This window comes from Mus caroli, unplaced genomic scaffold (genome assembly GCF_978045245.1).
Source record: "Mus caroli unplaced genomic scaffold, Mus_caroli_1 scaffold_1, whole genome shotgun sequence".
NCBI lineage: Eukaryota > Metazoa > Chordata > Mammalia > Rodentia > Muridae > Mus > Mus caroli.
Genome location: NW_028227256.1, coordinates 88887486 through 89031664, shown reverse-complemented (window position 1 = coordinate 89031664; position 144179 = coordinate 88887486). Strand labels below are relative to the sequence as shown.

At 45.3% G+C, this 144179-nt stretch overlaps 5 protein-coding genes and 1 pseudogene across 5 annotated transcripts; all 6 read left to right on the top strand.

The window, feature by feature from the left end:
- Positions 1-27341: 27341 nt before the first annotated feature.
- On the top strand, positions 27342-28280 carry LOC110301650 (olfactory receptor 6B2). Its single transcript, XM_021172217.2, has one exon. It carries the CDS (start codon positions 27342-27344, stop codon positions 28278-28280), a length of 939 nt encoding a protein of 312 aa, XP_021027876.1.
- A 19861-nt stretch (positions 28281-48141) lies between these two features.
- Positions 48142-49077, top strand: LOC110295604 (olfactory receptor 6B2-like). Its single transcript, XM_021164077.2, has one exon. The coding sequence runs from the start codon at positions 48142-48144 to the stop codon at positions 49075-49077; it is 936 nt and encodes a 311-aa protein (XP_021019736.2).
- A 16947-nt stretch (positions 49078-66024) lies between these two features.
- Positions 66025-66963, top strand: LOC110295594 (olfactory receptor 6B2-like). Its single transcript, XM_021164073.1, has one exon. It carries the CDS (start codon positions 66025-66027, stop codon positions 66961-66963), a length of 939 nt encoding a protein of 312 aa, XP_021019732.1.
- Positions 66964-80590: 13627 nt separating this feature from the next.
- On the top strand, positions 80591-81529 carry LOC110301540 (olfactory receptor 6B2-like). The gene has a single exon (XM_021172041.1). The coding sequence runs from the start codon at positions 80591-80593 to the stop codon at positions 81527-81529; it is 939 nt and encodes a 312-aa protein (XP_021027700.1).
- A 6019-nt stretch (positions 81530-87548) lies between these two features.
- Positions 87549-122273, top strand: Ndufa10 (NADH:ubiquinone oxidoreductase subunit A10). The gene is made up of 10 exons (XM_021171889.3): positions 87549-87704; positions 90346-90514; positions 91272-91487; positions 93868-93954; positions 96830-96951; positions 98177-98256; positions 98990-99044; positions 100876-100961; positions 109398-109506; positions 121852-122273. Exons 1-10 carry the CDS (start codon positions 87630-87632, stop codon positions 121918-121920), a joined length of 1068 nt encoding a protein of 355 aa, XP_021027548.1. The 5' UTR covers positions 87549-87629; the 3' UTR covers positions 121921-122273.
- An 8291-nt stretch (positions 122274-130564) lies between these two features.
- Positions 130565-131052, top strand: LOC110305386 (DNA polymerase epsilon subunit 3 pseudogene; annotated as a pseudogene).
- The last annotated feature ends 13127 nt before the right edge of the window (positions 131053-144179 follow it).

Sequence of the window (144179 nt, the reverse complement as noted above, 5' to 3'; positions counted from 1 at the left end):
GACTCCTCCATGCAAGCCTGGCACAGATGCTTTTCCTGTTGCCCCTCTTTCCCACACTATCATACGTCTCTCATCATTATCTACATAAAAATGCCAGTTTAAAACTAGAAATAATGACATGTTTTAGAATATACACTGACATCTTCCCCAGGGTTTCCCGAGGACTGCCAGGAATCCAGCGCCACAGAGGTCTATGTAGAGCCATAACAGTAGACAGTGTTAGATGGGAGCTGATGTCATTGTCCTCCAAACATGAAGTTGAGTTAGCAGCTCATAGTGCGAAGGTGACCCATTCCTCCATAACTCAGGGTTACAGTGCTATTGCTTTTAGATTTAAAATCGAGGTAAAAACACACATAAATACAATTTATCATTTTGGCTATTTTAGAATATGTTTTATGAAATTGAGTGCATTCTATTGTTATGAAGCCACCATTGCTGCCAATCTCCAGACTTCTTTCAACTTTCCCACTGAAACCTGTATCCATCTAAAAGAACATGTCTTTAATGTGTAGCAACCAAAACATTATTGTTCTGGCTTGAAAAAAAACCACATAGACCAATGGAACAAAATGGAGTGCTCAGTAACCAACACACACACACACACCACACACACCACACACACACCACACACACACCACACACACACCACACACACACCACACACACACCACACACACACACACACCACACACACACACACACACACATACACACCACACACACACACACACACACACACACACACCACACACACACACCACGGGGGGGGGGGAGAGAGAGAGAGAGAGAGAATTGATTTCCAATAGAGGCATCAAGAGTTTGTGGGGTATGGGATGCTCTCATCAATGAACAGGGTGGCAAACTAGATGACCATAATGCAGATGGAAGCAAAGGCCCTGTCACTCACACACACAAGTCATCTCAGAACGAGGAAAGACATGTGAGATTGAAAGTGATGAAGCTCTTATTCTAGAATAAAGTTTACAACGAATCTTCAGGGCATGTGTTTGAGTGAAGATGTTCTGTATTGAAACAGCTAAACAACAAAAGCAAAAAACAAACAAATAAAAAACCCCAGATGAATTAAATTACACCAAACTAAGAAGCTTCTACACACTGGAAACGGCACTGGAAACAATCAAAAAGAGAAGAGATGGTATCTTAGTTAGGGTTTTACTGCTGTGAGCAGACACCATGACCAGGGCAACTCTTACAAGGACAACATTTAATTGGGGCTGGCTTCAGTTCACTATCATCAAGGCAGAAGCATGCCAGTGCACAGGCAGACATGCCGTGGGGCAGGAAGAGCTTAGAGTTCAACATCTTGCCCCAAAGGCAAACAGGAGAAGACTGACCTCCAGGCAGCTAGAATGAGGGTCTTAAAGCCCACGCCACAGTGACACACCAACTCCAACAAGGTCACACCTACTCTAAATAGTGCCATTCCCTGGACCAAGCATATTCAAGCCACCACAGACAGCATTTGTTGGAAAGGGTAGCCTCTTTAACAAGTGCTGCTGAGGAGAAAGGATCCAGATGTAGAATACTGATACTCAATTCCAATCCCTCACCCTTTACAAAAATCAACCCAGATACAAAGAGGATTCTAATGAGAGTCTGGAAACTGAAAGTGGTACAGGAAATCGTGACTGAGGGGAGAGCTGAGATTTTGTCAATGAGATGCAATAGTCCAGAAAAAATACCAAGAATAGGCAAGTAGAAATGAATCAAAGCAAAAAGTATCCCCTAAAACCAAACACCAAAGAAAGAAAGAAAGACAAAGAAACAAAGGAAGGAAAAAAGAAAGAGAGAGAAACAATGAAGGAAGGAAGGAAGGAAAGAGAAAGAGAGAAAGCAAGAGAGAGAGGGAGAAAGAAAGAAAGAAAGAAAGAAAGAAAGAAAGAAAGAAAGAAAGAAAGAAAGAAAGAAAGAAAGAAAGAAAGAAAGAAAGAAAGAATGAACTGTGCAGGGATACCCTACAGAAATAGTGGGGGGTGGGGCGTCGATTGCAGCTGTTCATCTGGCATGAGATTAATTTCCAAAATGTGTAAAGAACTAAAAACATTAAATACCAGGAAAGCAAATAATCCAGTCAGTGTGTGAGGGAGGGAGCAAGACAGACAAGTCTCAAACACAGAGATATAAATGGGCAATAAACACAGGAAAATGAGCAACATCTTTGGCCATCAGGGAAATATCAACCAAATCAAGAGACATTCTATTTCAGCCACTACACAATCACTGTCATCAAGAGCGCAAATCCCAAGAGCTGGTAGAGGCAGGGCTGAGGGAGGGAGACTTAGACACTGTTGGTGGGGATGCAAATTAGCCCTGACTAATGCAAATCAGTGTGAAGTTTCCTCAAAAAACTAAAACTGTAATTTGCATATAATCCAAATATATCACGGCTGGATACAGAACCAAAATAATCAAAGCCAGCTGACTAGAGTCACCTGCATGCCCATGTTTACCCAACACTAATGACAACAGCCAAGCCAGGCAAAAAGCCTAAGTACAGACTGGTGGATGGATGGATCAAGAACAGGTGGGATAAATGGACCAAGGAGTTTCACTTATCCATAGAGAAGAATGAAACTGTACTGTTTTCAGGGGGATGAATTGAATTAGAAGCCACAAGGCTAAGTGAAACACCTACTAAGTCAGTCCTGTACAGTATTATGGCTTTTTTTTCTCACATGTGGATTTGGGGAAGGCATGAAAGTAAGAGTGGCCGTGGGAAGTGGGTCAGTGAAGGTCATAGAGAGGGTATGATCAACACATTATCATATGGTGTATGAAAATGCAATAAAGCCTGCTACTTTGTATGACTGATGTGAACTAAAATTGCTTACTCTCTTACACTCTCATCCCCACAGAATTCCCAAGAGGAGTTGCATTTATGCTATAGCCACTGGGTCTGCCCCGGGACTCCTCGCTGCCTCTGGAAGTGGTAAAAGACTCCCGGCAGACCTGTACCAAATACCTGAGAAGAACAACTTAGACAGAGAGAGGGCTAGTCTGAGTATCCTTTCTCTCCCTTGGATTTCTATTAATATAAAAGCTTAATTTTTTATTTTACCTCTTTCTTCTTTGTAATATTTAAAGCTACAAAACTACCCATGAGCACTGCTTTAGCTGAACCTCCTAACCCCTGGCATGCTGTGGTTTCGATTTCCTTGAGTTCTTTTTAAAATAAGTATCTTCTACTCTTAGAAAGTTCCGTGCATGTATACTGTGTATCCTGATCACATTCACCCACCATTCCTCCCTCCAGCTCCTCCTCCAGCCTCACAGGTCTCCGTCTCAGGGTCAAGGTCTCTTTTTAGTTTTATTTATTTTTCAAGAAACCCCTGAGTCCAATTTAGTGCTGTCCCTATGCAATTAGGTGAATCACCTTCCCTCCGGGAGTTCAAAATACTTTCTAAATTCCCTTCTAACTTTTTTGACAAATATCTTTTTAAAACTTATTAATAATAATGTAATTTATGTCACACCTATCATTGAGAAATCTCTGTGAGTTTCATAAAATTTCATGTTTTTGATTTCTGTAGTAAACCAGAGTATACCCATGTGTATGATTTTAAACTTTTAAATGTATCCTATGGCTTAGCATATGATGAATCCTGAATAATTTTTCATATAGGCTTGCAAAGGATATTTGCTCTTTTTTATGTTGGGCTAGGGTTTTATGAAAAGCTCTTAGATGGGTGGGGTGATAGTCTTTTTCAAGGGTTCTATGTCAGTATTACTCTCATGTCTGTTGCTACAACAGAATATCTGAATGTGGGTACTTTATAAAGACAAATTTATTTAGTGAGCTGTTTTGGAGGGGTGAAAATCCACCCAAGAGCCCTCTATGTCTAGACTTTGTTGAGGGTTCCTTTGGCTAGGTCACAACACGACAGAGAGGGGAATGGGGGAACTCGCCACATACAGAAGTTGTCAAGGGCAGGAAGTAGATTCACTTTATAGGAAACCGCCCGAACCTGGATGGGACAGCATATGCCTACAATTCCAGAGTTTGGGAGGCAGAGGCAAGAGGATTGCTGCAAGTTTGAAGACAGTTTACCTGTTGAGTTCCTGGCCAATCGTGATAAAATGAGACTCTAAAAAGTAATAGTAAAGTAAAACAAAAACAAAAACCTGCTCTCCTGAGAACTATCCTGCATGTCCAACATGAATCCCTCACAAGGGCTACACTCCGCTTGCCTGGTCACCTCACACTGAAACAGCAAACAGGGCCAGAGGGAGTGAAGTCAAGATGTAAAGAGAGCTGTGGACTCCAGAAGAGCAACTGGCCCTGCTCCGCCCCGCCCAGCCCTGCTCTGCCCCGCCCAGCTCTGCTCCGCCCCGCCCCGCCCCGCCCTGTCCTGCCCTTACTAGAGGCGCCCAAGCTTAGACTGTCAGTCCTTCCTGTCCCTCCTCACACTTCTCCCTCTGCTTCCCCTTTCATGATTAGTATATATCTACAGCACAGAGAAGGGGATTTCAATATGACATTTCTACAGATGTTTATCATGCAGGTATCTTAGCTCCTATTCCCCTCCCTGCTTTCTCTTTCTGTCTCTCCCCCCACTTCTTGGTGGCTCCTATCTCCTCCCCACACAGTCCCTGTCTACTCTCATGCCTTTGTTGTTAAATCTAAGTTTTGCATATGAAAGAAACACATTTATCATTTTTAGTCTGGCTTATTTTTGTTCAGCATCTCCAGTTCCATCCAGGTTTCTGAAAAATGGTGTAATTTCCTTCTTCTTTATGGTTCAATAAAACTCCATTATTATGTATTTGGATCATATTTTTAATTTTATTTATCTGTTGATAGTCGTCTAAGCCAATTGTAAGCTTAAGCATCTCTGTGGTAGGACTACGATTACCTCAGATGGCATCAAGAAGTAGTTTGTCTGAATTGTATGGCAGTTTTAGGTTTTTTTAGCTCTTAGTATCAGGGTTGGGTTTTTGTTTTTGTTTTTTGTTTTTGTTTTCTCATGTCTTTGTCAATATTTGTTGTTGCTTGTTTTCTGGATAATATTTTTCTGACTGGGGTAAGATGGAATAATAATTCAGTTTTGATTTCCCTGCTGGTTAAGGATGTTAAGCAAATTTTCATATATTTATTGGCCATTTGTAATTCACCTTTTGAGGGCTATCCGTTTGCCTGTTTATTGATGGGATTGTTTGGGTATTTTATTTTTAAGACCTTTGCATATTCTATTAACCATGGTCACATGGACAGCAGGTGGACTTCTTCATGACCTGCAGCCAGCTTTTCCCGTTTTTGTTGTTCTGCATGTGGTCCATGAGCCTCAGAGCTTCACGCAGTCTGAAAGATCCCTGCTCTTCCTTTCTGGACTATTGAAACTCTCTTCAGAAAACCCTTTGTCTCTGCTTAGACATCCAAATGTCAGTGTTTCCCCCAAGGATTTTCAGAAATGTTGGTCTCACATTAAGGTCTTTGATCTACTGACCTGGTTTTTATAAAAGGTGAGTCACAGGATCTAGTTCCCATACATGTGGATATCCAGCTTCCAGAGCCACCGTGGAACATTCTCTTCTCCGATTATGAGATGTTGTATCAGTGTGGCATTCTTATTGAGTTCTCCACTCCATAACCTTGGTGTCTATGTGTGTTTTGTGCCTGTACTATGCTAGTTTTTGTAACTATGACTGACTAGTGTGACTTGAATTCAGACATTACTTTAAATCCAGCCTGTGTCAAGTTGACACACAAAACCAGCCAGTACAATTGACCCCTTGTCAACTTGATGCACAAACACATCACTATTAAGCCTCCACCTTTACTTTCTTATTCATCCCCAAGATCTAAATAACTTTAAAAGTCCCACAGTCTTGCATATTAAAAGTTCAGTCCCTTTAAAATATCCAATATCTTTTAAAATTCAAAGTCTTAAAAATTCAAAGTCTCTTAACTGTGGGCTCCACTAAAATGTCTTCTTTCTTCAAGAGGAAAAAATATCAGGCACACAGACTAAGCTCCCTGCTACCCGAATTTCTCACGTTTCCACAACCAACCTTCCAGAGAGAGAGAGAGAGAGAGAGAGAGAGAGAGAGAGAGAGAGAGAGATTGCATTTAATTGTAATCTTAGTCTCACTGAAGGACAAATTATATTTGTTGTTCTTTATATGTGTGCACAAAATAGGCCATGTTGTTATACATTAGGCAGATGGTATAGCTTATAAAGTGACTTTTATACATTATAATTAACTACTTAAGTAAAAAGTACAGTCTAAGTAAGTACATATTTTAAAAAAAATAGAAGTTCTGACCTATTAAAATCTGAGACTCCCCTAATCTGTTTTATATCCAATTTCAACAGAAGTATATGGGTAATTATTTGTCTAGATCCACTTTCATTCTTGGTTCTATACTCATGTATGACTACAGACTCCCCATGCAGCTTGCAATTTACCTCAACAGAATATCAAGAAAAATACTTCCACGTTTACTTATTTTATGTCAAGCTGTAATGCCTTATGGTCATTCTGAAGTTGTTAACCTACTTGTTTAATATTTTAACTCACTTATGCATTGTTGTTGTTCACACAGCATTATGCAACTGTAATATAAAATTCAAATTCAAGTTATTGCTTATTTTTAAGGCAGAACAAGAAGATAGTAACTTAAAACTTTACCCTTTAAGGTAAGTTTTGAGATGTTCTCTGAGTTTCTATCACTATGAGATACAGTCCTCTATGGTCCCCCATAACACTCAACATCCCATGCAATACATTCTTAATTAAGGTCAGGTTATTATAGATATACTATACTTTTATTCTACAAGATAAGAAAATATTGAGTAATACAAAAATTCTACATGCATATTCTTACAAAGGATAAACTAGCAGGTGGCTCATCCCTCGAGAAGGCTGCTCTCCGTGTCTCAACAGTCAATTAATTGTTAATTACCTAAAGCTTTTTATCTAAATGTGGAACCCATGAAACTTCTCTCATCCATGTCAGCTTTCTCTTTTTTCCCTAATTTTATTATTAATTAATTTACCTATTTATTTACATCCCAAATGTTACTCCCCTTCCTGTTCCCCCTTACAGAGTTCTTCCCCCATACCTCCTCCTCTTTGCCTCTGAGAGGATATTCCCCCCTCCTTGGGCATCAAGTCTCTATAGGATTAGGTGCATCCTCTCCCACCAAGGCCAGAAAAGGCAGTGCTTTCCTATATATGTGCCGGGCCTTGGACCAGCCTGTGTATGCACTTTGGTTGGTGGCTTAGTATCTGGGAGTTCACATGGGTCCAGGTTAGTTGATACTGTTGGTCTTCCTGTAGGATTGCATTTCCCTTCAGCTCCTCTGATCCTTCCCTTAACTCTTCTGTAGTGGTCGCCTACTTCAGTCCAATGCTTGGCTATGGTAGTATCTGCATGTGTTTTAGTCAGCTGCTGGTGGAGCCTCTCAGAAGACAGCCATGCTAGGCTTCTGTCATGCATGTCCTTTTGGGTCTGGGTTACCTCACTCAGGATGATATTTTCTAGTTCCATCCATTTGCCTGCAAAATTCATGATGTCCTTGTTTTGAATAGCTGAATAGAATTCCATTGTGTAAATGAACCACATTTTCTGTATCTGTACTTCAGCTGAGGGACAGCAGGGTTGCTTCCAGTTTCTGGCTATTACGAATAGGGCTTCTATGAGCGCATGTCCTTATGATATTGTGGAACATCTTTTTGTGTATATGCCCAGGAGTGATATATTTCCAATTTTCTGAGGAACCACCAGATTGATTTCCAGAGTGGTTGTACTGGTTTGCAACCTCACCAGCCATGGAGGAGTGTTCCTCTTTCTCCACATCCTCCCTAGCCTGTGCTGCCACTTGAGTATTGATCTTAGCCGTTCTGATTGGTATAAGGCAGAATCTCAGGGTTGGAGATGCTTTCTTTTTTCCACTGTATGATTTTGGCTTCCTTGGAACATGTGTCCATAGGTGTGTAGGTTTATTTCTGGGTCTTTGATTCTATTCCACTGATTGACCTGTCTGTCTCTGTACCAACACCAGGCAGTTTTATAACTGTTGCTCTGTAGTATAGCTTGGGGTCAGGGATGGTGATTCCCCAGAAGTTCTTTTAAAGTTCAGAATTGTTTTGGCTATCTTGGGTTTTTTGTTTTGTTTTGTTTTTTTCATATGAAGTTGAGAATTGTTCTTTCCATGTCTGTGAAGAATTTTGATGGGGATTGTATTGAATCTGTAGATTGCTTTTGGTAAAGTGACCATTTTCACTATATTAATCCCATTGATCCATGAGCATGGGAGATTTTTTTCTATCTTCTGAGGTCTTCTTTGATTTCTTTCTTCAGGGACTTGAAGTTCTTATTATATAGATTTTTCACTTGCTTGGTTAGAGTTACACCAAGATATTTTATAGTATTTGTGGCTATTGGGAAGGGTGTTGATTCTCTAGTTTCTTTTTCAACCTGTTTGTCATTTGTGTAAAGGAAGGCTCCTGATTTGTTGGAGTTAATTTTATATCCAGCCACTTTGCTGAAGTTGTTTATCTGGTGTAGGAGTTCTTTGGTAGAATTTGGGGGGGGGTCATTTATATATACTATATCATCGATACCTTGACTTCTTCCTTTCCAATTTGTATCCCCTTGATCTCCTTTTGTTATCTTATTGCTCTAGCTAGAACTTCAAGTACTATATTGAATAGATAGGGAAAGAGTGGGAAGCCTTGTCTTGTCCCTTATTTTAGTGGGATTACTTCTAGTTTCTCTCCATTTAATTTGATGTTGGCTATTGGTTTGCTGTATATTGCTTTTATTATGTTTGTGTATGTGATTGAATTCCTGATCTCTCCAAAACTTTTAATATGAAGGAGTGTTGGCTTTTGTCAAATGCTTTTTCAGCATCTAATGAGATGATCATATGATTTATTTTTCTTTGAGTTTGGTTATACAGTGGATTATGTTGATGGATTTTCATATACTGAACCATCCCTACATCCCTGGGATGGTTGATCATGGTGAATGATGTTTTTGATATGTTCTTGGATTCGGTTTACAATATTGAGTATTTTTGTGTTTATGTTCATAAGCAAAATTTGTCTGAAGTTCTCTTCACTGTCTCTCATGACCACCTGCTGGGAACCTGCCTGGAGCACCACAGAACACTGGTGGTTCGCTCTAGAAGGTAGCTGATGGGGCAGACGTTGGCCTGAGCATAACTTAGTTTTGTGAATGTAAAAGCTGCTTAATATTAATGTTATTTAATCTCTTTGATCCTTGGTTACACTGGGGACAGAAGCCTACAGCTTCAGAGGAATTATCACCTTTTGCTTAACGGCAGGGATAAAGTAAAGGATTTACTCCTAGTGCTCCCTTTTCTGGCTCATCAGCCAGAAGCCCTTCACCAGCCAGGCTGCTTAACTGTTTATGAACCAGAGAGGAAGGGAAGGAAAAAGAACTCAGATCCTTTACACAGGCGAATATACACAGACACATATACATTCATACACATACACTCCGGCCAGGCCAGACCATCTCAATCAACTCCACAAGTATTACCTACATATATGTACATATACACAAAATACACAAACAAACATATATACATTTGGATGGATGGATGAGGCAGAGCCCCCCCCAAGCCATCACATCACACCATACCACCTTTATTTCTACTCTCTAGCCTTTTTATAGACTAAGTTCTTAGAGATTTACCTCATAGATAAACTACTATACAAAATGGGACTTACAGAAGGATGTTGGTATTAAGTTCAAAGCAGTGTTCCATTCCCTATGCTCATTATAAGTTCAAAGCATCAGTTCTATATGGCTGTGCCTTATCATAGGTACACCAGTGGCTTCATCCTGGAACCTGAATGCTTTTCGTTGAATATAAATTTGTCCGAAGCCTATATCTCTTTTTAGTGTAATTATGAAAACACATTGTATTTCTTATTGTGTAACCTTTCCTTAATGAGGAATGGGCACGTTCTATTCTTGATTCTAACTTTATTACAACTCAGCAAAAGAACTAAAACCATCTCTTGAGCCTTTCTTCCTAAAAAGAAATTTGACAGATATCAAATTAGGAATTCTATAAAATCTGTTGTAGTATTTTATAAAATCTATAAATTCATCTGAAAGTTCATCTTTCTGTTGATCTGCAAGAAATCTGCTCAACAGGATAGGCTAATGCTCAGGGATTATTATAATAATTTAATAATAACAGAAAATGTATGTCAGCTTCAAAAAGCAGTCCGAGATGAAGTCTCTTTGGGACCTTGCTCACCCATTGCAGATCATGTAGAAACAATGGGCCACCACCAGGAAGGTCACTTACTAACTTTTGCCTATCCTAGATGGTTCCTGACAGCTACCTCACACCCAGTCACCATGCCAAGATATTCCCAGACCCCATAGGTTGTGATATTAATATTACTATACTATTTTGGGGATGAATGAGAAAGAAAAGGTTATAGTTTTAAAGTGATGTGTTTGTGTGTCAATTTGATAGTTGGTCGATTGTGCTGGCTAGTTTTGTGTACAGACATTTGGAAGAGGAAACCTCATTTGAGAAAAATGATCCTACCAGATTAGCCTGTGGACAAGCCTGTGGCACATTTTCTTAATTAGCAATTAATGTGGGATAGCCCAGATCATTGTCCCACCTCTAGGCAAATAGTTCAGAGTGCTATAAGCAAGCAAGCTGAATAAGTCACAAGGAACAAAGCAGTAAGCAGCACTCCAATGGCCTGCACCAGCTTCCTGCTTCCAGGTTCTTTCTCTGACTTCTCTAAATAATCAATTAACAGTTGTAAGATGAAATAAACTCTACATCCCCAAGTTGCTTTTGGTCATGGTGCTTTACCACAGCAATGAAAATGTAAAAACACACTCCCTTGTCATGTTGTTGTTAGTGCTGTCATTGCTGCTACTGCTGCTGTTGTGGTTGTTGTGGTTGTTGTTACCTTGATGTGAATTATTCTGAGGAAATTTCTAGTCCATTAGTTTATCTTCAAGGCTGGAAAGCATCCCTTCTCTGTTTTTAAGAATTCCCTGAAGCCAGTGGACGTGTTAAGGTAACCTGGGACAGCCTCCCCACCAAGTCCTCATCCCAGTCACTCTGCAGCGTCCCTTTGCCCTGCAGAACGACATGCACACATCACAGAGGTCAGGATGTGGACATGGCTGAGAGGATTAATCTGTCCACACCACTCCACCCAAAGTACAGCTAAAATATCTATGGAAAAATCAAATGGATTATTAAAAGAACACATTTCACCCAAAGCAGAAAGGATGAAGGAAACATAGCAGGGAAAGAGATTAGAAATAGAAAGAAATGCAGAAGGCTCCATACTTCTCTTATGTTACATTGTGTGTAAGTTTCTGTTACACTGTGTATACGTGGAATATATGCTCTAAGTAGAATACAAGGTTGACTGATTTTTTTTTAATGTGTTCTCTGGTCTTTAAGTTTGCCTTTTCAAGACAGGTTGCTTTGCAGATATTGGCTTCCTGTCTGTGTGGCTGCTTGTCCAAGGATCCTTGGAGGCGGTCTCATTTCCTTTGTGGTTTCCTGAGTTGTCAGTAGGAACAAGCCCCTTTCTCCTCAGATGAGTATCCATCTCAAAGACTTGGAAGCATTAAGTCAGCATTTTCCCTCCCCAGGAAGAGATCCAGTGGAAGCCAAGGGAAGTAGAAGTATTTTCCAAACATCCTTGACTGCACAATGACCCAATACAACTTGAATGGTCAAAACAAATTTCCCCCTGTGTTTAGTTCCCAAACTCCAGACTCCACACCTAACCTGAGGTAACCTTTGCAGTTAGGATCAGTGCTGCATTACTCAGAAAAAAGGTTATCCAACAGGGCTGCCTCAGCTGAAAACCAGCATCTTCACAAGCATCCAAGGACCATTTAGGGTTAGCAGAATGTTATTGTAAAGAGTTAGCAGGAAGGAAAACCAGTGGCACTCAAAGTACCCCGGGCATTTGTGGTGTTTCTCCATATTTCTGACAGCATGACTCGACTGGTCCACAGGACAATCTCCCCAACACACGCTTTCATGGTGTTTTGCTGCTCTACACATCCAGAGCTTCTGTTCCGTCAGGGAAAGGCACCTGGCACAAATTAGGACAGAGCCCCACTCACCCCAGGGGCTTTTAAAAACTGTAACCAGGGGCTGGTGAGATGGCTCAGAGCACCCGACTGCAACTCCAAAGGTCCAGAGTTCAAATCCCAGCAACCACATGGTGGCTCACAACCATCCGCAACGAGACCTGGCGCCCTCTTCTGGAGTGTCTGAAGACAGCTACAGTGTACTTACATATAATAAATAAATAAATCTTTAAAAAAAAAAAAACTGTAACCAGAAGAGGGACTCCAACCTCTTACAGAGGTGAAGCAGGAGACTGGGGGCATGGACCTGACTGGCCATGGGTGTTTGTTGTGTAGAGAAAAAACATCTGAGCCAAAAAGCCAATGGACAGATTAAGATGAGGCAGCAAGCACAGATGTCCACAACCTGATCACAGGCTACCTACATCTGCTCTGCATGCTCTTCCACTTGTCCTTTAACAAGGCTCCCGTGGCTCCATATCCAGCTCCAGTTACTCTGTGTGGTGTGGGATAACTTCAGGCTGTGCCTTGACTTGAGTTACTCCACTTCATAAAGTGACAGTTTTGACTTGAGTCATTCCATTTGGAGTACAAGTTACAGAACAGAATGACCTGTTACTTAGACAAGTAAAAGCCACCTTTGGGGCAGTCCGGGAGGCATGGGTAGATCAATTATGTATCTGTGTCAATAAAAGTGACTCCTGTGAACAGATCAGATTTCATCAGCAGTGTTGGACATGGTTCTTCAATCATACCACAGGCAACCTCAAGTGGGGCTTTAAAAACAAGAGGTTTTTAAAGCGCTATCATGTGGCTACCTGTTCTTTGACCAGGAAAATGGTTACAGTAAGTAAGAACTCTAGCCATCTGTCTTGAGCTCCAGCTCAAGCTTGCCTCCTCCAGCCTATAGCATGAAGCCCTCCTCAAACTCTCGACAGTGCCTGTTCCTGGACCTTCCCTGACATCTCTCCACTGAACAGCTGTGTCTGAGCTCTGATCAAGAGCACTTAATACCTTGTAACCAACCCTAAACCTACCCACCCCAGCTTCATGAAGTGGGATGTCTTTTTTCGGAGGGGGATGAGGAAATTGGGAGAATGGTTAGTCTTAAGAAAGCTAGCTGTAGCATTTGTTGTCGGTCTTTGTATGCTGAGGAAGTCCAGGCTCAAGGGAAGTCCCGACTGGATCAGTCTGTCAGGCTGGACGAATTGGAGCCGGCGGCTTTCTTTGAGTGGTTTTAGAAGTCTTTTGAGGGGACAGCAGCACTGAGGTAGTCTGAGGTGCCATCAGGTGGCTCAGCACCCCCAAGGGTGAACCTTCTCAAGGGTGTCCTTTTGGTTGTTATTTTCCGTGAACACATACATTCTCACAAGTGATATAAAGTTTTTCGTTAACATGGTATGGAAAGTACAAGGCACATAGATCAGTCAATGAAAATTCTTTGCTCTTTGTTTGAGTGGGTCAAAGGCATCTGTCTTTCTAAAGCTAGTTTGGATTATAAACAAACAGTGATATAAAATTTTATCTATGCCCTAAAAGAATAGCGGGATAAGTCCTGAGGACTTATTGACTACACATGGATATTTAAATTTCAGCCAGACTTAGAACTGTCACCATATAGAGGGATCAGCATATACACTACCTGTCTTGGTCTTTTTGCCTTCACAGCCACTATTACAGCTTCTGTCTTAAAGGAATAGTGCACCTTTCACTGGTATATCTGCAATTTCAACTTAGGTTATAAGTGAGTTCTAGCCCATGTTAGTTCACCAAATATAGTGTGTTTTAATAATTTTGAGGCTAATAACTAATGCTGGGAATTAATACAGGGACAGTTACTTTTTAACCAGCTATAACCCAAACAAAATCATCTTATTTGTCTCCACTTTGTATAACACAGAGATCTTTAGAATTATAATAAGTTTTAAAGCACTGGAGTTGGGCAGTCTATCAACCATTTGAGCTATTTTGTCTGTGTTCATGCCTTGAATCCCAATACACTACTTAACATATGTCTCCTTCATGCTGCTCCTGTTTCTTCAGGCTAGCCCTCATGGCCACATGTTCATGATCCATATTACCCATGGTGGTGGTCTTCTTCTTCTTCTTCTTCTTCTTCTTCTTCTTCTTCTTCTTCTTCTTCTTCTTCTTCTTCTTCTTCTTCTTCCTCCTCCTCCTCCTCCTCCCCCTCCTCCTCTTCCTCTCCCTTCCCCTCTTCCTCCTCCCCTTCTTCTCCTCCCCCTCTTCCTCCTTCCTCTTCCTCCTCCCTCCTCCTCCTCCTCCTCCTTCATTCTCACTCATGGTCCCTGAGATCTCAAGCCTAGGAACCTTTGCCCCGCCTACCTCTTTTCTGCTCAGCCATAGGCTGTCAGCAAGTTTTATTAACCAATCCAGGATCATTGGGAGGGGGCAAGGTGTACAGGAGAATCTGCTTATCCTGGGACAACCAGCTCTTAGGATACAGAATTTGACATTTGAATGCATAGCAACAGACCAAACCCCAACACACTAGGCTTGTCCTTCTGGTATGTCACCTCCTGACTCTAGGCGCACAGTCAGCAGCAGCAGCATGCACATTTCTTGCTGGCTTTGTGGATCTGGCAATGATAGTTCCATGGGTGTCTCTGACTGCCACTGCTAGACAAAGTGGGAACAAATAAAAATGATGTTGTTGCCTGTGTCAGAGAAACTGTTCTAGCAGACAGCTGTTGCCGTAAGAGTGTGCCAATATATGCAAGAACTTGCATGTAAGTGTCGATCCTCAAAACCTCAGCTCCTCAAAGCTGCTGCAGGATGTGCTGGAAAGCCACGTCATCTGCTGAATACATGGGAACTCAAGTGAAAATTCCTCAAGGAAAAGTGCCAGGCCAGCAAGTTTCCTGGAAATTGCTATAAAATATAGTAAGAAATAATGTCCATTTTAAGGAAACTTTTTTTCTTCTGAAAATAGATGCGGGTCCTTTGTGCCAGTCTGAGATTAAAGCTGGTAAGACACAGGAGCTTACAAGAACTTAGCTGACAAGGCCCTCATTAACTATAACCACAAAGTCCCCAAAACATTAATAAGCCTGCCATGTAAAGCTATCACACCCTGACCTTGCGGGTTTTCTCTGTGGATTCAAATTCCTCATATTAATGGAAAAATAACCTAGCAGAGCCATTGGATCATCTGCCGAACGCAGAAAAACATCCAACAAAAAGTCAGCGTCCCTTCAAAGTAGAGATCTGAGAAATCGAGAAGAGATGAAGTGGGGGATTTTTCCTCAAACCAGAAAAGGTGATCTTCCAAACCATGTGATTATAAAACGGGGAGGTTTGCCTCAGGTTGAGAAGAAGGCCATGCATAAGAGGACCAGGATCAGTTCAAGACACCCCAAGACCAAGTTCTTAGCACAAAGAACTCTATTTGTCAAAAGGACAAAAGGCAGGAAACAAGAGATAAAGACAGGAGATAGAGGATGAGGGAGAAGGGGAAGGGAACAAGGGAGAGGGTGAAGGGGAGCAAGGAAAAAGGGGATATTTTCCCCATAGAGACCAAGGACTTCCTCTGGGTAGAGAGGAGACGGTTAATGAAGAAAATGGAGGAAACCCCTGTGTTAGGACGAGGTGTTTAATTTTAATTGGGCATGTTAATTAGGTGAGCTAAAAGGAGGCTTTTGATTTCTGGACTTCAATACTTAGATAGTTCTACCCAGAGAATAGCCTCAAGAGGAGCAAGTGGCCAAATAAGGAGCTAGACCTTGGTGACCAGCTTCAGGAATATAGCTTCGGTAATGTAAAAACTAATAGTTTTTAGCAAGGCAGAGGGGATGGGGGAGAAGGGCAAGGCCTGCCAGAGCCGTGTTCGCCATGCTCGGGCTGAGAGTCTCTTAATGGTATATGCTAACCCCACCCCATTGTACTTGACAGCGTGCCAAAGGTCATCGTGCTTAATAAGCCAAGGGAAATGAAGACACCGAGAGAGAACCAAAAGGATCAGAGCATCAGTGTTTACTCTCAAGTGACGTGACATTCCATGTGTGGGCCACCCAGGAGTCAGCAATCCAACGGGTGAATCGAATGACGTCAGTGAGCACGGACACGCTGTGAAATAAAACTGAGCTATGGCCCGAGACAGGGAAGATAAAAATTAAACCTCTTGTGATGGTGTCAATAAGGCAGCAGCCATTAATAGCAACTGCAGCTTGTTACTGAGAACACCAAAGCCCTGGAAATAGAAATTAAGGAAGAGCTGTCAGGATAAACATGTGGTTTAGATGAAACTGAAGTGCTGTAGTTTTGTGTGACACTGACACACTCTTAGTGCATTGTGGGGGAGGCGGTCGGGTCTGACCAGGGGCAGCTTGCCTGGCCTGGCTTGTGGGTCAGTTCACTGTAATGGATATTAACTAGATGCATTTGTGGGAGCTTATAGAACTGCCCCAGCCTGCATAGATCATTCATTTGAGACAGCAAAGGATAGCTGATTGGGAAAATGGGAACAATGACTTTTAATTAACACATTAGAAGCTGGGGTGCTTATGGACCGATTATTACTCTGTAGCACAAATGGCCTGGTTAAAGGACGGATGACCTGGACACCCAGAGTAGTCAAAGAGCAGCAACGTGTAGAGGCAGGGTCAGGGCCGAGTGCCGAAATCTATTTTCTCTATTGCAATCTTCCTCCATGACGAGAGGATGCCAACCTACTGCCGTGGGTTGCCTGATTTCACCAGATTCTGTTATTTGGTTGGGGAGGATATAGACCTTGCACAAGCTTTGCCGGCGATAAAACACTAAATTACTATTGTGGTACTAGCAGAGAGTGGAGATCAAGCTGGGGCTGGGAGAAAAGATGCTAACATACACACTCACATAGTGAACATCTCCCTTGACGCTCTTGCTGCTGCTGTGGCTGGCTGTCCACCTGGAAGAGCCCCGTGGAGGAGCATCACCCATCCCTGGTCATATGGACCTCCCGTGCCCAAGAGAACCCCCGAGGGAAGGCCACGCGTGGGGTATGAACAGAAGCGGGCTACTGCTGACTTGCCAAAGGAAATGCAGTGGTCCCTCAGCATCTTGGGAATCCTGTGGTGATGAGCACAAGGATTCTGGGTATATCTCCAGCCCCTGCTTCGAAAACAGCTCCCAGCTGAAGTCCGCGGCCGCCACCCAGTGGCAGATGCTGGAATTTGGGATTTAAAAAAAAAAATGTGTGCTGTAATAACAGGGGCCATCAATGGAAAGAGAGGCCCATTGGACTTGCAAACTTTATATGCCCCAATATAGGGGAATGCCAGGGCCAAAAGAATGGGAATGGGTGGGTAGGGAAGTGGGGGGCGCTATGGGGGACTTTTGGGATAGCATTGGAAATGTAATTGAGGAAAATATGTAATAAAAAATATTAAAAATTAAAAAAAATAAAATAAAAAAATAAAAATGGCTAAAAATTATAAAACCAGGTTAAAGAAGGGGAAAGGGGTACAATAAAATAAATAAAATAGGGTAGAGACCTGTGAAAGGGTAAAAGGAAGTCTCATAATAGATGGCCATTTTCAAATATTTTCTTTTTAAAATTTACTTTTATTTGAAAATATTGGTTTTATTATTTGATAGACATTCCACATATACTAATCCTGATACTTTATTTTCTCTTGTTTTGAAGCTTTTAAATGTGCATTCTCATGAAATTTTTCAAAGTTGCTTTTAGGTAGTTGTTAAGTAAATCTTTTTGGTATTTTATCTATGATACATGTATAGTTATTTCTGTAGACGTAAGTTTTGTATTTACTCGTATCTAACAATTTAGTTTTTCTTTTGCTTTCTAATATGTAAAATTATTATGTATCTATTTTCATATGTGACTAAATAAAATAGTAATTTAAAAAAAAAAAAAAAAAAAACAGGGCCTCTTGTCACAATATCCAGAATGCTACCGACCTAGACACTGCTTCTAGTTCTGGTCGACATAAAATAATCTGAAAATTTGAAATTCCCATAAAGGCTGGGTAACCTCTAAGATGAATTCCCAGAAAGTTCTGGAATGAACAGGAATGGCTACCAGGATAGTGGACCTGTGTTTTTCTTCCGTGGCTGAGTACCAGAGGGACTGACAATCCTGTCCCCACGTGGGCAGTGTCCAGGAAGCAGCTCTCAGGAGGTTCTTCCAGCAACCAGCTGATGAGACTGCAGATGGAAGAAGGAAGTCTCTAGAGACTGATGAGCAGTGGTTGGGGGCAGGGGTAGTCGAGGGGGTGATAAGCAAGAGCCCCGTGTGGTCTTCCCACTGACTCCAGCAGTGGCCAAGAACCAAGCTGTGTGGCCAGTGGGAATCTGGTCTGGTGAAGGAGGATGCCCATGTGGGAGTAAGGTCCTGCTGAGGGTGAATATGGTTGCCCCCACCATAACTCATGTTGAGGCCTCATGCCTCAGGTGGAGTGGGAGATGGGGGCTGTGTGGGCAGTACTGAGAGCATGGGGTGGAGTCCTCCCAACAGGCTGTTGCAGGTGGGCCTAAGTTCTTCCTCTAGAACTGTCTTGGTTGGTTAGTTGGTTGGTTTGAGAGTAGGCACCAGGTGTCAGAAAGCTGAGCCTGGCTCCCCATACACTTGCACACTCTTCCCACGAGCCTGCTCTTAACCTCACGTGCACTTTTGCTGAGGGATACACTTTCCCTCTCCTGATGCGGATGGGGCCCTTGATCTTTATAACTTCTCCAACTGCTGTGATATTCCCCTAAGCAATCTCTTTTCCTTATACATTACGTAGCTCCAGGTGGCTTGTCGCAGCAATGGGCTAAGACACGGTTTGTCGGCATCGCTGGAAGTCTGACAGATGCTACTTTCCATCGAACAGTGGTAAATGCAGACTCATCGCTGCTCAAGGCCCTGAGGATAAATGACGGATGAGCAGCCAACCCTGAAGAAGACATTGAAAGCGCCCCCTCCACAACTCAGGGAGCATTGTTGAAGAAAGAACAGAAAGAATGCAAAAGCTGGAAGATAAGGACAAGGACAGTGAGTGATGAGCCATCGTTCTGGGCAAGACTGAGCCCTCTGAATCATGAACTCAAGGCAGCTGTGGATACCTGTGCTGGATCTGCATGATAATGGGTCTATCAACAGACAGGCGCGGGCAGAGGAGGGGCCCAGGGGGCTCTGCCCATCACTGGTGAACTATTCGCTCCTTATGGATTCAGAGAGAGAGAGAGTCAATGGCTTCAGTTCTTAACACACTGGTGACCCCACCCAGTTCCACTGAATAGATGTAATCCAGCGCTTACACAGATGGTCTGTGTTAAACCAGATGGGTCAGAAAAATAAAACTTAAAATCATGCATGTGGGGAAGGGTCTGAGGAGGAGGAGGTGAGCTGACGGGCTGGGGGAAAGAGAAGAAAGAATGGGGGCAGGGAGTAATCAGAATGCAATATATATATATATATATATATATATATGCAATATATATATATATGCAATATATATATACTGTGAGACTGTCAATAAACCAAATTAATAAAAATAATTTCTCTCATAACGTAATAGACCATCTAAAGGAGGCAAACAGTGCAGGCGACCATGAACACAGCAAAAGTCTCTCCACTACGGGCAAAAAGCACCTTCCTGCCAGGTGGCCACACAAACCTCTCACTCCTCCCAGGCAATGCCAAGAGCTTGGCCTCCTTGATTCTATACCTATGACTGTATGAAGGATGAAGGAGTTGTTATAGCCATGATTATTTTACAGGTTTGGTTTGGTCTATGTTGCCCAGGAACTGGGAAAGGACCATCCAAGCCTGAGTTCACAGGCTCTGGCAGGGACTGATGAAAAGTACTTTGGCTTTTCCTGGGAACCTAAGAAGATGCCCAAATGGGCAATGAGCATGTGGGGACATAAGACCCACCTACGCCATCCTGTGTCCAGACAGCTCACTTGTGGGTACAGCTGGCTCAGCAAATAACACACTGTAGGACATGGGACTATTTCCAGCACTGAGAGATTGTGAAAGGAACAGCCATATAGATGGAGTTATCTGGAGTTGTACATGAATATATGTCTAGTTTTACAACTCAGTAAGAAACTGCTAGACATCCTTTGCATAGCAGCTGGACTGTCTTGCTCACATTGGCCGTGTAGGAGAGTCTGCACCCACCACCATCCGGAGCTGTCTGGTGTTCTATTTTAGCCTCTCTGAGAAGCTGGAAGGCCTGCTTGGTTGTTTGATTTGTGACACTTGCTGGCTGATGGGCGTTTATGACTTTGTGGAAAGGTTGGTTGGGTTATCAGCTCGCTTCTAAACTGGGCCAAGCCTTGTTCTCTCTGGTGGCCTTGCTGAAGATCTAGGTAGCTTGAGCCTACCTCTACTCTGGGGCTCACTCTCCTGCCTGGGCTCAGTGGCTTCTATCACTCTGCCCACCTGGCAGGTCTGTTTGCCTTAGACCTAAGCTGTGATATTTGTTCTGGTCCATCACAAGAAAGATGTCTCTGTCTATGTCAAAAGGTCATCTTTGCCGTTTCACTCATGAGTGATGACAATCATAAACTGCAGGACTGAGTAGGGTCCTACCTCAGCCTCATCTTCTGGACTAGGCCTCGTCATCACTCTCCACAGAGACATGTCCCTCCCTGCCTTGAAGAGCGAAGGTGGCTCCAGTCAGGACAGGACCGTGTGGCCAGAGTGAGGGAATGGAGAGGAAGCTCTGCCCAGGGCCTGAAGGCTTGGACAGGGTGCTGGGGACAAGGAGCAGTGACACCAAAAGGCCCGAGTTCCTTGCTAGCCCATGCCATCCAGCACAGGAGACCAGGGCTAATTGGCGGTGTGGGGCAGACACACTTACTGTGGGGTAATTGGGCCCTGGAGTCCCACGTCCTCGCACATGGGGAAGGAATCTTCCCTTTTCTATCAGTGCCTCCTTTAAACCAGCTGTGGTTCAAGCGGGCCAGCTGCTCTGAGGGATTAGGCAGGCTGCAGCAGAAGCCAGGTGTCTGAGGGTGACAGTGGACAGAGAGAAGTGGTTTCAGAAGACTGAGGACAGACACACAAACACCGGCAGATCTCCAAGGTAGGGATCACTCTTCTTGGCACTGATTGTACCGTAGAAATCTCCATGCTCTCAGCATCCTGTCTCCTGTTGCTATTTGCATGCATTTTCCAGCCTCCTCATACCCACTGCTTCTAACATTCTCTCCAATACTTACTATTCCCACTCTTCATTGTGTGCCCAACTCCATGCACATGCCCTCCGGAGATGCCCCCTTGACCCTGACTTCAAAAAAACAGATGAATGAACCTCAAGAGGGCTGACATCTGCCTTGCTCCACTTGTTCCTCATAGGAAGCTGGCCTGTTCCCCTGAAAACACACACACAACACCATACACAACCTGTGGTCATCTGGAGGGGTTCAGGCAGGGGCACCAGAAAACCCATCCTTGCAGTATCCAGTGCTAATAAACCAACCCTGTGTAGTGCCAGGGCAGGCAGGACTGTGAGCCAACTAGCATTTCCAGAGCCCACCTTCACCGTAGCCATAGGGTGTTGATGAATCAGAACCAAGCCTCTGGGAGGACTGCCCCTGTCTGTGGTCCACATGATCACTCTCCCCTTGTTGCCCTGCTTTTTCTTGCTCCCTCTCTCACCCATTTAAACTTCTATTGCCCCATTTTGGTGAATCCAGAAAGAACCACAATTCTTCCTTGCGATTTGGAAATCTGAAGGCCACAAGCACAGGACTCAAAGGAATGCAGAGAACAGCTTCCCTCTAACATTTCCCATCAGAAGTAGAAGTAGGACTTCCCTCTTTCCTAATGTCCTCCTGGGCTCCTGCCTGGACTCCTTGGGTAGCTAGGCATCCCCTGACTGTAAGGAAGACCCAGGACAGTTCTACCTCCAATCCACCCCAGGCTCTGATCCTAGCAAAATCCAATCATGCTTCCCAGTCAAGCTCTAGAGAGAACCTCTAGCTCCTCCAGAGTTGGCCTGGATCTAGGCAGGGCTGGAGACTCGGGACAGGTGTGACAGATGATAACCATTTTTCCAGGGCCCCTCACTTCTCAGGCCCTACCACGGCCGTGGTCTCACCTGCCTGCTCCTGCCCACTGCCACTCAGACTGCAGAGTGGCTTGTCTTGGGAACCTCCACACTTGCCAAAAGTCTTGACAGGCAATGGAGGAACAGGACTCATGCCCTGTGACCCTTTGCAGTGCTATTGTAAGCCTCATTGAGGCCTCCATGCCCAAGGTGACAGAGAAGCCAAGGGCAAGCTGAGCTGAGAAGTGGCAGGTAGTTTCCAGATTTCCAGTTGTCCTTTCCTGAGAGGACTCTGCTAGGCACCCAAATGTGTTCCCATTCCCACACTTCCCCATTCCTTTTGCTCCTGGTCACTAGCCAGACAGCCCCAACTGAGTCCTGTGCCCCTGAACTCTCAACAGGGAGACCCTGCTTGGCTTGGCTGGAACCTCACATCTCTGTCCCCCTCCTTCATCATTCCCCAGGGGCATGGCTCTGCAGTATTTCCAGTCTTCCCCTTGGCCCATGATTCATTATCCAGGGTCATCCTCAACTCTCGGGGTCTGGGTCAAGAAAATGTGTCAGGCACTGTCCTTAGCCTGAGTCCCATCTCATCCTCCTAGAGGGATCAGAAGCTCCATATTTGCACCCTTCCTCTGCTGGGTCTCAGAGCACTGATCATTTCCAGTGTGGATCAGCCCAGCCAGCAGCCATCAGAGTGACACTGATCCATAGGCCTCATGTGTCCTTCAAATTCTTTTCTCCTCTAGTCCACACAATCCCTTCAACTGGACTAGCCCTGACCAACTCCACATCCTTCAGCTATGCGGTAGGTAGTCTCTGCCTTCTTCTTCCCAGGGAGCCATGTGGCAGGTCCTTGCCTCTTGGAAACTTCCCAAGTGTCACTTCTTGTTGCTGTCCCCACTCAGCTGTGCCCAGTCTCACCGACCAACTCCCTCCAGCTCAGCATCAGCTCCCAGGCTAGGAGCTGTGCATCTTGACCTACTTTCTACTTTACTGAAACTCATAGTCCATGAAAGATGGTGAGTTGGGGACAGTGTATGCTCCTGGTTGATCCAGTTGCTTGGAATGACTGCTCTATAATGGGCACTCCGTGAAACTGGATGGACCATTAAGTGGAGACAGGCACCATCCCAGTTTTGCCATCTGACCTCTGCCTTCTGGGGAGTCCTGCATATCACTGTTCACTCCTGGCATTTTTCATGGTGTCCATGGGCACCAAAACCCAGCATGGCCCTGATTTATAGGTCTTCGGCCACGAGTGCACTTCCCAGTACCCAAAGCCCAAGAAGCTAAAAAGCCATCTTTATGGTCACCAGAACAGTCTTCGTTTCCATCTGAGAAGGTCCTAGTCAGCAGGGACATTCAGAAAGAACACTTTTTTTTTTGATACAGGCTACCTCAGGCTCATCATAATCCTCCTTCCTCAGCCTCAAGAAGACAATTTTTAGCATCTATTTAGAAATCCCTCAGTTATAAGAGTTGTGGATTTTCTAATGCCCTCTGAAAATTGGGACAATTTGTCTATGTCTTTATCCCCTTTGGAAGCAGGTAGCACAGGAAGCATTGGCTTACTGTGGCCATCATGAAGAGCCCACTCAGTGTACCTAACCATGGCGGGGTGGAGGTCACTCTGAAGGCTGTGGGTTGCTTTGATCATATGAGGACTAACTTCCTTGAGATGATGGGTGTGTTTCGGTGATAGGTTCCGACAGCTCACTTTCTGGCCCTGACCTCGGAAGTGAACTGTGCTCCTGTGTGTGTGTGGCTGCTGTTCTGACCAACCTCAAGGCTACTTCCTGGGCTCTCCTCGAGTTCTGAGAGTGTAGTAGGATGTGAGACCTCTGCGAGTGCTTTTCCTCCACAGCCTCTGTCAAGCGGTGGAGTTAGGAACTGGCTCCCTCCCACTAAGTCAGAGAGAATCCTCCATGCTTGGAAGTGGCTCACATGGAGCAGGGGGATCTGTGGTCAGCACTGGTGAGACTTCAGGGACAGTCCCTCTTCTCTGACACTTCTTCAACAGCCCTGGTGGCCTCCTGGTGACACCAGCTCTATTGTCACCCCTCGGCATTCTAATAAACGCCCCCCCCCACACACACACACACTTGAGCCTCTAGCACTCACCCTTACAGGACTGCTTTTAATACTGTGCTAGAGGGTGCCTCCTCTCACTTGTGAAGGAACCGCACTGGCTCACCTGCTAGGTGCTTTGTATAAGACGTGTTAATGTTATAAAGCTGTGACTGCTCCCCTTTGCTTCTGTCTCCTAATACTGTTTTGTTTTTCCTTTTTTGGTTTTGTATGAATGTATGAATGTATGTATGTATGTATGTATGTATTTTTATTTATTTATTTTGGGGTGTCTGTAGGGGTCTGATACTAAGTTAAATTAAGTATTTTTGATAAAAGGTTATATAAGCAATACTCTGATTCAGGAATGTATTTTAATTGATGAGACAGTAACTCTAGACACAGACTTGCTTTTCATCTTCACCCCCAAGAGTATATGTGGAGTTTCCAGCTGAGTCGTCAGGTGTGTGTGTGTGTGTGTGTGTGTGTGTGTGTGTGTGTGTGTGTGTAGATATGTGTAGCCAACTCTGCAGTGGGGTCAGTAGTCCCATTGGCTGGGTGACCCTGTCCTATTTGCATTTTTCTTCACAGCTGGTATTTTTCTTAATCTGGTCCTTGTTCTATGTCACCTGGTGCATTTTCTTGTTTCCTTTTCTTCTGTACTTCTTTGTTGCTCTTGTGGCATTTAAAGGATCCACATTGTGTTAAACAGTTACCTTGAAAAGATTTGAGAATGTGCCAGTTACAAACTCTAAGGATAAACGTCTTCTGACTTTCTCCATTGAAATGAAGTCAAACATATAGTTTGCTTATTACAATCTCAGCCCCACCCAAGGTTCTCTCAAGTATTAAAACACTGTTTGTCATTTTCCTGAAGAAGTAATATCTTGCATTGTGTATCTTCTCCATTGGCAAGGACCGATGTGAGCTGATTTATCAATGTGCCAATAGCTCCTGTAGGACTGAAGGGTGTTTAAAAGGCTTATTCCTGTCACACAGTTCTCTCCTGTGGGTCGTCCTCCTCTACAGTGATGTGCTTGCCTCAGGATTGCTGTTTTGTCTCTGGTTAATGTCTGTGACACCCGAGTTTCACACTGAGGGAGGGTGTGTGAGTTCTTGTTCAGCACAGGTGGCCAGAAGTCAGGCCACAGTCACACAGAGATGGCTCCAGGTCTGGGTACAACTGGTTACTCCGTGGAAACTGCCCTGTTGTATTCTGAACTCTCAATGTTTGGGACTGGAGACTAAATCTAACCCAGTTGATCTTCCATTTCACTCTATCTGGATGCTTCAGGGGTCTTCTGCCTTGATGTTGTGTGTGTGTGTGTGTTTGTGTGTGTGTGTGTGTGTGTGTGTGTGTGTGCTGTTTGTCATTTGAAACCTTTACTGTGCATCTTGGGCAGCCATAGGCAGACTTGGTTGATATTTTCCTTAAGTGTCCACTGCATTTGTTACTTTTCTTGCCACTGCGACAGAAGCAACTAAAGAGAGGAAAGGTTTGTTGTGGCTTACAGTTACTTGTGCTTCTCTCCCCACAACATAGAGAATTAAGAAGCAGAGAGCTTGAGCCTTCTCCAGAATCATATATGGCCTTCAAGACCCACTTCACCTAACTAAGCCATATGTCCTGGCTAGGGACCAAGTATTTAAACAAGAACCTGCCTGCGGGAGGCATTTTACATTTATATTCAAACCATGAAGTCCTTTGAAGGTCCATCTGTCAAAGGACTCATCACAGTCTGGGGAGCTACAGGGGAACGGTGAAACCTTGGGGGTGCTACTAGGAAGGAGTTAGGTCACCGGACATGTGCTCCTGAAAAGGCTGTTGGGTCCCCTAGCTATTTTCCTGTGATCACTACTGTCATGAGGTGGACAGCCTTTACCACACACTCTTACCAGGATGTACTTAGATCACCAGAGACTGAGAGCAATAAGGCTAATGTCAAAAATCCCTCTGAAACCATGAGCCCAAACAAAGCTCTCCATTCTTCAGTGGAATCCCTCTGCTCTAGTTACAGTAATCAGACATGATTGACAGGCCTGCCCTTTCTGGATGGCTGGGAAATGTTCTATAGTATTCAGCAGCAAACATAGCCAGACCCATCCTGAAGGAACACTAGATGGCTTGTTAATTTCAAACACTTGCCTTAGGTTAGTAGAACAGCCTGCTCCCTGTAGCCTGGAATTTCCTTCTCAGTTAGGATTCCCTGCTTCTCCTTTCACTGCTTGGCTCATCCTGTGACCTTTGCTTCTGTAGTCCATGAGAATAGTTCTCAGTACCAGGCACCACGGCTTCCCACAGTAACAGTCTAGCCACTTTTTCTGTTCTTGGTATCTCATGCAGAGAGCAGCAGCCCAGGTGTTAGAAAATCGTGTTTTGTGTCCTGGTGCAGCCATGGCCTCAAGTAAATCCACAGACTGAAAGTGAAGACAAGGCTCTGCAGTGAGGCATGAGGAGATGACCTGTGTTACTTAGACATGGAAAGAGTAAAGATGCTCTTCATCTTGTCGAGTTTAGCATCTCAATGCTATTCTAGACTTCCTCTAGTCTGCTGCCTTTAGACACTAGAGTTCAGGCTTTTCCTGGCCCAGAATGGTGCTGAAATTCTTTCATTCTTGATGTCTCATGTGGTCTATAAACACAGGGAAGAGGCCACCATCATGTGTCTGAAAACCAGTCCCAAGGGAATGCCTGATTTTAGGGTCTCCATAGCCCAAACCAACCATCCCAGAAGCCCTAATTACTTCATATCTATTTTTAAAAGTCTTCTCTGAAACCAAACAAAGGTCTAACCTCTGCTAATGTGGAAGGAATCATTAGAACCAAAACAGTAACCCCAGGTGACCATAGCAATGGTGAGCCACTTGCCTAGAGAGCAGGCACAAGGAGCCCACCACTCTCTCATGTTCACAGATTTGCTGCATGGTTCCAGGGTGCAAATCACAGTCTCACCAGCCCTGTGGATCGAGAGAGATTGGGACAGTCTATTTCCAAGCCCAGCATCAGAACCACAGAATCTGGTATCAAGTACTAACTACACTTAGAGTTTTGTTTTTGTTTTTTTTTTTTCTTTCCCTGACATTTCCGTTTCTGCAGGTTTGACTGTCTGTTCTTCCTGCTGGCTACCCTTCTCCTGGCCCAATGCCTTGTTGATTCTTTCAGGTACAGAAGGATGAGGGGGGAGAACATCACCAAGGTCAGCACCTTCATCCTGCTGGGCTTCCCCACAGCCCCCAGGCTGCAGTACCTGCTCTTCCTCCTCTTCCTGCTCATCTACCTCTTTGTGCTGGTGGAGAACCTGGCCATCATCCTCACTGTCTGGAGCAGCGCCTCCCTCCACAGACCCATGTACTACTTCCTGGGCATCATGTCCACCTTGGAGATCTGGTATGTTTGTGACATCATCCCCAAGATGCTGGACGGCTTCCTCCTGCAGAGGAAACGCATCTCTTTCATTGGATGCATGACTCAGCTCTACTTCTTCAGCTCCCTGGTGTGTACAGAGTGTGTACTCCTGGCTTCCATGGCCTATGACCGCTATGTGGCCATCTGCCACCCCCTGCGCTACCAAGTCATCATGACCACAGGGCTGTGTGTCCAGCTTGTGGCTTTCTCTTTTGCTAGTGGCTTCAGCATCTCTGTGATTAAGGTCTACTTTATCTCCAGTGCCACCTTCTGTGGCTCCAATGTCTTGAACCACTTCTTCTGTGACATCTCCCCCATCCTCAAGCTGGCCTGCACTGACTTCTCTACTGCGGAGCTGGTGGACTTCATCCTGGCCTTCATCATTCTGGTGTTCCCACTCCTGGCCACCATTCTCTCCTATGGCCACATCACCCTGGCTGTGCTGCGTATCCCTTCAGCCACAGGCCGGTGGAGAGCCTTCTCCACTTGTGCCTCCCACCTCACTGTGGTTACCATTTTCTACACAGCTTTGCTCTTCATGTATGTAAGGCCCCAGGCTATCGATACCCGGAGTTCCAACAAACTCATCTCTGTTCTGTATACAGTTCTTACACCCATCTTGAACCCCTTGATCTACTGCCTGAGGAACAAAGAATTTAAAGATGCCTTAAGAAAGGCCTTGGGCTTGGGTCAAGCTCCCTTGTAAGAGGGAGGGCACCTTCTGATTCCAGAGCATTTCCTGAGCATGTGTCTTTGGTGCAGAGGCTGGTGGGAACCCTTGCCATTGCTGTAGTGCTGAAGGCATTTAGAGCATCACCTTTTCCTTTGTGAAGTGGGAATGATGGGCACTGTTGTGATGCCATCCGATTCCCTTTTATATGTGAGCAGAGTGTGAAAATAACGGAAACACTGCAAAATAAGCTCCAGGGGTCCCCAAAGTACAGTGTATCTGGGAACTGCAAGAGTCCATAGACTCATTTTAACTAGTAGGGCATGCTTGGTAACAATTCAGGAAAATAGCTTTCGCTTTTTCTCTTCCAATATCTATCCCCATAGCCCTCCCACTGCTGAGAAAATGAAGTCCTACTACTGCTTGAGTTGATCTCAGTTGACATCAAGTGTGGATTATGTATGTCTTCTTGGGTCTGTTGCTTCCTTAAATTTCACCACAGTGACCGGAGTCCCTTAACAAACAAGGAGGCAGGCTGGGAGGGATGGCTTGTGACCTGTGAAACAGAAGCATGTGCTTGGGAGGTTCCTGGGACAAGAAGGTAGAAAACCCGCAGGAGGCGGTTCAGGAGAGCCTGGGGGTGTGGCTCTTACATTTTGGAACATGAGTGGTTTGTGTGGAAGAGTGGAGAAGAGGAAAGGAAGCGGCAGCAAAGCTCGGAGGCAGGAAGCAGCTGAAGTGGTGCAGATCACTGAATTGAGGAGAGGCTTCAGAAGCTGGTGTTTGCAAATGAGGGAGACCCTGGGCCAGACCTCCCCCCACCCACACCTCTCCCTACTTCATGCACAAGTCTGGCCACTAAAGCTTAAAATTCCTGCCTAGAAAGACTTGCAGCTGTTTAAGAGCCGAACAGAGGCCCTCTGGGAGGAAGAGACTGTTCAGGAGTTGTTGGGCTTTTCTAGAAGGATAAGTAGCCCTGGGATGAGGTGGTGAACACATGGGATAGCTAGGGTTCAAGGGAGGATTTGGGGTTAGGGTGGAGAAAGCACATTGGTGCCCTGGATTGAATGAAAAGGAGGAGACTAAGTAAACTTGACCCATCCTTTCTCTCCCTCCCTCTTGACCGAGGGTAAAATGAGACCAGCTGTCTCCTGTGCTCACTGCCATAGCTACAGCCACTATCAACACACCTCCGCCATGGTGGACCTCGCCTGCTAACTGCGAGCCAAAAGCCCACTCGTTTCCTTACATCGCTTTTGTCCAAGCAAAGAGGAGAGTGGTGAACATAGGCAGAAAATGGAAGTGAGATTTGAACAATTGGCTACCTGGGATTGGCTGAGCTAGGCTAAGCTTCTGTTAAAATGGTATCTATTACATATCAATCCAGCACGCTAGCCTGGAGATTCATTAGAAAAAAACACAAAGATTAAAAATCATTGGGAATCCCAGCTTACCACTTACTACTTAGGATGGCTACAAACCAGCCATTGCTCTGTAAACGCTTCATGTTATATTCTCTTGAGAGACTTACTTGCTGAATTTGGTATTAGTGTCTACAGAAGCAATGAGAGCAGTTACTTTTTTGTTTTTGTTTTTTTGTTTGTTTGGTTGGTTGGTTGGTTGGTTGGTTTTGTCTGACTCTGTCTGTCTGCCTGTTTATAGCCCAGGTACATTTCAAACTTGATATAGCACCAAGAATGGTTTTGAACCCATGATCCCCCTGTCAAGATCCTCAATCTTCAATTGCTGGGAGTGTAGGCATCAATCACCATACCTGGCTTCCTCTCTAATGTTTAAGTCAAGCTTTCTGTACTGGCAAAGTCAGAGTATAAATAAGAGCAGTAAGTTTGTTTGATGACAGACACAAGAGTGAACTCAAAAGCAAAAAGGGACGTGCAAATCTGCCACTGTCTAGTTCTGTGGCAGACACATGTTATCCCTGCTACTCAGGAGTAGCTTCCATCTGTCTGATACCTGGAAGGACAAGCTCACACAGAGTCAAGTAGTTTTCCCAGTGTCCAGGTTGATGTCAAAACTCCAAACTCCCAGGCCCCTACTACTTCCAATACTGAGTTCCCTAAATCTCAGTATATCTTTGCTCATTGCAATGGCCTTTTCTAATTAACAGTTGGTACTAATTTCAGTTATCAATCATATGAGCCACTGAGCATGTAGACGTCTTAGAGAAAGAGAATGGGTGGACGTGAGATGGTGTAAAAAACAAAACAACAACAACAAAAACTAGGCACAAGTCAGCAAGAAGGCAGAGGTAGGGAGTGCATTCTACAGAAACCGGCACAACCCCTCAGGACTTGGAATGGCTGGCCTCATGGAGTGTTTCAGCAGAGATCACTTACACTGGTTTACCCAGAAGTCTGGGAAACTTCCATGTTATTCCTACGTAGCAGCATGACATCATTAAAAGGCCATGCTTAGTGAAAAGGACACCATGGATTTAATTTGAGAATTTCACATAGGTAATAACTTGGACTTACAGACCCCAAGTCTTCAGTGTGTGAACTCTGGGTGTGCAATGCACCTTTCCCAAGCATCATTAGACAGGCTCCCAGCTGGAAATGCTCCTGATGACTCCAGTGAACTTAGAAAGGCAAGTATCAGCATCATCTACACTGTCTGAGACATCTTCCCAATCTTCTCCTGGGGTTGCAGGATGAGAACCCCCAGGAGGCACTTACCTTCCAGGAAAGTTGTCTGACTGCTAGCCCACAGCCAAAGTAACTGTTCTGATTTCTTTTCTGCTAGAGCAGAAACCCTCACTAAAGTCATCCATGACTGGAAGGAAGGAAGAGGAGAAAAGACTAAGACAGCAACAAGTAAGAAGGGATAGTAAGTCTGCCATCAAGCCAGGAAAGCTGTCCACCTACTTCTAGGAGAAACTTGCCCATCTTCTCAGCATTGTCTTGGGTCTCCAGCAGATGTTCCAACCAGGAGGCTAGGGCTGAGGTAGCAGCTTTGGGGTTATCCATATGAACTACAGTTTCAGGGTCTCTAAGTTTTAGAAATATGGTTGCAGGGTTTGATACAGCTGTGGCCAGCTTGCCCCTGAAACTGTCTTTCTCTGGTGCTGTAATAAGAATTGGGTCTCTCAATTCTGGATAATGAAAGGTCTTTGTCCTCAATTGGAAGATCACAGACTTCCTTCTCCAGCTGAAAACCCACCTGAACATGAAAGCTTCCCAACACTTAGCAGGGTGAGGGAGGTGTGTGGGCTTCCAATCTTAGGGTTGCAGGGTTGCAGGAACTGTTTTCATGGGATCAGCATGTGCTTTCCAGTGGGAGTGGATCTTATTGTCTTTAGTGACTCTTACCATCACAGTTCAGTTGACTCAGTTAACTTGCCAAATTCAGAGTAAAATGACATTTCAGAAAATTGGTGGCATAGGTGGGTAAAAGGTGAGAATAACATGTTTGTCTATGAAACCCAATTGCTGTGGAACTCTTCCAATGGAATGAGTGCTTCTACCAGTCGCTGGAGGTTCCTCCATGGATGTTTCAAATAGGAGATATATCTTCTGATGAATTCTTGGATACTGTCGCATTGGCTTTCTTACCGCAAATGCCTTTCCAACTAGAAACTACACAGTCTCCTGCTCCATCAAGAGTGTCAGTTCACAGCTTACATCTGTTAGCGGGCAGACATATGAAACGCTGATGTCTCCCCGGAATGAAGGGTCTCACAAACCTAACGTTGCTTAGGAGCTATGCTAGTGCATTGGGAGCTGTCACCTCACAGTTGACCTGTAACCTGGATGGCTTCTCCATCCCCAAGCTTCACAGGGTTGGACCTTTAACAAGAAAGCTTCAAGGGCTCAGGAATGACCAGCCATTGAGCCCTCTGTGAGGCCATGCTTACACGTCTCTTCAGATGCCAACTTTGTTTTTAAGCAAATCAGCAGCCCGGGTGCTGCTTGTTAAGTAGATGGTTCTTTCTGAGGAGGCTTGGACCAGAGTGTGGGAAGCACCGGGGTTACCTCTTATCAATGTCAACACTGGCAGATGCAGCTCACAACCTGCCTTGATGTTGACTGACACATGTGAGCTTCACCTTCATGGTGGCAACATGACATGGAGACAAAGGAACGGAGGTTGCCACTTGGGGTTGTATTGAAGGCAGTCCCACTGTATCTGAGAAGTTCTTCGTTTCCCCCATGGGTCCATGGTGTGTCTACTCCACAACTGTAAGTGTGTAAGGGCATTGGCTGATTTTTTTTCCTGAACCCCATGATGTCTGTAGCACAGGAAGCTCCAGGGCTGGGCTGGCTCTAATCCTGAAACACTTTCTCTTGCTGGGGCTTGAGCATCTAGTCTGCCTGACAGCCTCCTTCAGAGTCTTTAACATTGAATGCACTGGGGACATGAGGCTGAGGACTGTCCACTATACTATCTCAGAAAGCAACACCATGAGCCTCCACTTCTGATCCTACATTGCTGAGCTGATGGCTTCTCCATCATCAGGCAGCAGTAAGAGGCAGGGTCATGTGATCTTAGACCAAGGCTTCTTAGTCTCTTTTCTTTAAAACTCTTTCCACCTGGGAAATTTTTACACAAAGCTGCATACACAGGTACACAAGTCAACCATTTGTTGATATTCAGTATAAAGAAAATGATTTTTAGAACACTTCTTTTGTACGTATAAAATTTTGCCATTATTAAAGATGGAGGCAACTTTACCAACTAAAAAAAATAAATGTAATTTGTTTATGTTTACACAAAGAATAAAATCTTTAGGGAGGGTAAGTGGGAATTCCCATCACAGAGAAACTGTCAGGGACTTGTAATTCAATTCTAATGGAAGACGAGGAGAGAACAGGATCGCTCATAGTAGAGAAATCCCAGGGTTAAGACAGGCTTCCAGTACTGAGGAATAAGCAAGCCATTTTCTTTTTTTTTTTAATTTTTATTATATATTTTCTTCATTTACATTTCAAATGTTATCCCAAAAATCCCCTATACACTCCCCACACCCTACTCCCTAACACACCCACTCCCACTTCCTGGCCCTGGCAGTCCCCTGTACTGGGGCATACAATCTTTGTAAGACCAGGGCCTCTCCTCCCAATTTTGGCCAACTAGGCTTCTTCTGCCACATATGCAACTAGAGACACGAGCTCTGGGGGTACTGATTAGTTCATATTGCTGTTCCTCCTATAGGGTTGCAGATCCCTTCAGCTCCTTGGGTACTTTCTCTAGCTCCTCCATAGGGACCCAGTGTTCAATCCAGTAGATTACTGTGAGCATCCACTTCTGTATTTGCCAGGCATTGGCATAGCCTCACAAGAGACAGTATTTTCATATTGTGTATTTCTCACCCAGCAATCTCTTCCCTCCCTGCTTATTCCTTTATCTCCTACCCAGTCTTAATTCAGAATATTCAGTGCTACTCTTATCCAGTCCTATACACTATGTTCTTCTTGTTTTATCCTTACACTTTCCCTTTTCATCTTTCTCCCAAACCAGACTGGATCAGTTTAAGGTGTCTGTGGCTCAGCCTCCTGAGAGATGAGACTGTTCTGTTATCTGGCAGCATATTGTTACTATCTCTATGGAGTCTTCTTTCTTCCACCCTTCTCCATCCTTTCAGTCATCCTTTTAAACCCCTAACACTAGCTAAGAGAAAAAATGATAGAAAAGGAGAGAGATCCCTGAATGAAGTCAGGGGTGAGAACGGGGGACATTGTCTTTAGATTGTTCATGCTGATTAGGGGTATTGAGTTCCTTGGGGAAATTTTTATCTTCAATGTCAGGATATCTATTTTTTTTTCTTGTTTTTGCATGACTACTTACAAACCATGACCAACAGCAACCAACCAACAAGCCACACCCGTCCTGCCTCATAGGGCCTTAGCAGTTACACACCCTCTATAAAAGTCCCCAGAATGCCAAATGTCATACAAAAGCAGAACTTACCTGCAGCTGGAAAAAAATCATGCCCCTGCTAGATAAAGCACATAGCAAATCAGAGTTGGCTGCTGTGGAGAATCTGAAGTAGCCTCATATCCCCACACCTGGGATTAAGGTAAATATTCTTATAAAATTTATGCATTTTTAAAATAACTCAAAATTCCAGAACCCAAAATTCCCACTACATTTTCTCCTGTTCTAAGCCACAAATTGTGCTGTGTTTGTCAGGAAATTTTAAAACAGAAATGTTTTCCATAAAACAAGCACTTTTCAGGTCAGTAGGCAAGGTGTTTAGGAGATCTCTCCTGCTCAATTCTAATTAAAGCATAGGACATTATGAGACCTGAGACCTTGACCTATAGCTTGACCTATGATATCAGCATGGTACATGTTAGAAAGAATAGCCCTCAAATTCCTTATCCATAGGCTCTTCTTACACATTGAATGGTCTAATAACTTTTTTACATTCAATATTTATATTTTCAAAAGCCAATACAATTCAAAAGACAATACCTGTCTTGTCTCAGGGTCTGATATGGCTTAGTTCACAGCTGAGACTAACCTCTGTAATAAATGAATAAATAATCAGTGAAGAGTTCTTCAGAGCCTTGTATAACCTTTGTAAATGAGGTAGATTCATTTCCCCAGGCTCCTCGACTTTGTCCCAAGCTCTTAAAGCCAACTAAGCACCATTGCTCTATAGTCTTTTCGTCAAATTGAATGTGTTCTTGTGTATCAGACTACCACCCTTCACCCAGCAACTGATCTTTGACTATATTCATTCCCCTCGATCTATTTCACTGTTCAGTATCCGAGGCTTCTTCCATCCACCATGTTAACCATTGCAACTGCCGACCAGCCTCTAGTACACCTGTTACCAATCCTTTCCAGTCTTGGGGAATAATTCTATTTTGAGTAGCCCAGTTATTTAGAATTTGTTTCAATAAGGTGAATGCATCCCATGTGAAATCATGGCCTTTTTACTTTTTTAAATGTTGGCTGGCTTTATTTATTTTTAATATTACAGTATTAGAACAACAGTAGGTTGGCCTTTTTTTTTATGTATATGAGTACACTGTTGCTGTCATCAGACACACCAGAAGAGGGCAATGAATTCCATTACAGATAATTCTGAGCCACCGTGTGGGTGCTGGGAATTGAACTCAGGACCTCTGAAAGAGCAGTCAGTGCTCTTAACTACTGAGCCATCTCTCCAGCCCTAAAAATGAACCTGTTGCTCTGTTTTTAAAAAGAATTATTTATTTATTTATGTATTCATGACCTCTTTTAAATGCTTTAGCTCTACTATTTCAATAGCACACCATCTTATCTCATCATAATATTGTTTCACCTGGTTAGCAGACATATTCTGTGTGAATCCTGGGAAAACTGCTGGTGGTGATTTCCTAATCCTTGGCCACCCCTCCTACTCTGGTGGCTTGATTGGTTCAGGATTTATCTTTTCTCTTAAAATGAGCTGTTTGATGAAATTGTTCTCCCACTCTTTCAGCTTTTCTCTGACAGGACGATCCTCCAGCATAGCTTTTTCCCCTCTTTCTTCCTGTGGGAAACTCCTGCTCTCTTACTCAGTCACCAGGACTGAGTCCTTGTCCTCTCTTTTCCAATGCTCCTTGCCTCCCAAGCACTTCCACTTCCTCCCACAGTTTTTCCAGTGGCACAGCTAACTCTGCAACCATTTCAGAAAAGAGAGGAGAGTGAACCCTTTTGTTTTCCCATTTCAGCCATTTTTTGTTTCTCGGGTGTAACCTCCCCCCACAAGCCTGAAGCAGGCTGAGTCAGACCTTGACTTTGCTTACCACTAAGAAGATCACCTAGGGTGGAGCCTGCCTCCCTGCATCACTCTATTGTTCAGCCACTGCCACTGCTGCTACCTGCTGGGAGTCAGCCTAGCTGTTCTGGAGCCTACACAGGGTCACCTGCAGTTGGGCTCCAAGGATGATTTGGTGGGAATGGGCTTCCCCTCTCCTTTATAAAGCATGTCCGCCATTAAAAATTTGAGTTTTGATCAGAATACTGTCTTGGCTCCATTTTTCTCTCTACCCGCCTAGATTCCCTCTTCTCTTCCAGTTACAAGATGCCTCCAAGGCTTGAACCTGGACATGAGAGCTGCAAGCCAGCCCCAACAATTTGGTGAACCAACTCGGGACCTGGGATTGGCAGAGGACATTTGGAAGAAACACTGTTGGTTTGGAGCTCCATGAAAGAAGAAAAGAATTAAAAAAAATTCGTACCGGAGAAGGTGTGGTATAGAGAAGGTGTGGTACAGGCTAAGCTGGAACAGTGCTAAACCCACTCGCTGGGTTCACTTAGGTTCAGCAGTGAAATATCAAGATCTAGGAACATAACAGGCAGTTGTCCGCAGCTTCCAGAAGCTGCTTTTTTAGGTGAGAGAGATAAAGGGGTTTAGATTTAATAATCAGGCAGATTGGCCGCAGTTGGAAACTGCAGCAGGCGGGAAGAAAATGTCCCAGAAGCAGAGAGAAATTTTAGGCCCTGCTCTGTTCTCTCTGGGCCCCACAGCAGAAGTTCTCTGCCCTCTTTGTGTTTGTCTAAGGTCTTGTCTAATGTCTGGTGCACCGGTCTGTCCACGTGTTCAATTCATGTATGTTCGCGTCTAGTCGTCTGAATGACTGAATGTTCTGTGTTTTGTGTGGAAAAACAAAAGATTGCTGATATAAGCAAAGCCGAGAGTGGCCACATGCTTTAGCCAGAATCAGGCACAGCAGGAGGGCCCCTGCTGGAAAAACTGTTTTGTTTTTTTTTTAAAGGGATACAGCCTCATGGTTTTGGGGCAAAGTAGCTGATAGATGGTTTTTTCCTAAGAAAATTCTCTGCATTCGTGATTATTGTGTTTAGCTAATGACAAAGTGCGTTTTATTTTATAATTATAGCTAGAAAAAATTAATATTCTCTGGTTGGTCTAAGTGTAGCTGCTTCATTTGTTTTTTTACTGGTAATGTGCTCTTCCTGTCTTCACAATCAGCTCATAAGTTATTGGTTAGGATTAAATAATTGTTACATTGGTAACAGAAGGTTAGCCTTAAATTGGCAACTCAGGAGTCTTTTCAAACACGTGGCATAAGCAGGCCAAAAAACTGGGCCTCCTAAGATACTTCTAGCTGAGATAATATTTAATGTGATTCTTATCCTAGAAAGTAATATTAAGATAATATTTAAAGCAAGGTCTCTTTAATGAAGCATTAAAGTCTGCACTGTCATGCAATCATAGGTATAAATTGGCAGCCAAATCTCACAATGTGGCAGTGAAGTTTTGATGTTGATTCTTAAGGTGATAATTTGTTTTGAAATTGGGTTTTGATTTCCCAAGGCTGTAGTTATAGTCTAATATTACAAAGAAACTTAAAAGTTCTAAACTCTGTCCTCATTACAGGAGGGCCAAAATGCTTGAGTTAGAAAATTTTTTCTCATGTTCGAGTTAATGCAAGTTCAGAGCAGCCTCGGGGAAGTTGGCTTGAAATCTCCTTTGTTTCGAAAACTGTGACTAGGGAAGTTCTGAGACACCCCCCCCCCCCCCCCCCGCCTTCAGGGTAAATTCCCTTTAACTAATAAAACATTGTTGCAGATCTATCGAGATGTTTGAAATAATGCTTAAATTCAGAGTTTGTAAAAAGTCAATTGGGCTGTAGAATTTATAAAGGCATTACAATCTGGCTTGCCTACTTCATATAAAGTTATTATAGATTTGAAGGTTTGTTTTTTCCTTTGCCTTCTGGTAAATGCAACGATGTTTTGCTTCATGTGAGCTGTAATCAAGAAGCTAAGAGTTTGAAACTTTAAGTGTATATTGTTTCCTAAGTGGAAAGTATTTTATTAGCTAATGCCTCTCAAGGGTGAGGCTGAGGTGGCATTCACCTCAAAGCACAGTTTCAGCATCCTATTAAGCCGCTGTGGTGCTAAGAATTATAAGATAAATTCATATAGTTTGAGATAACTATAACAAAAATTGTGTCTTAAAAACCTGACTAAGTGCCTGTTCCTTGTCCCAAACAGCAATTAATTTGGTTATTACAGAATATTAATATTTGATCTATTGCATACCATCATTTTAAATAAAATTGACAATCAATATCCCAAAGATACGTTAAAAATTGTTTTTATGCATGCTTTTGTATCTTCTATAAATTCATGCATGCATGCATGCATTCCAGTTACTGTATTTAAAAACAACCCCTCTATAGGAAATAAGTAGATGTGAATTGGATTACACACTTATTCTTTGAGTTTCCCTGTTTCAGCACAGATAATTAAGTTGTGTGCTGTGGATGGTGTTTTAAAATGCTGAACAATCAAACCTTAATTTGTATATTAATAGTCAATATTATATCTCAGAGCTCACAATTGCTTAAGATTGTTCATCCCTCAGATGTTATTAATTCTCAAATTTGCAATTATGCATATACAACTCATAAGAAAAAAGTGCTGTCCTTTTAAGAAGGCTGTTTTTGGACATTTAATAAATTGATCTAGATTGCCTAGATATCTTAAAGCAATGCCATACTGGATTTATAACTCAGGCAGTCTATATGTCCTACATATAAGACAGATTAAATATATAATCTCATTCTTTATATATTCAAAACAGTTATGGTTTAAGATAATATTTTAGTATTCTTGGAAATTGTGCGTGTTAAATTCTTTGCTCTTAGTGTCCTCAGTTACTACTTGTTTTCTTGACACATAATACTGTTAATTCTTGAAGACTTATACAGATATCCACCCCTTTTCTTCCATCCTTTTAATCCCTTAACACTAGATAAGGAGAGAGAGAGAGAGAGAGAGAGAGAGAGAGAGAGAGAAGACAGAAGAGATACCTGAATAAAGTCAGGGGTGGGAGATAAGATGATTTATCGTTCAATTACTTTCTGCTGATTAGGATCTAGGATGTCAAGTTCCTAGAAGCAAGGTTGATCTTTCTTCACCATTAGAATATCTAATTTCTTTTTGTTGTTATTCCTTTTTGTGCTTGACTACTTCTTTGTGCATAACACTGATGCACAGCAATCTGCAGCTGGCAAAATCTTGACACTGCTAGAGCTTGAGGCAAATCATAGTTAGCTGCTGTGAACAATCTGAAGCAGCCCAATATCCCACACCTGGGATTAAAGCAGAAACATATTCTTATTTCTGTGACTTTAAAAAAACAAAAAATATATAATTCTCACTACATCTACCACTAGCTAAACTATCCTCATCTCCAACCCCATCTTTGACCCTACAGCTCCCCTTTCAATTAAGTCTCCTGCTCTACGTTTGATTTGAAAAATAAAACTGAAATGAAAATTTAATAAACCTAATAAGAAGCTAAATGGAAAGTCTCACAAATGGAATGGATTTCAGGGAAGACACACTAATAGGGCTTAAAGACACAATTGAGAAGTTGAAACATTCAAACAAATACAAAGACAAATAATAAAAATGCATGAGTGAAAATGTCAATTAGTGGATTTTATTAAAATATCAGATCTATGGATTCTAGCCATAGAAAAGGAAGAATTTTACACTGAAGGCATATAAAACATTTTCAAAAAATCAGACCAGATATTTTCTTCAATATGGGAAATGAGATGCTAAAGCAGACACAAGAAGCATACTGGACACCAAAGGGAAAACACAAAAAGAAAGAGTCTATGCCATATGTCTTAGTTAGGGTTTTACAACGGTGAACAGACACCATGACCAAGGCAAGTCTTACAAGAAACAACATTCAATTGGGGCTGGCTTACAGGTTCAGAGGGTCAGACCATTATCATCAAGGTGGGAGCATGACAGCATCTAGGCAGGCACGGCACAGGCAGAGCTGAGAGTTCTACATCTTCATCCAAAGGCAGCTAGTGGAAGACTGACTTCCAGGCAACTAGGGTGAGGATCTTAAGCCCACACCCACAGTGACACACCTACTCCAACCAGGTCACACCTATTCCAACAAGGACACACCTCTAAATGGTGCCACTTCCTGGCCCAAGAATAATATACAAACCATCACACCATATTATAGTTAGAACACTAAATACATAAATCTGAGAATGCTGCAAGTCAGAACCATCATGTCACATTTAAGAATAGACCCATAAAAATAACAGATGCTTTACCAACAGAAACTTTAAAAGCCAGAAGGGTTGGAAGGATCTATTTCATATTCTCAGTGATCATAGCTTTCACAGGGGCTACTATTCCCGGCAAGACTATCTGTCATATATGAAAGCTAAAGAAAAGCTATCCATGATCACTAAGCCAGATATACAGAGGAATTTGGGGGTCCAAAGAAACAGAAAACATTCAAGAAGCTAAGGGTAAAGAATATACCATACTAGAACAGTAATAAGAAAACAATTATTTAAAAAGCACTAAACACTACATGAAAAATTAACACATATCAGTAATAATTGTATGAATGGTCTCATTCTCCAATATATGAGACTAGATTAACAAATAAGGATACAGGGATAGAGAAATGGCTCTATACACACATATATATGTGAAGATCCAAATATTGTCTCAAGAGTCACATCTCGCTATCAAAGACAAACATTATCTTAATGTGAAAGGATGGACAAAAGTATTCCAAGTAAAAAGAATAAGAAACAAGCAGGTATTGCTGTTGTATTCTCTGACAAAATAGACTTCAAACTTATCCAAAACTAATCAAACATGATAAAGAAGGTCACTTTATACTGGTTAAGAGCACAATTCATCAAGAGGACATTACAACTATAAATATACATAACCAAAATTCGTATACCCGATTTCATAAAATGAATAGTAGTAGATATAAAGTTACATATTAATCTCAACACAATAATAGTGGATGAATTTACTTTCCACTTTCCAACGCTAATTTTCTGGTTATGTTTTCTCTCTCTCTGTTTTGATTACTTCCACCAAGATTTGGTCCAACAAAGATATATATATACTATTCATAAAATATAATGAAAATATTACTCCTATCTCTTAATAGCTTTTTCTATTTCTTTGATAAAATATCATGACAAAAGCAATTTATCAGGAAGGTTTTGTTTGTCTCCCAGTAGAAGGATCCAGTTAATCTTCAAAGAGGAGTCCCAGTGGCAGGAGCATGAGGCAGCTGGTCACATTGCACTAGCAGTCAAGAATTAGAAAACAACAAACACCTGTGCTCAGATAGCTCTTTCCCCTTCATACAGTCCAGGACCAAAGACTAAGGAATAGATCTGCCCATTTTTAGTGTGGCTAGCCTCATTGAACAATGAACAATGAATAATCAACATAGTCCCTCCAACAGCATGTATAGAGGTTAAATATTCCCTCACAGGTGGGCCTGGAGGTCTGTCCCCAGACATTCTAGGTTGCATCAAGTTGATGATCAACAATAAACATCATATTATCAAAATCAATCAACAGATTCAATACAATGCCAATTAAAATTCCAATAACATTCTTCACAGAAATAGACAGAAATCTTTAAATTCATATGGTAAAACTAAAGGCTTTGGATAGCCAAAGCAATTCTGAGCAGTAAGAATGATGCTGGATGATTGGCACCATCAATTTCAAGTTATAGAACAGAGCCTTAGTAACAAAATCAGGATGACACTGCCACAAAAACAGACACACAAAGCCATGGAGCAGAACAGAGGACCCAGATGTCACCATGCACAGCCACAACCATCTGGGTTTGTTGTTGTTTGTTTGTTTTTGTTTTTGACAAGGATGCCAAAAATACACCCTGGAAAAAAGACATCTTCAGCAAATGGTGCTGGAGAAACTGGATATTTACATGTAGAAGAATGAGTTTTGGCCTGGCAGTGGTGGTGCATGCCTTTAATCCCAGACTTGTGAGGCAGAGGCAGGCAGAATTCGGAGTTTGAGGCCAACCTGATCTACAGAGTGAGCTCCAGGACAGCCAGGGCTACACAGAGAGAGGTTGTCTCAAAAACCACCACCCCTGAAAAAAGAAGAATGAGGTTTGATCTCTGTAGCACACCCTTCACAAGAAATAACTCCAAATGAATGAAAGACCTTAACCTAAGACCCCAAAATCTGAAACTGTTAGAGGGGAAAAAATGGGAAAAACATGTAAAGTGTAAGTATAGCCCAGGATTTCTCAACAGGACTCCATTTTATCAAGGACTAAAGGCAACTGACCACTAGGGCCTGGTGAAATTAAAGTTTCTATAGAGCAAAGGAAACAACTGAGAGGACAGACAGCCTGCAGGATGCAAGGAAATCTGCCAGCTACACATCTCACAGAGAACTGATGTCTAGATGTCTAGGTATACAAGGAACTAAAAATAACCTAAGCAAGAAATCAAACAACCAAATCAATAAATGAGTTAATGACATAAACAAATAGTCCTCAAAAATTACACATGGTAATAAGCATATAAAATTGTTCAAAGTCACCAACTATAAGGAAATGCAAGAAGTGAGACTCAAGATGCTTTTCCCTCAGACCTCCTTGTATCTAGGCATTTTTTTGGAAGTTGTCTCCACTATTTTTGAAGAGACTCCCTGTTTAGGATCTTATCTCCTGGTGCCTTCAGAAAGCAGCCCAGAGATGTGTCTCTTGGTTAAATACAGATCCCACCAGGTTCACAATCATGGTTTACTGTAAAAATGGGATTTGGGATATATGCAATATAAACAGTGCACTGTCACTGTAGTTAGCTGGACATTACCCAACACATGTCCTTGCCATATCTCTTAAATCTATAAATAGTAACTCATTCGGGGAAAAAGGCTGTTTCAATTGTAACCTGTTAACTAACTCATATCACAAGTTCATTGAGGATTTTCAGGGCACCTTCCAATGCAACGACAAGATACAAGCAGTTTGACACACAAAGAGGAAGAGTTGACAAGGCTACCACAGGCCCAGGGGGCAGGAGCCATGGGAGAAGAGAGACTAAGAAAGAGATTAATAATCCAGAAGTATACAGACACTGAAGGAAGTGAGGTAAAGAGGGCTGGAAATGTGGAAAAATTATCCACAGGAAATAGCTTGATCATAACATTCCATAGAGGCCTCAAGTTACTTGATGTGGGGGAAAGAGTGGAGACAAATGAGAGATCAAGAGAACTGAGGTACGAGAAATGAGTCCTGAGAGTAGAAGGCCTTGTGGGTGCATCAGATGCGCCCCTGCCAGTGAGGACCTGAGCATCTGGACATGAGTCAAGATCTGCTGGATTATCCAGTACCTCTGATGCTTCATGGTTTCTGAGGGATCAGGAGAGTCACCTCCATGTTCACCCCTCTTCTTCTCCCACCTGGATACTGCACTCGGGCCTGGGTTCCTGCTGTGGACCAGCCTGACTCTCAACACAAACTCCTGTAAAACTGTCAAGCTCAGGGAACCTCACTACAGTGCTCCTCAAGTGAGATGTGCAGCAGCCTTCCAACCAGGCAAGTGGAAAGGAAGCCAAGACACTCCACAAGTTGACAGGCATTGGCAGGAGCAGGGGTAGCCTGCCCCAGAGGCCTTGATCCAGCTCATTATCAGTATGGGCAGCTTCATCTGCTACAAGGGGGTAATTGGGCCCTAGAGACATAGGACTCAGGCAAAAAAAAAAAAAAAAAAAACCATATTGTTCCTTCCTACATTTGAGGAGTCCACATCCCAAGACTCTGTCTGAGGCTCATCTGTTCACTGTGGCCAGCCTGGGAGTCACCATCCAGGAAGAGGTGCCTCCTTGTTCCCAAAGTGAAAAGTGAGAAGTGAGGCTGCCAGAGACCCAGGTAAGATAAGTGCTTCTCATATCAGACTCACAACTATGATTTTAGAGTATATTGCATAAAATGCATTATAGAAAAGCTACCTGTCCAGTGTGGCTGAAACCCCATCATACATGTCCACGTTGAGACTGGGGCAGGATCATCTCCAGAGCTGCAGGACCCAGCAAGAAGGTTCACAGTGCTACAGCAAAGGGGCTTGCATCTTGTAAGTGCTATGCAGAGTGGTCATCTTCGGGCACTGCAATGAGTGTATATTGATGCCTATGTGGTGTTAGCATGGATTGGTGCTGTGTTGAGTATGGATCTGTGAGAACTGTGCTGAGTGCATATTTGGAGGTGCATGCTGAATGCATAGTTTAGGGTACTGTACTATGTCCTACCATCGAGACCGACACAGGCTTAGTTAGCATCCTTATTTCACTGACAGGACCAGAATACATTGGCCCCCCACCATGTCTAGATCCTGGTTCTTCTGGTTCTACCAGATATGGGAGTAGCCTCTGAGCACATGACTACAGACCGACAGTGATAAGGACTCAGAAAACTCCTATTCTTCACACATCTTCCATTCCTCTCTTTATTTCTTTTACTGACCTGGGCTTGAACTTTGGCCAGGTCAAGGGCATTCTGTCTGAGGCACATGGCAGACCTGGCATGTGATGAGAGAATTCCTCTTCAGAACTCATGTGGCCTCTCAGACTCCATAGGAACCATGAAATCCAGCCTGAAAATGCAATCACCTGTGTCATGACCCACCTCTCTCCTCAAGATCACAACCTGGGACCATAACCTGGGGCTTCCAACATAGGCAGCTACTCTCTCAAAACTAGGGGGACCTGGAGTTCAAAGTCCAGTGTGGACCTGGGGCAGGAAAGGACATGGAAATTAAGAAGAGAGAGCTACACAAAGTGGATGCAGCTGTGAGCAGGGTGCCTGGGCCCAGCCCTCACACTGAAGGCCATTAGCATTGTGGAAGGTAAACAAAAGAGCCACACACTTCCAATAGTCCATAATGATTCTAAAAGAGAGAGTTTTTTTTTTTTGAAAGTGCACACAAAGATGACCGACCAAGATCCTAGTGAAATGAAAATTCAGCTCAGAAGAGGCTCAACTTCCAGATCAGGATTTTATCAATGCCATCAATACATTACTAATTATCACACCCACAGTGATGGGCAGCTGCATCCTAATAGCAAGCCCTCTGTGGATATGTAGTCTTGGATGGGACATGAGACGCAGCACACCTAGGCAAACCTAGTCTATAGGACAGTCCTGATGGCACTCCTCTGAGAACCATAAGTGTGTTTCAAAGACCTCTGTGGCCACTTAGCTGGGAAGAAACACAGTCAAACCCTAGACTGTGTCCAGGACCAGATGTTTAGATTCCAATGGCAGTGGCGTTTACTAAACTGACTTAGTGAAGATAGCTCGATGTCCTAGAGAAGTCAAAAACACGCAGTAGCATTTTACAGCAGGAACGGCTGCCTTACTAGCATCCTAAACCTCCCCAAATTTAAAACTGTATCTGAGAAACTCATTTCTAGAAGTTTCCTTTTCTGTTCAGAACACTCACGTAAACTCCAGGCTAGTAAAAGAGGCCATCCACATGGTGATAATGTAGCCCCAAAACACACCATCCCTCCCCAAGCAGACAGAGCTCCTGGACATGGGGCAGACATAGAAGCATCCACTGTTCTTTCCCTCAATGACAAGCATCCTAGGTAGGCCAAATGCCCAGGATTACCTGTGTCCTTGTCCACGTCTCAAGATCAATGAGGACTTAAGCTGTCTCTTCCAGCAAGAGCGATTAATTCCCTTACAATTAGAAGGACCAGAAGTCCAAAATCAAAGTACAAAAAGACTCAAAATCAACAGCCATCTCCTCTCCTGACCGTCTTCTCTTTTTGAGAAGGCTCTCACAACCTCTTCTAACCGCTGAGGATTTCTCAGTCCTAAGGCTTTGGGACTTGGGTCTTCACACAAACATCTCTTCATGTTCTTTACTGCCTTTCACGAGGACATGTCATCTTACTTGGGGCCCACCAGGAAGAAAGCTGGAAGTTTGTGAGATCTGACTCACCTTGTAAATGGGTGAATACTAGAACTGGCCACCAGTAAGGAGACTATAGACATCAATGAGGAGACTCCATCCATCTGGATGGCCCTGAAAATCTGTGACTCTGGGGAGTTCCCACAGCACAGGATTCCTAGGAGTTGCTACCACTTTTCTGTATGCCTTGATGCCTTTATCTGCAGGGTCCCAAGATGTTCACAAAACTCTGATCTATGCAAACCACAGTACTACAGTTGGAGCACCCTGAAAACAGCTGCTCTCAGTGCTCCTTTGCCCCCCCACCTTTGCCAGGAAAGCACAGTCCTAGTCCAGTGCACACCCTCTACTCTACTTTAAGAACTTGGTGGCCACCTCACTCTTGGCATGGTGATGGTGAACTCAGCTGCATGGCTTGGCAGACATGGGTTGAGTTTCCAGGAGTAATTCATCAAGGAGAGATGTGGGACCTGAGCTGAGCAGGCAGCTGCCAGCTGATCCCTAGTTGGACAGGCTACAGCTTCCCAACCGGCCCACCTTGCTGAATGGGTCTCTGGGAGAGTGGGAAATCTCTATAGAGCCTTCACTAATGCCTATTTAGTTTGGGAACAGTCAGACCTTATGTTGAAAGTCACTGCTCAACCTGCAAGAAACTTACAGGCCTGCACCTGTCGGTGTTCATTTGGCTGCCTGTAACATTGGGTCCACTGGAAAGCATGTCCAATCCAGCCAGTCTTCTACTGTCTCCTTCCCCTGGTCTCAGAGCACTAAGCTATCTCTGTCTATGCCTAAAGCCCCTGTAGAATTCCACCAGCACTTCTCTCCCCTACTCTCTGGTGCCCTCCTCAGGAATCCCAGAGGTGAGTCACTTCACAAATGGCAACACTCATCCCTGATTTTCATTCATGCTCCCTTTGCTTATTTCTTTCATTCACACCTTCCAGCTCTTCCCCATAGATGCTGTTTAAAATTGGGGCACATTGATCATCACAGAGTTTGCATCCACTCTAGTTTTCATCATCACAACCAGGACCAATCCTGTGAGTTACCCTGACTCTCATCCACACACCCACCAATGGGAAGAGCCAAGACCAGGAGATGGCACCAGCACTGGTCACATAGGACCTCAGGGATACCCCATTTCATGTTTCACACAACTGCATCCTTACTTGGACTCATTTCATCCAATGCTCTTGGATGCACCCAGCTGTTGAACCTCCCTGCATAGCGTAATACAACCCCTCACACTCTCCAGCTTTCTACTCAGAATTCAATCATGATCCTGGGGGGGATCATTCATCTATTATGTGGCCAACCTTCCCCACTGTGACTTCAGGTATTGCCCTACACCTGCTCTGGCCTCAGTTTCTACAAGTTCAAAGTAAGCTTGCTTTCCAGCTACCACTTTAGTCTGAGGCCAAGGGAGGTAGTGATGCTATTATCAACAGGTGAAATGTGTGGGTTCCTTCTGGTGTGTGTGTGTGAGTGTGTGTGTGTGTGTACGCATGCATGCCTGTGTGTGTTCATGCTAATATGGGTGTGGGATGGGGAAGCAACTAATGACTCTAGCTAGGCAACTTTGGAGACTTCACTCAATCCCAACAACCCCTAGACCATTGCACTCATGCATTCTAGGAGGTGGACTATGATCCCAGCTGTAATCGCCTTAAAGGAAGTAGATAAGCTACTAACAAACTAAATAGGCTAGAGCCATGGCCTCAGCAACACTCACTCACAGTTCCAGAGTAGGTTCATGGACTATTATTTTTTAACTTATTAAGAACTGAGGTAAAACTCCTTCTGTACCCTCTTTTGGATCCAGGGTATGAGGTATGGAGCCATCAAAAGGGTAAGTTAGGAAACATGGGACCCTCTGCATCTAGCACTCCAGGATGAGACCACATGGGCAATAGAGACACTGTACACCCTGAACATCTATCCTCAGCACTTCCTCTCCTCTACTTCCCCTCTTCATTGTGCACCTAAACAAACTCTTCAAGTGCACACATCTTTCCAGTTTAAGACTTGGCAGAAGAAAGAGTTCCTTTCCCTGCTACTCACAGGAACCAGGAATTCGGTCTTCCAGCTGACATTACAAGCTGGCTCCCCGTTCTCCCTTCAGCTGATACTTGACTCTTCCTATTGGCCTCTTGATCTTTTGCAGGTACACAGGGATGAGGGGGGAGAACATCACCAAGGTCAGCACCTTCATCCTGCTGGGCTTCCCCACAGCTCCTGAGCTGCAGTACCTGCTCTTCCTCCTCTTCCTGCTCGCCTACCTCTTTGTGCTGGTGGAGAACCTGACCATCATCCTCACTGTCTGGAGCAGTGCCTCCCTCCACAGACCCATGTACTACTTCCTGGGATCCTTATCTTTCCTAGAGATCTGGTATGTGTCAGACATCATCCCCAAGATGTTGGACGGCTTCCTCCTGCAGAGGAAAAGCATCTCTTTCACTGGCTGCATGACTCAGCTCTATTTTTTCATCTCCCTGGTGTGTACAGAGTGTGTACTCTTGGCTTCCATGGCCTATGACCGCTATGTGGCCATCTGCCACCCCCTGCGCTACCAAGTCATCATGACCACAGGGCTGTGTGTCCAGCTTGTGGCCTTCTCTTTTGCAAGTGCCTTCACAGTCTCTGTGATTAAGGTCTACTTTATCTCCAGCGCCACCTTCTGTGGCTCCAATGTCTTGAACCACTTCTTCTGTGACATCTCCCCCATTCTCAAGCTGGCCTGCACTGACTTCTCTACTGCGGAGCTGGTGGACTTCATCCTGGCCTTTATCATTCTGGTGTTCCCACTCCTGGCCACCATTCTTTCCTATGGCTACATCACCCTGGCTGTGCTGCGCATCCCTTCAGCCACAGGCCGGTGGAGAGCCTTCTCCACCTGTGCCTCCCACCTCACTGTGGTCACCTTCTTCTACGTGGCCATGCTTTTTATATATGTGCGACCCCAGGCCATTGATACCCGGAGCTCCAACAAGCTCATCTCTGCTGTGTACACCGTCCTCACGCCCATCCTAAACCCCTTGATTTATTGCCTAAGGAACAAAGAATTTAAGGATGCTGTGAAAAGAACCCTGGGATTGGGTCACACTCTATAGTAGGATAGTATATGTACTAGAATCTAACTTGTGGTGGAAAAGGTCTCTTGTATAGTACCTAATGTTCTTTAAAATTCTTTTGCTAAAATCTAGTGCTATTACAGAGCCAGCTAACATAATGGGTCTTCATCCAAATATGTTTCTGACATTGTTATATAGAATATGTGTAGTCTTGGGTACCCAGCTCCTACATAGATTCTAGTCACACTCGCTGCTCCCTGAGACCCACTGTGTTGGTTTCTAGTGCCAGGGGGTAACTTGGGTGTTTGGAAGGCTTTGTGAATGTGGTCATGAAGTACTTACATTTCCATGTTCTGATTATGCCCAGCTCCATATGCTTGGACCTCCCTGCCTTTGCATGTAGCAATGATTCATGTGTGCTTGCTCAGTAGCATTCATGTATGTATCAGCATGCAGTTCTGTGCTTCGCCATGGGCTGACAGTATTATGGATACTGTCTGGGATGTGTAAATGCTGCTATATAAAATCCAGGTAGTATTTTCTTTTTTATTTTACTGACACCCATGCAGTTCGTAAGCTACACAGAACTGTATCTGGGCTAGAAACAGGAACCTGATGAAACACGTAGAATGTGCATGTGACCAGGTTTAGCAGAAACATCAAAACTGTTTTCCAAACTGTATATATCAGTTTTTCTCCCATTAGCAGTGTAACAGAAGGCCAATGGTTCTGTATCCTGTCCAAACCTAACGTTGCTCATGTGTTTCAATTTGGCCTTGCTTCTGGGCTCCAAATCTATGTTTTCCAAATGTCCCATTGTTCTCATTTCTTTCCTTGTTGCTGTGATAAAATACTTTGAGGGGAAAAAGGATTTATTTGGCTCATAATTCCAGGTCACAATCCATCATTGCCAGGAAGACAGTGTGGTGGGAACATGAAGCAGCTGGCCACACCCACTGTCAAGATCAGAGGGAGAGAAATGCATGTATGTTTGTATTCATCTTTGCTTTTTTCATTTTTTTAAACTTTAGGATCTAAACCTAAGGAATGGTGTCACTTACTTTTAGGCTGGGTCTTCCCACATCAATTAACATAATCACCACAATCCCCACAGACAGGACCACAACCCAGCCTGATCTAGACAACTCCCTTTCGGGTCATTCACCATTGTGTCAGGTTGAACTAACCTAGATGAACTACATTCATCAAGGGTGTCAGTTCACAGCTTACATCTGTTAGCGGGCAGACATAGGAAACACTGATGTCTTCCTGGAATGACGGGTCTCACAACCTAACATTGCTCAGGAGCTATGCTAGTGCATTGGGAGCTGTCACCTCACAGTTGACCTGTAACCTGGATGGCTTCTCCATCCCCAAACTTCACAGGGTTGGACCTTTAACAAGAAAGCTTCAAGGGCTCAGGAATGACCAGCCATTGAGCCCTCTGTGAGGTCATGCTTACACGTCCCTTCAGATGCCAACTTTGTTTTTAAGCAAATCAGCAGCCCAGGTGCTGCTTGTTAAGTAGATGGTTCTTTCAGAGGAGGCTTGGACCAGAGTGTGGGAAGCACCGGGGTTCCCTCTTACCAATGTCGGCACTGGCAGATGCAGCACACAACCTGCCTTGATGTTGACTGACACATGTGAGCTTCACCTTAATGGTGGCAACATGACATGGAGACAAAGGAATGGAGTTTGCCACTTGGGGTTGTATTGAAGGCAGTCCCACTGTATCTGAGAAGTTCTTCATTTCCCGCATGGGTCCACAGTGTGTCTACTCCACAACTGTGAGTGTGTATGGACATTGGCTGATTTTTCCTGAACCCTATGATGTCTGTAGCACAGGAAGCTCCAGGGCTGGACTGGCTCTAATCCTGAAACACTTTCTCTTGCTGGGGCTTGAGCATCTAGTCTGCCTGACAGCTTCCTTCTGAGTCTTTAACATTGAATGCACTGGGGACATGAGGCTGAGGACTGTACACTATACTATCTCAGAAAGCAACACCATGAGCCTCCAATTCTGATCCTACCTTGCTGAGCTGATGGCTTCTCCATCATCAGGCAGCAGTAAGAGGCAGGGTCATGTGATCTTAGACCAAGGCTTCTTAGTCTCTTTTCTTTAAAACTCTTTCCACCTGGGAAATTTTTACACAAAGCTGCATACACAGGTACACAAGTCAACCATTTGTTGATATTCAGTATAAAGAAAATGATTTTTAGAACACTTCTTTTGTATGTATAAAATTTTGCCATTATTAAAGATGGAGGCAACTTTACCAACTAAAAAGATAAATGTATTTGTTTATGTTTATACAAAGAATAAAATCTTTAGGGAGGGTAAGTGGGAATTCCCATCACAGAGAAACTGTCAGGGACTTGTAATTCAATTCTAATGGAAGACCAGGAGAGAACAGGATCGCTCATAGTAGAGAAATCCCAGGGTTGAGACAGGCTTCTAGTAGCCGAGGAATGAGCAAGCCATTTTCTTTTTCTTTTTTTTTTTTTAATTTTTTTTATTATAGGTTTTCTTCATTTACATTTCAAATGTTATCCCAAAAATCCCCTATACACTCCCCACACCCTACTCCCTAACACACCCACTCCCACTTCCTGGCCCTGCGAGTCCCCTGTACTGGGGCATACAATCTTTGTAAGACCAGGGCCTCTCCTCCCAATTTTGGCCAACTAGGCTTCTTCTGCCACATATGCAACTAGAGACACGAGCTCTGGGGGTACTGATTAGTTCATATTGCTGTTCCTCCTATAGGGTTGCAGATCCCTTCAGCTCCTTGGGTACTTTCTCTAGCTCCTCCATAGGGACCCAGTGTTCAATCCAGTAGATTACTGTGAGCATCCACTTCTGTATTTGCCAGGCATTGGCATAGCCTCACAAGAGACAGTATTTTCATATTGTGTATTTCTCACCCAGCAATCTCTTCCCTCCCTGCTTATTCCTTTATCTCCTACCCAGTCTTAATTCAGAATATTCAGTGCTACTCTTATCCAGTCCTATACACTATGTTCTTCTTGTTTTATCTTTACACTTTCCCTTTTCATCTTTCTCCCAAACCACCCCCAAACCAGACTGGACCAGTTTAAGGTGTCTGTGGCTCAGCCTCCTGAGAGATGAGACTGTTCTGTTATCTGGCAGCATATTGTTACTATCTCTATGGAGTCTTCTTTCTTCCACCCTTCTCCATCCTTTCAGTCATCCTTTTAAACCCCTAACACTAGCTAAGAGAAAAAATGATAGAAAAGGAGAGAGATCCCTGAATGAAGTCAGGGGTGAGAACTGGGGACATTGTCTTCAGACTGTTCATGCTGATTAGGGGTATTGAGTTCCTTGGGGAAATTTTTATCTTCAATGTCAGGATATCTATTTTTTTCTTGTTGTTGTTTCTTGGTTTTGCATGACTACTTACAAACCATGACCAACAGCAACCAACCAACAAGCCACACCCGTCCTGCCTCATAGGGCCTTAGCAGTTACACACCCTCTATAAAAGTCCCCAGAATGCCAAATGTCATTCAATTGCAGAAATTATCTGCAGCTGGAAAAAAATCATGCCCCTGCTAGATAAAGCACATAGCAAATCAGAGTTGGCTGCTGTGGAGAATCTGAAGTAGCCTCATATCCCCACACCTGGGATTAAGGTAAATATTCTTATAAAATTTATGCATTTTTAAAATAAACTCAAAATTCCAGAACCCAAAATTCTCACTACATTTTCTCCTGTTCTAAGCCACAAATTGTGCTGTGTTTGTCAGGAAATTTTAAAACAGAAATGTTTTCAATAAAACAAGCACTTTTCAGGTCAGTAGGCAAGGTGTTTAGGAGATCTCTCCTGCTCAATTCTAATTAAAGCATAGGACATTATGAGACCTGAGACCTTGACCTATAGCTTGACCTATGATATCAGCATGGTACATGTTAGAAAGAATAGCCCTCAAATTCCTTATCCATAGGCTCTTCTTACACATTGAATGGTCTAATAATGTTTTACATTCAATATTTATAGTTTCAAAAGCCAATACAATTCAAAAGACAATACCTGTCTTGTCTCAGGGTCTGATATGGCTTAGTTCACAGCTGAGACTAACCTCTGTAATAAATAAATAAATAATCAGTGAAGAGTTCTTCAGAATCTTGTATAACCTTTGTAAATGAGGTAGATTCATTTCCCTAGGCTCCTCAACTTTGTCCCAAGCTCTTTAAGCCAACTAAGTAGCATTACTCTATAGTCTTGTCATCAAATTGAATGTGTTCTTGTGTATCAGACTACCCCCCTTCACCCAGCAACTGATCTTTGACTATATTCATTCCCCTCTATCTATTTCACTGTTCAGTATCCGAGGCTTCTTCCATCCACCATGTTAACCATTGCAACTGCCGACCAGCCTCTAGTACAGCTGTTACCAATCCTTTCCAGTCTTGGGGAATAATTCTAATTGAGTTGCCCAGTTATTTAGAATTTGTTTCAATAAGGTGAATGCATCCCATATAAAATCATGGCCTCTTTATTTTTTTAATGTTGTCTGGCTTTATTTATTTTTAATATTACAGCATTAGAAGAACAGTAGGTTGGCCGTTTTTTTTTTTTTTTTTTTTTTTATGTATATGAGTACACTGTTGCTGTCATGAGACACACCAGAAGAGGGCAATGAATCTCATTACAGATGGTTCTGAGCCACCGTGTGGGTGCCTGGAATTGAACTTAGAACCTCTGAAAGAGCAGTCAGTACTCTTAACTACTGAGCCATCTCTCCAGCCCTAAAAATGAACCTGTTGCTCTTTTTTAAAAAAGAATTATGTATTTATTTATTTATTCATAACCTCTATTAAATCCTTTAGATCTATTATTTCAATAGCACACCATCTTATCTCATCATAATATTGTTTCACCTGGTTAGCAGGCATATTCTGTGTGAATCCTGGGAAAACTGCTGGTGGTGATTTCCTAATCCTTGGCACCCCTCCTTCTACTCTGGTGGCTTGATTGGTTTGGGATTAATCTTTTCTCTTAAAAGAGCTGTTTGATGAGAGAGATTGTTCTCCCACTCTTTCAGCTTTTCTCTGACAGGACAACCCTCCAGCATAGCTTTTTTCCCTCTTTCTTCCTGTGGGAAACTCCTGCTCTCCTATTCAGTCACCAGGACTGAGTCCTTGTCCTCTCTTTTCCAGTCCTCCTCGCCTCCCAAGCACTTCCACTTCCTCCCACAGTTTTTCCAGTGGCACAGCTAACTCTGCAACCACTTCAGAAAAGAGAGGAGAGTGAATCCTTTTGTTTTACCATTTCAGCCATTTTTTCCCTCAGGTCCATCCAAATTCACTGGCAATGTTTTCTAATGTGCAACCATTCTTCCAACCTTTTTTGAAGCAGAATATACAATGAAGAAAAAGGAAAAACATAAAATCACGTCTGTGCACAAATCTGGAACTGTCCTAATTGTAGGAGCCATAATAATTTTTTTTCGCTGAACTCATTCCCTGCAATTTCCTGTATGTCAGTTGAAATTAAATTTCTAATTCTGCCCAGGCCCATGTCTGGGCACCACTTATAACTGGCCATTGGCTACATTATAGATTCTTCTTTTTTCCAGTTATCCACCCCTTTTCTTCCATCCTTTTAATCCCTTAATACTAGATAAGAGAAGAGAGAAGAGATATCTGAATAAAGTCAGGGGTGGGAGATAAGATGATTTATCGTTCAACTACTTTCTGCTGATTAGGGATGTCAAGTTCCTAGGAGCAAGGTTGATCTTTCTTCACCATTAGAATATCTAATTTCTTTTTGTTGTTATTCCTTTTTGTGCTTGACTACTTCTTTGTGCATAACAGTGATATACAGCTGGCAAAATCTTGACACTGCTAGAGCGTGAGGCAAATCATAGTTAGCTGCTGTGGACAATCTGAAGCAGCCCAATAGCCCACACCTGGGATTAAAGCAGAAACATTATTATTTCTGTGACTTTAAAAATATATATATATATAATTCTCACTACATCTACCACTAGCCAAACTATCCTCATCTCCAACCCCATCTTTGTCCCTACAGCTCCCCTTTCAATTAAGTCTCCTTCTCTACGTTTGATTTGAAAAATAAAACTGAAATGAAAATTCCATGAACCTAATAAGAAGCTAAATGGAAAGTCTCACAAATAGAATGGATTTCAGGGAAGACACACTACCAGGACTTAAAGACACGATTGAGAAATTGAAACATTCAGACAAATACAAAGACAAATAATAAAAATGCATGAGTGAAAATGGCAATTAGTGGATTTTATTAAAATATCAGATCCAAGGATTCTAGCCATAGAAAAGGGAGAATTTTACACTAAAGGCATAGAAAACATTTTCAAAAAATCATACCAGATATTTTCTTCAATATGGGGAAAGAGATGCTAAAGCAGGCACAGGAAGCATACTGGACACCAAATGGAAAAGACAAAAAGAAAGAGTCTATACCATATGTCTTAGTTAGGGTTTTACTACTGTGAACCAAAGCAAGTCCTATAAGAAACAACATTTAATTGAGGCTGGCTTACAGGTTCAGAGGTTCAGTCCATAATCATCAAGGTGAGAGCATGGCAGCATCTAGGCAGGCACAGCACAGGCAGAGCTGAGAGTTCTACATCTTCATCCAAAGGCTGCTAGTGGAAGACTGACTTCCAGGCAATTAGGGTGAGGATCTTAAGCCCACACTCATAGTGACACACCTACTCCAACCAGGTCACACCTATTCCAACAAGGCCACACCTCTAAATGGTGCCATTCCCTGGCCCAAGAATATACAAACCATCACATTCCACTCCCTGGCCCCCATAGACTTGTTCAAACACATGAGTCTATGGCGGGGGGGGGGGCACTTAAAACATAGAATAATGCAAAATGCATTTAGTCGAACTTTTAAAGTCCTCATAGTCTATAGCAGTCTCAACAATGTTACAAGTCCAAAGTTCAAGGTCTCTTCTGAGATTCATCCAAACACTTAACTGTAATCCTCAAAGAAAGACAGGAAACCCGCTGGGCAAATTCCAAACTCTGGAATTACTCTCTATGACTGATGTCAAAGCGGTCTTCAGATCTCCACTCCTTTTTCATCTTTGTTGACTGCAACAAACTGCTTTCTCCTGGGCTGGTTCCACTCCCTGTTAGCAGCTTTCCTCACCATGTATCCCATGGCTCTGGCATCTTTAACATCTTTGGGTCTCCAAAGCAATTTCAATGTTACAGCTTCTTGTTTCAGTGTCTGGGATTCCACTTGATCTTTTAGGCTCCTCTTAAGGGCTGGCATCACTTCTCCAGCTCTGCCCTCTGTAGCACTCTAAGCTCAGGTTGATCCACTCCACTACGGCTGCAGTTCTTGGTTATCACTCCATGGCACTGACATCTCCATTACACTGGGGTATTCCACTCCAACTAGGCTTCATCAATAGCCTCTCATAAGCTCTCTTCCTGGTGCCAAGCCTCAAATCCTTTGCATGACCCCTTCAGTCCTGGGCCATCAACTACAGCTGAGGCTACACCTTCTCCAGTGGCCTCCATGACCTCTCACAGTGCCAAGCCTCAGCTGTTCTTCATGACACCTTCATGTCTTCAAAACCAATACCACCTGGGTGACTCTTACACATTACCAAGTCCAGCTGCAGCATGAGGTCCAACCTTGGCTATCTCTGGAACACAGATTATTTGTGCTCCCAGAAAACAATTCTTATAAGATTTCACCTCAGTGATGCTGGATTCTTATTAATTACTGCTAATTTCTTATCTCCAGCTAACCAGATTCAATTGTCCCAGTAGTTCCTTCCATTCTTAACTCTAGAGCCAGAGCCACATGGCTGAAGCTGCCGAGTTCTGCTGCTTGCAGGAACTAGAACATGACCCACTGGTACTATTACATTGTCACTGGCTTTCTGTTTTCCAAATCCTTCACTGCCTAAGCTTGGCTATCCTGGATCTTACTCTGTAGATTGACCTTAAAAGCAGAGATCAGCATGCCTGTCTCCTGAGATTAAAGGTGTGTACCACCTTGGCTGAATCTAAATTTAGCTGGGTAGGATTTTGCCCCAAAGTCCCACTCCCTTAATCTGTTATCTCCTAGAACACAGTATTTTGCTCCATTTCACTTCCTGGTACCCCTTTAATACTCGAACCATATATTTTATATTTTTCCTTTCTAAGCTTGCTATGCTTCCTCAAACTCTTCATAAGTCTTAACCAGAGAATAAAGTCTGCTGGGCTTTTTAGAAACTTCCTTTGTCAATGCAATTAATCTGAGTCTCTTCACCTTAGCCTCAGGCAGACTTTTCAGACAAGTGCAAAAAGTAGCCACATTCTTCACCAAAATACCATGAAAACTGTTTTTATACTACATTCTGACATTCTTCTCCTTTGAAATCTCTTGGGCCAGGTCAACACAGTTCAAATCACTCCCAGCAACAAAGTCTTCCATATTCTTACTAGGATGACCCATTCATTAAGTCCCATTTAAAGCATTCTACTGTGTTCCAAATTTAAAGTCCCAAAATCTACATTCTTTCAAATAAAAGTATGGTCAGGCCTATCACAGCAATACCCCAGTCCCTGGTACCAACTTCTGTCTTAGTTAGGGTTTTACTACTGTGAACAAACACCAAGACCAAGGCAAGTCTTATAAGAAACAACATTTAATTGAGGCTGGCTTACAGGTTCAGAGGTTCAGTCCATTATCATCAAGGTGGGAGCATGGCAGCATCTAGGCAGGCATGGCACAGGAAGAGCTGAGAGTTCTACATCTTCATCCAAAGGCTGCTTGTGGAAGACTGACTTCCAGGCAACTAGGGTGAGGATCTTAAGCCCACACCCACAGTGACACACCTACTCCAACCAGGTCACACCTATTCCAACACGGCCACACCTCTAAATGGTGCCAATTCCTGGCCCAAGAATATACAAACCATCACACCATATTATAGTTAAAACACTAAATACATAAAACCGAGAATACTGCAAGTCAGAACCATCAAGTCACACTTAAGAATAAACCCATAGAAATAGCAGATGCTTTACCAACAGAAACTTTAAAAGCCAGAAGGGTTGGAAGAATCTATTTCATATTCTCAGTGATCATAGCTTTTCACATGGGCTACTATACCCAGCAAAACTATCTGTCATAAATGAAAGCTAAAGAAAAGCTATCCATGATCACTAAGCCAGATATACAGAGGAATTTGGGGGTCAAAAAGGACAGAAAAACATTCAAGAAGCTAAGGGTAAATAATATATCATACTAGAACAGCAATTAAGAAAACAATGATTTAGAAAGCACTAAACACTACATAAAAAATTAACACATATCAGTAATAATTGTATGAATGGTCTCATTCTCCAATACATGAGGCTAGATTAACAAATAAGGATATAGAGAAATGGCTCTGTACACACACACACACACACACACACACACATATATATATATATATATATATATATATATATATATATGAAGATCCATATATTGTCTCAAGAGTCACATCTCACTATCAAAGACAAACATTATCTTAATGTGAAAGGATGGACAAAACTATTCCAAGTAAAAAGAATAAGAAACAAGCAGGTATTGCTGTTGTATTCTCTGACATAATAGACTTCAAACTTATCCAAAACTTATCAAACGTGATAAAGGTCACTTTATACTGGTTAAGAGCACAATTCATCAAGAGGACAATACGATTATAAATATGCATAACCAAACTTGGTATACCCGATTTCTACTAAAATAGTAGTAGATATAAAGTCACATATTAACCTCAACACAATAATAGTGGATAAATTTATTTTCCACTTTCCATCTCTAATTTTCTGGTTATGTTTTCTCTCTGTTTTGATTACTTCCATCAAGATTTTCTCATATATATATATATATATATATATATATATATATATATATGGGGGTGTTCATAAAATATATAGAATGAAAGTATTACTCCTATTTCTCTTAGTAACTTTCTCTATTTCTTTGATGAAATATCCCAACAAAAGCAATTTATCAGGAAGGTTTTGTTTCTCTCCCAGTAGAAGGATCCAGTTAATCTTCATAAAGGAGTTCCAGTGGCAGGAGTGTGAGGCAGCTGGTAACATTGCACTAGCAGTCAAGAATTAGAAAACAACAAACACCTGTGCTCAGATAGCTCTTTCCCATTCATACAGTCCAGGACTAAAGACTAGGGAATAGATCTGCCCATTTTTAGTGTGGCTAACCTCATTGAACAATGAACAATGAATAATCAACATAGTCCCTCCAACAGCATGTACAGAGGTTAAATATTCCCTCACAGGTGTAGCTGGAGGTCTGTCCCCAGACATTCTAGTTCCCATCAAGTTGATGATCAATAATAAACATCATATTATCAAAATCAATCTACAGATTCAATACAATGCCAATTAAAATTCCAATAACATTCTTCACAGAGATAGACAGAAATCTTTAAATTCATATGGAAAAACTAAAGGCTTTGGATAGCCAAAGCAATTCTGAGCAATAAGAATGGTGCTGGATGATTGGCACCATCAATTTCAAGTTATACAACAAGCCTTAGTAACAAAAGCAGGATGACACTGCCACATGAACAGACACACAAAGCCATGGAGCAGAACAGAGGACCCAGATGTCACCATGCACAGCCACAACCATCTGGGTTTTGTTGTTGTTGTCTGTTTGTTTGTTTGTTTGTTTGTTTTTGTTTTTGTTTTTGACAAAGATGCCAAAAGTACACCCTGGGAAAAAGACATCTTCAACAAATGGTGCTGGAGAAACTCGACATTTACATGTAGAAGAATGAGTTTTGGCCTGGCAGTGGTGGTGCATGCCTTTAATCCTAGCACTTGGGAGGCAGGGGCAGGTGGATTTCTGAGTTTGAGGCCAACCTGATCTACAGAGTGAGCTCCAGGACAACCAGGGTTACACAGAGAGATGTTGTCTCAAAACCCACCACCCCAAAAAAAGAAGAATGAGGTTTGATCTCTGTAGCACACCCTTCACAAGAATTAACTCCAAATGAATGAAAGATCTTAACCTAAGACCCCCAAATCTGAAACTGTTAGACGGGGAAAACAAGTGAAGTGTAAGTATAGCCCAGGATTTCTCAACAGGACTCCATTTTATCAAGGAATAAAGGCAACTGACCAATAGGGCCTGGTGAAATTAAAGTATCTATAGAGCAAAGGAAACAACTGAGAGGACAGACAGCCTGCAGGATGCAAGGAAATCTGCCAGCTACACATCTCACAGAGAACTGATGTCTAGATGTCTAGGTATACAAGGAACTAAAAATAACCTAAACAAGAAATCAAAAAACCCAATCAGTAAATGAGTTAATGACATAAACAAATAGTCCTCAAAAAATTACACATGGCAATAAGCATATGAAAATTGTTCAAAGTCAGCAACTATGAAGAAATGCAAGAAGTGAGACTCAAGATGCTTTTCCCTCAGACCTCCTTTTACTAGGCCTTTTTTGGGGGTTGTCCCCACTATGAGGAAGAGACTCCCTGCTTAGGAAATCTTATCTCCTGATGCCTTCAGAAAGCAGCTCAGAGATGTGTCTCTTGATTAAATACAGATCCCACCAGGTTCACAATCATGGTTTACTGTAAGAATGGGATTTGGGATATATGCAATATAAACAGTACACTGTCACTGTAGTTAGCTGGACATTACCCAACACATGTCCTTGCCATATCTCTTAAATCTATAAATGGTAACTCATTTAGGGGAAAAGGCTGTTTCAATTGTAACCTGTTAACTAACTCATATCACAAGTTCATTGTGGTTTACCAGGGCACCTTCCAATGCAACGACAAGATACAAGCAGTTTTGACACACAAAGAGGAAGAGTTGACAAGGCTACCACAGGCCCAGGGGGCAGGAGCCCCCAAAGCTGAGAGACTAAGAAAGAGATTAATAATCCAGAAGTATACAGACACTGAAGGAAGTGAGGTAAAGAGGGCTGGAAATGTGGAAAAATTATCCACAGCTTGATCATAACCCTCCATAGAGGCCTCAAGTTACTTGATGTGGGGGAAAGAGTGGAGACAAATGAGAGACCAAGAGAACTGAGGTACAAGAAATGAGTCCTGAGAGTAGAAGGCCTTGTGGGTGCATCAGATACGCCCCTGCCAGTGAGGTCCTGAGGGGTCTGGACATGAGTCAAGATCTGCTGGATTATCCAGTACCTCTGATGCTTCACAGTTTCTGAGGCATCAGGAGAGTCACCTCCATGTTCACCCCTTCTTCTCCCACCTGGCTACTGCACTCGTGCCTGGGTTCCTGCTGTGGACCAGCCTGACTCTCAACACAAACTCCTGTATAACTGTCAAGCCCAGGGAACCTCAAGACAGTGCTTCTCCAGTGAGATGTGCAGCAGCCTTCCAACCAGGCAAGTGGAAAGGAAGCCAAGACACTCCACAAGTTGACAGGCATTGGCAGGAGCAGGGGTAGCCTGCCCCAGAGGCCTTGATCCAGCTCATTATCAGTATGGGCAGCTTCATCTGCTACAAGGGGGTAATTGGGCCCTAGAGACATAGGACTCAGGCAAAAAAAAAAAAAAAAAAAAAAAAAAAAAACCATATTGTTCCTTCCTACATTTGAGGAGTCCACATCCCAAGACTCTGTCTGAGGCTCATCTGTTCACTGTGGCCAGCCTGGGAGTCACCATCCAGGAAGAGGTGCCTCCTTGTTCCCAAAGTGAAAAGTGAGAAGTGAGGCTGCCAGAGACCCAGGTAAGATAAGTGCTTCTCATATCAGACTCACAACTGTGATTTTAGAGTATATTGTATAATATGCATTATAGAAAAGCTACCTGTCCAGTGTGGCTGAAACCCCATCATACATGTCCACGTTGAGACTGGGGCAGGATCACTTCCAGAGCTGCAGCACCCAGCAAGCAGGTTCACAGTGCTACAGCAAAGGGGCTTGCATCTTGTAAGTGCTATGCAGAGTGGTCATCTTCGGGCACTGCAATGAGTGTATATTGATGCCTATGTGGTGTTAGCATGGATTGGTGCTGTGTTGAGTATGGATCTGTGAGAACTGTGCTGAGTGCATATTTGGAGGTGCATGCTGAATGCATAGTTTAGGGTACTGTACTATGTCCTACCATCGAGACTGACACAGGCTTAGTTAGCATCCTTATTTCACTGACAGGACCAGAATACATTGGCCCCCCACCATGTCTAGATCCTTGTCCTTCTGGTTCTATCAGATATGGGAGTAGCCTCTGAGCACATGACTACAGACCTACAGTGATAAGGACTCAGAAAACTCCTATTCTTCACACATCTTCCTTTCTCCTCTTTGTTTCTTTTACTGACCTGGGCTGCAACTTTGGCCAGGTCAAGGGCATTCTGTCTGAGGCACATGGCAGACCTGGCATGTGATGAGAGAATTCCTCTTCAGAACTCATGTGGCCTCTCAGACTCCATAGGAACCATGAAATCCAGCCTGAAAATGCAATCACCTGTGTCATGACCCACCTCTCTCCTCAGGATCACAACCTGGGACTATAACCTGGGGCTTCCAACATAGGCAGCTACTCTCTCAAAACTAGGGGGACCTGGAGTTCAAAGTCCAGTGTGGACCTGGGGCAGGAAAGGACATGGAAATTAAGAAGAGAGAGCTACACAAAGTGGATGCAGCTGTGAGCAGGGTGCCTGGGCCCAGCCCACACTCTGACAGCCATTAGCATTGTGGAAGGTAAACAAAAGAGCCACACACTTCCAATAGTCCATAATGATTCTAAAAGAGAGAGTTTTTTTTTTGAAAGTACACACAAAGATGACCAAGATCCTAGTGAAATGAAAATTCAGCTCAGAAGGGGCTCAACTTCCAGATCAGGATTTTATCAATGCCATCAATACATTACTAATTATCACACACACAGTGATGGACAGCTGCATCCTAATAGCAAGCCCTCTGTGGATATGTAGTCTTGGATGGGACATGAGACACAGCACACCTAGGCAAACCTAGTCTATAGGACAGTCCTGATGGCACTCCTGTGAGATTCATATGTGTGTTTCAAAGCCCTCTGTGGCCACTTGTTTAGGAAGAAACAAAGTCACACACTAGACTGTGTCAAGGACCAGATGTTTAGATCGCAATGGCAGTGGCTGTTACTGAACTGACTTAGTGAAGACAGCTCGATAACCTAGAGAAGTCAAAACACGCAGTAGCATTTTACAGCAGGAACGGCTGCCTTACTAGCATCCTAAACCTCCCCAAATTTAAAACTGTATCTGAGAAACTCATTTCTAGAAGTTTCCTTTTCTGCTCAGAACATTCATGTGAACTCCAGGCTAGTAAAAGAGGCCATCCACATGGTGATAATGTAGCCCCAAAACACACCATCCCTCCCCAAGCAGACAGAGCTCCTGGACATGGGGCAGACATAGAAGCATCCACTGTTCTTTCCCTCAATGACAAGCATCCTAGGTAGGCCAAATGCCCAGGATTACCTGTGTCCTTGTCCACGTCTCAAGATCAATGAGGACTTAAGCTGTCTCTTCCAGCAAGAGCGATTAATTCCCTTACAATTAGAAGGACCAGAAGTCCAAAATCAAAGTACAAAAAGACTCAAAATCAACGGCCATCTCCTCTCCTGACCGTCTTCTCTTTTTGAGAAGGCTCTCACAACCTCTTCCAACCGCTGAGGATTTCTCAATCCTATGGCTTTGGGACTTGGGTCTTCACACAAACATCTCTTCATGTTCTTTACTGTCTTTCACGAGGACATGTCATTTTACTTGGGGCCCACCATGAAAGAAGCTGGAAGTTTGTGATATCTGACTCACCTTGTAAATGGATAAATGCTAGAACTAGCCACCAGTGAGGAGACTCTAGCCATCAATGACGAGACTCCATCCATCTGGATGGCCCTGAAAATCTATGACTCTGGGGGGTTCCCACAGCACAGGATTCCTAGGAGTTGCTACCACTTTTCTGTACGCCTTGATGCCTTCATCTACAGGGTGCCAAGGTGTTCACAAAACTCTGATCTATGCGAACCACAGTACTACAGTTGGAGCACCCTGAAAACAGCTGCTCTCAGTGCGTCTTTGCCCCCGCCCTTTGCCAGGAAAGCACAGTCCTGGTCCAGTGGACACCCTCTACTCTACTTTAAGAACTTGGTGGCCATCTCACTGTCGGCGTGGTGATGGTGAACTGGGCTGCATGGCTTGGCAGATACGGAGTGAGGTTCCAGGAGTAATTTATCAAGAAGATGTGGGACATGAGCTGAGCAGGCAGTTGCCAGCTGATCCCTAGTTGGAGGGGCTACAGCTTCCCAACCGGCCCACCTTGCTGGATGGGTCTCTGGGAGAGTGGGCAATCTCTATAGAGCCTTCCCTAACGCCTATTTAGTTTGGGAACAGTCAGACCTTATGTTGAAACTCACTGCCCAACCTGCAAGAAACTTGCAGGCCTGCACCTGTCGGTGTTCATTTGGCTGCCTCTAACACTGGGCCCACTGGAAAGCATGTCCACTCCAGCCAGTCTTGGACTGTGTCCTCTCTTGGTCTCAGAGCACTGAGCTCTCTCTGTCTATGCCTAAAGCCCCTGTAGAATTCCACCAGCACTTCTCTCCCCTACTCTCTGGTACCCTCCTTAGGAATCCAAGAGGTGAGTCACTTCACAAATGGCAACATTCATCCCTGACTTTCATTCATGTTCCCTTTGCTAATTTTTTCATTCACACCTGCCAGCTCTTCCCCATAGATGCTGTTTAAAATCAGGGCACATTGATCATCACAGACTCTGCATCCACTCTAGTTTTCATCATCACAACCAGGATTAATCCTGTGAGTTACCTTGATTCTCATCCACACAACCAGCAATGGGAAGAGCCAAGACCAGGAGATGGCACCAGCACTTGTCACATAGGACCTCAGGGGTACCCCATTCCATGGTTCCCACAACTGCATCCTTACTTGGACTCATTTCATCCAATGCTCTTGGATGCACCCAGCTGTTGAACCTCCATACATAGGGTAATACAGCCCCTCTCTCTCTCCAGCTTTCTACTCAGAATTCAATCATGATCTTGGAGAGAATCATTCATCTATTATGTGGCCAACCTTCCCCACTGTGACTTCAGGTATTGCCCTACACCTGCTCTGGCCTCAGTTTCTACAAGTTCAAAGTAAGCTTGCTTTCCAGCTACCACTTTAGTCTGAGGCCAAGGGAGGTAGTGATGCTATTATCAATAGGTGGAATGTGTGGGTTCCCTCCTCTGTGTGTGTGTGTGTGTGTGTGTGTGTGTGTGTGTGTGTATGCATGCATGCCTGTGTGTGTTCATGCTAATATGGGTGTGGGATGGGGAAGCAACTAATGACTCTAGCTAGGCAACTTTGGAGACTTCACTCAATCCCAACAACCCCTAGACCATTGCACTCATGCATTCTAGGAGGTGGAACATGATCCCAGCTGTAATCACCTTAAAGGAAGTAGATAAGCTACTAACAAACTAAATAGGCTAGAAGGCCATGGCCTCAGCAACACTCACTCACAGTTCCAGAGTAGGTTCATGGACTATTATTTTTTAACTTCTTAAGAATTGAGTTGAAACTCCTCTGTACCCTCTTTTGGATCCAAGGTATGAGGAATGGTACCATCAAGAGGGTAGGTTAAGAGACATGCACCCTCTACATCTAGCACTCCAGGATGAGACCACATGGGCAATAGAGACACTGTACACCCTGAACATCTATCCTCAGCACTTCCTCTCCTCTACTTCCCCTCTTCATTGTGCACCTAAACAAACTCTTCAAGTGCACACATCTTTCCAGTTTAAGACTTGGCAGAAGAAAGAGTTCCTTTCCCTGCTACTCACAGGAACCAGGAATTCTGTCTGTCTTCCAGCTGACATTACAAGCTGGCTCCCTGTTCTCCCATCAGCTGATACTTGGCCCTTCCTATTGGCCTCTTGATCTTTTGCAGGTACACAGGGATGAGGGGGGAGAACATCACCAAGGTCAGCACCTTCATCCTGCTGGGCTTCCCCACAGCCCCTGAGCTGCAATACCTGCTCTTCCTCCTCTTCCTGCTCGCCTACTTTTTTGTGCTGGTGGAGAACCTAACCATCATCCTCACTGTCTGGAGCAGTGCCTCCCTCCACAGACCCATGTACTACTTCCTGGGCTCCTTATCTTTCCTAGAGATCTGGTATGTGTCAGACATCATCCCCAAGATGCTGGACGGCTTCCTCCTGCAGAGGAAAAGCATCTCTTTTGCTGGCTGCATGACTCAGCTCTATTTTTTCATCTCCCTGGTGGGTACAGAGTGTGTACTCTTGTCTTCCATGGCCTATGACCGCTATGTGGCCATCTGCCACCCCCTGCGCTACCAAGTCATCATGACCACAGGGCTGTGTGTCCAGCTTGTTGCCTTCTCTTTTGCAAGTGCCTTCACAGTCTCTTTGATTAAGGTCTACTTTATCTCCAGCGCCACCTTCTGTGGCTCCAATGTCTTGAACCACTTCTTCTGTGACATCTCCCCCATCCTCAAGCTGGCCTGCACTGACTTCTCTACTGCAGAGCTGGTGGACTTCATCCTGGCCTTCATCATTCTGGTGTTCCCACTCCTGGCCACCATTCTCTCCTATGGCTACATCACCCTGGCTGTGCTGCGTATCCCTTCAGCCACAGGCCGGTGGAGAGCCTTCTCCACCTGTGCCTCCCACCTCACTGTGGTCACCTTCTTCTACATGGCCATGCTTTTTATATATGTGCGACCCCAGGCCATTGATACCCGGAGCTCCAACAAGCTCATCTCTGCTGTGTACACCGTCCTCACGCCCATCCTAAACCCCTTGATTTATTGCCTAAGGAACAAAGAATTTAAGGATGCTCTGAAAAGAACCCTGGGATTGGGTCACACTCTATCGTAGGATAGTATATGTTCTAGAATCTAACTTGTGGTGGAAAAGGTCTCTTGTATAGTACCTAATGTTCTTTAAAATTCTTTTGCTAAAATCTAGTGCTATTACAGAGCCAGCTAACATAATGAGTCTTCATCCAAATATGTTTCTGACATTGTTATATAAAATATGTGTAATCTTTGGTACCTAGCTCCTAGGTAGATTCTAGTCACACGCCCTGCTCCCTGAGACCCACTTTGTTTGTTTCTAGTGCCAGGGGGTAACTTGGGTGTTTGGAAGTCTTTGTGAATGTGGTCGTGAAGTACTTACATTTCCATGTTCTGATTATGCCCAGCTTCATGTGCTTGGACCTCCCTGCCTTTGCATGTAGCAATGATTCATGTGTGCTTGCTCAGTAGCATTCATGTATGCATCAGCATGCAGTTCTGTGCTTCGCCATGGGCTGACAGTATTATGGATACTGTCTGGGATGTGTAAATGCTACTATATAAAATCCAGGTAGTATTTTCTTTTTATTTTACTGACACCCATGCAGTTCATAAGCTACACAGAACTGTATCTGGGCTAGAAACAGGAACCTGATGAAACACGTGGGATGTGCATGTGACCAGGTTTAGCAGAAACATCAAAACTGTTTTCCAAACTTTATATATCAGTTTTTCTCCCATTAGCAGTGCAACAGAAGGTCAATGGTTCTGTATCCTGTCCAAACCTAACGTTGCTCATGTGTTTCAATTTGGCCTTTCTTCTGGGCTCCAAATCTATGTTTTCCAAATGTACCATTGTTCTCATTTCTTTCCTTGTTGCTGTGATAAAATACTTTGAGGGGAAAAAGGATTTATTTGGCTCATAATTCCAGGTCACTATCCATCATTGCCAGGAAGACAGTGTGGTGGGAACATGAAGCAGCTGGCCACACCCACTGTCAAGATCAGAGGGAGAAAAATGCACGTATGTTTGTATTCATCTTTTTTTTTCATTTTTTTATACTTTAGGATCTAAACCTAAGGAATGGTGTCACTTACTTTTAGGCTGGGTCTTCCCACATCAATTAACACAATCACCACAATCCCCACAGACAGGACTACAACCCAGCCTGATCTAGACAACTCCCTTTCGGGTCATTCACCATTGTGTCAGGTTGAACTAACCTAGATGAACTACATTCATCAAGGGTGTCAGTTCACAGCTTACATCTGTTAGCGGGTAGACATATGAAACACTGATGTCTCCCCGGAATGAAGGGTGTCACAAACCTAACATTGCTTAGGAGCTATGCTAGTACATTGGGAGCAGTCACCTCGCAGTTGTCCTGTAACCAGGATGACCTTTTCATAGGGTTGAACCTGTGGGGAACAGCTGTGGCGGTAGTCCCTAGATGGTACCCAGGACTGCAGCCAAGTCTTATGACTTGCACCTGACGTCCTCATACACCTGAAAATAAGCCATGTCCATTGTGAGAGCTGTGCAGGCGCACCATGACGTAAGATCAGGCCATTTGAAGAAGGCCAATGAACTGAGATCATGAAGACTGGGCTGATAGGGCGTGGTTGTGGGGTTATATAAGGGATTGCATTTGGGGGCTAGAGATAGATTCCTGCTTTGAGATTCCTGCTTGCATGTTGAAAGGTTCCTGAATAAACTGCTTTGAGAAGAACGCTGTGTCATTGCTCTTTTCTGCTGGTCAGAGACAGAAGTGGACAAATGGTGGCCCGTAAGGGGACCCTTCTCTTCGTTTAGAACTCATTGCAGTCAGGGATGCTAGCTGGTAAGGTTCCTGGTTTTGGGACGAATTAAGTTCTCAGAGAGAGACTATAAGGTTCCCAGTTTTGGGACAAGTTAAGTTCTTGGATTGAGACTATAAGGTTCCCTTTTGGGGACAAGTTGCACCAAGCATGGGGACTTGAGATTTGCAGAGGAACAGGGGATTTTACCAAAAGGGGTTTTGTCAGTCTGGATGTTAGTGAGAAATTGTATAGAAGATAGAGAAAGATTTGGCGTAGAACTCCAGAGAGGTAATGAGGTGTTGAATCAGATAAGAGAGGAGCGCTCTCAATTGTTTTGGGTGAGAGGGTCTGTTTGTGTGTTTCCTGAGGATCATTGATAGCTGCCCTGGGTCCCGGAGCAGTTTACCAGAGTAGTCCAAAATGAGCAGAGTGGGGACGGCGTGGATGTTCCTGGTGTTGAGGATACTTCCCGTGGTGATGACTGAAGATCCACGTTGGGGAATCTTATCTGTGTTTCCCAAACCCATGACGCATTCGGCACAAGTGTTCCCTTGATTTTTCACCATCTAATGCTTCCCTGCAGTTACCCTTTTTACCATGGGATGGGGAAATAGCGCCTGTGCAGGATCTGATGCAGCTTCAGTTGAGGGGATTGTTGAGCTTTCAAATGATTAATGGTAGTTGCACAGATCTTTCTCCTCTGAGTATGCTAGTGGGAGGGGCATGGGGTAATGAAAGTTTTTTTTGGAATGGGTCTAGTGTGTTTGAAACCTCTGTATCTCAACTTGCTGGAGGGCGCAATGCTTTCTTTAAGGCTACGCCTGTTTGTGGCCTCCTTTTGTGTTTATTGTTTATAATGGTAGTTATGAGAATAATGTTGTTAATTTTAATAGTGATATTTGTCATTATAGTACATGCTGGAATGCATCTAAATATCATTTAGCTGTTGTGACTAGAATGCCTCGCTTTGTACCTTGGCCTGTCCAAGCTCCTTCTGCTATGACTTTTAGACCTAAAAGGGATTTTTGGCATTACTGTGGCCATTGTCACTGCTCCACTACAGCCATGGCTATGGCCATATCCCTTACCTCTGTGGATCAAACTGCTGTGGCTGTGAATAATTTATCCGCGGGTGTTGCAGATCTACAGCTGTCTCCCGCTTGAAAGAGTGGGCTGAAATTGGTGGACTTGCCCTGTGTCTGATATTAATCAGCATCCTGGCCTTTTGGTGCATTTGCCGTATAACCCAACCCTTGATGATACAGGCTTTTGCAGCGGTGGAGACAGGACAGTCTCCTCAAGTGTGGCTTGGCATGCTAGAGTAGTCAATGATGGGTAAGGCTCCCTGGGAGTGTCACAAACCTAAGACAGGGATCAAACCAAAGCTGTTTGTCTCCCAATGATGGGTAAGGGGCATTGTCTCAGGGGAAAACCGAATACAGGCATTCTCTCTGCCAAAAAAGAAAAAAGGGGGAGATGTGGGGAGCGGGTGTGGTGGTAGTCCCAAGATGGCACCTGGGACTGCAGCCAAGTCTTATGACTTGCACCTGACTTCCTCATATACCCAAAAATAAGCCACATCCATCGTGAGAGTGCAGGTACACCATGATGCAGGCACACCACATCCATGGTGCAGGCATGTCGCGTCTGCTCTCGACCAGCAAGAACAACACGACCACCAGTCCTTCTAACAGCAGTTTATTCAGCAAGCTTCAGTCTTCATCTTTCTTCTCTCTCTTCATCTATATCCCCCCTGAACCCTGGGCCTCTCACTCTTATATACTCTCAGTTCCCATCCACTCACAGCAGGCCACTCACCTCACCAGGTACGCAGCTTCAGCTAATCAGGGCAGCAGGGGCATATCTCCACCAAAATGGATTCGCCAGTATCCTGGTAAACCTGCACAGATCTCACGATGGTTGTGACTTATATTCAGGTGAGGAAGTCAGGTCCAAGTCATAAGACTTAGCTGCAGTCCCTGGCGCCTTCTTGGTACTGCTGCCACACCCGCAGTTTCTCCCTTTTTTCTTTTTTTTTTCTTTTTTGGCAGAGAGAATGTCTGTAGATTGCCCCCTGCAGCAATACCCCTTACCCATCCTTGGGAGACAAACAGCATTGGTTTGATCCCTGTCTTAGGTTGGTGACATGCCCAGGGAGTCTTATCACTGACTACTTCTCTATCATGCCAAGCCACACCTGGGGAGATTGTCCTGTTTGCATGTGGCAGGTGCATCAAAAGGCCAGAATGCTGATTAATCTATGGCCAGATCTTGATTGCTGCAAACAAGCCTCATGGGTGAAGGTAGAGGTCTGATTCCCAGTGTGCAAGCATAGGGGCCCTACACAAAACCATCCCTTGGGCTCATCACCCAGAGAGGTTTTGGCCAGCTCCTGTGTCATTTTTCCTGGGGGAAGGAAACTAGGACACTGAACCTTCATGCAATCAGACGTGCCTTCCACAGGATGCCAACAGCAAGCTATCCTCTGTGCAGTGCTTAGCCTCGCAACCCATGACATAACGCAGCATTATTTCTTTAGAATGGCAAACCAAATCTGAGGAGATTGTCCCACCTCCACTTCGGCAAAAGCCTACGCTACCATGGCGAAAGTGCGGGCCTGCACACGCTGCACCTGACACATGCGCCAAACACACAACACACACACACTATTACAAGCATACATCCCAGGGCTCCCATAAGCCCTGAGGCAAGGGATAGACAGTTTGTAAACAAAGTAACTTGAACAGGCAAAGGTGCAAAGCAAGGCATCCTAGTCACAACAGCCAAATGATATAACGAATATCACTACTATAATTAACATTATTCTTATAAACAATAAACACAAAAGGAGATCACATACAAACAGGCATAGTCAGAAAAGAAACATTCCTTCATCCAGCAAATTGAAATACAGAAGTTTCAAACACATTAGAACCATTCCAATAAAATTTGCATTACCCCAGGCCCCTCCCGCCACCTGGCTTAAGGGGGAAAGATCAGTGCAACTACCATTCACCCCACATAACAATCATACATATAAGGGGCACTGCCCAAGGTGGAAGGGAATCAGGAACACTCCTATAAAAAGGAAGGGGGGCCCATCCAGGTTGGGAGGGTATAGTGCCATTGCCCTTGGATATACTGGCAGGCCACACCCCTCAAATCCAGGTAGCATTAGCTTTAGTAGATACAGCTGAACACAATCACTCATCTGTGAAATATTTTGAATCATCTGAAAACACAACAATCCCTTTAGCTGAAGCAGCATAGAAAAAAGGCAATTGTAGTGAAGCATTAGATGTAAAGAATTGAGGAAACACTTGAATGCGTCAATGGCATGGGTTTCAGGAACACAGAGCTCTTCAGTTCTCACTAGCGGGAGCATTCCCAGCCACAGGAACATCCATGTCCTCATAGCTCCGCTTGCCTTGAATTGCTCTGGTCAGCCGTTCTGGGACCCACAGCTGTTGGTGATCCTGGGGAAACACACAAACAGACCCTCTCTCCCAAACCAATTGAGAGCGCTCCTCTCTTACCTGATTCAGTGCCTCATTGTCTCTCTGGAGTTCTGTAACACCGTCAACACCGGTGGACAATGATTTCCACACCCTTATGGCAATCTGATTCACCTGCTCAAACACCTGCACTGGATATCCTGTCTGTTGTTGTGCAAAGCGACCTTGGCCAAGCAGCATATCCCTATCCCATGCTGGATTTCCTGCAGCAACGTTAGCCACTGCCTGTTCATTTGTAAATTCAATAAGGAAGGCTTTCCAATCTAAATACTGCCCAGGTGAAAGGCATGCCTTTACCAAGCCTGCCCAATGCGTCATGCAGTGTCTATTCAAGGCCTCTACTTGAGCCACAATATAGGAGGCAGTTAAGCCGTGCATCCGCACGGACTCAGCCAAATTCCTGATTACTTTGAAATCTAGAGGCTCATGATATCTCTGCCCTGCTTGGTCGGTGAAAATAGGACATCCCAGCAAGGAGAATCTACCCTCTCTCCAAACCTCCGGACAGAAGGTCCGTCTATACGCGGCTGCCAAGGAGGCATAGGGAGGGGGCGCAGAAGCCAATTCGCCTTCCTCCTCCACCTCGGCTCTTTTGTCCTTTCTGTCCACCTGATAACACTGTGTCTCCTTTCTTCTTTTTTCTTTTTAAGCCCTTCTCTTCTTCCGACATTCTCTCTTGTTGCTCCGTAAGGATTTTCTGACCTGTCTTGACTGCCTGACAATTCAAACAGTAACAGAGTCCATAAATCAGAACAAACAAGACCAAAATTATCAGACCTACCCACAAAGGGTCAATGGGAGAAAAAAGCATAACTACACAGCGAGGATCTATTGATCACTACACTGAGGTTATCATAGTTCCTTAACTCGTCCCAAAACCGTGAACCTTAATTTGTCCCAAAACCGTGAACCTTAACTTGTCCCCATGGTTTCACTTTTACTTTGTGCCTGCTTCCTGGAAACTTTATATTTGCCTCTATTTTATCTGAGGTCCTTCCCAAAACTCCTGGGTTACTTTGTGCCTGCTTCCTGGCAACTTTATATTTGCCTCTGTTTTATCCGAGGTCCTTCCCAAACTCCTGGGGTCGCAAATTTCACTTACTGTGAACTTACCCTGCTGCAAACACTGACTGCTGAAAGTTCTGAACTCTTTGGTGGGGGAGTCGGTTCTCCGTATGGGCCACCATTTGTCGCGTCCGCTCTCGACCAGCAAGAACGACACGACCACCAGTCCTTCTAACAGCAGTTTATTCAGCAAGCTTCAGTCTTCATCTTTCTTCTCTCTCTTCATCTATATCCCCCCTGAACCCTGGGCCTCTCACTCTTATATACTCTCAGTTCCCATCCACTCACAGCAGGCCACTCACCTCACCAGGTACGCAGCTTCAGCTAATCAGGGCAGCAGGGGCATATCTCCACCAAAATGGATTCGCCAGTATCCTGGTACACCTGCGCAGCTCTCACGATGGTTGTGGCTTATATTCAGGTGAGGAAGTCAGGTGCAAGTCATAAGACTTAGCTGCAGTCCCTGGCGCCTTCTTGGGACTGCTGCCACACCCGCTCCTCACACAGTCACACCATGATGCAAGATCAGGCCATTTGACAAAGGCCAATGAACTGAGATTATGCGGACTGGGCTGATGGGGTGTGGTTTAGGGGTTATATAAGGGATTGCGATTGGGGGCTAGAGATAGATTCCTGCAGAGAGATTCCTGCTTGCATGTTGAAAGGTTCCTGAATAAACTGCTTTGAGAAGAATGCTGTGTTGTTGCTCTTTTCTGCTGGTTGGTGACAGAAGCGACATGGACCTTTAACAAGAAATCTTCCAGAGCTCAGGAATGACCAGCCATTGAGCCCTCTGTGAGGCCATGCTTACACATCCCTTCAGATGCCAACTTTGTTTTTAAGCAAATCAGCAGCCCGGGTGCTGCTTGTTAAGTAGATGGTTCTTTCTGAGGAGGCTTGGACCAGAGTGTGGGAAGCACCGGGGTTACCTCTTACCAATGTCGGCACTGGCAGATGCAGCACACAACCTGCCTTGATGTTGACTGACACATGTGAGCTTCACCTTCATGGTGGCAACATGACATGGAGACAAAGGAACGGAGGTTGCCACTTGGGGTTGTATTGAAGGCAGTCCCACTGTATCTGAGAAGTTCTCCATTTCCCTCATGGGTCCACAGTGTGTCTACTCCACAACTGTGAGTGTGTAAGGGCTTTGGCTGAGTTTTTCCTGAACCCTATGATGTCTGTAGCACAGGAAGCTCCAGGGCTGGGCTGGCTCTAATCCTGAAACACTTTCTCTTGCTGGGGCTAGAGCATCTAGTCTGCCTGACAGCCTCCTTCTGAGTCTTTAACATTGAATGCACTGGGGACATGAGGCTGAGGACTGTCCACTATACTATCTCAGAAAGCAAAACCATGAGCCTCCACTTCTGATCCCACACTTGCTGATCTGATGGCTTCTCTATCATCAGGCAGCGGTAAGAGGCAGGGTCCCCTTGGCTGCTGTGGCTCGGATGAAGACTTCTCAGACACTTTCCACTTGTGGGTTTCTTTCTGTGTGAGAAATTTTGCACAGCCTTTGAAACATAAGTACATAAATTGGGTATATAAATCAAGTATTTGTTGATATAAAATATACATAGATGTATTTTAAAACAATTCTTAATATAGAAGAATCTCCCCTTATATTAAAGACACAGACAGATTCACATATTTAACTACATGGATGTGCTTGCTTATTTTTACACAAGGAATGTAATCTTTTTTGTTTTGCTTTGTTTTTGTTTTTGTTTTTGTTTTTGAGACAGGTTTTCTCTGAATAGTCCTGGCTGTCCTGGAACTCACTATACCAGGTTGGCCTCAAACTTAGAAATCCACCTGCCTCTGCCTCCCAAATGCTGGGATCAAAGGCGTGTGCCACCACCACCTGGCAAGGAATATAATCTTGACACTGAATACTTGTCACTGACGGACACAAAGAATCTTCAACTTCTTCACCTGATAAATATCTTGATTTTGTAATTGTCAATGCTGTGAATGCAGCTTCATATAAATATGTAGCATGCAATGACAGAAGTATATTTAGGACCCTGCTAGAAATTGTTGGAGATTCCTGGTCTCAAGACAAAATCAATTCAACACTTTTTTCATGAAACTCAAGTCAGTGACTCAAACAGCAGTTTTATAAATCAAGCATTCTAGTGCACTCATCTGATTGCTAGATGCTGAAAAATGGCAGTAGGAATACCTGGAAAGGCTTTATTAAAACATTAAACTTCTAAAGGAGAAGACAGATGTGCTCTTACAGTGCAAACACTGCAGCTCATGACACGCAGTGGTATGGACTCTGAGTCAGGACGTTTCAGGCTAAGTTCTTGGGTATTGTGTGACACCAGGGCTTACATAATACATAGTATTCATGGTGTATTCAGGAAGACTGTAGTGAGGTTGCATGACACAACAAAGGAGAGCAGAGTCAGCCACCTTGCCTTCATTAGCTCTTTGTCAAATGTGTTCAGAAACCATTTAGTATTGCTAAATCTTTCATGACCCCATGCTTAGCTGCAGAAGTTTGTCCCAGCTAGAATTTAGGAGAGGATGGGAGAATTCTGCAGGATAGTAGGCTAGCTACTGAGAAATACTGGGTATAGTATAGCGTTCAGCAGCCAGATGTCCAAGAGGGTAGGGAGACAAAGAAAGGCTCCATGGGCTCCTCTGGCTTGAGGGCTAAAGGGCAGGGGCAGCATCAGAGGCAGCCTGCCTCAGAGGCCTGGATCCAACTCATTACCAGTATGGGAAGCTTCATCAGCTGCAAGGGAGTAATTGGGCCCTGGAGACACTGGGCTCAAGCTAAAAAGCCATACATGTTCTTTCCTCACTTGGGGATCCCATGTCCTGATAGCCTGTCTAAGACTCATCTGGTCACTGTGGCCAGTCTCAGAGTCACCAGCCAGGAAGAGGCCCCTCTTCATTCCCAAAGTCTGTCCAAGTGAAGCTTCCAGAGACCCAGGTAGGATGAGTATTTCTCAAGCCAGGATGAACTCACAGGGTAATTTTAGAGTATGTGGTATAGTGTGCATCATAGAAGAGCTACATGTGTAGCATGAGTGAAACCCCATCATACATGTCCATATTGAGGCTGGGCCCTGAGGATTCACCTCCACAGTTACAGCACCTATCGTGAAGGCTCACAGTGCTACGGCAAAGGACCATTTGTAGCATCTGTGAGTGTGATGCAGAGTGCTCATCTGCAGGTACTGCAATGTGGATGGGTACTATGTGACTATGCACCCCTGAGTACTGTACTGAATGTGTATGGGTGGGTCAGTGCTTAGTCTGGTGAGTGTATGTTCAGGACTTCTGTGCTAGGTGTATAATGATGAGTCCTCTGTTGAGTAAGCATGGGTGGGAGCCGAGTTGAATATGGATCTGTGAGAACTGTACTGAGTGCATAGTGTCCAGGACCAAATGTTGAGATTGCAATGACAAAGGCCATTATTGAGTTAGCTTAAAGAGACATGGGCTGGATGACATCATGGAGGTCATTGTAAGTGCTGCCGAGGTCAGTTTTCAGCCTTGAGCCACACTAGTAGTGTTTTATAGTAGGAAATTACTACCTTGAGACAGCCTACAGCTATCACAAGTTTGGGTTCTTACAGGAAACTCACCCTTGATGGCAAGAATCCCTATCCCAACTGCAGATCTGTCCTGTGCCATGTCTTTTCTAGATGTTTCTTTCCCATCCCTTCCTATGAATTCCAAGCTTGTTGAACCAACCTTACAGACAGCCATGAAGCTACCCAATAAACACTCACAGCGCGTACACACACACACACACACACACACACACACACCAGGCAGAGCTCCTAGACACAGGTAGCCACAGGACCCTCTCTTATACTTCTATTATTGCTATGACCTGGGTAGGCTAAGTAACTGAGTTCACCTGTCTCTTCTTTTCCTCTCTTCTTGCTGACAGTACCCAAGGCTATTGCCACTGGGGACCAGAATCCATAGCTTAAAACAGCAGACATTTGCTCTTTGAAAATTTGGGGGATCAGAGGTTCAAAATCAAAATGTGGCCAGATTGCTCTCCTGCCTGACCTCTGGGGAGAACCCTCTCTGCCTCTTCTTAGGTCGGGTCCTCAGGCCCGTGGCTGCATGGTTTCAACATCTGCCTGAGTGTCCATGTGGCCATCCTGTCTCAGATGTCTAGTCTTTGCTGTCTTATAAAGTCATTGTCATTGAAGTGAAGGTCCATTATCAAGGAGGTCAGAAATTTGTGAAATCTGAGTCTTCCTTGTGACCATCATGTGTATGCTATGACATTCAACAGGAAGGAAAGGACTCCTTCTGTACTCAGGGCCTGAGATCCCCTCATTGCGGGGGTCTAATGACACCACCTTCCTAGGAGTCACTGCCCTTTCCCAGCAAGCATAGAACCACTGTTGTCAGCCAGACATCCAAGTGTTCACATGATGCTTTCTGTTTTTTGCAAACCAGAATCATGGTGCCTTAGGAAGCACCCTAAAAACTGCTTCTCCAGACTTACTTTATCCATAGACTATAAATCTGCAGCCAGGAAACGAAAGGATGGACCATCCAGAGATTGCCCCACCTGGGGGTCCATCCTATAATCAGCCACCAAACACAGACACTATTGCATACACCAGCCATATTTTGCTGAAAGGACCCTGATATAGCTGTCTCTTGTGAGGCTATGCCAGTGCCTGGCAAACACAGAAGTGGATGCTATTGGATGGAACACAGGGCCCCCAATGGAGGAGCTAGAGAAAGTACCCAAGGTGTCTGCAACCCTATAGGTGGAACAACAATATGAACTAACCAGTACCCCCAGAGCTCATGTCTCTAGCTGCATATATAGCAGAAGATGGCCTAGTCAGCCATCAATGGGAAGAAAGGCCCCTAGGTCTTGCAAACTTTATATGCCCCAGTACAGGGGAAAGCCAGGGCCAAAAAGTGGGAGTGGGTGGGTAGAGGAGCAGGGAGGGGGGAAGGTATAGGGGACTTTTGGGATAGCATTTGAAATGTAAATGAAGAAAATACCTAATAAAAAATTGGAAAAAAAATCTGCAGCCGGCTGGCCATCAGCACTGACATAGCTTCAGCAGCCTGAGCAAATGCCCATCATTCTAGTCTGCCTTCAGATTTGGTCAAGCAGTGCACCTAGATGCAGTGGATCTGTATGACTGGACAGATGTGCAAGCCTTACTGCGAGGTGCCAGGGGTCATTCATGGACAAGTACAAAGGAGAGACATGAAGCCTGAGCTGAGCAAGTGTAGCTATCAATGGGTGGTAGTGGAAGAAGCTGGAGGGCAGACCCAGTCACTGGCCCAGAGGTCAGCAGACACAGCAGCATAGGAAAGCTACCAGCCAGCAGTTAGGGGGATGTGACTACATCAGTGTGTGAGAGTAGCTCTATGATCGATCAGTCTACACAGTCAGTCTTCCAACATAGAGGTGGTGTGTGTTTTGGGTGTTAGTAGGAAACAGGTCTGTGCCTGTGTTCACTGCCATTCTGGTACCTACAAGAACTATCTGTGGCTATGGAAGCCAGTCCTGGGCCCAGATCCATCCACCTGAAAGAGCAGTGGCCTTGGCACTGGTTCCTCCATTATTGAGAGCCAGTAGGTGTTTGTTGCTCCATAACCCCATGTCTAGATTCCATTGTTGGAGGGGCCATTGCTCCTGACTTCCCTCCTACCTGCCAGTTCTTCAGGATCCTGAGTAGCCTCTAGAGCCTCCTTCTGCATCCTGTTTGGTTTTGGGTCAGCTTGGTTGCCTGGTATCTAGACCTTATACCAGAGCTTACTGCCTGAGCTATAGGAATCTCAGAGGCTTGTGCCATGTGTGTTCATTGTCACCCTGAGTTCAGTCTGCTTTGGAACCCTTGTCCAACTCTATCAGTGCTTCTGAGACCTGGGCCTGATCTCTGTTCCCATGAGTGGAATAGCTTCTGCAGGTGGCAATGCTAAGCCCTAGCTTTCTCGTGTTTCCCTTGTTTGGAGCTGCAATGGGCCAGCGTTTACTGCATGGGTCCCCAGCTGCACCTTGGATCACTATCCCCACAGCTTGGTCCTGACCTGTCCTGACTCCATCCAATGTTTCTGGTAACATCGTGAGCCCTCCCTGCCGGAGTCTCAATGGGGTGCTGTTCTACCCAGTCTCCCTCTCCAGCTTTCTGATCTGTGTGCTTCAGAACTGCAGCTGTTGCCCAGAAGAATATTGGGGGGTGTTTGTTTGTTTGTTTGTTTGTTTTTATCTGCTGAGAGACTAACTCTTCCCCCAAAGTGCTTCCAGGAACGTTCCTAGACCTCCTTTGGCCTCAGTTTCCCTATGTTCAAATTTAGCCGACTCCCTGCCCCATGTTCAAATTAAGCCAGCTCCTGAGCTGCTGCTCCACTCCAGTCTGTCTCCAGGAAAGGCAGTGGTGTCGTTATAAACCTGTGGAGCAGTGCTTCCCAACCTTCCTAACACTGCCACCCTTTAACGCAGCTCCTCACATTGTGGTGACCCCCAACCATACAATCATCCGGTTGCTACTTCGTAATTGTAATTCTGCCACTGTTATGAATTGTAATGTAGGCATCTGATATGTGACCCACAGGTTGAGTACCACTGTGGTAAAATGTCAGGATGTGGGAGCAGATGTGCATTCCTGCTGAGGTGGGGTAGGGAGGAGGTGGTCACACAGTCAAGGGGCCTTGGAGTCCTCACTGAGTCACCGCAACCTCCTAGGCTGCCATACTCACATCTCCAGAGAACCAGAAGCACAGTCCTCTCTATACTCTTTCTTGTAGACTAAGGAGCAAAGCCCTGTCTATATTCACCTCTACAGGAGGGCACACCCAGCCCTGTCTATACCAGCTTTCTTTCTCCATGGTAAACGTTTATGATACAAAAGCACAGCAGAACAAACACTACTTTGGCACCTCTGATTCAAAGGAAAATATAAAATAAGTATTATCATGTTTGCCATGATTGAACAGGGGGTCGGTGCTGGTAGTGGCTGGAAAAAAACAAGCATGCCCTTCCTAGAATATAAACCCTACCCAGCAAAACAACAAAGAAACCCATTTCCGAGCCCAGCTACTCGCCTAGTGAGCCACTGTAGGTTTCCTATGTCTTAAATATCTATCTTCAACAGTTCCCCTTGTCTGTCCCCTCTTCAGTAGACACCCAAACACAAGTGCACAGGTCTTTCCAGTTTAAGACCTAACAGAATAAATTCCTGTCCTTGCTGCTCACAAGAATCAGGAATGCTGTCTGTCTTCCAGCTGACATTACAAGCTGGCTCCCTGTTCTCCCATCAGCTGATGCTTGGCCCTTCTGATATTGGCCTCTTGATCTTTTGCAGTTGCACAGGGATGAGGGGGGAGAACATCACCAAGGTCAGCACCTTCATCCTGCTGGGCTTCCCCACAGCCCCTGAGCTGCAGTACCTGCTCTTCCTCCTCTTCCTGCTCGCCTACCTCTTTGTGCTGGTGGAGAACCTGGCCATCATCCTCACTGTCTGGAGCAGTGCCTCCCTCCACAGACCCATGTACTACTTCCTGGGCTCCTTATCTTTCTTAGAGATCTGGTATGTGTCAGACATCATCCCCAAGATGCTGGACGGCTTTCTCTTGCAGAGGAAACGCATCTCTTTTGCTGGCTGCATGACTCAGCTCTACTTCTTCAGCTCCCTGGTGTGTACAGAGTGTGTACTCCTGGCTTCCATGGCCTATGACCGCTATGTGGCCATCTGCCACCCCCTGCGCTACCAAGTCATCATGACCACAGGGCTGTGTGTCCAGCTTGTGGCCTTCTCTTTTGCTAGTGGCTTCACTATCTCTGTGATTAAGGTCTACTTTATCTCCAGCGCCACCTTCTGTGGCTCCAATGTCTTGAACCACTTCTTCTGTGACATCTCCCCCATCCTCAAGCTGGCCTGCACTGACTTCTCTACTGCAGAGCTGGTGGACTTCATCCTGGCCTTCATCATTCTGGTGTTCCCACTCCTGGCCACCATTCTCTCCTATGGCCACATCACCCTGGCTGTGCTGCGCATCCCTTCAGCCACAGGCCGGTGGAGAGCCTTCTCCACCTGTGCCTCCCACCTCACTGTGGTCACCTTCTTCTACATGGCCATGATCTTCATGTATGTGCGACCCCAGGCCATTGATACCCGGAGCTCCAACAAGCTCATCTCTGCTGTGTACACCGTCCTCACGCCCATGATGAATCCTTTGATCTACTGTCTGAGGAATACTGAATTTAAGGATGCTGTGAGAAGAACTTTGGGATTGGGAAATACTCCCCAGTAGATATCTCTACTGTCGGTAGAGATATCCGTAGTATTCTCAACAGTAATTCAAGTAAAACCTCTTATACCACCCAAATCTATTTAACATTTTAACGAAATTTAACAAACCTGTAAAACTACCTACAGTAATGAGCCTTCGTCCAAATGTGCTTTCTGAGTGTGGACTCAGGGAACCAGTTCCCAGGTAGATCATTGGAGTCCACTTAGAGTTTCATGTTCTGCTTTGGCTCAGCCATGTCTGGGTGTCTCCCTGTCTTTGCATGTAGCAATCCATGCATTATTTCTTGGTTATATTCACATGTACATCAGCATGCAGTTCTGTGCTTTGCTATTGGCTGACAGTATCATGGATACTCTCTAGGGTGTGTAATGCTGCTATATGGAATCCAGGTAGTATTTTTTTTCTAACTGCTATCTGTGCCGTTTGTTGAGTTACACAGAACTGTATCTAGGCTGGACCTAGCTATATATAAGGCTTATGTGTGTGTAACTACTGCAGCACAAGGTGTGTGTATTGCCAGGTTTAATGGAAACTACACAACTGTTTTTCAAATTGCATGTGCCAGTTTAGCTCCTGTTGGTGGTATAGGAGAATCCCAGTGGTCCCAAACCTTATGTTTCAATTCAGCCTTTCTTCTGGGCTCCAAAGGTATCTCACCCTGACTTAAATCTGCATTTTCCAAATGCAAATGGTTTTCTGCTGACATCAATAGAGTCTCTCCCTGTCCATTTGGATATAAACTCTCTGATGAACATCTTCTGCCCGTGTTCATATGGGGTCTCTTTACACAGAGGTTTCTTACATTGTCTGATTCTGAGTCCCCTGTCAGGTCTGAGTCCTCTGATGCAAAGATCTTCCAATTAGTTAAATGTCATGTCCTCATGGGTCTTATAATGAAGAAAAGTTCTTTATTTTAATGTCTAATGTGTACATTTCACCTTAAAGAGATTTTCCATTTAGGAAACATTTGCCTCTGCTAAGCTCATGGAAATGTTCTCTTGTGACATTTGTCTTTTAAATCTATCTGAGATTGAACCCATTTTTCGGATGGGAAATTGTTCTAGAGATCACCCATTGTTTGGAAGATCACACTCTGCTCTAGGAAGTATCACCATTTCATAAATCAAATCACTGGACCCCCTCACCCAGCCAGCTCTTTTTGTCTACTCGTTGGGAACCAGATAGACCAGAGATTCAATCAGAGGCTCTCATGAAAGACCGAAGGGAACATTAGTCCTGTGTCCATGTCCAGGAGTGGACTTAGCAAGGCTGGTCTGCAAGGAGTGGACTTTAGCAAGCACTCAAGTGAGTGCCTTGAGGGAGTGGTTTCTCTTCTCCCTGGGCTGTGACTATCAGTCCTTAAGCAGCTGTGTCTGAGGATCCTATGTTCTCTTAACAACATGGTCTGATTTAGCTCTCTGATGACCTTGGCTAAATGTCCCCTGCAAATAGTATATATGATACTGTCTTAGTCATGGTTCCTATTCCTGCACAAACATCATGACCAAGAAACAGATTGGGGAGGAAAGGGTTGTCACTTACTGGCTTGCTTTCCCTGGGTTGCTCAGCTTGGTATATATATATATATATATATATATATATATATATATATATATATAACCCAAGACTACCAGCCCAAGAATGGCACCACCTGCAATGGGCCCTCTCACCCTTGATCACTAATTGAGAAAATGCCTTACAGCTGGATCTCATGGAGGCATTTCCTCAAGGGAGGTTCCTTTCTCTATGATAACTCGTGCTTGTGTCAAGTTGACACACAAAACCAGCCAGTACGGATGCTACACTTAATAAACTTGCTTGGCATAAGTCATCATCTTATGTAAGACCTCTTGGTTCAAGCTTTTATTTTCTCTATCTTTTCTATTCTTATTCTCTCTTTCTCCCTCTTCCTTCCTTCCTTCGTCTCTCTGTGGTTCCCTCCATCCCTCCTGTTATCCCTCCTTCCTTCTTCCTCTCCTTCCCTCCCCCTGGCACCTCTCTCTCCAGACTCTTTCACTGAAGACAGACCTGGTTCATGCCAACCTGTCTCTTCCTGCACCAGCACTACAGGACTTTCTGGAATGTGGCCTTTCATGTACCATGAGGTCTGTTAGCATGTCTTCCATTCACCTGCTTCTAGTCTAGGTCGCCTTTTTTCTCCCAAGTCTTCCAGAAAGGAAGAGTTACACATCTTAAAATCTGCTTATCAACATCAACAAAAGAAAAGCTTGTGGGTACATATATGTGGGATTGTGTTGCATCTACAGATTAACTTGAAGACAAATTTTTTTAAGATTTATTTATTTTATTTATGTGAGTACACTGTAGCTGTCTTCAGACACACCAGAAGAGAGGGTAAGATATCATTGGTGGTGAGCCACCATGTGGTTGCTGGGAATTGAACTCAGGACCTCCAGAAGAACAGTCAGTGCTCTTAACCGCAGAGCCATCTCTCCAGCCCGAAGGCAAATGTTATATTCACAATTTTGAGATTTTTAACCAGAAAATAATGAGCATTTATCTTCTGGTTCCGTTTCAGTTTCTTAAAACTACCTTGTAGCTTTGCTTGGCAGTCCTTCTTTCCTGTGCTTCAATTTCTAAAAATTATAACACAAAAAGTATCTCTTAAGTTTACACTTTAAAATTCTGTTACTTTATTATATCACACTCAATATAGTTTCAAATTTTCTCCTAGTGATAATGGCAGATTAAGAGAAAGTTGCAAAGAAACATGCCAGGGAGTAGTCCCAAGTATCCCTGGCCTGGTCTTCCCACTAGTGTTGTCTTGCATCACTAAGGTACAGCTCAGTGGCAGGGCATTGACTCTGGCACACCCTGCTGCACTTGTTCAAGTTCCATCAGCTACACAGATTCATGTGTCACAGAATGTGCACAGTTGTGACAGTTGTGGACACAGTGTAGTCAGGGGAACAGAACATTTCCATCACTGGAAGATGTCTGGTGTTGCTGACTTGCACCCACATCTCATACTGTGTCCTCCAGAAGCACCTAACTGGTTCTTCCTGTAATTTTATTTCAACACACACTATAATACAAATGGAAGCACATCACTTGACTTTTGGAGTGTGCCAGCCACCATGCCCAACCCTGGACTATTTCAAACTGAATTTAAGAAAGCTGTTTATGTATTCTAGACTCTGGTCTGTTATCAAATATGTATTTTGTAAATATTTTCTCCACCTGCAGTTAGTCTTCTCAACCTCTTAATAATGTCTCTTCCAGAGCAGTAATTTCTGGGTTTGATAAGTCTAATTAACCTGTTTCTTTTCTTTTTTTTTTTTAATGATGCTTCTGATATCAAGTTAAAAATATTTCCCTACTCCTAGGCACAAAATGTTTCTCCTATTTTTTTTCCTAAAAGCTTTGTAGTTTTGCATATTACATTCAAATACAGGATCCATTTTGTGATGCTAAGCTTGGTTTTGCTGTTGTTGGAGGCTTTGTTGTTGTTTCTTGTGGTAAGGTTATTGAAGGTTCATCTGCTTCCCCACAGCTAGCCAATGGCTCTCGCACTGCCTACCATGGAACTGTGTTTACACCGTTGTAGAAACAGCTGAGAATATTTGTGCTGATTCATTTATGGATGAACAGCACAGCCCTCCTGACCACTCCATGTTCTTGCTTTGTATCAACATGTAATAAAGCTCATTAGCAGAAGAGTAACTCCTCTGACTTTATTCTTCTGTTTAAATTCATTGTGGCTATTCTAGCATCTTCACCTTTCTGCAACTTAATAGAGCTTGTCTCTGACCATTAAAACATCCTTGGAGGTTTTAGTTGGAACTCCATTAAACTTAGAAGATTTGACATTGCCTGTTTCTTCTTTTGATCTGTATCACAGATATATATCACATATCAGATATACACACACACACACACACACACACACACACACACACATATATATATATATATATATATATATATACATGTCTTCTTTGATTTCTTATATCAGTGTTTAAAGTGTTGCCTCCTACAGATATGTCATGTTTAAATGCAAGTATTACAAGTTTACTTAGGCCAAATATAAATTGAATTCCATCTGCTATTCATCTTTGACTTCTATGCTGTTAGCATACAGAATACTGTGTAATTCTCTCTCTCTCTCTCTCTCTCTCTCTCTCTCTCTCTCTCTCTGTGTTTCTCTTTTTTATTTTGTTTGTTTGTGTTTGCCTTTTGGATTGAATAACCTGGCTGAACTTGCTATTTATTCTAGAAGCTTTTTTTGGTCAACTCCTTTGAATTTTCTGAGTAAAAATAATATAATCTACAAATAATTGTATCTCTTTCTTTCCTGTATGTATTCTTCTTCTATCTTTTGTACTTATTATGTGGGTTAGGGGTTCTTTTGTTGAGTACGTGTAGGGAAAGCAGGCCCCTTGCTTTTTAAAAAAATATTTATTTATTATTTATATGTAAGTACACTGTAGGTGTCTTCAGACACACCAGTAGAGGGCGTCAGATGTCATTACGGATGGTTGTAAATTACCATGTGGTTGCTGGGATTTGAACTCAGGACCTTTGGAAGAGGAGTCAGTGCTCTTATCCCATTCTTTCTCTATTCATATGATGTTAGTTTTAGGATTTTGTGGGCATGCTTTATGAAGCTGAAGCAGCCACCCTGTAGCCTTTGTTGGAGCAGATGTGTTCTTTTATTTTAAATGAATATTGAATTGTGTCAAATGCTTTCCCTGAACCAGGCAATCTGATCACACATAATTCTTTTGCTTCGTTTGTTTTTTATATCAGTTGATTTTAAGACATCAGGTGCCTGCTCATCTTTGGATGACATCCCATTGCTTGTGGTGCACCACTCATTTCTTGTGTTGCTGGATTCAATTTGCTGAGATACTGACATATGGAGGTCTTACATTTTTGTACTGTCTTTGACAGTTATAGCAGCATAACATGTGATAGTAAGCATTATCGCTTCTGTTTTCTGGAGGAGACTGTACATATTTAGTATCATATATTTATGTATTAAGTAAAATTCTTCAGTAAAACATACGTGCTTAGGAAATTTCTCTTTTGGGGTTGAGTGATTTTTGAATTACACTGGAGGGGAGTAGGGAAATGAGATAATGATCAGGATTCAAAAGAAATGAGGAGAGGGTTCCCCCTCCCGTATTCAGTGTACTGTAAGGATACAGGACTTTCTAGAAATCCAGAAACGCAGGGGAGGTTTTGTGTTAACTACATGAAAGGTGGTCCACACCCAACCCAGAACTCCTCGTTGTCTTGGGGATCCTCTCCCTATCAGCACTTTCCTGGCTTCTGCGCACTCTTCCACCTCAGAGGTTCTTGGAGCTGAAGAGCTTTCCAGGAGGTGACTATAATAAAGTCGGCAGCTGTGGAAATGAGGCAGGGAGCTCTGCACTGGAGATATATGGTGGTACCAGGTCTGTGGCCACCTCAGCTCTTAGCACTACAAAATCTCAGAACCCGTAGGTCGTGAATTGGCTGTCCCCACAGGGCTCAAGCTTATGACAGGTCCTTCTCTCAGAAACCTAGGCAGGGAGAATGTGACGCCCCTAGAACTCAGATGGGGAATGGACTCTCTCCTTAGCGACCAGAAGGGCAGGGAGCGGATCCTCCCTACAGAACTCAGAAAGTGGGTCCACGTTTGGGAGTGGAGCAGGGAGACAGCACAGATTCTGGGGAGCGAGAGGATTCACCCCACAGAATACCCGGGGGGGGGGGGGGTCACACTTTTGTCACACAGCTGAAGCATCTGCGAGAACCCGACTCAAAGCTGGGAGCCTCAAGGCCCAGGCAAGACTTCTAGCCCTTTGCCACTCTTTGTTTGTTTGTTTGTTTGTTTGTTTTATAGTGTAACTTGTCTAGGATCTAGGCGCGCTCCTCGCCCAAACAATCTAAGCCCACGCCCTAGAGCGTGGACAAGCCTAAGCTCCGCCCCTTCCCTCTGGCCCCGCCCCGTCCCAGTTCCCGAAGGTTTTCTTTTTTTCGACAGGCGCCGCGAACACCCGGTGGTGACGTCATGGCAGCGCGCCGCGGACGAGCTAGGACCCCGTCGCGTTCATGTCCCTGTGGTCCTTGAGCCGGCGCAGACGGCGAAGTCATGGCCTTGAGGTTGCTGAGACTCGTCCGGGCGTCGGCTCCCGCGCGCGGCCTCGCGGCCGGAGCCCAGCGCGTGGTGAGCGGCGGGTGGCTCTCCTTGCTTGGATCTCGGCCTGTCGGCTCCGAGCCCTGACGCTCCGGCGGTGTCAGTCAGACCCGTGAGCCGCGAGCTCCTGAGGCCTCCGCTCACAGCTCCGGTGCAGCGGGACTCACTTTCCCGGCTGCACACGGAGAGCCGAGATGCCGGAGCTCCGGAGCCTGGGCCCGCATGCTCATCGGTTCAGAAGCTGCTTTGTGGAACGCCTTGTAGACTCTGGGGTGACGTGATGTGGAGCAGCAACAGAGATTTGGGGTAGATTGGGGAGGATTAGGACCTCTTAGGGTGCATGCAGAATAATGGGTGACAGTAGGTGCCTAGGGGACCGTGGCTGGAAACAGGACACGTCTTATGACGGCACCATAACTTTTTTGCTTTATAGTAGCTAGAACTACCTAGGTGGTAAATCGGAAAGGGGTTGACAGTCATGCTAAGGATTTTTATTTTGTACAGGAGTGATCTGTGTGTGAAAGAGGTATGGATGTGAACCAGAGAGAAACGAGGTGTGAGTGAATGTGAGCCTGGATCCGCACTGTCAGCCTAAGCCCCACTATGAATTAGCACTGTCAGCTTAAGCCTATTAGGATCACAGTGGAGCACAGCAGCTAGAGCACAGAGCATATTCACAATCCACTCTTGACCTTGACCCTCAGAGACCACACTCGTTCCCCAGTATCTTCACATCACCCCCTTCAGTGAGGTCGTTTCACATATTTATATGTCAGAAGTTCAGTCACACTCCGTTCCACCCTAAGCTTTTCATGCATTGAGTTCATTCTTTATGCTGTGAAGTTTTATTGTTTTGCACAATGAGCAATATTATATTTCGGCCTTTACAATACACACAGAGTAGTTCACAGCCCTAAAAAAAAATCTGTTGTCCTTAATATTCATTTATTTTCCACCCTGTCAACTCCTGACAGCCACTGTGCTTCTGATGATTTTTGTCATTTTGCCTTTGCTAGACTCGTGTAATCAGTCACACATATTACCTGTCACAGTGCTTTCTTTGTCTACATAGACTTTTACAGTTACACTTAGAATTTATTGTGGGGCTGCACAGCTGTTAAGAGTACTTGTTTCTCTTAACACACACACACATACACAATCTAGACAATAATTCGTAAGCCAGATGTTGTGGTGCACACCTTTAATCCCAGCATGAGACAGGAGATCTATGAATTCTCGGACAGCCTGGTATACAGGGAGTTCCAGACCAGCCAGAGCTACATAGTGAGACTCTTGTCTCAAATCCAGCCCCCAAAAACAGCAAGGGGAAAAAAAAAGACTCACTGTGTCTTTATGGCCTTTTTAGTCATTCCCTTTAATTCCATAGTTTGGTTATACTGCCATTTATCCATTTATCTATTGAAGACCATCTTGGTAGTTTCCCCATAAGATAATTGTGAAAAAGCTGATTTAAGTATGCATGCAAAGCTGGGCGTGGTGGCGCACGCCTTTAATCCCAGCACTTAGGAGGCAGAAGTAGGTGGATTTCTGAGTTTGAGGCCAGCCTGGTCTACAGAGTGAGTTCTAGGACAGCCAGGACTACACAGAGAATCCCTGTCTCGAAAAAACAAAAAAGTATGCATGCAAGTTTCTTGTGGGAATGTTTCCTATCATTGGGTGATGTGTTTGCTGGGTTGTTAGTGAGGCTGTAGTTTTATAACCATCTGTCTTCTATCGACCGTCCCATTTGCACTCCTTAGCAGTACAGAGTATCCTGCTGTATGGGTGCTAACATGGGTGTTGGAAGTCATTTTCGTTTATGAGCATCCAGTGAGTGCACACACACAGCACATCTCCTGGTTCCCAAGGGGGCATCTTAGGCACCTACATGCTGCCTGTGTGATCTTTGTAAGATCAGTTTGCTTATTTTAAAATTCGCTGCCCTTTCAATTATTCACCTTTTAATTATATATCCTCCACTGTCCCCAGCTTGGTGATTTTATTTGGGGAGAGTGGATTATTTTAGCTTCAGTTTGAGGAGTAGACTGGGAGACTGCTGATGAGGACGTTCCTTGCCTGTGGATGAGGGGTGTGAGGAGGACCTTGCATCCATGCAGCAGGAGAGGGAGATGATGCTTCTCCACAGAGCCTGGGCATTCAGCTTCTGTGGGTGATTACAGAATTAAAGAAAGGCAAAAATAATGCTTATATCGCTCTGTTTGTGGATTGTGGCCAGTTCCCACTGTTGCAGGCATCATTCTCGGGGTTAGAGCATGGAAACTCTACTTAAGCTTAAGTTTTCTAGCTTTCTCGTGCTTAAAGTCCCTTGGAGGTAAGGGAATTAGGTAACAGGTGGAAGGCAAAAGCCTAGATCAGAGAGGTACTTTATTTTGTCAGGTCCCGCTCCCTGCTGCTATTTGTGCATATCCATCCTTCTGTCCATCTGTTCATCCATCCATCCATCCATCCATCCAGTTTTCATTACCATAGCAAGCATCCTGTTTCCTAGTCTGTTCTGAGACCTAAGGAGGTGAACAGCCAGTTCTCAGAGAGCTAACACTGAGGAAGAAGGGAGTCAGGTCATTAAACAAGAGGTGCCTCTTAGTGTTTTATATAATAGCTGCTAATGCCTGCAGTAACCACAGTGGTGATGTGCTGTTGTGTTTTTCAGGGACGAATTCATACCAGTGTGCACTGCAAGCTGAGGTATGGGCTTTTGGCCGCCATTCTTGGTGATAAGACAACCAAAAAGCTGCATGAGTACAGCCGAGTGATAACAGTAGATGGGAACATATGCTCGGGGAAAAACAAGCTCGCAAAGGAGATCGCAGAGCAACTAGGTATGCACCGGGCACAGTGGCCCTGGCCTGTCAGCCATGTGGCTGCTTATCCCAGCTAGCATTTGCTTGGCTATTGACTAGGTAGATTTAGGCCTAAGGTAGGTCTTTTACATTTTTTTAATTGCTTGTTGAGTATATGCTTATAATCTTAGTGTTTATGAGGCTACAGCAAGAGGATTGCCATGAGATTGAGGCAAGCTTGAGCTATGTAGTGAGTACTAGGCCAACCATAGCTTCATGGGGAGACCCTGTCTCAGATCAAATCAGAGAGAGGTGTTAATCTTTCAAAGGGAACATTAAAACATCCCTGGCAGTTACCAGTTAGAATTGGACTTTACCTGGGAGTGCGGCAGAGTCCTTTTCTGAGCTGCCCTGCCAGAGGAGCTGTCACTACATTGGCTCTCACGTGGGGTGATGGGACATAGGCTGGCCTCTTCAGTTCCTCATGCAGCCATCTGCCTGCTTGCCTTTGGGAATATTGGACTGCAGCAGTAGGGTGAGGGTTGGAAGGGGTGTGCTGATCTACTTGGTTGTAGAGAATGGAGAAGCGTGTTCTTTAGCTGTTGTCCACAGCATAGAATGTGCTTCTTGAGTATGTGATGAAGTGTGGGCTCAAAGGGGACTTTTCCTTGGGTTCTGATGACCAGCCCTGACAATAACATTCAAGTTTTCTTTGGGTTTCTGTCCAACCTTACACACTTGCAGTAGGAGTGAGTGGTCTATCTACCTATGCTTCATCCAGGTCTTCTCTCCTTAGGCATGAAGCACTATCCAGAAGCAGGGATACAGTACTCAAGCACCACCACAGGTGATGGAAGGCCCCTCGACATAGAATTTAGTGGCAGCTGTAGTTTAGAGAAATTTTATGATGATCCCAAGAGCAACGATGGCAACAGCTACCGCCTGCAGTCCTGGCTGTATGCCAGCCGCCTCCTTCAGTACTCAGATGCCCTGGAGCACCTGTTGAGCACAGGTATGGTTGTGTCCTTGGTCAGGGGTGGAGGGCATTCTCCTTGATGGTTTTCTCAGGAGAGGTTTTCTGAATAGGTACTTTTAGGTAAGTTCTGTGTTTCCAGTAAGATTGTAAGTCCTCGAAATCCCTGTTGATGCAGGCTCAAAATAGTGTAGCCTTATTGCTGCTGCCCACGACAGGGAGATCTGCAGCTTGTTGATGGTATGACACTGTGTTTGGAGGACAGCATACAGGTGACTGGGAAAATGTGAAGTCACAGTCATGAGGATGGACTGCATGTCCCATGGAGAGAGACATGGATGACAGCCAGTGGGTTTTCTGGAGGGACAGTGGTCAGTTTAAAAGTTAAACCTTGAAAAGGTAGCAGAGGTGGGGATCCTGGTGCCCATTCAGTTAAAAGAAACTGACCCCAGATGTTATCTAAGTAAATGTTTGAGCAAGCAATGTGTAGAATGGAAGACTGGCAGCAGGGACCAGGAAGCAGTTAGGACGTGAGAGGAGAGCAGATGATAGAACAGAGTGTGTAGATAAGGTCAGAATACAGCCCTTGCTGCCCTGAACCCAGAGTGCCCTGAAAATGAACAGCAGACATCCTGCTGAACCTGTAGCCGAAGCTGTGTACCAGGAACTGTATTCACAGTGGTATGTTGTGGGGAGGGGGAAAGGATGTGGTCGGTATTTAAGGCTGTGTCTACCCCTTAGAGCAGTGGCTGCCCTGTGGTTGATGAGTGAATTGTGTGGGAGAAGGGGTAGCTGTCATGTAAAGCTGTGTCTACTTCGTATGACCACCCATGATTGATGGACAGATTGTGTGAGAAAGACTGGGTAGCTTATATTTAAGGTCTACTTCCTGTAGCAGTGGTTTCCTTGTGGTTGATGGTGGGTTTAGAAACAAGTTCAGCTGCCCCTAGGAAGTTGGCTCAGTGATTCTGAGCTGTGAGAACAAGAATGTGTTTTCAGCAAGGCCTCAAGATAGCTGATAAAGCTGCTTCCCAAACTCGCATTTGGGACCCATTGCCTGGGACTCTAGGTTCCTGAGCACACGGTGCGTGTCCACAGATCCCAAGTCATGCTGAAGTGTCTGGTTTTGATGTTCCAATTGTATTAATGATTATTTCCTTCCATGGATGGAAGCTCTGGTCTTAGTGTTATTGCTAGAAACTTATGTGGTCTGGAGTCTCCCTCTTGGGAGCTGCTTTGGGGAGCTGGTCCTAGGTGAAGTTACAGAACAACCAGTTTTCTCTCTGGGTGAGTGGTGCCTCGGGGCCAATTCTCCTGAGGGAAAAGTTCTGCCTAGGCCTTGCAGGGTAGATCGCAGGGACTTTTAAAGATCTTGAGTGGTTATATTGCATGGAGCTGGTGATGCTGGTAATAAAGGCGAGAAGTTGCCAGCTGAGAGTTTTAAACTTGGAAGTCTTTACTCTGAAGGAGAAAGGAGGTTTGAGTACAACTTTATCAGGCTGAAGTGTCCTGCTGCTGAGAACGAAGGATCAAGATATAATGGCGAGATGGTGTCTTCTGTGAGCCTCCAGTTTGCCTTCTCACCGAGTACGATGGGAGCACTCACCTTTGGCTTCTTCAGCATGACCACCTCAAAGACAGGAGTATCCCCGGGGAGCTGTGTGTCTCTCAGATCATGCTAAAAGATGTAGAAGACACCGGACCTAGAGAAAGAAGTGATCTGAGATTGTTACCTGACCGCTGGTCTAGAAAGCATATTTGATTGGCGTGTAAAACAGTTCTCTGTCAACAGAACAATGCTCTGATCCAGGGTGTTGTTTGGGACGTGATTGTTTTGAGGCCGTAATCTGAAGCTGCTGTTGAAAGAGAACAAATAGTTTTCTTTAATGATAGAGATGGTCTCAAGAGAAAAAGGAATGGTGCATTGGCCTCTTGGTACAGCATTGTACTAAATGCTGCAATGCCACCTCTTGTGACAAGCCCATGAGTTTGCCCCATTTCCAGACACATGAGATAACTAAGAGTTAAGAAATTATCCTGAACTTGAAACATTTGTATATTAATTCTTTATATTCAGATGCTTGAGAGTCCCTGATGGCTGTGAGGAGTAGGGCGTGGATTGGAGGAGGAGGCCAGGATTGGAGAGGTCCCAGTGATCCTCAAGGAGGATCACTGATGGAGACCCATAGTCCTCTCTGCCACAGGTGATGGAGAAGACAGAGTTACCCCAGACCAAAAGAGCACTATGGTTTAAAGGGCTTTCCATTTGTAATGTGGTCTTTGAATGTATGTGGTAAGAACTGGAATTGTAAGTCACTGCATTTTTGTTGTTCTTGGCTTTCCATTTCTAAAGTGAAATTTCTAGTTAGAAGTATTTTTTCATGTTTGGCTCATATTTTTTGTTTACCTGTTTTGACAGGACAAGGTGTGGTCTTGGAGCGCTCCATCTACAGTGACTTTGTCTTCCTGGAGGCAATGTACAACCAGGGCTATATCCGAAAGCAGTGTAAGTTGTTTAATATACCCCTGGTGTGCATGTGCCTCTGCTGATGGGTATGCCTCCGCAGGGGGTGAGGGGAAGGTATTTTGAATTAAGTAAGTGCTGCGTGTGCTGTATTCCCCAGGTTAGGAGGGGGCTCACCAAGTTCCCATTGTCTTCTTCATCCTAAATAGCTATCTTTTGTCCCTCCACTTACCCTGTAAGCAAAGTGGCATCCTTAGTGCTCAGGAATACTAGGGCATCCCACAGCTCCCGCGGCCGTTCCCTAGGAGACTCGTGACCCTCAGTTCAGTCCTACAGCCTCACTAGTTTTCCATGGTCTGTGTAACTAATTGTGCTGAACTCTCCAGTTTCTAGCATATGGGTTTATGTATTTGGGTTGTTTTACTTTCCCCTCTGTCCCTACACAGTTGCCAGTGTCCTTGCTTCCCTCCAATTGATGACCCTATTTTAGGAACATTGGAGTTGGTTACATCAATGGCAGATAACAAAGGAGAAAGAATAAAAGGCTATTGGTTAAAGTAGGCTGGCTGGGAACCCCAGAGAGGTTGGTGTATCTGTAAAGAGTTTGTGCATGCTGTGCTTGGCCTGCATTGGTTTCAGTGTCAGGTTCTTGCCTGTGTGCTTGATGGCTGCAGCAGTGGGCACTGAAATCTGGAGGTCAGTGTAAATGTATTTGATCAGGGAAACTGAGGCAAGCAAAGGAATGATTGCAATCTGAGGCTCTGGCTCTGGCCCTGCTGTTTCCTTTTGGGTGGCTAGAGGGCATGCACCTGTGTATGGGGAGCAGGAAGAGTGGGCGGAAACATGCTGCTTCTGCCTGAGGGGAAGCCTGCCCTACACATGCCAAGCAGCAGTTGAGGTTGGTCAACAGGGATTTCTGAGGCACTGTGAACACAGTTCTGGCTGGATGCGCAGGCACACCAAGCAAGGCTTTTGCTGTCCTAGGGAAGGGGCCTTAAGGCAGCAGAAATAAGGAGTGGCAGAACAGCATCCCTGGCACCCACCCCTCAGCTGATCCAGAGTGCTGTGGAGGAGCACCCTGCAATCCAGCTCATGTGACAGGGGTGAGAGTCATGGCCAGGGACAGCTCCTGTGGTAACTGGCCTTCAGGGATTATCCACTGAGTACAGGAAGGCTGAATCGTCAGCATTAGGCGAGTGCTCTGGTGGAAGAGGGGCTGGGGATGGCCAGTGTGGTGTTGGAGTGGCAGTCAGGGCATGGACAAGCAAGGACAGGCACCTTATTAGGGCGGGAAGCTCAGATACCTTCTGGAAGGACCGAGGGACCACTGAGCATGTAGGTGTGAGAAAGAAGATTTGATAGTTAGGTGGTCACAGGAATGTCTGAAGAGAACATGTGTAGTGAGGGAAAGTCCAAGGGAAGGAGGCCAGTTGGGAGGAAGTGGGAAGGGAGCAGATGGCCTAGATTGGAGGACACTGGTAGCAGGAGCTATCTACTCCTGAAGCTAAAGTTGATAAGAAGGGAACAGTGGTCACTTTTGCAGAAGCACAGCAGGAGTGTAATGGAAGACCACTTTCTAGAATGAAGAGGAATCAGTAGGCTGCATGGTGGCTTCTCTTGGCTAATCTTGGATGTGAGACTCTCTGAGATGGGCTCAAGATACACCTACAGACAGATTCCTGCTGCTAAGGCCTAAGGAATAGATGTCAGCAGTGACAGTGAGTCTGCTTTGACTCGATAATGCCCATGAGTGACAACAGAGAGGCAGCCAGGTCCTGGGTACAATTCTGAGGAGGCAGAAACCCCAAGGGTAACGCTCCATGGCCTCGTGTGCACACGGAGAGCTGAAGGGAGAGAGGGAGGGAGGGGTTAGCTGTGCCACTCGTGCTGTAGCCGGTGACCGTTGGATTTCACCTGTGTAGGGTTAGTGACTGTAGTCAGTCATGTTAGTAACAGAATAGGGAAAAGCACATTAGTTAATGTCTGGCATCCAGGGAGGGGAAAATGGCCTAAGGAATGAGATGTTGGCATAAACAAGTAGGCAAATGGAGATGGAACAGAGGAAGCAAGCAGAGGGCCAGGGCTGGTCCATTGCAAGTCTAGCAAGAAGGGCAACGCATAGCTTTCTCCTTGTGTGGGTGTGGTCAGGGCAGTTGGGGCAGGTGCCCTAGCCCATGGGCATGGCTCCTCCCTGTTCCCGCTTGGTTCTCCTTGGTCTTGGTCACAGAGCAGTCCAAGATAGCCTTCAACACAGTGACCTCGAGGGTCACTGGAATGTTCAGAAGTGAAGTGTCTTTCCATGGGCTTAGTGCAAGCACCCACATGTCACTTCTGGATGATTTGCCGTGGAAACAGTGTTTCTCAACACTGCGTAGAGGTACCCAAGTGTGGATATCCCACTGTGGACCTAGTGCCTTCTCCCTATTGGGGCTAGTGTGAGTAGGTTGTGTGTGATGACCCTGGGTTGTTGTTCATTCTAATAACAAGAGTGATCATCTGGACTGTGGTGTCTGTGTTGGGTGCTGAGGTGAGATGACTATGGCAGTCTCAGTGCTCTGCTTCATTTCTGTGTAAATCTGATTCACTAGATGCTTACATCAAAGTCTCTGAGACATTCTGAACCAGGTAAGTGTAGCCTACGTTTTTCACCTGAATCTGAAATACTTAGAACTCCCTATAGAGTCTTATATGTGTATTGTAAAGAAACAGATACACATATCTGGCTGTATTATGCATCCCAGCTCAAGAAACATATGAGGAGAATGCAGGTGTGCTTCCAGCTTGCCCAGGAAGTGAGGTAGACACACGCAAGGTCTATCCTGTGGGCAGTGGTTAGGTTAAGTCTTGGTATAGATCCTCATGTGCCAGGAGAAGCCTGGAGCCGTCTGGACTCTGATGGTGATGGGCTCTCTTGTAGGTGTGGACCACTATAATGAAATTAAGCGGCTCACTCTCCCGGAGTACCTGCCGCCACACGCAGTCATCTATATTGATGTGCCCGTGCCAGAGGTACAGAGCAGGATCCAGAAGAAAGGAGATGTAAGTCATTCCCCATAAGAGCCAGGTGTCTACATGTTCTTGTGATCAGCATGGGCCAGGTGCCAGTTCCCAATGGCCTTTTTAAGTCAGCACACATGTGCAGGAGATCCCAAACATGAACACACATCTGTCCCTGAGTCATGCTTGTGGGGAGACAGAGAGCACCCCATCTACCCTGCCTGGACCTTTCTCTTCTCAGAGTCTCATGTCCTCTGTCCTGGAAATGAAAGTGATTTGGATGTCCCTCACATGTCCTGATTCTATGAGAGCCATATGCTCCGTATCCAGCTGCCCTTTTGGTTGACACTCTGAGAGATTAATAGATGCTGGTCATGGGGAAGACATGGCCTTTGCATGCTGTGGTGGCGATATAGATTGCTGCAATGAGCTTAAAGTGGCCATCCTCAGTGCTGTGTCCTCACAGGGGCTCAGGGGCATCATTCCTAGTGCAGGCATCAAGTGGTTTTTAAAACATGTATTGATTACTATTATTATATGTACTACCATGTATTGTAAACTGTCAAGATGTGCATGTGCCCCAGCACACACACACAAGGGTGAGGACCACTTTGTGACATTCTCTCTTCCCCTTTCACATGGGTTCCAGAGATTGGTCCCAGGTGTCTAGGCTGTGTGGCGAGCACCTTAACCCACTGAGCCATCTTGCTTACCCCCTAGGTGAACCAGCTCTTCCCTGCCCTAACAAGGACAAGTGAACCTTTTTGTTTGTGCATGTCCCTCAGGCTGCATAAGAGCTCACTCTAAGTTGATGAATAACTCAGGACTTGCCATGGAATTACAGAGGGAACTGCAAATTTTTAATCTCCTTCGTAAAATAACTTTCAGCAAAATTGTTTATGGAAGTCAGTGAGAAAACCCAAGTCATATTCCATAGCTGTAGGAAGAAATTTTGTTAAGCCAGATAACATATTTGAAATGTTTCAAATACTTGTGAGTCCAAATTTGAACTGTCACCTATGTGTTTTCTAAGTCAAGTCTTAGTCTCACCAACACAAAAACAGTCGCTTTATAAAAGGGCGATAGGGGGTGGTCATGACACAGGTTCCTCGAGTCAGGAATCGTTCTCACTGCCTGTCCCCTGAAGTTGGTAGCTCTTTAGAAGGAGTACCTCCAGTTATGGATTTTGCATGCATACATACATACAATTTAAAAAAAAAAAATGAGTCTGATCACCTCCTGGGATGTTTTCTCTGCTTTTGTTTAGCCACATGAAATGAAGGTCACCTCTGCCTATCTCCAGGACATTGAGAATGCCTACAAGAAAACCTTCCTCCCCAAAATGAGGTGAGCCCAGCCCAGCTCTCCCATGTAAGACAGATTGCCTTGCAGAGGCTGGAGCCTCACAGCCCACAGTGCTTTCTCTCCACTCACAGCCTCACGCTGCAGAGCCGATGGGAGCCTTTTCAATACAGGTTTTGTACATTTGTTTGGGTAGGCTTTTGCTTTTTTGGTTTTGTTTTTAATTTTTCCTCTCCTGTTAGGTCCTTAAAATTCTTGATGCTAAAAATAAATCTATGCTCAAGTCCATGGCAAATCTTAGCACTAAAGGTCCTATGTATTCTATTCAGGTAGTAGGTAAATATCTAGAAAAAACACTCAGCATGGCCGAAGAGGAAGTGCATGAGTACACAGCCCCATGGGTCCTTTGAGTGGGTATCCTTCAGCAAACTTAGGGCCAGCACTACCACCTGGGTTGTCTTCTATCCCTGTTAGTTGAAGCGTGAGGGAAGTGTGCTTTCCTAGCTCCACGTGGCTCTCTGGTCCTTGGCATATTGTGTATAACAGATTGTTTGATACTGAAAATCTTCAGGGTACTTAAAACTACGAATAAAAACAAAATGAAGTCAGTGATCTTTGCCTTCCACAGTCACACTGTGATGGCATGAATTTCAGGACACTCAGGTCCCAGATGGTGGGGGACGCTTATGTCAGAGCAAGGGACTCTGGTGGCTGCTGGGCATTTGCACAGACCTGCTCCCTGGAAATGCTGACCGTGTGCCTTCATTCTGTCTTACAGTGAAATGTGCGAGGTGTTGGTGTACAATTCCTGGGAGGCTGAAGACCCAACCAAGGTGGGGCGATGCCAGCCAGCAGCAGACTCTCTTCAGCTTGATGCTCAGGGTTCCCCAGACCACCTGACGAGGTTGATTCCTGATAGTTTAGAGCATTGGCATGTCACAATCAAACGGCAAAATCCACCCAACACTCCCTGCTCGTCAGCCACCCTGAGCTGTGAAGCTTTTGACTCTTCAAAAAAATAGCTTCGTGTGTGTGATCTTAAAATCAAATGCAGAGATGCAGAATTAAATAGGACTTGTATCAAAAAACATGACAGGACCTTGCCTTAGTTCAGAGGAAAAGTTAGTCATTTAAAGAGAACTGTTTTCCTTAAGTCTGCATTTTGTGAAATTCCAGTTAATAACTGCATTTTATGAAATCCCAGTTAATCTTGATGGAGTTTTCAGGGAACTTAATGAGTAACAACCAAGAAAATTCTGAAAAGGAGTCATTCAGGACATCTGCTCTCCCAAGTACAAAAGTGTATGCACAGTAAGGAAAAGATTGGGTTGTTAGTACAAGGCTAACAGATCATCCAGTTGGTGTGAGTTTGCTTTGGTTCACCAGACTCCAGGAACAGCACAGAAAGACTCTCTTAGTTTGGCAGAGTCTTCAAGATAATAAAAATCAAAAAGTGAAATAAGAGGGGAAAAGTAATTTCTTAAATGGTATTAAGATAAATGGATATCCATTTGGTGAAAAAAACAAACAAGTTCGAGGCCAGCCTGAACTACATAGTAAAGTCAAGACCAGCTTGGACTGCGTAATAAGACCCTGTTAACAACAACAAAAACTAACACTGCCCCCACCCCAGCCTAGAGTTCTGCCTTATATTTCATTGTATATTCATTGTATCTAAAGCTTCAATTACCAGCAGACAGGCCTGGCCTAGTGAGGCTTGTTTGTAATGCCAGCACTTGGGAAGCAGAGGCAGGAAGATTATTGTAAGTGTGAGGCAGCCTGGTCTATCTAGTGAGTTCCAGGCAAGCCAGGGCTGCATGGCAAAACCCAGTCTCGGACAGAAGTGAAGGCCAGGAAAGGCCAGTGAACAATAAGGAGCATATGAGTGCTAGCTCAGGCTTCTCAGACCTGCAGAAGGATCTTCTTGCAGAGCTGATGGCTGTGAGCCACCTGCATGCTCAGCCCTTCTGTACAGAGGGCAGGAGGAAGGGGACCTGGTGAGTTCTTCTACCAGGGAACAGCATTCTGCTCTCAGAAGGAAACTGTGTTTAGTGTGGCTCTGCTGCCTCCTGTAAGCATTCTTTTGAGTTCCTGGCTTGACCTGCTTGGACTGGAAGGCTGGTTTCACTACCTTCCTGGACCAACTCCAAGTTGATCACATTCAGTTTATTTTTGTACCTTTTGATTGGAGTTTAGACATTATGTTTAGATAGTATATCTTAGAATTATGAACCTCCGACCTTTAGGTGAGGTCCGATCTGGGCATGTTCTGAAACAGCAGTGAGTGTGAGAAGATTGCCTCTCTGCAGGGCAGGAATAGAGGCCTGGGCTCTCCAGAAATATGTTGGTGTTCAGACTCCTCTGCTTCTGTGTGGCTGCCTTCCCTTGCAGAAGGAAGTAGTTTAGGAAGATATGGGGATATGGGTACTCTCCTTAATTGGCTTTCCTCTCATCTCACCTTTCTTCCCATCATCAGGGCGGCTTCTGTCCCCTTGCTCTTTCAGAATGTTGACGGGGCAGGGTCATGCTGAACCCACTGAAGTCCCGCCATTTGTTCTTCTTGATTTGTATATCTTCTTGGTTTGTATGATCTGCCAGGACTTTGTAAACGTTCAGTGTTGCCGAATTCACAATTCTAAGCTGGAGTTGTTTCTATTGCTTCAGGTGGTAGAGGACATTGAATACCTTAACTACAACAAAGGGCCTTGGCTGAAACAGGACGATTGGACCTTTCACTACCTGCGGATGCTGTGAGTGAACTTCTGGGGTGGGAACAGACTACCACACTGCAGGGGTCTGCTGCATGCTGTAGAAGTGGACAGTTTTTAAATAATTAATGCTTCAATTAGTTGTCAACTGCACCAGCCAGGACTGCGATCTTTGCCCTTTTTCCTTCTAAGCAACTTGCTGTACATAGTAATTTGTTGTTATTAACTGCGTCATTATTTTGCTTCTACTCTGTGCCAGGTTTGGTTTTAGTTTGAAAGACTTTAAGATCAAATAAAATGTCTGCTCTCAGCAGAGGCACATTTTAGTGGGAGATGCAAGCAAACTAGGGCCCGGAACTACTGAGTTATAAAGGCCACTCCCAAGTCTGACTCCTGGGAAGCCTCAGACTCCCTCAGCCTTTCCATGCAAAGGCCGATACACCTTGCTCACTCAGCCCCTGCCACTCACTTCCTTCCCTCCAGTTAAGACTGCTGGGAGTATCTTCCTGCCACATTCACAGCAAGGAACAAACTACTGTGACAAAATAGCCTCAGGGAGAGAACTTTGAGTTTCAGAGGAAACAGGTTTCCCATTTTTCTGTTTATCTCTGTGTCTGTAAGCAAGCTTGCAGCCCTCTTTTGGAACCTGGTTGCATTCTGAGCAGATACACCTACACAGGGCCCCCAGGAAGAGTTGGGTGCCTTGTATTTCCATAGAGGATATGCTAGATCTTTAAAGGGACTTCCAGAGATGCAGTTGTACCAGCAGGTTACTTCATTGAGAATAAGAATCGTTACTGGGTCAGACTGTACAGATAAATACATTTTACAACTACTGATATTTTTTTCTTTTTTGGCAAGATTATTCTGTAGAAACTATTGGTATTGAATATTTTATCTATAAAGAAGCACAGTTAGGGTTGAGAGATAACCTAGTTAACTAGTAAGAGACCTGAGTAGATTCCAGGCATGCCCATAAGAATCTAGGTTTAGTTGTGCGTGCTTGTGTGGAAGCAGAGGGGTCCCTGGGGCTTGCTGATCAGCCAGACAGCCAAATTCTTTCAGTAAGAAACCCTGCCTCAAACATTAAGACTGAAAGAGAATGAGGAAGACTCAGAATTACCCTCTGGCCTCTGTACACAATAGAGACACAAACATACACACATGCATTTGCACACACACAGGAACATGAATGTGTACACGTGGATACACAGTGATGCAGTATAATTAAATAGAAATGAACAGAAGCCTGCCAATGTGTTCAGAGAAGAATTGCTTGGGCATGCAGTTTCTAAATTTCAGTTACGTTCCTCCTGGCTGCTTTGTGCTGTGAGTCCTTTTCCTGCTGGTGACTTTCAAAGAGCCAGGTTGTTGGCTGTTCATCGAGGCTTTGTTTTCATTGATGGTTTTTACTCTTCCTCCTGCTTCCCTAGATCTCAGCTGCTCTCTTCAGCATCCCAGGGTAGACAGCTGACTTAGACCCTCTTTCCTAACAAAGCCCAGGTTCACTCAGTTTCACTAAGGTAAAATATTTTCAGAATTCTGTTGAGACTTTCCTTGTCTCACATAGGATTTAGGAGTGTGTCATATCTGGGGTTTCCACCTATCATTCTTCCCCCACCCCCACTCCCAAACCCGGCTGTGATCTGCAAACATTCTGCTATTTCTCTTCTTTCACCTCCATTCAGGTGTCTTTCTGGGTGTCATGTCTTTTGCCTTGGCACATGCTCCATTGAGCAGACAGTGTGGGTTCTGTTATGGGAATGCTGAGCTTGCCTGTCATAGAGCCAAGGCCTGTGGTGATTGGGTCATCTGTGTCCTCTGTAGGATCTGTCAGTTCTGAAAGGGGCTTAAAGCTCAAGCAATGCCTGTTCTCTGGGGTCTCTCTCTCCATCGAGTCCTGTTTATTTTTGCCTTGTAGTTCAATTGTTGTTGTTAAATATATCTTCTAATTAGAGAATGCTCATCTGCATATGCCTGCTGTTTTCTTTTGTTCTGAATTTTTCTCTGTCTGAAATATTAACATTTACATTAATATTAACTTTTGCTCTCAGCAGAGGCATGGTGTCTTGTCCATTCTTTTACTTTTATTATCCCAATTTTAAGTCATTTTTCCACACAGCAAGTAGTTACGTCTTGTTTTTTTCATATTGTCTTGACAGTTGTATCTTCTTTTTTTTTTTTTTTTAAGATTTATTTATTTATTATATGTAAGTACACTGTAGCTGTACTCAGATACTCCAGAAGAGGGCACCAGATCTCGTTACGGATGGTTGTGAGCCACCATGTGGTTGCTGGGATTTGAACTCTGGACCTTCGGAAGAGCAGTCGGGTGCTCTTACCCGCTGAGCCATCTCACCAGCCCCCAGTTGTATCTTCTATACTTGGATCTTTTACATTAAAATGAGCAGTACTATTAGAATCCATTTCTCTGTAGTCTGTGCTTTCTACTTATTACATTGTTTCCTTTCCCTATCTCTGAATTTAACTGATCATTTAATATATTCTACTTTGTATCAGCATTTCATACTTTAGAAAAAAACTGCATTTCAGTTGCTGTGTTTTCCTGTAATTCCTAGCTCATCTGTGTCCAGTGCCATTCCACAGGAGGGCAGGTGGCTGACAGCATGGTGCACTCTCGGTCCCTTACAGCATTGCTGGCATTGTTCCACTCTACTGCAAGATACGATCTCTTAGTATATTGTAACTGTCATCTAAGAAGTGTGCAGTTAGCCTACTTTAGCCACAACATCAGCCAAGTTTGTTGTTGTTGTTTGTTTGTTTGTTTGTTTGAATATTGTGGTTGTTCTGAGGATGTGGAGACTTTTCCTTCTCAATATTCTTTGAACATTATAGTGTGACTGCTGTGTCCACAGTGAGAATTACTGAAAGTGTGTGGCTGGAAACATGGAGGCTGTGTGACAGTCAGTACTGTGCTTTTTATGTCCTTGGAGCTTGCTCTCCACAGGGTCTCTGAAAACATCCCTGTAGATACCATGGGATACCTATAACTGCTTGAAATGGAGTCATACATTCTGTTTCCTTGAATAGGTAGGGGTGTGTGTGTGTGTGTGTGTGTGTGTGTGTGTGAAAGAGAGAGGGATTTATTAGGTTGATTTATAGGTTGCTGTTGTGATAATCCAGCAATAGCTATTTCACACTATTCCCTCTAGTCCCTATCTGGTGCTGAGGGCCTGGAAGATTCATAGAGTCTTTTTTTTTTTAATTTATTTATTTATTTTATGTATATGGGTACAATGTGGCTGAACAGCTGGTTGTAAGTCTTCATGTGGTTGTTGGGAATTGAATTTTTAGGACCTCTGCTTGCTCAGGCCCAAAGATTTATTTATTATACATAAGTACACTGTAGCTGTCTTCAGAAGAGAGCATCAGATCTCATGACGGGTGGTTGTGAGCCACCATGTGGTTGCTGGGATTTGAACTCAGGACCTTCAGAAGAGCAGTCCGTGTTCTTAGCCACTGAGCCATCTCTCCAGCCCCATTCCCAGAGTCTTAAGTGTACATTAGAGTCCCAAAGAAGTTGGTTCTAATATTGGTGCATGAATGCTGCAACAACAGGATAGATGGACTTGCCAGCAAGAATGAAGACAAGCAAGCAGGAAGCATTTGCCTCATTCTGTAGCCCTGACCATCCAGCCAAAATATTGTCTCCAACCCATAAATCAATATTCAGACAGTCACACAATCTTTCAAGTAAAATGTACAGCCAGGTACCCTGCCCATAGTGGTGCTCACTGTGAAGACTTCCCTGCACTCAGGGTTCTCCAGAAGGTAGTATGTGCTTTGAATCAGCATTCAGTATGTGGTGCTGCTTCGATAGCCAGTCTAGGTATCAGGAAGTGGAAGGAATGATTCCATTCACTGTCATCCCTGGAATCCAGTAAGAAAAATTTTGCTTCCTGATTCTATGGCATTCTACCCTGCTGTCCAGAGGTTTTAGTACTAGAGAGTGGGCTCTTGCTGTGAAGAACTTGACCATGTTTTATTTGTTTGTTTTGTTTTAGGAATGTGGAAGGCCTTGATGTTTTAGATTAGTAAAGTAGCTGAATTTTGTAAGCAGAACGTAATGGACTCTTCTAGTAGGAACTTGAAAGTCAGTAGCACTGAGGCTCATATTCACGCATGGACTTTACCAACAACTAGGCTGTGATATCTTGGCAAAGAATCTGGCTGCCTTCTGCCCTTGTCCTGAGTACTTACCTGAAGCTAATTAAGTAATAGACTAATCTCTTTGGCAGAGGAAATTTCAAGAGAGTATAGCATTGAGTCTGTGGTTTGGTTATTATTGATAATCCGTATATAGTTCTACACTGAAAAAGAGCAAATGGAACAAAAAGAAATAACAACATATATAACCTGAAGGAAAATAAAAGCACTAGGAAGTTTAATGTTTACAGCCAAGGCATCTCTGTGAAGAGAGGCTTCAATTGTTTAAATAGATTAGTTAAGGCAAGTCCACATTGGACTGTTCCTCATTGGAGGGTAAGATGCCCAGGAAACAAGACCTCATACAGCTAAGCTTCCAACTTATGAGGAAGCTTCAACATACCGATGTGGTCAAAGGCAAAGAGGGCCCATCCCAAGCTGGCTGCTGAACTTGGCAGTGTTATCTAAATGGTATTGGCTCTAGAGGCATGAAATACACAAGAATTGAGGAGTCAGAAATTCTTCTTCCATAGTTTCAGGGAGCTGTGAGTCCAGGAAGCATGTGGCAGGGGAGTCCTGCATGAAGGCTAGCCCTAAGAGGACAGGAGGCCATATAAGATTGCTGCATGAAAATGAGAAAGTGAAGGATGGTTTGCAGTGGAAAGCCCAGATGTGGAGATGCTGTGAGGTGTCTGTCAGGAAGAGCTTCAGGAAGTGGAGCTGCTGCAGCACTCTGAGCCTGTGCCTGTCTTGCCCTGCTCTGTCATGTGCTTGGGATAGAGTCTGAGGCTGTTGGGCCCCTCTGTTCATGCTAACCCTCACTTCTCCCCAAAGACTACTCTAAAGGCTGATGTACTCTGTTGTGGTTTCTCTTCTGACCCTGTTGTTCTCTGCTGTGGTGGTTTGGTGCCCTCATTTTGGATCTCTGCTTCTGGTCAGTTCCTAACTGCCCTCACTGTTTTCCAGTACACCTCCAGAGGTTCGTCTGTTTTGTTTGCTTGTTTTTAGGTTAAGAGAGTTCCTGTTTCCTCTTTATGAAGAGTGCTCTCAAGCACTTAACATTTCTGTTCCTGGATTAGCTCAGAAACTGCAACCTCTGTCCTGCTCTAGCACCTGGTGATCTGAATCCCCGTGTTGAACTTTATATTCTTCACAGCCTGCAAGGTTATCACTGTCTTGTTATCACCATGACACCTCCTCTTAATGCCGTGGGTCTGTCACACAAATGTCTTGGGATCCTTGCTTTTTAGGATCAGTTAACTGGGCAGAGGGTATGAGCTAGCATTAGAAAAAGAGGACTAAGATCCAAACAGACTCACTGAGACTAGGGAGTATTTCTGGCTTTTGACCTCCCACAGATAATACCATGTCATTTTCTAAATGTGATCTGAAACACATGTTGATCTGACCTGTGCTTAAAATTCATAATTTTGGTATTACTTAGTTATATGGTTATCAGGGTATAGAGCTGTGACCTGTAATTTTCCCAGAGTTTGTGAGTTACAACATCCAATTAATTGCTTGTATTTCATTTACTGTGGCTTTGTCCTTTCCCTGTGTTGTGTCCTCTCCTCGGTTTCATAAGTTTTCAATGGTAATTGTGTTGATCTTAATTTCTTGAGTGAAAATTATGATCTGTTTCTGAGACAATTACTGTAAACATGCCACTTGCAGTTATACTTATTTGGTCCAGACTTGACCAAATTATTGCTTTAGAACATTTCTGTTTAATTTCAGCTACATTTCACTGCACCCCACCCCCACCCCCCCCCACCCCCGTACCCACCCTCCCAGCCCCACCTACTGCCCGTGAGGCTCATTGCAGCTGCTGGAAGTTTCCAGACAGAGATCTAGTACTGTAGTGATGGATGCAAGTTCTCCACATGGTTTCAGGCAGAACTACAGTTCAGGAGGAAGTAAAAACAGCCTGTGGAAAGTGGGAGAAAAGTGGACTCTCTCCGATGGGAGGAATATTCAGCCATAAAACCTTAATTGCTGTTCTGTACTTTTCTGTTGTCTTGCCTCAATGCCTCTGGTTAAAGCTGTCTGTCCATGGTACTAATCAGCCTGTGACACTGCATCACATCATAGTTGGACACTGGTGTGGCAGGAACATTGTTCTCAGCTGGTTTATTCCATCTGCAGCTTTGAACCAAGTGTTTATTGCGTAAGCAGAGCTCCTTATCAGCTTTGTTTTCTGAGTCATAGAGGCTTCCCAGTGCCTTTAGTTTTTCATTACCTCTGGTCACGGATGTTATCTTTAGCCTGTCTGACAAGCATTTACTGGAGACATGCTGTGTCTCTCCTCGTCCTGTGAGCTCTGCTAAGAGTTGTTTCTCCAGGTTAAGTAAGGTACACAACAGAGTGCTTTTAAAGCCGCCTTGTTCTTTTTCTGGGGCATGTGTAAATTGTAATTCTGGCAAATTAAACATAGATGGCGCTGTTGTTCTATATTTCACATACTTCCAGGACACCCTCCTTTGATATTTGTTAACATTTGCGGTGTACTTCATTTTTAGTTGAAATATTTTGTTACCTCTTCAACAGAATTAACAGTAGCAGGTACAGAATAATCCTGTGTTACAGTAGAGAGCTGTGTGTGTGTGCTGCTAGCATAGTCATGAAGAGCATGAGAAGGTTGTCAACTTGTTGCTGTGGAGAGGGAGTGCTCAAAAGTAGTGCTGAGGCCAGGCCTTGGCACTGTGGAATTTCATGTAACAGCTAATCAGAGCAAGCTTCTACACAGAGCAGGGCTACTGTGTCCTCTACAGACTCTACTGTTTGCATGCTTGAACTGTTTTTAAATGTTTTCATTTCTTTTGGCAGAAAAAAACCAAACTGGATAGGATATGAAAGCTAAGAAAAGCAATCTTAATCTTTGACGGTGTCTATCTAGTATGGGCACTCACCTAAACCAGTGCAAACCACACGGGAGGACAGGCAGGCAGGGCTACCTGAACCACTGTGCTTGGGGGATTTGAATCGCTGAATCATTGTGGGAGTGGCACATTTGCACTAGGACATTCCTGCCACCAAGTTCAGCCTTACCACAGTCATCGTTTCTCTGTGATTTCTTGTGGAAGCAAGCATGACCCGTGGACCCATGCACCATGCATTCCTCTTAGGTTCTAGTTCTGTGGGGACCTGACTGTCTACCTGCAGATTTATATAGTGAGCCCGGGTACTTCCTACATCTAGCCACCAGGAACCAGAATCAGTTATGGAATCTACACTTGGAAATTGCAGACAAGAAACATCCTCTCTTGCCTTTACAACTTAGGTGTAGCTAAGAATCTGTTGAAAGTAATTACTTTGTTTCTTCAGCCTATAAGAATAAGAAAGGCTTTAGTGCCTTTTCCCCTCAGACATTTGTCTCCCCAGGTAGCCCAGGCTGGACTCAAACTTGTGGCAGTTCCTTTGCCTTAGCTTCCCAAGTACTAGGGTGTCTAGTGCATGACTATGCTCAGATTTAATTAAAAAGAAAAAAAGGAAAAAATGGAAAAAAAAAAAAAGGTTTGTCTCTTCAAGCATAATGGTTATGTTGAACCCATCTTTGAAGAGAATGGGCTGTAGCAATTGTATGAACGTTCTTGAATCAGCAGAATGAAATGGTAAAGCAAGGGAGAAGCCTAAAGTTGGTATTAGTAGTACCAGAATCTGACCCTTGATAAATATGGCCCCGTGTGCTACCTAGCGAGTTCCATGTGGTACTGTCACTTGGCTTTCTAATGAGGGCATAGTGTGCATAACGTGGGGACTATCATCTGCTGGTAGATTACTCCTGCTATTGTGTGTGAAGCACACATTGGCTCCATTTTTCCATTTCCCAAACCCTTCATCGAGAGCCCACTATCTGAAGGTATCAGGGCTTCTCAGAACTCCCTCATTCTGGAGCTGTTTAGCAGAGTGGCTACATGGCCCCAGAGATCTTTGAAAGAAGTGGTACTTTGAACCTGCCTGCTTGTGAACAGCACGTAGTTAGTAGTGGTGGTGGTTGTTGTTGTTGTTGTTTGGGGGTTTTTTGTTTACTTTTTTGGGGTTTTTTTAAAGATCTATTTATTTTTATGTGCATTGGTGTTTTGCCTGCATATATGTCTTGTGAGGGTGACAGATCCCTTGGAACTGGAGTTATAGACAGTGGTGAGCTGCTGTGCAGTTGCTGGGAATTGAACCCAGATCCTCTGAGCATCCAGTGCTTTTAACTGCTGAGCCATCTCCCCAGTCCCTATGATACATAAAGAGTTAAGAATATTTGCCTAATGGTACTTATTTTGATGGCTTGTTGTAATCCATGTTTGTCTTACTTTTCAGGGTTCAGGATAAGTCAGAAGTGCTGAATTACACGACCATTCCGGTCTACCTCCCAGAAATCACTATTGGAGCTCATCAGGGTAGCCGGATCTACAACAGCTTCAGAGAGGTGAGCCCTACTATGGGAGCAAAGTCAGGGATACATGTGACCACTAAGCCACCTCCGTGAAGAGTGGATCAGCTGCTGTTCCCCTCATTTCTATTGATAAAGCACTGGATCCAGTGTCTTTTCTAGGTACATTGTCTTGTTGGACACATATCTTCCATTCGTTCTTCACAGCTACATCCAGTGTCACCTTACTCCTCACAGTGTATCTCTAAGGCTTCCGTTTGTGAGGCCTTACATTTGTATGGAGTTTCCTCCAGCCAAGTGGTACATTGCCGCAACGGTGCCAGAGTAATGCAGACATGGAAATAGCATCTCTCTCTCCTCGTGACTTTCTCTAATTTATACATCTTCTTCACAAGTCTTTTGTTCCTCCATTGCTATTATTTCTAGCTATGTAGGCAGGGTCAGGGGCCTAACAAGACCAGTAGCTTGCACCAAGCAGTATCATGGAATAGGAAGTGTCCTCTGTCCGTCATCTGCTGTAGCATGTTGGTTATTGGAAAGTGTGAAACACATGGGTCTGCATCCGGAGACAGCTGCCTGCACTCCTGTCAGTTGAGCAGCAGAGGCTACAGACCACTGGAGCTTTGATTAAGGGGTTCAATGTGGCCATTCCCCCTCCTCCCTCCCTTACTTGAAGGACTCAACATTTTCTTTTAAACAAGTTCTTTGAGCCTATTTGAAAATAATTGTATTCACCGTATACATTTTGGGAGCTATCTCCTTACCATGGTCTGTGTCTGGACTGACATCTTACCTGAGTGGATACAGCTGCTCCCGATGGCCGCTAGGTCCACACACTCCCTGCCTCCCTCTGCCAGTCAGCGTTGGCCTCACTGATAGTGGGTGTGCCGTTGGCGAGGTGGATAGTACTTTCCATCTTGTGCCTTTGACATTACTGTCTGTACCCATATCAACAGAGCTTGCCTTCAAGTTTCTTCTCATGAATGTTGCTCCAGCACCTTAGACTGTCTTCAGCTAATATTTGCCCAGGATTTATTTTCTGTTCCCTTTCACGTCAGCCTTTCTCTGGTTATCTGAAGGTATTAAAATAAACAAACAAAAACCTCCAGTTATTCTGAGTATTTGTAATATGTATCCAGTTACATTGGAAAAAGTACTTATGTGGGTTGTCTCATGGTGTTTTCTGACCTGTCCTGCTTAGTTTACCTTTGGGGGATTATGGTTTTCTTCTGGCTTTCATGTATGTCCTGCTTGCCAACTAGTCATCGTTCTGTTACTAGTTGACCACTGTAGTGATTAACCTGGTAATGAAAATGGTCATCTCTGATATATTTGAGTCTAATGTCAGTAGTTTTCCTGTTGCAGGCAACATAAAGTCACAGACTGTTGAGCTCTGTTTGCTCAACTCCTCCTGTGGACTGCTGTGATAATGTGTCCTAATTCTCCATACTTCTAAGTCCCTCAAGTTATTATGGGGACTGTGAGGACAGTATTAACTCAAGATGGGGAAGGCACCTAACACTCACCCTGCTGAGCCTTAATCTGTGATAGAGCAATCTGATAACTGCAGTGTGTGTCTTTTGGGTCTGCTTGGACGGCCTGGCTCCCTTCTGCTGTTTGGTCATCTCTCTGTGCCCCCTGGACGGCCTGGCTCCCTTCTGCTGTTTGGTCATCTCTCTGTGCCCCCTGGACGGCCTGGCTCCCTTCTGCTGTTTGGTCACCTCTCTGTGCCCCCTGGACGGCCTGGCTCCCTTCTGCTGTTTGGTCATCTCTCTGTGCCCCCTGGACGGCCTGGCTCCCTTCTGCTGTTTGGTCACCTCTCTGTGCCCCCTGGACGGCCTGGCTCCCTTCTGCTGTTTGGTCATCTCTCTGTGCCCCCTGGACGGCCTGGCTCCCTTCTGCTGTTTGGTCATCTCTCTGTGCCCCCTGGACGGCCTGGCTCCCTGTGTTTTGTCTCACATCTTCTTTCACTATGCCTGATATTTGCCACTTTTGATAGTATTTTATTAAGAATAAATATTAAATAATTATAATAAAGTATTTTATTAAGGAGATCTCTAGTCAGCATTAAAGTGAAGGTAGGCCATCAGAATCCATTCTAATATCAAGCTGAAGGGCTGGCTGTGTGTGGGTTCCATGAGGTCTGATGTACTTCCAGTCTTCCTGCTTTCCTCGAGATTTCATCCCTACTGTGTGCACTGCTTCCAGAAGCTCTGTTTGGTGCCTCTCTGCTGCTGCTCATGAGACTTAGGGATACCCCAGAAGGCTGAAATGCTGACTGTAAGTCCACCTGCTCTGTCCACTAACAGCATAAAACACAGCCACTGCCTGCCTTGATTCCTGTGAGTGGAGACTTTATGTGCCATCTGTCTCTGCTCATATGGGAGGCAGAGTTGGTCTAAGCCAGCTAGTGAGCCACACATAGGGAAGTGGCTTTACGGTGAGCTTGACACCATCGCCATCATTGTGTGGTTAAGGCTTTCTGTGTTCTAATAATCTTCTGGATGGTGGCTTGTCAACTTGACACAAGCTTTGGGAAGAAGGAATCTCAACTGAAAAATGAGCCTACCAGATGCTGGTTTGGCAAGCCTGTGGAGCGTTTACTTGATTAACGATTAATATGGAAGGGCCCAGCCCACTGTGAGTGGTACTACCCCTAGGCAAGTGGTCCTGGATGGTGTAAGAGAGCAGGCTGAGCAAGCCAGGGGGAGCAAGCCAGTCAGCAAGATTCCACCATTTCTTATGCTTCCGTTCCTGCCCTGACTTCCCCCAGTGATGGATACAAACTGTAAGATGAAATAAACTCCTTCCTCCTCAAGTTGCTTTTGGTCATAGTGTTTTATCAGAGCAGTAGAGACCTTAATACTGAATATCAAAGAGAGTCCATGGCACTGGACATGTGGATTTAATTAAGTGTTAGAAAGGATAAAGATTTTAAACAAATAATTGGAGGAATCTTTTCTTTTTAATTTCTGAGTGTTTTTTAAAAAACAAGTTTAGTTACTCAAGAAGTTTTATATGTGTAGGATGCTGTGAGGCTAGTGGAGGTCTCCCTATCACCTAGGGTTTCCATATCACCAGCTTTCAGTTCATACTAGGCATGGACTCTGGGTGCTAACTGAGCTGTCACCTAGATCTCCTTAGCGTGTCACTTCTGGGCCAGGACCCCACCCAGACTTGTTGGCACAAACTATCTGTGCAGGCTCCTCTCGGCAGTGATGTGCTTCCCCCTGCTCTTAGTCACAGTGTAAAGACTTGCAGCACAGTCTCAGGTGGCCATTAGTGAGGGAGTGAATGGTCAGCATTGCATTGAGGACCCTAACCCTGATTGCCTGCAGCCTTTCTTTGCAGAGCTGCTCTGTCTCTTTCTTTCAGAAGTACTGTGTATTCTTCAGGCTTCCTCTTTGTTGACTAAGAACTGTGTGACCATGTAGAGGAATGTTAGCTTTGTTTATTTGTTGTTTAAGGAAACTGAGTTGCTTTCATTTTAAAGGATGGCTTGAAATGATGCATGGCAGTAAGTAAAATGACTTTCTTCCCAGGGACAGGATTTTCTTTGCTATTAAAGACAGCAACAATTATCATAAAATTTCCCACTGGAAATTTCTTTGTGGATGATTCAGAGATGAGTGCATGAGGCCCTTCAGTCTGTTTCCTACCAGCTATTGACAGCCTGGGAATCTGTGGCTTTCACCAAGGCACTCCCTGGGAAGCAGAACTGTTGGCCAGCCACTGTGCTCAAACCTCAGACAACTCTGACTTAGTGATCTGCTTACACTCACTGGCAAGCACTGCTACCATTGCTGTTTGGGAGCCAGCACTGCCTCACGCCACTCCTGGGAAGTGCAGGAATGCCAGCAGCCAGCTAGTGGGTCCACCCTAGCACTTCTGACAAGGATGTCAGGACACTTCATGTCCTGAGGAACAAGGAGAAGGAGCAAACTTGCTGTATAAGATGGTGGTGCAGGAGCTGTGCACCTTGGGTACTCTGGGAAGGTCAAGGAGGGACACTGAGGATGCTTCTAATGACTGCATGGGGGCTGCAGTGAACCATGACGAAGTGTTGTTAAAGACAAAAGTTTATGTGAATGGATAGGCAATGGTGAATGCCACTGGCAGTGGGAAGAGGTGTCACAGGAGACTTAGGCAGAGGACAGAATGGGGACTAGGACAGGGGTCAGCAGCTGGCCGGACCACACTGCACAGACTGGGGCCGTGGGGTTTAGACAGTCACTGTCATTTCAGAAGACTTTCTAGTAGTTGCTTTTTTGTAGCTGCAACTAAATACTTGACAAGAACAATATGGGGAAGAATAATTTATTTCCTGGGAGACTCAGGGGTGGCAGTCCATCCAGGCAAGGCAGACGAGGTAGGTAGTTAAGAGGAAGTTAAGAAGCTGAGGATGGAGGGAAAACAGACTTGCCTACAGTAGTCACTGCTTCCTGCTTCCCCAGCTCCTACTTTTCACCTCCTCCCAAACATCCTGTCATCCTACATGTCCATCCAGGGATACAGCCACTCACAGTCAGAGCCCCCCTGCTCTCATTGTCTCTGAGAACACAGGCACCCCAGAGGTCGTTCCCAATCCAGACTCATTATCACACATCCACCCTCTGGCCTGGCACCCAGATGCTCTAAACGTCCATTATGCTCAGGCCTCTGTCCATACACGTGCTTACCAGTGCTACTTTCATCGCTTAATTCTGCATGACGCCACAGGTCTGGTGATAGAGGCTGTCTCTGCACTCATGGCCTCTGCATTTGTCCCTAGCAAAGCCTTTGGCATCTGTTAGCAGCTGCCTTCAGAGGGGCCTTGTCAGGTGGCAGGTCTTGCTGTGGGAGCAAGGGTTCAGATCTATCACCATTGCATATGCACCTGAAGTCGGTAACTTCCAGAATCTGTCAGTAGCCAATAGTTCAGCAGGGCTGGGTAGGGCCCCATGAGTCCCTCCGCTATCCATGGTTGGCTGCTGACAGGCCTACTCTTGTAAAGCACAGCCAGGCAACCACAGCTCTCATGAGAGCGTGCTTCCACTCACGCCCTGAAGATAGCATTTTGCAGCCCTTTTCCTTTCTTCCTACTTTTATATTCTTTGAGTTCCCTCTTCCATGATGCTGTCTAATTAAGCCTTAGAGGAGGTATATAAATATCCTTTGAGGGATGAGCACTTAGCTATCACTTATTCTTAGCACCTTGAACAGACATGAGTCTCTGCATTCATTGTTAGTCACTCCCAGAGAAGCTTCTCTGAGTCAATAGTGGCATTTATCTATAAGTATAAGCCTTAAGTATTTAGAGAGCAGTTTAGTGTCCTGTCAGACAACAGCAGTCAGTTCCTTCTAAGACCTATAGTGTCCCAGCCATAAATTTGGGAGCAAAGGGGTGTGTGTGTGTGTGTGTGTGTGTGTGTGTGTACCCTCATGTGTTACCTCCTATGGAGCAGGCATCAAATCTATTCCAAGAGTTGTAGGTTACTTACAATAGCAGTGCCACTATTGCACTTGTAAGCATACCTTGTCTCACAAGTTGTGTTTATAGTTGTTGGGTTCACAGCTGGTAAGAGCTCAGGCCTTTTCTCACCCTTTAGTCTGTACAGCACCTTCTCACTGTGAAAGCTGTCCAGCAGGGAAGAAGTGACTGGCCAAGTTCCAGCTTGATCTCTCTGTTTTACAACCAAGGTGCCTCGTTGTTCAGTTCTGCTGGGTAACCAAGAAGAATGCTGGAAATCTATACTGGGGCCTCCATGACCAATAGCTTGTAAGGAGAGAGTTTACATTTGGGACTGGGATTTTTGTTTAGGCAGCCTGTGGAATGGAAGAAAATATCTGGCAACTATACATCTGACAGGACTGACATTTAGGACAAAGAACTAAAAAGAAAAAAAAAAGGAAGAAAAGGAAAGAAACTTCAAGAAAACAGTTCGATTTAAAAATGGGCTTTGGAAAATAGAGAATTCTCGAAATAAATATTAATGGCTAATAAATACTTTAGAAAGTATTCAATATAATTAGGCCATTAGGGAAATGCAAACTGAAACCACTTTGAAATTCTGTCTCACCCCAACCAGAATGGCTATTATCCAGAAATCAAATGATAGCAAATGCTGTCGAGGTTACAGGGAAAGAACTCTTATTCACTGTTGGTGGGAGTGTGGACTGGTACATCACTATGGAAATCAGTATGGAGGTTCCACAAAAAAGCAACACATAGACTAACCATATGACCCAGCTCTACCACCCTGGGCATAGACCCAAAGGACATTACATCCTGCTACAGAGACACTGGCCTTCAGTGTCACTGCTGCTCTTTTCACAGTGGCCGGGAAAGGAAACCAGCCTTCTAAATGTCTTGTCAACAGTTGAATGGCTTAAAAAATGTGATGTATACAAAATGGAATTGTACTCAGATATGGGGAAAGATGAAGTTTGCGGGTAAATGGATAGAACTAGAAAGCAGAGATGACCCAGGGCCAAGAAGGCAAACACCACATGTTCTCCTCATACGTGGATCCAGCTTAGACTCTTTAGAGCTGTGTGCTTAACTTGGAGCATATGGAGAAGCCAGGAACTAGAAAGCAGCTGTCAGTGACCCCATAAGGGAGGATATCTGGTAAAGCATGGGTGATGTGAGCGTAGAAAAGGATGATGCTGGGCATGGATTGGCTCCAGCCAGAACAAGGAAGACAGGGTATGGGATGAGAGAGTTAACAAAGACAATGAATGGGTTTAGGGGAAAAAATCAAGACCTCCTATTTTGTAAGCCAATTATAAAACATGTTTTAAAAGGGAAAAGAGGGGAGGTCTCCATGGCTATACTGTTGTTTCTAGAATCCATTTTAGAAGCAGCGTTGAAGGGATGGATTGGAAGAAAAGATACAGTAAACTATTTATCCTTTAAGGTTCTAATTCTGTCTTCTTTCTGAGCTGTCATGTTGGGTGTACTCCATTCTTTTGTTTGGACCCAGGTTTTGCCTGACTAACTGAACAGTTTTTATATATGGGTCTGATAGTGACAAATTCCAGTGGCTGGCTTTCCTAAAAAAGTATTTACTTCAACTCAATCTGAGAGGTCTTTTCAATTGCTACAAGATTCTAGCTTGATCATTCATACTCACAACACATGGCAGCTTCTCTGTGCCTCAAACCTGTGGTGTTTCTAGTGAGAAGTCTGGTCATTCCTGGTCTTGGTGCCCCTGTACCCTTCTATCTCTGGCTGCTTTCAGGATTTCTCAGCCCCTTTCCTGCTTGCTTTCTCGGTTTCATTGTGATGTGCCTCTGTGGTTGTCTCTCTGTATTCTGTGGAGGTTCACTGAGTTTCTTGGGGTAGTAACTGTATTTTTCAAAGCATTTGGAAAAGGTTTAGCGGTTATTTTTGAGGATTTGGGGGACTCTATTTATACATGCACTAGATGGAGGTTTCCATGGGTCACTGGAACTATTTTGACCTTTTTCTTTCTGCTTTATTTGGAGTCAGTTCTCTTAGGTCTTCATGCTCTTTTCTATGTTGTTAAGAAGTGTGTTGGTGTTCCATTGTGTTCATTTGGCTCTTCAAAGAAACAGAAAACATGGAAGTGTTGATGCAACAACAAGGAAATACTGGGAGAAAGATAGACTAGATGGGGCGGAGGGCCGGAAGCATGCTTGACTGGCAGCCAGGAGGACAGATCCAAGAGATGTGATCCAGGTTAGAGAGGATGCCTCTGGGAAGAGCCTGTGGTCACAAAGCAGACTGGCACTGCTCCTGTGCACCCAGCAATGACAGTGAGGGTGTGGCCTGCCGTGGGCAGCACAGCGAATCCCAAGGACTCATCCTTCCTAGCCCCACATAGCACATGTGCATGACTCTACACCCAGCCAACAGAATTGTACTTCAGGAATCTTACTTTGGTGGTGGGGGAGGGGGGAGTTCAAGACAGGGTTTCTCTGTGTAGCCCTGACTGTCCTGGAACTCACTCTGTAGACCAGGCTGGCCTCGAACTCAGAAATCCGCCTGCCTCTGCCTCCCAGGCGCTGGGACTAAAGCCGTGCGCCACCACGCCCGACACAGGAATCTTACTTTTATATTTGGAACTCCTGCCTGGTCCTTTCTGTTTCCCAGTTCTCCCTTATTTCTGTCATCTGTCACTTTGTCCCCAGAACGTGTCACGCAGTTTTGTAGCAGATGCTTTAGAGCCCTGTTCACTAACCCACCGCCTTGGTCGTTTCAGAGTCAGTGTGACTTTCCCTCTGGTTTAGGGTCCTAGTCTCCACTTGCACGCATCTGGGAATGTATCACTAGCTGCAGTACACTTTGAGTTTCATGGTTTGGAATGCTAGATCTTGTTCTATTCTGAGACAAGTGTTACAAGTTTTCTGGCTGCAGTGCAGTTACATGCACATCAGCATTAAGCCTGCTAGCACTGAGTTCCAGCTTTCCAGTGCCTCTAGCATAGCCTGTTTGGGGGTACAATATGGCCTGAGATCTCGCTTGTGCTTGTGTGAGGAGGAGCTGGTGGGAACCCATCTGACCCACAGCCTTCTGTGAGTAGCCATGGATTCACTCTGCTCACAGCTCCTGGAGGCTCTTTGTCCAGCTTCACATAGATATTGTCTTCAGCCATAGACCAGTGGCCCTGTAACAAATTCTGGAGCTCTCTCTCTGCCTAGACCCTAAGCCCCTACCTTCTACACTTCGGCTTGCTCAGGATCAGGGCGTGGGTCTCAGCTTTCCAGTTGGGACGCTTCTGTTATTTGATGACAGTTAGTCTGGCAGGTCTAAAGTGTTCAGGCCCCAATACTGGAGTCCAGGGCCTGGAGGCTGGTGTGTTACAAGTTGACCCAAGTCCAGTATATGGTTGGGGTAGGGTGTGGGAGTCCACGCTAAAGACTGAAGTATACACTCAAGCAGGCTGTGGCATGGAGAAAGAGGGGGCACCTTTAACAATCTCAGAACCCCCTTCCTTCATGTTGCTTGTAGCTTCGCTTGGTAGACACAAGATGACACTTGCCACCGCACCTTAATCTCCCAATGGGACCTTGGTGAAGCCATCACAGCCAACTTGCACACAGTGGGTAGGAGGTACCTTGTGTGCAGTGGCGGTCGGTGGGCCAGGACTGAAGCCAGCGTGCTGATCCTAGTGAAGGTCCTAAAAGGCCAAGATCATGGTTAGATTTTTAAGGAGAGACAGTGCTGAGTCTACACCCTTGCCTAAGCCTCCACACAGTAATCCAGACCAGCTCTTCCACACTGTCAAGTTAAACCCATGGGGTGGGGGTGGGGGGCTCTCCACACCTGCTCTTCAGGCTGTTGTGCTTCAGCAAGCAGTTCTGTTTCTGGGAGTTTATCCTAAGCACATAGCAAGGGGAAGCATTGTACGGTGGAATGGGCCTGGAAACAGTAGGGCTCACAGCACAGGTCCGCCTTCACTGGGGTGAGTAGATGAGCTGTCTAGCGACTCGGTCACAGGACCCACTCCAGAGTTTGGAGACTGAGATCCCTCTTGTGCTTGTGTGTAAGGGGGGCTGGTTCTTGCTCTGTTGATGGAATAGCTCTGTGCTCCAGGCAAGTGACTTACTCTGTATGAGAACAGAAGTACCTGTGCATCCTGTAGCATCGAAGGGCCCTCCCCAGAGGCAGCATGGTCGTGAGCTTCTTTTGCAACCTCCCAAAGAACTAATTTTTGGTTTAGATTCAGCATGGCCTCCAGCCCACAGACAAGCACACAGTTAGATACTGGGAACTTAGGGGTGCTTTTATGTATGTTCAAGTGCTGTGCTTTCTCCCCAGAACCCGGGACAGAGCATCCCTCACTAGATTTTATAGGCCAATTAAATACCCCTAAGAATTCCAGAGAGTGGCTTTTGTGAAGCAGTCAGTAGACATTGGTAAGGCCTCAGGTTGGTGGTCTTCAGCTAGTTTTTACTTGCCCTAGTCTAAAATTCAGGACAGTGGTGGTTGAAAGTTCCTGGACATGCTGACCAGCTGGCCACTGGGGTAACACCAACCTCAGTAACTTCACTTGGTAGACACAAGGTGACAGTTGCCACTGCCTCTCAAGCTCCCAACTGCACCTTGGTGAAGCCACCATAGCCACCTTGCACACAGTGGGTAGGGTGTGTGTGCTTTGTTCATCAAGCATAATTGTGGGATTGATTCAACAAATGAGAAGAAGTTGGACCTCTTCAGCTGGATGGCAGTTGGAGAAGCTCTGTGTTTCAGTGGCTGTTCTGCCAGGTCTTCCCCTACACACTGTACCTGTGCGTTTTGTCTGAGGCCATTCCAGACCGGTCACCATCTTCTCTCCGCAGGAAAGCCTCTTTCTGTTAGCTCTGGGGAAGTTGGGGGTAGGGGTGCTTCCAGCCTCTGCTGCCCTCATGCTGCTCATGTACTGATAGGCTGCTCTTGGGGCTGTGTGGTGCATCCTCCTGCTGTGCTAGGCGGGTCCCTATCTCTCACATTGTCTGTCAGGGGTTCTCTCTGACCTGGGCTCTTATCTGTGCCACTGGCTATGGAAGAACAAAGCTGCTGGAAGAGGGAGGCTTAGTTCTCCATCCTTTCAGCCCAGTGACAGCTCCAGGGGCCTCTCCCATGGCTTCCTTGCTTCCAAAGTAGTTCTTTGCCAATGTTTTTCAGGCCTGGGTATTTCAGTGGCTTCCCAAGGCCTAACTAACCTTGTGGGAGTCCTCCCTGCCCCCAGCCCAGTGCTGTGTCCCATGCCTGCCTGCATGCCTGCCTGTACTTCCTGCTTGTGTAATTCACACCCTCTTTATGCACTCCTTCCAAACCAAAGCCCTGGGGACCACAGCCTCTTTGGGGTTTTTTTTTGTTTGTTTGTTTTTTTCTAAGAAGGGAAAAAATAAACTCAGTACAGACTAGGAAACCACAGTACACATCTCTGAATACGTTGTTACCTACACAACAAACTACTGAAACTCACGACAATGATCTGAAGTAGTTAAAATAGTGAATTCTGAAAAAAAAAAAAAAAATCTCCAAGGTTCAAATGGGTATATTTCAAAATACGCCATCACCTGAAAATTTTTTCAGAATTTTTCTTAGGTTCCTAAATTATCATTAGCTAAGATACCAAAAGAAATTAGTTCCTCAAATATTTTAAGTATTGATGATCCAGTCAGAGCCATCAGTTAATGAGTATAGGAAATTCATGAGTAAGTCAATAACTTTTTTCTTTTTTTAACTTTTTTACTGATTCTTGTGAGTTTCACATCGTGTACCCCAGTCCCACTCATCTCCTCCCCTATACCCACCCTTCACCCTTGCAGCCTTCCCCAAAAATACAGCACACACACAAACAACAACAACAAGCATAGGAAACCTCTGATGGAAGCTGGAGTGTGTCACAGTGTGTCCCACAGGATGTCTCTCTGTCCACACATCTCCACTTGTAATGTCCATTGCAGTGAGTCAGTGGTCTCAGGAGAGCTGGTCTTGCCACTCGTCTGCCTTGAGATGATGTGGGGGTGGGCGTGATGCCTGGTCCGTTTAGCCCCTCCCCATCTGCAGCAGTGGGGAGAGCTGACCCTGGGGTCATGAGAGTAGGAGAGCTAGCCCTGCTCCCTCACTGGCTGTATCACTGGGGGAGGAAGGAATTAAGCTGTAACTTCCTTGGACTATACAGTGGAGATGACCCTGATGACAAAGGCACCGGTGAGCCAGCCCCTCACAGGCTGCAGCACTTGGGAGAGTCGAGCCTTGACTGGGCAGCTCAGCAGAGCTGGCTGTGCTGGTGAGCTGGCCCCAAGGGCATGAGAACTGGAGAGCTCACTCGGGTGGTGTGGATAAAGGATTGTAAATGGGCTGACCAGCCCAGCTGCTACCCAAGCCCAGACTGAGGCTCTGAATTCGCCCACCCCAAAATCTATCTCACTTACAATTGGTTGGGGTACATGAAAAGGCTAGCCCTACTGTTCTGAAGCTGCAAGGTCTCCATGAAGCAGTGCAACAGCAGGATAACCAGGAGGAGTCCTGATGAGTCAGTACTGATGGTGTCACAGAAGCCAGACAGCTCGGACTGTGGCCTCTTAGTAATGAGTTCATCGCTGGTTCCCAAGGCTAAGCTACTGTCTCCATTCACACTAGTCAAGCAGGCAGTCAGGCTGAGAACAAGGCATTTTCTAAGCCCAGCCTCCTCTGCCAGTTATCACTGAGTGTCACTGATTTCTTGTCTTTCCTGCTCATCATACAAAATAGAAAAACCAGCTAGGGCTCTGTCTCCATCTGGATCTCTGTCCTGGACAGGACTTCTGTGGGCAAGGCTGCTTCATGACAATGGATCCCTGTTCTTGGGTATCCCTGGTACTGGATGGGCAGTAGCTGACCAACTCTGAGGGTTGGGAAAGTGGTCTTTATTCTAAACAGTGTTTAATTCCTTCCCCCAACAGCTGCCAGGCCGCAAGTACGCCCCTGGGTACAATGCCGAGGTGGGTGACAAGTGGATCTGGCTGAAGTGAAGGGTCCCCTCCGCCCAGCGGTGTCACAGCCATGGAGATGTCTGCTCTGCCCAATTCTGTGAACTCCAGAGCTTTCCAAGACAACAGGAAAAAAGCAAATGATCAAGAAATTGCCAGAAAAAAAAAAAAAATCTAACAAAAAGAGTCTGACCCACGCCTAGGCAGAGATGAAAGAATCAGCTTCCACTGAAAAGGTTCTGGAACCTTCTAGTGATGTTTTGGAATCATCTGGAGGAGAAACAAAACAGGGCTGGTCTGCTGAAAGCCCAGCTCCCACTGGAAGCCCCGTGCCCCAGTGCTGTTCCCTTGAGCCCTTCCAACTTGAAGAAATAAAGCCGGCTCTGTAGCCCCTCCTCCTGTGTCTGCGCGGCACACTTGTGCCTGGTGCCTGAGGATGCTCAGCCCTGCACTTTGGGTCTCTCACACACTGTTGAAGCATCTTTCCTGAAGCATTTGTTCTTTTAACAGCACATTAGAGCAAAAAGGTGAAGAATGGCCACAGACTAGCAGAGCCGAGTCTTAGAGCAGGCTCACTTTCTCAGCCGCCCTCGGGGCCTCTGGGCTCTTATCTCTGAAGAGCAAGCTGAGCATAGGGTGTGGGGTAGTATAGATGCTGTTATCCAAAATGAGGGTGCCAGTCCCAGGTGAAAGAGCAGTGGCATCTTATTGTTCTCCTGCATGGGAACCTGGGGGTAGAGTCCTTAGGAGCTGGTGTCAATCTGAATTGCTCTCCTAAACTGTTTGTACTGAGACCCCTGCTGTGGCTGCTCCGAGCACATGTAACTTGCATTTAACTTAATTAAAACTTAATGAAATTTAGCACTCAGTTCCCTAGTAGCACTGGGCTCCATTCAGGCACACACAGAACACGGTTGGAGAACAGGTCAATATTAGGCAGTACAAGAAGAGAACACTTTGATTTTCCAGAAAAGTTGGCCTTACTGCTGGGGCCACCTACCTGCCTGCGGCCCCTCCCCCTCCCCTTCTGAAATGAGCCGGCCCTGGGATTCTGTGGTTTGAGTAACTTGTGAGCCCTCTGAGAGGGTCAAAGAGAAAGAAAGCATCTTTATCTTGGCTCTGCCTCCTGTCCCTGGCTGGGTGGCACTGCTGCCCCTGAAGGCCCACAGAACAGGCATGCAGCAATGTGAGCAGTAGGTGCTGGGCCACTGTCCAGAGACCTCAGCCATGGTGGCTAGCACGTCAGGACAGAGCCAGGACACTCGGACCCTAAGAGTCCTTCCACGTGCTTGTTTCTTCCCCTGATGACTCTACTCCCTGGGTGTAATGTGACACTTGTGATTTGTGTTGCTACAGAAGTCCATCTGCCCATTCACTCGGTTAGGCAGAAGAGGATGAGTATTCTCCAGTCTCCAGGACGGAGCCCTGAGAGGATACTGGGAAATCCTCTGGTATGGTTTTGATGCGGCTCCTCATCAGTCTCCCCAAAATCTCTACTGCCCTTTAGAACTTGGATCAGGGCTGAAAGATAACCACGCACTCTGAATAGCCCACATTGGCAGCCTCTGCACTTTGAGGGCACTTGTCTTAACACTGGTTCTGTGTGTTTTCTGTTGACAGAGGAAGTCCTCATGGACTTAAGGCTCTCGTGGTTTCCTCCATCTTCAGGAGCGCTAGGCTCAGCCTGCAGCCTGGTGGCAGCTGGCATGCTCCCCAGGTATCTGACTGCTGCCAGTTGTAACCCTCCACACAGCAGTGGTGCTACAGCAAATAGCCACTCACCAGGCAAAGCAATTCAGTAAGGGCAGCATGTGACTAGGTGGCCACTTCAGAATGAAGAATACCAGAGGGTTCAAGGACCGGCAGTCAGGCTACACTTTGTAAGTGGGTGCCTGGCCAGTGCAACAGGAATGAACAATGTTCTCTTGCTTTACACGGGGCCCCTCTTCTAAAGCCTGCTGGCTCCTAATTGCTTGGAAACATCCTGTGTTCTGTTTACCAAAACGGACTTCTGGATTGGCTGTGAGCAGTATGTGCTGGTGCCAAGGAGCCAGGCAGGCCTGCCCTGGGGCTGATGAGCAAGGATAGGGCTGTAGCACCAGGCTACAAGGGCTTTGAAAGGAGACAGCTCAGAGCTGGGTGAATGGAGGGAAGAGCCTGAGGCACCCTGGCCTCTTCATCTAATATAAAGCCAGCCCTGAGGGCAGTGCTTCTGCCAGGACCTCAGCCCTCGGGTCCTTTCTTCCTGTTGGGTTTCTTTAGCGGGAAGCTCTGTGAAAGGAAGCAAACCCAGGATTAGGAGATGACTGGAATTTGAGGGAAATTGCCCTTTTCAGCTGCAAGGCCCTGGACTTGTCCGGAGACTCAAGCTGTGAGTTTTGGTGTGTCCTGTTCTCTCTGGAATTCTCACCAGACACCCTAGGACCAGAGATTTGCAGTATAGGCTTACGGCAAGGGGTCTTCAAAGCAGTATAACAAAGCACCCAAAAGCGCTTGGCTCTTACTACATTTTTTAGTATCCTGACAGAATGTCAAACAAATCCTTTACACCTGCATTTTCCTAGAACGAGGTGGTGCCAGGAGCAGCAGGATCTTTTTCATGCTGTGTGAATTGAAAGCAGAGGGCCTCTGTTTTCCTTCGAAACTCAGTAGCCTCGGGGCAAAGCGAATGGACTTGCCCAGAGCCAGGGTATTCCAGGGGCGGGAGAACGAGGCTCAGCCAGCAGATCAATGGCAAGAAATGAAATGTGCCTCCTTGTAGCCAACCTGGGAGCCAGACGGAGACAAAGACACACACACTGGCTTCCTTCCTCACAGCCCCAGAGGGCACTGCCCAGCAGATGGTAAGATCCAAATGTGGGGATCCTCCACCTCAGACATCCCTAGCACTCCCTGCACCCTTCAGTCCTCTCCACAGCCTGAAGCAGGGAAGTGCAAGATCAGCTTCGAATTGAAGCTATCTGTGGGCCATGCTTTGCCTGCAGGAGGCACAGGGCGTCCACCTGGTTGGCATTCCCTGCATGCAGCCCCACAGATCTGCCTGGCTCCATCCTTCAGTCTGACCTTTAGAGGCTCTGGTTGCTCGGAAAACAACGGAGCAGTGGAGAGGTGAGGGGTGAGGCAGAGCTAGAGAAAGCTTCATGGTGGGTAAGAGCTGGCCAATGTAATAAACTGCACTGGCTTGAAGGACCCTCTCGCCTGGAAATGGATGCAGGTGTAGTTATACAGGAAATGGGTCACGGCTGGTAGGGGCCTGCAGGTATGGCCAGATGTGTGCACCTGCCCTTAATCACCTCATCCTACAAGTCCTTTGTCAAAACAGTTACTTTTGACAAGAGTCATTGTGTTATCAACCTGTTAATCCACTGGCTGGTTCAGTTCCAACTTTCTCAGTGACTGGGCTGGAGAGAGTGGCTGTCCCCAGACCCTGTTACTGATGAAACCCAGGTTATGAAAGGACTCTTCCTTTGTGAGAGTGGGAAAGAAGCCTTACTGATCACCTTATGTCACAGCCAACCTTCAGGCCCTGAGCTCACTCTTGTCACAAGACAGGAGTAATCCATTGAGGAACTGTAGCCACAAAAAGAAGGAAGCCCCAGCATTCTTAGATACCCCCCAGCACACAGAGGTCCTGTGTGATTTGTGTAGAGACCCGAATGTGGATATGCTGTCTGCGCTGTGCTCTGTACACTGTGCCTTGGGAGGGACCCGGAGTCACTCCTGATATTCCTGGCTCCTTAGCGCTCACATAGCTTTTATCTGAGCTCTTAAGAGTGGTCAGTGGGAGGTAAAAAGGTACCCATCAGCCGGTACCCTACCAGCCATGGTGCCTGAGCGCAGGCTCCCACCTAGGGCCGTTCTCCAGACTCTGTTTTTTGTTGTTGGTGGTGATAGGTTGGCGTGTTTGTTGGTTGGTTTGTTTTTTCGAGGCAAGGTTTTCCTGGGTGGCCTTGGCTATCCTGGAACTCATTCTATAGACCAGGCTATCCTCAAACCCAGAGATCCAACTGCCTCAGCCTCCCCTTAGTGCTGGGATCAAAGGCATGGACCACCGCCATTTCAGATTCATTTTTTTTTAAAGGCCACATGAGTCATATTGCCACTCTGGGAGGTGAACATAGCTGCGACTAAGGATGAACAGCCATTGTCCAAACAATACGCTCTGGCTACTGCCCAGTGGGAAGTGTCTCTCTGCAGCGTGGGTATCCTGCTGGAGCTCAGCCCTTGAATCCATCTCTTCAGGGGCTCTTGCTTTCACACAGCATGTTCAGAGTCCTAAGACCTATGGGCCACCCAGTCTTGAGGACAGACCCTGAGGAGGTCTAGATGTCCTGGCTGTCCTGGAGATGGTCTCTGGGCAAAGAGAATCTCAAGGTCCATACAATGAATTGACCCTTGATGCTCTGTTTTCCCACAGCCCTGGATCTCATGTGGCACACACCTCTGCCCTCAGGATTCCCCCATGCAGCTACCCAGCTACCAGCTGCCTATTGTCAAGTCTCTGCAGCCCTGGGGTGCCTTGTGGCCCCAAGGTGACCCTGGTCACCCCTAATGTCAGTGTTCCCTAAGACGAGGAACCACCCCCTTTTGCTAGTCTCCTTGGCCTAAAGTGAGTCTTTTGGCAGGGCTGGTTGGGAACCAGCAGCTGTTGAGGAGAAGGGACCATCTGGGAGAAGGGCGAGCTGGCTCAGGGAACCCTGGACAATAGTAGGGGAAATTACAGGAAATAGGAAGAAATGGCAGATCCGGGCTCTATTTCCAAGCTGCCAAGCTTTTTGAATATACATATAACAGGTATAATTACTTCTCTTCCTTTAAACACTTCCAGATCATCTTTTCCCTTTTTATAAACTGGCCAGCATCCCACCCTCTTGTCAGCAGTACTCAGGCCTCCTCTCCAGCCTTAGGGGCTCCCAGAAGCATCCAGACAGGGCCCGTGGGAAGCCAAGAGAACAGAACCTTAGGATTGCTACAATTATAGATGCTTCTGGCATGTGCTGGGCTGGCAGAGCTACTGTCCTTCCCAGCTACCTCCAGGGAAGACCTGGCACTTGTCTCCAGGCCACCATGTAGTTGCTATGGTTGTGTGCCTATAGGTGTTTCAGGTTGAAGGCATCTGAAAAGTGGGGTTTTCTAGGTATCTATATCTTAGTGAGAGGGACTAGAGTGCTGATCATCTCCTCTGAGTCCAGCTTTGACCTGTGAAGCCTTACGGACTGGGCGGTATCACTAGTCTGGCGATCAGGTGATCAGGATGTAGGCCAAGCAAGAGGGACTCTTGAATCCCACCTACCGCTGTCCATCCGTTCAGACGCCCAGTCTAAGTCTCCTCATTGATTAAGCATGCACATAATAACCAGACAGAAAGGCATGGGATGAAATGACCTAACTGAGGTCCCAATGTTACTGGTCTCGGGCTTCCCAGCTTCCTGACTGCAGGTGCAATGTGAACAGTGGCCCCAAGCTGTTGCCACCACACCTTCCCCGCCGTGACAAGCTGTACTGGATCTGGAGCCAGAGAAAACCCTTCCTCTTTGGCTTAGTTTTATTTTTTTTAATCAGAAGAACAAGAAAAGCAGCCAATACAATAACTCTGGGTATTTCCTATTTTACTTGGCAACATGGCTCCCTTTCAGGGAGGCCAAGAGAAGAGGGACCCTGGGAGATGGGGCATGGGCGAGGTACTGTGTGCACTAAACTGCAGTGGAAGGGGAAGGCCAAACATCACAGCCCTGAGTGCTAGGATTAAAGGCGTGCGCCACCACCATCCGGCTGAAGGGTCTTTTTAATTGGACAAAGTGTGTGTGTGTGTGTGGGGGGGGGGATGTAGTGGGTTGGCCCTATGTTGCTTATATTCTAATGCTAATTTGGGCCCCCCAAAACTGCCCCAAAGACAAGACAGTCTGCACATAAGACACTGAGGGCCGGGCAGTGGTGGCACATGCCTTTAATCCCAGAATTTGGGAGGCAGAGGCAGGCGGATTTCTGAGTTCGAGGCCAGCCTGGTCTACAGAGTGAGTTCCAGGACAGCCAGGGCTACACAGAGAAACCCTGTCCAAAAAAAAAAAGACACTGAGGGACCCTGCCCCAGTTAATTCTGATTGGTAAATAAAGATGCCAGCAGTCAATAGCTGAAGAGAAGAGGCATAGGAGAGGTTTAGGTTTCCCCTTGAGACCACGAGGAAGGGAGGAGGAAAGAAAGGAGGAGAAAGAAAGGAGCCGCCATGGAAGAGGAAGAATGTGCAGGAGGGAGGAGAGCCACAGTGGGGTTGCTGAGCCGTACAAACATATACGTGTGGGCTGGCCAAATTAGAGTTAAGAGCAGCCCAGACGGAACATAGAAATTACTAAGTAGTAAGTCGGAGTTATCAGAAGGGAAGTGGATTCTAACAACATGGAGGGGAGGCAGTTGCCCAGCTATTGTGCTGCCTAAGGGATATTTAAAAATATAAGGCTATATATGTCTTTCATCTGGAAACATATATGGTCAAAAATGGGAGGAAAAAAAAAACCTGTGCAGGGATTTTTAAAACTGTTTTTTTACTACACTAGACCTTGCTAGAGCCACTGATGTGAGTCACGTGCCTTCTTGGCCTCCTGTCCTGCACAGAAGCTGGGAGGACAGATGACAGCTCTCTGGGACCTAACAGGGCCTTAGAGCCCAGGGTACCCTGCAAAGACGGCAGTAGGACTGAAGGCCATAGCTGACATGCATTTGGCTGAGGGGATATCCAGGAGGCCAGCGGCATGTCTTTGGGTCCAGCTCTGGACTCTGACTGGCCACCACCCCTTAGCCTCACGAGCTGACGACAGTAGCTTAAGGAAGTATCCTGCGAGGCTAGTCCTGCCATTTGGGCTCTGCTGGGGGATGGTGTTGAGCACTGTGTATTCAGATGCTGATTTCTATGCCCAGACATCTGGTCCCAGTCAAGCATCTCCGGTCTCACTGTTATGTAAAAATTGTCTTCCCTCACCTCTGATTGGTTAATAAAGAGCTGATTCAGCTGATAACTGGGCAGAGGGAAGGCAGAATATCCGATCCTAGTGATGGGGGTCCCAAGTGAGGGGACTGAGGGAGAGAAGATGTGGAGACCAGGTGGAGGGACCAGGGGGAGTTACCATGAGGGGACACGTGGAGTAGAACAAGTCTGAGCAAGACTCGGATTACAGGTCAAGGACCATGAGGCTGGGACCTTGTAGGGTTAGAATAAATGAGTTAGGGCTGCCAGCTTGTTAATAAATCTATTAGGTCTCAGTGTTGTTCATTTGGGAGCTAGAGTGGGCATAGAAACACTCAGCAGTTGTTTAGGAGCAAGGGGAAAGAAAACCGCCTAAAATTACTTTTACAGGGCTCTCTGAAGGTGTCTCCTCCCGTGTGCTCAGCTCCAAGGCCAGGGCTATAACAACTGGCCCTGACACAGGACACAGAGCACACTTGCCTCCCCCAGCCCTAGCCTGTCCTTCCTAGGCTCTGCCTTCTTGGTTACTGTGAGGTCTGAGTCTCCATTCACAGCCTTGCTTCTGGGGCTAAGATCCTCCCTTGTCCATCTGCTGAGCTGCCCTCTGGAACCTGCAAAGCTGGTCAAGTGGTGCTGAGAGTGAACTCTCTCGCTGTTGAATGCCGACCACTCCCCATCCCTGCCTGAGTTAGGATGTCCAGCCTACAGGACCCTGATTCAGCACTGAAGCATCTTCAAAGATCACCACTAATAAACTAGGTCTCCACCAGTGAAATGAGCCAATCCAAGCCAGATTAGAATATATCAAAGGTGGGTTGATTGGAAAAACTACTCTTGGGTGAGTTCACTGGGCCCATGGGCAGAGGCAGGGAGGTCAGCATAGGGAGATGGGTGGAGGAGGAAGAAGAGAAAGAGAGAGAAGGGAGGGGGAGAAGAGAGAGTAGACCAAACTGTCTGGATTATATAGGGAAAAGTCTCTGGGAAGGGCAGCCAGCCCTTGGGCTGGAAAGTTCAGGGTTGGGGGCAGGGTATATCAGGTAGGGACTGAGGGATGCTGAGAGGACCTGGAGACCAGGTCTGCTTTGATGTGTAAAATATGCACCTCAGTCCCTTGTCCTGGGCTCCAAAACCAAACAACGAGGATAAGGCTTTTGAAACTACGCCTGCTATAAGTACTTTTTCCAATGTCTGCATCAAATATGGATGGTTTTCAGAATCACATAGTGGGCATTTAACAGTACCCACAGTCAGTTTCACCCTTTGGTTTTGTGAACTTGAGGCCATGGTTGGCTGAATCCAGTCTACTCTCACATTGAAACTTGTCTCTCGTTTGTTTATTGTCTGGGCCTGTTTATTTTTTCTTCTATTTTAAGAAAAAAAAATATGACATAGGATACTTTGTTGTTTGTTTTTGTGCCATGGAAGGTAATTAACTTATCACCAGGCATGTTAGGGACAGAATTTTTAATAAAAATTAGATTTCTCTTGAATTTGTCTTTGGTGGGAACTCACATAATTAGCCATATATATAGTCAAGCAATATTGTCAAACAGAACACAGAACTTTGTCAGCTACCCTGTAATTTGTTGTTTTTTTTTTCTTTAAAAAAAAATCAGCATTGAGAACAAAATTCCTGAGATCTTAGCAACGTGGGAAGTCCAGACACCAGAACTCTGAAGAGGAGGTCTGAGATGGCGAAAGCTCAGGCCTGAGCAGACACCTGAGCAATGGTGGAGAGGCCCAAGGACCTAAACCTGCCCAACACCATGTCATTACCAGGATCATCAAGGAGGCATTCCTGAATGGCATTAGCATCTCCAAGGAGGCCAAAGTGCCACCTCCCGCACTGCCAGCATCTTCCTTCTGTATGCCACATGGATAACTTCACAATGAAAGGGAAGCGCAAGTCTCAATCAACGCCAGTGATGTGCGATCAGCCATGGAAGAGAAGGCGTCCCAGTGGTTCATTACACCATTGAGAGATGCTCTAGAAGAGGACAGGCAGAGCAGTGAGGCAAGGAGGAAGAGTCTGAGTAAAAGAAGGACAAAGACAAAAAAAAAAAAAAAAATCAGAGGAGCAAGACAAAAGTAGGGAGGAAGGGAGGAGGAGGGTGAGGAAGGACTGCAAGAGGAAAGACAGAATGAAGAGGAGGAGGCAACTATGTGGAGAGAGTGGGCAGACTGTGGCACACTGGAAGGGACCCTGAGATCCTGAGTGGCGTTTACGGGAAGCCTCTCCCTGCAAGGCATGGCTGTCCTCAGCACAGATGCCTGAGGTCAAACTAAAACCTGGACAGAATGATCCAAACCAGCTCTTCCCAGACTCAGAGCGTCTGTGTTACAGAAACCTGCTGTCTTAGGGTTTTACTGCTGTGATCAGACACCATGACCAGTGCAAGTCTTATAATGAACAACATTTAATTGGGGCTGGCTTACAGGTTCAGAGGTGCAGTCCATTATCATCAAGGCAGGAACATGGCAGCGTCCAGGTAGACATGGTGCAGAAGGAGCTCAGAGTTCTATATATTCATCTGCAGGCTGCTAGCAGAATACTGTCTTCCAAGCTGCTAGGATGAGGGTTAAAGCCAACACCCACAGTGACACACCTACTCCAACAAGACCACACCTCCCTGGGCCGAGCATATACAAACCATCATACCTGCTTTGCTTCATCAGCCTGGAGGTTATGACTTTTTAGTATGAGGGATTCTGAATGACTGCATACTTTGGTATCAGTTGTTTACCTAAGTATATGGCCAGCTAGTTTTTGATCCCATTTCCCTGGCCCTTCAAAAAAGTAATAACTTCCCTGTTGCCTGCTGTGTTCCAAGTCACAGAGGCAATAAAAGCTCAGGGGGGGAAATTGGGCTTTGATCATCATCACCCGTCTGGCTGTACAGTAATTGGCAAATTGTTTGATTGTACAGTAATGGACAAACTGTTTGACTGTACAGTTATGGACAGACTGTTTGACTGTACAGTAATGGACAGACTGTTTGATTGTACAGTAATGGACAGACTGTTTGACTGTACAGTAATGGACAGACTGTTTGACTGTACAGTAATGGACAGACTGTTTGACTGTACAGTAATGGACAGACTGTTTGACTGTACAGTAATGGACAGACCGTTTGATTGTACAGTAATGGACAGACTGTTTGATTGTACAGTAATGGACAGACTGTTTGACTGTACAGTAATGGACAGACTGTTTGATTGTACAGTAATGGACAAACTGTTTGACTGTACAGTCATGGACAGACTGTTTGACTGTACAGTAATGGACAGTAGGTATTAATGGTCAGAATGGTTGTTCTTTAGGAAACAAATAAGAAGCCCTAAGTGAAGGAAGTCTCTTCACTTGATGGTAGCATTACTTGCTTGGTTTCTTGCTTTCTCGACTTAATTAGCTTGTGGTCCTTTATTGAGTGTAGATGCCCAGTCTTCAGGGTGGCTGCGATCCTTGACATACACACTTAAATTCTCAGTGTCTGTTAGAATCTGTCAAGGAATAGTGCCAAGTCTCGAATGCAGGTGGCTTAATCTTCGAGGTAACTCAGTGCCTGCCACGGTAGGATTTAGTGCCACCTCCTGGGAGGTATAAACTCCCAGGTTTTCTTTCCTCTAATCCATCTCCCAGACTTGTGGCTGCGGCTTTTCATGCCCTGACCTCCTGACAAGTTCCAGAGACTTCATCTCCTCCAGGCGCACTCAGTCTTCTTCCTCTCCATGTCTCCGGCCTCTGCTTCCCAGTCCCGCTGGCTCCTCCTTTTACCTAACTTCATCTTCCAGTCTAGGGACGTTGATAACCTACGTAAGTTCCCAGGATTCCTCAGTCCTCATCTCCTGTCCCTTAAAAAGAATGTGAAAACACCTCAGAACCTTCAGGGAAGTGTAATGATGCTCAAGAATCGACAGCTGCTGGAGCTTTGACAGTGTCTGAGGCCTTCGCTTCTCACCACCCATTGCTGCAGGCACTGTCTCTGTCTTAGCCGGCCCCAGAGGCTGACAGGTGATGTAACAGTTAGATAATGTTAAACAGCTGAGGGAATCCACTGGAGAGTTTGTTGAAAGTGACTGGAGACTGTTGGAAAATGTAATTTTTTATACAAATAAAGAACATTCTTTTTTATTATTTTTAAAAGGAGAAAACAATATTCCTTATCATTTAAAAGAAAAACAAACTATCTAAAGAATAGTCCCCACTGCCAGGCCGTGGTGGAGCACGCCTTTAATCCCAACACTTGGGAGGAGAGGCAGGCAGATTTCTGAGTTCGAGGCCAGTCTGGTCTACAGAGTGAGTTCCAGGACAGCCAGGGCTACACAGAGAAACCCTGTCTCGAAAAAACAAACCAACCAAATAAAGAATAGTCCTCACTTGATAATAGCCAAGCGACTGAGACATAATTACAGAATATTCTTTAAGCAAATATTTTCTTCTGCAGGGATCAGTGATCCTACAAAATTCTGTCCATAGATATAGAGATAAACATATATTTATTTATTTATGGTGATTGACCTTTCATCCATATTCAAACATCTCTGAAGTGTATATGTAGCTGAGTGGTAGAGTTCTTGCCAAGCATACATGAAGCCCTGGGATCCATCCCTAGTATTAAAAAGAAGGGGAAAGATGTTTTCCAATCTTGTTTCAACTTCACCTTGCTGAAGACACTGTCTGCAGCATCCCCAATGTCAGTGGGGTAAGCCAGTCCCTTTGTTCTAAAGTGCGCTAAAGCAAACAGCTTGTCACCTGGCTGCTGGCACAAGAGCTGCACCCTTCACAAGAGCTGCACCCTTCCGTGGAGAGGCCTCTCCCCATATCACCTGGAAGCAGAAGCAGCTATTTACCCTCATAGCATAAACCCAAGTTCACATCCAGATAGGACTGAGTGGCTGTCTGCATCAGGGGCCATCACGCTCACATGCCACCCGGTCTCCTTTCTCTCCCTCCCTCTGACCCTGCCAACAACTTGCTGGAGAGCCAGGGCCATAGTCTGCAGCATTCACAACTTGGGTGAGGCAAGCCATTCTCTGTGACCATGTCATGTGCAGCAAGAGGCTGTTGTTCTTATAGTCAATGAGTTTAGAGAAGAATAGTTCAAGCAGGCTATGGTGGCTGTTGGCATACACCTGTAAGTGAAGCATTCGGGAGACCGAAGGAGGAGTACAGAGACCTTGAGGCCAGCCTGGAGCACATAGCAAGTAAGGCCCTACCTCCAAAGATAAGTAGCTAGATACAGGATAGATGGTTAAATGGTCAGTGAATAGAGGGATGGATGGTTGAATGGACAGACATATGGAAGCCTGATTGATTGATTGATTGATTGATTGATTGATTTGAGACAATTGGTTTGGCTGAGGATTCTGGCAGTGATGGATGTGAGATGAGAAGTCCTGGAGTGGGTGGGGAAAAGAAGCTCACAGAACTCCTAAAGGAGACAGCAACTAGATAAAGGTTCACAGGGAATGGTCCACCTCACCCAAGTTGGGGATGCTGTAGACAATGTCCCCCAGGCTCTCCAGAAAGCCAGGGGTCAGACAGATGAAGAGGGAGAGAAAGACTCGGTGGATTTGATGTGGATTTGATGGCTCCTGATGCAAACAGGCAGCTGTGAGCACAGCACTCAGCAGTCAGATCTGGAGGGGAGTTTCCTGGTTCTGAGCAGGAGGAGGGGCCGGAATCTTCAGTTACAGGCCTGAGGTATACAGAAGCCAGGAGTCTAGGCTCCTGGGCTGTGGTGCAGGGATTCACCACAGGAGGGAGAGCAGAGTTGAGCTGGGAAAGCCGACAATGAACAGGTCAGAGACCCTTCTCAGGCCAGTCCAAGCAGTGTGGGTTTGTCCTGAGCAGAGCAGGCTGCTCTCGGGACTTTGACAGGGAGAAACTTGGCTGTGGGAGACAGCAGGTGTCCAGCCTCAGGGACCTACAGCATCCCCTTCATAGCATCCTGATCCCCTCCGCAGCTGTACTCTGTCACACGTCCCATCCACTCAAGTGCTCCATGACAGCCACGCCGGTTCCTTCTAAAGCACGAGCCGGCTCTCCCCTGCTCCCCAGGCACACATTAGGACACATAGTAGGACAGGTATGCAGCTGCAGGTTCTCAAGGGTGTCACACTGATTTGCCTGCTTGCCATTTCCTGCTTTGCATCATGCGACTTTTATCCTGGAATTTAGGGGTTTTTTGAAGGTCAGCAGAGTGGGCACGGGAGCAAAGAGACATACACACTGAGCCTGCCCGCAGTCCCGGCCTCACATACTGGGGGCTGTTCCAGTGGGGCCAGCTGCAGAACCTGAGTATCCCATGTGCTGTGCTGTGCTGTGCTGTGCTGTGCGGTGCTGGAGCCAGGCAAACCTCAGGCAGTGAGTAGGTTACTGACTTAGTAGACAGCTGAGAACCATCAGCACCAGGCGCCATGGGACGGGAACCCTTGGTGTCTTTGACCTTGAGTTGGAGGATTGCTGACTTGGCATGAACACCCCCTGCGTGAACACCCCAGGCATGTTTGATTTATCTGTGCAGAGTTGAGAAGGACTCTGACACAGCATCTAAGCAGCAAAGATGGTAAGCTTTTGTCCTGCTATTTGTGATCCCCAGGATATCTGCAGGCCCACGAGAGGACTCCGGGGCAGAAGGGAGTTCCAGGCCTACATTTATGAACAGGGTTTGCAGAGCTTGAATGAGCCTGGTCCTGTCAGTGAACAGGAACCAGGCAGTCGTGCTCTCTGCCCAGATTGGTCAGAATCTCAGTGTTGGCGAGTTCTAGCTCAGGCTCAGCTCCCCTGGGCTGTGTTGCTGCCTGAGATGGTGCCACCTTCTCTTCTTCTCTTCCTCTGCTTCTGTGTGTCTGTCTGTGTGTCTCTGTGTGTCTCTGTCTCTCTTTGTCTCTCTCTGTCTCTGTCTCTTTCTCTGTCTCTCTGTCTCTCTGTCTCTCGCTCTGTGTGTGTTAGGAATGGCACTTTAAGACAATATATTATATAATATTCCAGGGTCACTTGTTCCTCTCCCACTGACCTACTTGGAGTCATACTGTGAACTGCCAGCAAACCTCAGGCGTCGGGGTGTCAGGAACTTCGGGGAAAGAGCAGCCCCAGCTTATGGCCAGCAAGAAATAGTGTCCTCCATCACACAGACACAAGGAGATGAACAAGGCTATGACCGGAGATGAACAAGGCTATGACCTGATAACCTGGACACATGGTCTTCCTGGGAACATCTCCTGGGACCAGAGTGGACCACATCCTGATTCCCACCTCCTAGGACCCTGAAGCAAGCCCAGTCTGGCTGGGCTAAGCTTCTGGCCCTCAAGTGCTAAGCTAATGTGACACTTGATACTGTTAACCCGACAAACTAACATCCCTGGGAAGTGAGGATCTGGGCACACCTGTGAGGACCTACTGTGAGTGGCACCACCACTTGGGTTGGGGTCCTAGACTGAAAAAAAGAAGGAAAAAGAGAGCAAAGTGCCAGAATTCACCCCTCTGCTTCCTGGCTGGATACAGCATGGCCAGCGGCCTCCTGCTCCTGTAGCCAGGCCTTCCCCGCAGAGATGGACTGTTGTACCCTCGGACTGTGAGCCAAAATGAACTCTTCTTCTTCTTCTTCTTCTTCTTCTTCTTCTTCTTCTTCTTCTTCTTCTTCTTCTTCTTCTTCTTCTTCTTCTTCTTCTTCTTCTTCTCCTCCTCCTCCTCCTCCTCCTCCTCCTCCTCCTCCTCCTCCTCCCTTTTTTTTTTCAAGACAATATTTCTCTGTATAGCCCTGGCTGTCCTAGAACTCACTTTGTAGACCAGACTGGCCTCGAACTCAGAAATCTGCCTGCCTCTGCCTCCCGAGTGCTGGGATTAAAGGCGTGCACCACCACGCCCGGCTGAACCCTTCTTCTTAAAGTTGATTTTTGTCTCCAGATATCGTACTTTAAACTTTTGGAAGCAGTTGGCAAGTTGAGCAGAGGTGAAAGAGGCAAAGGGTTCCAGGGGCAGAGGAGTGAGTGGGCTTGAGGAGGAGTGCTCAGACTCAGTGTGACTAACACAGCGGGTGGTACAGGTGACAGCCACCACAGCTCACTGCAGGGCACTACACACTACACTGCAGCAGTCTTCATTCATCTAACAGAAAGGGCACCCAGTGACCAGACAAACATCCTGTCCAAAGATGTGCCGAGGAACTGTTACCAAGCCAAGACACAAACAACCCAAAGATGACAGTCTTTGCTGTCCTCGATAATCCAGAAGCACAGAAGAGGACACAGCCCACTCAAGACTGTGTGCCCCGCCCCCAGAGCTCTGGTTCCAATCTGCATCAAAGTGCACATGCGCAATCATCCGTATCACTGCAACAGGCAGAGAGCAGAAAGAGGTGTGTCATTGTTGGTTTTATGAGAGAGGCAGAGATGGGGCTTGTGGGTCACTCCTGAGTCAGTGGGGACTCTACAGGAACAACACTCAGACCATCTGGAAATCAAAGAAGGCATGCCAACGGAGTAACAGATCCGCGTGCATAGGATGCGTTCCACAAAGCCCTCCCTATCTTACATGCTGGATTCTCGCTATCTCCATTCTAGACACTATGCATTGCTTGTATAACAGCAATAAAAAGTGAAAGAAAAAAAAATCAAACTTGTTTTAGAAGGCAGAATTCTGGTTGTGAATTCTGAGGATTTCGGTGAATTTGTTAGCTATAAAGATACCGTAGCTACGTTGCCTGTGAGTAGGGGAAACCTCAGGTGCCAAACACCCAGTTATTTAAATCAAACACTCTGCTCATACGCATTATCCTGAGTTACAGCAAGCTGTTTCTGCATGAGTCACAGAATCATCACTTAATGGCCATAAAACTAATAAAGTCATTTCAGCAAGGGGAGAGGCCTCTTGCCGTAGATCTAGCATTCAGAAGGGGCTCACTGTGTGTGCGTTAGGTGGAGGTGACTCAGAGTCTCTGTTCCTCCATGGAGATTTGAGACTTAAGACACTCTAAATGGGTAGACATATAAGCCATGTCTGCCTCCCTTTCTAGAACAGGGAAACAGACAGAGTCTGTTCCATAACCCATGGGACTCTCTGATGCCTGACTCAGTGACTCTGTGGGAGGCTTAGGTGATCTGGGCCGTGGATATCATAGGCATCAGGAAGACAGAGGTTGTGGCCCAGTTGTGGCACAGTCACTCCGTTTCTTCTGGGGACCCATGGTGACTCTGGTGGGTTCTTGGCTTTAAGCTGGAAGGGATTGTCCATCTATCCTAGACTCCAACCCCCATCTACCTGGGTGCCCCTGATGTTTGAAGTCTGTCTGTCCTGACGGTTCTTGAGTAAATTTCCAAACGCAGGCAGCATGAGGACCGCAAAGGCAGAGTATTCCAAACCCTCCTCTGTGGGCGTCTCCACAGAGCCTGGCCTCTCTCTCAGAACCCGTGCTGGTCTCAAAGCAAACCTCTCCCATCCCACCCGCTATCAGGGGCTGCTCTCTCCCATCACAGCCAGGACAGAAGGGACCTTAGCCCGGGGCCTACAGGTGTTCAGCTCTGTGCCTGTGGCATGGAGGCTCCTCTGCTCTGTGATGTGGGGGCAGGGTGGGGGTGGAGGGGCATCCTTAGTCTCTGCAGGGCACAGGATCTGCATCAAGGGTTAGGTAGGCATCCTTCCTTCTTGGTGCAGACTGGAGACAGGACATGTGACATTCCCCCTTTCTGACTGTAGCAGGGCTTTCATGGTTTGGGGTTTCTCCTGTGAGCATTAAGGGCACCCCCCAATCCATTTGCATCCATTTTCAGCAGCTGATTCTCCACACCCCCTACCCGACCCCCACCCATGTACATGTAGGTGCCTCACTTGCCCACACCGATCCATTTTTCTCAGATGTTTTTCTGATGAATTTGTCCTGTAGAATTAGCAGCTTCACCCCCAGCACCCCTGCAGCCCTGCACCCCTGCCCTCCCTGGGATTCCAGGCATGGGGAAGCTCCCCTCTCCATAGGCCTCTGATGCTCTCTCCCGCTTTTCAGAGCATACCCTCTGCTCCTCCTTGGTTCCCCTGAGGACAGGAATTTTCCCTCAGAGCCCTGGCAGTGCCTGCACTTGGGGCTGTTCCTTGTCCCTCAGATGAGCCCTGAGGGAGCATGTGCCAGCTGCTTCGTTTGTCCCCTGGGTAGCAGCAGCCTGGGTCTTTCAGGAACTATCAGCCATCAGCACAATTTGTTTTAGATGCTGAGAATTGTCTCCTTTGGTTTCTTTGCAGAAAGTGTCCACATTGTGCCCGGAGGTGGATCTTTCCGGGCCCTCGGCTGGGCCTCTTGTTTTTGCATTTCTGAAGCTGATTTTTCCCACAAGGAAGCTAGTATTATGGAAATTTGTTTCAAATTAAGCTGAGCTGCTAAAGACTGCAGGTACTTCGGGACACTTTGCCTCCTTGGTATGAACCAAGATGACCTCACCTTAGGGACACAAAAGCCCACAGTAGGTGTCTACAATCCTGTTCCACACTGTAACCAATCCTAAGGCTGCCAGAGATCTCTGGTCCCTGATTCCATACCCCAGGACCAGTCTGACTTAGAACATCATATAGAATCATTGGCCCTACCGAGGTCCTGAAGCCTATGCAGAGTCTCTCAGGACCCTGCTGGCCACCGTGGAGACACTTCACCCGGAGTCAAAGCAGTGCCAGGCACCAGGCAGCCCTCTGCGCAGGGGAAGAGGGTGGGGCAGGGCTCAAGCTGAGATCTTGGGATGCCTGCAAGGTTCCTGGAATAAACAGTCCCACTGTGCGCTGCAGGCTTAGCATGTGGTGTAGTAGCCTCTGGAAGTCCAGGAGGACCTTCTCGTTCATCTTCCCAACTAGAGACTCTGGTGCTCCTGCTTCTGGGACCCCCAAGATCTTCTATGGTGAAGCCCAGAGAGAGTTTGGAAGAAGCTGCCCGGCCATTTCCCTCCTGGTTTAGCTGGAACCTTCTCACAGGCCTGAACATGGTCTTTGGCATTCATCTTTGGAAAAGCTGACTGCCGGCCAGTTTTCCGGCACCAGGGCACAGAAAGAGGCCATGTTAGAAGGAGGAGAAGTTTGCCTTGGCTCACATTTTCAGAGTCTTCAGGCCATGGTGGTTGAGAGGGCATAAAGGAAAGACAGGTACTATGGGACTTCCTCCCCTCTCCCCCGTTAACCCATCCTGGCCTCCAGCCTGTGGGATGGTGCCTTTCACACTCAGAGCAGGTCTGAAAACCCCAGGGGCTTGCTTCCCTACAGTAACAAACATGGCCAGTCTTGACTGCTGACGTCCAACATCTGCCCACGTGCTAGAGTCCACCTGCTCCCTGACCTCAGGTTGGGACCCGTTGCCCTTCTCACCATGGCAACATAGTGTGCTCACCATTGATCTTGTGTCAGCTGCTTCTAGAGTCTGAGCAAATCACCTTAAGTAAATAGCAGGGCCTCCCTCCTCACTCGGACAGAAGGAGATTCATAACCTGCATAGCTTGTTTCTCTATTTTTTTTTTCTATTTCTGTTACAGTTTTGTTGAGTTTTGGGTTTATATTTATCTAATTCCTGATGCTTGTTCGAGGATGCGTGCTATTATTCTGAAGATTCTGGAGGTCACCTACCTTAGTGACAGACCGTGCCTCAGATGCCCCTCTCGACAGTCAGAGCTCTGCTGGGAACGCTGGCGTCTTGTGTTGGATTTCCTGGTGACTTTTTTTTTTAGTTCACCTGACAATTGGCTAAAAGATTTCATGTAGCTTCTAAATGTTTGGGAATTGTCCAGCATTCCGCAGCTAACAGAAGTGTGGCTGTGCCCTCATGGGACGGGGTCCTGTTAACTTGAAGCTCACAGTGATTCATTTGTTTATCCATCTTTTTACCCTTATCTATTTTCCTTACGGCTGTGACATTAATTATGGGGAGAGACGTGTTAGCTCTGACTGAGACGTGGGTTCATATGCTTTCCCTTTTTCGCTTTATCAGTTGTCTTTGTGTGTTCTGAAGCCCCGTTCTAAGACTATCTATAAAAAGACTCGTCTCTTGGCTTAGTGCTTACAAAATTAGGGCTTTGACATATTCCTCATAAATTAAAAAAAGGAATAAGTAATGCTTATAGGTGTTTTGGCTGCACAGATATCTCTGAACCATATACATGCAATGCCCCTGAAGGCCAGAAGATAGTGTGGGATCCCCTGGAGCTGGAGTTAACAGAAAATGCAAGCCACCATGTGGGTGCTAGGAACCAAACCCAGGTCCTCTCCAAGAGCGTCTACTGGTTCTTAAACACTGAGCCACCTCTCCAGGCTCATACTCCCATTTCCAATGGCAGTCTTCCTCCCCGCAGATCTTCCCTGTGTAATAGTAACCTCATCCCTTCAGCTCAGCTTTTGGAAATACTATTTACCTGATGTGACTTTCCTGTCCTTTTCTTTTACCAGAATGTATTTGGGCATCTTAAGATTCAGTTTGATCATTTCTCTTTTCATTTCAAGTTTAGATTTTTATCTTTACTGTGATGTATTTAATTTTGTTCATTTTCTCTTGCCCCCACTCCTTTCTCTCCCTCTCTCCTTTCTCTCTCTCCCCTCCCTCCCTGTCTCAGTATTGGAGATAAAGCCCAAGGTCACACAGATGCTAGGTAAGAAAGCTCTACTGTTGAGCTATAGCATAGATCTCAAGACCTCTCACCTACTGAGTGTATTTCATGATCTCTCTCTCTCTCTCTCTCTCTCTCTCTCTCTCTCCTTCCCTCCCTCTGTCCCCTCTCTTTCTGTAGCTCCAGATCTCACACATGAATTTTAACATGTTGCTTTTCATTCATGAAGTTCAATATATCTATTTTTAATCTTCTGTGTATCTTACTCTTTTTTGGTTTGGTTTGGTTTGGTTTTTCAAGACAGGGTTTCTCTGTATAGCCCTGGCTGTCCTGGAACTCACTTTGTAGACCAGGCTGGCCTCGAACTCAGAAATCCGCCTGCCTCTGCCTCCCAAATTCTGGGATTAAAGGTGTGCGCCACCACGCCCGGCGTGTATCTTACTCTTAATGTGTCTATTTTATCTTCTCTACATCACCATGTGTCTCAGTTACTTTTCTATTGCTGGGATGAGACACCCTGACACAGGCGACTTATAGAAGAAAGAGTTTATTTGGGGCTTGTGGTTACAGAGAGTTAGAGTCCAGAGCTATTGTGGTTGGAAGCACAGCAGATAGACATAGTGCTGAAGCTGAGAGCTCACATCCTGATCTACACGTTGGCAGAGAAGCACTAACTAGAAACAGCAACCAATTTTGAAACCTCAAGTCTATCCACAATGACACACCTCCACCAACAAGGCCACGCCTCCTAATCCTTCCCAAACACTTCTGCCAACTGAGGACCAAGCATTCAAATATATAAACCCATGGCAGCCATTCTCATTCAATCAGCACACCATGTGAAGAGCATCTCATGTGCCTTAAGCTCTGTTCTAGTTGGCTGGCCTTTTCCTGTCTTTGGTTGGTGTGTTTAGAGCCTTTAGCTGTGCTATAGGATAGTCAAAGGTATGTGGACGCAATGTCTTATGCATTCGTTTTTGCTGCTTGTTTAGCTTTTCTTTCTCCAGTGTCTGCTAGCCCCTGGACATGTCCAGCTTTCCATCTTGACTGCTGTGCAGTATTGCCTGTATCTTGCTCCATCAATTTTAGGATTTGCTTCAGATGTCACACGGCACACACAGCAGCTGTCACACAGAGACACTGGTCTTTGCGCATCTTTATTTCAGGTGAAGTGTGTGTCCCATTAGTCCTCCCTGTTCCTGATGCAGCTGGCGATTCACAGCATCTTTAGTCGGGATGTTCTATTTAGTCTGCAGGAATGCCCTAGTTTTGCCTTTGTTTTGAATTTACATCAAATGCATTTACATTTGCTTGTTGATGCGTAGTTGTGACAATTTTCTTTGCAACCTTGGTGGGATTCTGACTTCTTTGCCACTTCACTGCTGTCATGTTCTGGTTTTCACTCAATTTCAAATCCTCCTGGGTCTTGGAATGACAAGTGACCATCAATGAAACCCATGTGCGTTTCCATTGTATTATTGAACACTGGCTCTTACCCAGATCCCGCATTGATTAACTCCTTAAACAGGAGAACGATTGCCCCATTACTTCTGGTGTGGACAGAAATCCATGTTCCCTCCTTATCCTCCATTAATAACCCTGGTGAGGGTCCTTGTCACTGTTAAGTGTGATAAGACATCTGGCTCCTCACAAGTCTCCAGTGACACTGCTTGGCACTTGAAACTTATTCTTAGGACTCTGCAGGGATATGAAAGGAATGAATGGCCTTTGGCACGAAAGGCAACACAATAAAGTAGGAGAACTTTATTGTGAGTCCAGATACACGGTCAAGAAAGCCATGGGAACGAAGAAGATGACTGACATTGAAAAGTCACTGTGGACTGACCATAGGTGATATTTCCCAGATGTCTATTGTAACCTGAGCTCAGCTCATGTGGGCCTGCACAGGGAGCCCAAGGTCCTGCATAGTGGGCTCATTTGGCGTCTCGAAAGGTAGTTGTACTGGCTGGTTTTGTGTGTCAACTTGACACAAGCTGGTTACCACAGAGAAAGGAGCCTCAGTTGAGGAAATGCCTCCATAAGATCTAGCTATAAGGCATTTTCTCAATTAGTGATCAAGAGGGCCCTTTGTGGGTGGTGCCATCCCTGGGCTGGTAGTCTTGGGATCTATAAGAAAGCAAGCTGAGCAAGCCGGGGGAAGCAAGCCAGTAAGCAGTGCCCATCCATGGCCTCTGCCTCCAGGTTCCTGTCCTGACTTCCTTTGGTGATAAACAGCAATGTGGAAGTGTAAGCTGAACAAACCCTTTCCTCCCCACCTTGCTTCTTGGTCATTATGTTTTGAGCAGCAATAGAAACCCTAAGACAGTAGTGCTTTCCTTAAGAGAGGAGTTGGCATAATAGCTTCTTTCTTGCCACACCCACAGGCATCCAGGCTCTGAGATTTGCTGAGTGTGAAAGAGACGTGATATTCTCTAGGATCCAGGAGATTTTGCCACTGATTTCTTTTAAGATTTATTAGTATAAGTTCACTGTAGCTGTCTTCAAACGCACCAGAAGAGGGTATCAGATCTCATTATGGGTGGTTGTGAGCCACCATGTGGTTGCTGGGATTTGAACTCAGTACCTTTGGAAGAGCAGTCGGTGCTCTTACCCACTGAACCATTTCACCAGCCCTTGCCACTGATTTTTAAAACATACTTACACCCAGTGTACAAGACCATGGAATTAGAGGGCAGGGCTTGCAGTAAAAATCAGAGGTTCCTGGGCAGCTGGAGCTGAAGGTGAGCACAGTGGGTCCTAAGTGAGACACTCCCA

Bases quoted from the DNA above. Each gene is read 5' to 3' on its own strand.
- LOC110301650 (XM_021172217.2), top strand. From the start codon at position 27,342: ATGAGGGGGGAGAACATCACCAAGGTCAGCACCTTCATCCTGCTGGGC.
- LOC110295604 (XM_021164077.2), top strand. From the start codon at position 48,142: ATGAGGGGGGAGAACATCACCAAGGTCAGCACCTTCATCCTGCTGGGC.
- LOC110295594 (XM_021164073.1), top strand. From the start codon at position 66,025: ATGAGGGGGGAGAACATCACCAAGGTCAGCACCTTCATCCTGCTGGGC.
- LOC110301540 (XM_021172041.1), top strand. From the start codon at position 80,591: ATGAGGGGGGAGAACATCACCAAGGTCAGCACCTTCATCCTGCTGGGC.
- Ndufa10 (XM_021171889.3), top strand. From the start codon at position 87,630: ATGGCCTTGAGGTTGCTGAGACTCGTCCGGGCGTCGGCTCCCGCGCGC. The intron at 90,515-91,271 runs GTATGCACCGGG...TTCTCTCCTTAG, and splicing joins GGAGATCGCAGAGCAACTAG to GCATGAAGCACTATCCAGAA. The intron at 109,507-121,851 runs GTGAGCCCTACT...TTCCCCCAACAG, and splicing joins TCTACAACAGCTTCAGAGAG to CTGCCAGGCCGCAAGTACGC.